The sequence below is a fragment of the Piliocolobus tephrosceles genome, unplaced genomic scaffold (genome assembly GCF_002776525.5).
Source record: "Piliocolobus tephrosceles isolate RC106 unplaced genomic scaffold, ASM277652v3 unscaffolded_20, whole genome shotgun sequence".
Lineage (NCBI taxonomy): Eukaryota > Metazoa > Chordata > Mammalia > Primates > Cercopithecidae > Piliocolobus > Piliocolobus tephrosceles.
In genome coordinates, this window is record NW_022302087.1 from 2,948,530 (window position 1) to 3,089,746 (window position 141,217).

The window sequence follows — 141,217 nt, forward strand, 5'->3', positions numbered from 1 at the left end:
GTCAAGCTTAAATCCCTTTTCCTGTCTTGTCACTTCCCTACAAACGTATCATTCTTTGTCTTCTTAAAAAAAAAAAAAAAAGGCATGTAAACTGTTGGTCCTATCAACTTCATTTTTCCTTTGCTCCCATGTGCATGTAAAAATGTTAAATAAAATTTGTGTGCTTTCTTCCTGTTTACCTGTCTTATGTTCATTTAATTCACAGGCACAGCTACTTCCAAAGAGGGCAGAAAAAGTTTTTCCTTTTCTATAGTTTCAAGGAAGATTTATTCAGTTAGCGATTTTCTAAGTTTTTAACAACCCAAATGGGTGGTACTAAGCCATGTATAACACAGCGCAGCTTTGTTCTTTAAGCGTAAAGTTTGCCTGAAGGACTTGCTCTTCTATTTGAAGATGCGGCTGGAAAGCCTTCCTCCAGTCTACAATCTGCGTCCTTTTCACCTCCAGCCTTGTTAAGCACCTTTCAGGGAAATCCACTGAGCTTAAATTGGCTTTGACTGGGATGCTTTTTTTTTTTTTTCTTTAAGACAGAGTCTCGTTCTATCACCCAGGCTGGAGAGCAGTGGCACCATCTCTGCTCACTACAACCTCTGCCTCCTCAGTTCAAGCAATTCTCCTGCCTCAGTCTCCTGAGTAACTGGGATTATAGGGGCCCACTACCACGCCCGGCTAATTTTTGTATTTTTAGCAGAGACGAGAGTTTCACCATGTCGGCCAGGATGGTTTCGAACTCCTGACCTCAAATGATCCACCTGCCTTGGCCTCCCAAAGTTCTGGGATTACAGGCATGAGCCACTGTGCCTGGCCTGGAATGCTATTTAGTTTTCAGAGTTTCACAGAAAGATCCAAGAGTTTTAAAAAGCTGAGGCCAGGGAATTGCTTGAACCCAGGAGGTGGAAGTTGCAGTGAGCCAAGATTGCGCCATTGCATTCCAGCCTGGTGACAGGGCAAGATTCAGTCTCAAAAAAAAAAAAAAAAAAAAAATTTCCTTCAATTACCTCACAGATAGTTTGTAAGAAATAAAAGTCAAAGTCAGAAGACCAGCTATTAATAGTGGTCAATAAAATAAAACCAGGGATGAAATTGATATTTTACACGAAGAATGAACATGGTTCATTCTCTTCAAGCTCTAACTCCTTAGTCAACAAATAAGCTAGTCCTGCAAAAACAAAACAACAAAAACCTAATATAAATGTATTTCCCAAAGCTTCCAAGTGGCTGAAACAGCTAGAAGAGGATTTGAGTGCATTTTCACACACATGAAGAAAACTATCAAGGAAAAGACCTTTTGATGTGTTACAAACTATTACCAGTAAACAAGGAATCAGCAAAAATCCCTGAAATGAACAATGAAATAGTTTGTAACACATCAAAGTGTTCTTTCAAAAAAACCGGTAATAGTTTGTAACACATCAAAGTGTTCTTTCAAAAATTTTTTATTGGGGAAACATGCAGTGTTGAACAGTTAGCGTTTTTTGTTCTCTTTGTGCCACAATTACTGGAAATACTTTATATTTTCGGGTTTTTTTCTTCTTCACAGTTAAGGGGGGAAATTATTCTTTTATACTGCTTTCAAGCCAGGCTGAGTCAGTATTGTACCTGGAAGGAAATGGCTAAGGCTCTGGGAGTCGTTTTATTTCCCCCAAGTTAAAATACATACGTTGTTGGAGGATTTATCAGCTAAAAAGCAACGTTTGACTATTTCATACAGCGTTACGTAACTTCCTGAAAATGTCAGAACATCTTAAGTAGGCAGTATGCCTGGCAAGAACATCTCCCTCCCTGAGTGTAATAAATTTACTTCCCAAGTCTGAGAGCTTTTTCAGAGTCATGTAAAATGCCACAGTTTGCTTGTTAGTTAACTTAGGACCCCAAAACATATATGTAAGCTTTCATTCCTCAGTCTTACAAGGCCATACATCTATCTTACACTACTGTGACTATTATACAAACATATAACACCCCCAGGCTGCACACGTGGTGGTGGTTGGAGTATGGACATATGGGGAGAATCACTGTTCCAAAAAGGCAAAGACCAGGAAAGATCAATTTGGTAGTGGGGTAACATGAAACCCAATTTTCTCACTCAACAGCTGGCTCATGACTTGTGCTAGGCAAGCAATGTTATTTATTTAAAAAGCAATTCTCAGTGGGCTCCCCTTCAGGTTATTCTCTACATAAGTCTGTAATTTTAAGTACTTCCTTTCTTTAATGAATACTTTAATGAATGTAATTTTAAGTACTTCCTTTAATGAATAGGGCAAATGGTATTTGCCCTACTGACTTTTCACTTTGATAACCTTATTAGTATCAGAAACAAGTTAGCTGTAGACGGATTAAAATGAAAAGTGTGTCTCATTTTTCTAACAAAAACAGGATACTGTAGATACATTTCAAATTTCAGTTATCCAAAAATGTGGCCCTTCTATACTTTGTAGTGGCAGATACAAGAGATCAGTGAGCCCTTGAAAGTCACGTTATAAACACGAACATATGTTCAATCTCTTGTATTAAGTTTTCTTGCAAAAAACTACCAGGCATCCACCACTTACCTCATTTTTTGCAACTGTTAAGAAAATTGCCCGATACACAATCCTTTTGAAAACTGTAAAGCTGGGCCATTTCTGTGGTCAATTATGTACCTTTTCTTGAATTTTCTAGGTCAATAACTGCAGAATACAGTAGTAATACCCTATCTTTAGCCACACTTAGAGCTTTAGGGCAGGGAAATTCCTTTTAAGATTATCTCTATTCTGCTGGATTTAACGAAGTACCCAAAATCTTTATACTACATGTAATGGGTTCGAAACAGATTAAGCAGCAGGATGGAAGCTTAGTATTCTTGTTTTTGAAGTAAAATAAAGCCTCCCAAATGCCTCCCAAATGCCTCGTTGTCTTCTTCCTCATCCTTCTAACCACTTTCCTAGCACTGGAGTAATAGCCAGGCAATGTAATACAGTACTTCAAGCTTTACAGTATACTGTTATGTGCAGCATTGCCTAGTGAGAGAAAGAAAAAATTAAAAACAGAAAGAACGAGAGAAACCTCTTATTGGAAAGTTCCTGCAGTAAAAGTGAAACCTATGGTATTGACTATCTTTACAACTATGAACAACTTTTCAATTCTGAGAAAATAAAGGTATCAGTGGGCCAGTGCACCCTTCAATACTGCACGTCTTCACCTCCCTTTAATCTTTTTAACAGCTACTAGCTGACCCAGATGCCCGCTTAGTTGCCTTTAGCAACCACCAGGTCCAACACACCTCAAGCCAGCTCAGAGTCAGTAGCCGCCTCTCCTCCGTCTTCCAGAGGCCGAGGGAGGAGAGACAGCGGGGAGTGGGGCGCGAACGCCACGCCTCCATGAGGGGCGGTGCTGCTTCCCGACCACCATTTCCGCAGAGGCAGGGCAAGAGGCGGGCCACGGGCGACGTCATTCAGAAAAGCCGCCCTGATTGGCGGGAAGGAGGAGGAGTCTAGTTTCCCTGGTGACGGGTTGTCCGGTGGTCGCCTGGTAACCGGTCGTGGCTGTACTGGCGGCTGCAGGGCTGGCGGCTTAGGCCGCAGAGGTCTGTGGGCCTGAGCCCACGCTGCACTCTCTCCGTCCTGCGATGACTGCTGACCTGGCCGTCGTCACGACGTCGGGTTTGGAAGATGGGGTGCCTAGGTCCCGTGGCGAAGGGACCGGGGAAGTGGTCGTGGAGCGGGGGCCCGGCGCGGCCTACCACATGTTCGTGGTGATGGAGGACTTGGTGGAGAAGCTGAAGCTGCTCCGCTACGAGGAGGAGTTCCCCCGGAAGAGCAACCTGAAGGCCCCGTCCAGGTGGGTGCCGGTGTCCCCAAGCGGCTGGGTGCCTGCTAGCCTCCAGGGAGATGCCCTCCGTGGTCCTGCTGGGAACCAATTCCGTGAGAGCGGGTTAGCAATTCCTTGCCTGCGTCTTCCTAGCCAGGGAAGGGCACTTCACTCCAAACTCCGGGGAGGTCCGTGGAGCTCACGCAGCCCTGACTTGGTATTTTTGTAGAGAGAATAAATAAGTTTTGGAACGGCGGAAAGGATTGGAAGACAGCTTCCCTGTTTTTTGTTGTTGTTGTTGTTGTTTTTTAACACACACACATTACCACAAAACACAAAGTATATTTTCTGATTATAAAGATAAAACAAATACTCATTGTAGAAAACTCAGAAAAACACAAGAAAATGTCTAGAAAAATTATAAAACCGCCCAAAATCTCGTCTCCAGAGAGGAATGCCATTATCACTTAAGGCTTTTTTTCTAGTTTGGGTTTTTTTTGTGGTTGTTGTTTAAGACCCTGTTTATACAACTGGGGACCGTGGGTGCTTACAACCCTGTTAAGGAGCACTTTAAATGCGGCTAGTACATTTGTTAACTACTTGCTGTGGTTTAAAAGACTTCTGCCTTTGCAATAACCATACTCTCAGAAACTGAAAAGTGGAAAAGACGAATGACAACTATTGAATTGTCCCCTATCATAGAACCTAAAGTTCTATCTACCCTTGTTCCGGTGGGGGAGAAGTCCAACATATCCTGAAAGCAATGCCATTACTTGCTGAGGGTAGTGGTCGGCTAGGACCTTCTCCTCAAATCACTGTAGCTTAGCCAGATAAATCAGTTTTATAGCTTTTCTTTCACTTTAATACTTACATTTATTTTATTCCATAAAAGGCAATCAATACTAAGAATCTATAGTACTTAATGTCTACAGCCAGGCTCAAATAATTTCCCTTGATAGTTTAAATCTCATTCCACTGCTCTCTTCCAATAAATTGAATTGAAAGATATGTAGGCTTTATGTAAACTGTTCATATTAAATTAGTCCATAGTCGGAGAAAAGATAAAGGAAAAAAGTAGTGTTGCTTGATCCATGTTAGAAAAGGTAGTCCTGGGATTATTAAAGTGAATCGATCAGGATAGTATAGACAACCAACATTTCCTGTATTAATAAAAATGCATTTTTTTCCAAGTGTATTTTTCAAATGAAAAGAAAATGACCTTAAGATTCTGTTGATGTCATCTCTGTGTCTTCAGGGGTTCAGAGGATACTTGGAATCATGGATTTGTGTGGGAATATCCTACTCTAATGATTCTCAAAGTGTGATCACCAGACCAACAGCATCAGCATCACCTGGGCACTTACTAGAACTGAAATGCCTCAGACCCTTTCCCAGGTCTATCTACCTTTTCAGTAATTATAAGGATGGGGCCTAGTGGTCTGTTTCAGTAAGTCTTCCAGATGATTCTGATGGACACTAATATTTGAGAACCACTGTCCTAGGTTTACAGTATCTATTGGTGTTCATTCCTCTGCCCTAGAGAAGTTATCTGCCAACAAGGAAAAGATGACTTTTTGGTGGGTAGCTGCTTTGAAAGGATAGTAAGCATATACCTGGAAGGACTTCAGGGCCTTTTTTCTTCCCAGCTTTCTGTTATCTGGCAGAACATTTACACTTATCCTGCAGGATAAAGTTTGGGAAACATGAAGGAGTACACAACTGATTTTTATGACAATGATTATAATAGTTGTAAATACATTGCAAACATAATAATGATAGCTACACATGAACAAGAAAAATAAGATCTTTGATTAAACTGACTTGAATGTTGTTGCTAGTGAGTTTTATTCCTATAATGTTTAGGTATCAATCATACTGATCCTCGTAGAACTGTGTTTAGTAGACCAGGGGATTAAGCAAGAGCCCACAGATGTTTTTTAGATTGGTGATGTGACATTCACAGTTTCTTAATCCAGACTACACCTTATAAACATGTAGAAAGCTTTTGAAATATACCCCATACTGGGCCTACACTCACTGAAGTTCTGATTTAATTCATTCATGAGGGAAGAAGCAATGTTTGGCCAAGTACCAGTATTTTTATTAGCTCCTCAGGTGATTGAATATGCAGCCAAGATAAAAACAAATGTTTACCATAGGTGATAGGTTAGAAAGAGTAAAAATGCATAATGAGTAATCTTTTGAGATCTCTTTTAAACTCTGAGGTTCTTCCAGATTACCATTTTCATTAATAAGGTACTAACGTATTATTACTGACACTTAAATCATTTTGGCAAAAACACTACATGCTCTGTACTCTAACATGCACTACATTTCGCAGGTGTAAGGTCTTTGATCTAATATTTTGGGTACAGTAGTAATTGCGCTAATCCTGATGATTTAAAAAATTTAATGTGAGTGCTGTGGATTACTGGAAACCTGAAAGGGTGAATTATCGAGGCCTTTTGATTTGATGGCCATTGGGGGGGAAGAAAGATTGCTGGACAGTTGTGAATTCGGCCCTATTAGTTATTATAGACTTACTTGCATTATTTCACATACACCCCCATTCCTCCTTGTTTTGAAACAGACACTATTTTGCACTGCCTACCAACCCTGGTGAACAGTTCTACATGTTTTGTACTCTTGCTGCTTGGTTGATTAATAAAGCAGGACGTCCCTTTGAGCAGCCTCAAGAATATGATGACCCTAATGCCACGATATCTAACATACTATCCGAGCTTCGGTCGTTTGTAAGTGTAAACAACCCTTCTTTCTCCATGTTCTCAAGTTATGAATTTTAACACTGATAATTTAATAACAAATGCTAGCCATTTAGATGACTCCTCTGTAAATATAATTATGAATTTATTTTCAGGTAAAACCTCCTTAAAATAGTTTGTATTATAACATTAATGTCACTTCTGAAAATGTTCAGTATATACTCTTTGTTAGCCCAAAGTTATATATACATTATATATATATATATTAAATCTTGATATATCTGAGAGGTAAATTTTGCAATGGTTAATTCTTGATGTAAAAAATGATAGTTAAAAATTATACCCTACAAAGTCAAAACACTTTATATTCTGAAAGGGAACTTGTACTTAAGACCATGATAGCAGTTGTGCTTTTTCATTTCTGACTTTTCCTGGGCAGGCAGTAAGATATTTTTGGCACAAATGTTATTAATTTTTGACAAGTGAATCATTCTGTCCTTAACATAGTTATTTAAATAGTTTTACTGGTTTCTTTTCACTCTAATAAGATCAATAATTTGTTCTGCTGCTATGATGTTACTGCCTTTTAATTTGATACATTTAACAATAAAAATCTTTATTTTCAGTATTTTTATGTATCAATAGATTACAAAGACTTGAAATGGAATTCTATGAAGCAATGTAATTATAGTTATTGTAAATCATTTGAAAGAAAAGTGATACATCCATTCAGCAGTTCTTTGCTTAAATTTTGACATTTGGAGTATAACTGACAAATAATACCCTGTTTTTTCTTTTGTTTTTCAGGGGAGAACTGCAGATTTTCCTCCTTCAAAATTAAAGTCAGGTTATGGAGAACATGTATGCTATGTTCTTGATTGCTTAGCTGAAGAAGCATTGAAATATATTGGTTTCACCTGGAAAAGGTAAAAAATTACCCAACCTGATAGTAGTAATTTTATGTGCATAGCATTTTCCTCTGAGGGTGCAGAGCTATTTAATTGAACATAAAAGAATTATTTCCTTTTGACTATTTTAAATTGAAAATGCCACAGATAATTAAGAAAAGCCAGTATAGACAAAATTTGAATGTCTGATGTCTTCAAAACTAATTCTGATGTGTTACATATTATTGTGCCCCTTCCCTGTTCAAATATGTAATTATTGAAGGTTTAACTGTGACTGTATATCTTTGTAAATTCTGGACATTTTTTTTAAAGTCTCTTGTATATGTGTTTACACACATAAGCATAATATATACACAGAGGGAACTGATAGCTATAGATTTAAGGAAAAAATGGAAATTAATATAGTACTTTCAGTGGGATTTTCTCCTTTGCTAGTAGTTACTGGGCAAGAATAATACTGAAGAAACTACCTGGCACTCTTCTAGACGTTGTTCATTGCTTTTGTGTTCAACCTGACAGTGCTTTGTTTATTTCTATTATATTTATCCTATGGTACAAAATTGTTCTTTACTATTCTGATATTCTTGCTAGAAATCATGAAATCTTCACAAGTACTCTGTTAGCATAATGCTTGGTCTATCTTAGATGTTTTAATAGATATTGAGCATATAGATGAAATAGAACATTTGGAAACTCAATTTATAGAGATTATAATTAGAAAACATAAATTTTATGCTCTGCAGTTTGGGATTTTTAATAGGTTAGAATGTAGAAGGCACTATTCCGGTAAAATATGAGTAAGCAGTGTTTTTTTTTTTTTTTTATTAGAACTAACTTCTGTAGAAAGATGTGTATATATATATATACACATATATATATAAAATTCCCTGTTAACATTTTAATGTATATTCAATTATATTCCTTTAGGTATAATCTCCCTATTAAGTTTAATAACTTCCTTGAATTAGGTTATCATTGGGATGAGCCATATGAAATTACTCGTATTCATCTATTTTTAAACTAAAAAAATGGCAATTTCATATGCTTCAATCCAAACATTATTATTTAGTACAATATAAAGAATGACTACATGGTGCATAATACTTTATTAAATTTCAAGAGAAAATAAGTTATGAGATGTGCTGCTGTATTTAGCATTTTAAAAAACTACTAAATTCATAGCCTAATATATTCTAAATTCACCAGAAGTTGTGGTGTAATATCTCAAACACTATTCTATTTTGCACTTCCTTTGTTTCTCAGCACATCTTATTCCTGGCCTATGTATTGTAATTTGGATAATTTATTTTTTAGTTTTGTTTTTAATTGACACATAACTGTGCAAATTTTGGAGTACAATGTGATGTTTTGATACATGTGTACAATATACAATGATCAAATTAGTGAAATTAACATATTCATCATTTCAAACGTTTATCATTTTATTGTGGTGAGAACATTCCAAATCTCTTTGAGCTATTTTCAAATATATATTATTAATTAATATATAATATTGTTAACTGTAGTCACCCTACTGTGCATTGGAGCACTAGAACTTATTCCTTCTAACTGTAACTTTGTACTCACCCACTTTGACCAACTTCTCCCCATCCTCCATTCCCCCTACCCTTCCCATCCTATGGTAACCACTATTATACTCTCTACTTCTATATTTATCTTTCTGTACCTGGCTTGTTTCACTTGACATAATGTCCTCCATGCTTATACAGATTGCTACAAATGACAGAATTTCATTCTCTTTTATGATTGAATAGTATTCCACTCTGAAAATATACCACATCTTCTTTTTCTATTCAACCTTTTATGGATACTTAGGTTGGATTCCATATCTTGAGTATTGTGAATAGTGCTGCAATAAACATGGGAGTGCAGATATCTCTAACATACCGATTACATTTCTTTTAGATATATAATCAGTAGTGGAATTGTTGGATAATTGAGTAGTGCTATTTTAGTTTTCTTGAGGCACCTCCATAGTGTTTGCCATAGTGTCTGTACTAATAATTTACATACCCACCAACAGTGTTAAAGGGTACCCCCTTCTCCATATCCTCATCAGCCTTGGTTATTTTGAGGGGTGAGGGATTGGGTAATCCCCATTCTAACTGGGTGAGATGATACCTCATTGTGGTTTTGATTTGCATTTCCCTGATGATTAGTGATGTCGAGCATTTTTGCATATATCTGTTGGCTATTTCTATAGTACTTTTTGAGAAATGTCTATTAAGATCTTTTGCCCATTTTAAAAATTGGACTAGTTTTTGTTGTTGTTTTGCTATTGAGTTGCTTGAGTTTCTTATACATACTGGATGTTAACTTCTTGTCAGATGGGTGGTTTGCAAATATTTTCTCCCATTCTGTGGGCTGTCTCTTCACTCTTTTGATTGTTTCCTTAAGTTTGATGTAATCGTGTTTGTCTATTTTGCTTTTATTGCCTGTGGTTTTGAGGTCTTATTCAAAAAATTCTTGCCCAGACCAAAGTCTTGAAGTGTTTTCTCCCACATTTCCTATAGTTTCAGTTTCAGATTGTATATTTAAGTCTTTAATCCATTTTGAGTTGGTTTTTATAAGTGGTTAGAGGTAGGAGTCTAGTTTCATTCTTTTGCATGTAGATATCCAGTTTTCCCATTACTGTTTATTTTTCTTTTTTTGTTTTTTAGCATCATTTATTGAAGAGACTGTGACTTGGATAACTTATAAGGACTATGTTTAAATGAGGAATAAAAGGAGGGAGCTGAAAAGTAGTCAACATTAGAGAATATATCAGCTATGTAACATGTAAATGAGATAGACATTACATATAGATGAATTTTTTATATCTCTAAATGTCAAAATGAATCCTGGAAGAACATGGCCTTTGAGATACTTTCTAATTAATGAAAAATTAGGAAATTTATTATTTAAGATGATTAATTTAGTTCACAGTATTTTGCATAATAGTAAATGTTGATTTCTGTATTCTGTTAACATGATTGAGGCGTGGGTTTTCATTTTTTACAACAGGGTTTCACTCTGTCGCCCAGGCTGGAATGAACCTCTGCCTGCTGGGCTCAAGCGATCCTCCCACCTCAGCCTCCCGCATAGCTGGGACTACAGGTGCACACCACCACTCCCAGCCAATTTTTAATTTTTTTTGTCAAGACGGGGTTTCGCCATGTTGCCCAGGCTGGTCTCAAACTGCTGGTCTCAGGCAGTCCACCCGCCTTGGCCTCCCAAAGTGCTGAGATTATAGATGTGAGCCATCACACCCAGCCAGGTAGAAGTTTTTAATACAGGTTTTCTCTCTAGCTTTGTTACTGGATAAAAAAAGGAAAAAAAAAATAAGTTTTCATAAATAAGCCCAAATACATTTGAGTACTTTTAATATAGGAAATGTGTCATTAATCTTGATGAATACATGATTTTTCAAAGTTTAATGTTAGGACCACTAATTACATTTTGGAAATAAGAAGGGAGCTGGAATCCTCCCTTTTTTTTTTTTTTTTTTTTTTTTTTTTTTTGCTCTGTCGCCCGGGCTGGAGTGCAGTGGCCGGATCTCAGTTCACTGCAAGCTCCGCCTCCCGGGTTTACGCCATTCTCCTGCCTCAACCTCCCGAGTAGCTGGGACTACAGGTGCCCGCCACCTCGCCTGGCTAGATTTTTGTATTTTTTAGTAGAGAAAGGGTTTCACCATGTTAGCCAGGATGGTCTTGATCTCCTGACCTCGTGATCCGCCCGTCTTGGCCTCCCAAAGTGCTGGGATTATAGGCTTGAGCCACCGCGCCCGGCCTGGAATCCTTCTTATTACCTATGTTAAAATAAACTTCACGTTGATCAAAGGTGTAAATGTGAAAAGTAAAACTATAGAAGTATTAAAAGACCAGAGGAGTATAGGGGTTGTAGTATGACAGAAAGCCTCAAATATATGATGTTAAAGCTAGGGTCTATGCAAGAAAAGGTTACCAACTCTATCTAATAAGAACTGTAACAATCTTGAATAGCCAAGATTATAAGTAATACACTAGGGGAATAATTTTTGAAAGGTTAGCCAAAACATTAATTTTCTTAATATACAAAAAGCCAAAAAATAAAGGGTATAAATAGACATTTCACCACAAAAGAAGTGCAAATAACCAATTAAAATATGAAAAGATGTTCACTTTCATGCCAAAGAAATGCAGTTAAAACAAGAATGAGATTTTTTTCACGTGGTTGATGTGCTAAAATTAAAGTTTGTATTATTTATCATATTGGTGAATATATGGAAATGGAGTCACTCTCCTTCAGTATTGTTTGGAGTCTAAATTAGGGTAACATTTTGGAAGCCAATTTTGGCAGTGTATAGCAAAACAATAACATGTACAAAGTTGTTTACCCAGCTATTTCACTTGAACAAATTTATTCTGAGCCGTATGTGTAATGATAAATGTACAAAGATGATCTTTGCAATATTGTCTAGCAAAATAATTAGAAGCCTCCACGTTCAGTCATAGGCTGCCAGTTACATTAATTATGGTACTGATTGTTCAATGAAATACAGTGCAGCTATGTAAAACATAATGAGAAATACATATGTATTTAAATATGGTGTATTGGTGAGAAGCATTAAATTGGGTAACACCATGCATAGTATCATCTCATTTTTTTATAAATTTGAAGATAACCACTTTTGCTTTTTACATAGAAAGTTTTAGGAAAAATACATGAAACATGTAACAGTGATTATGGAAGTGGAGTGAAAAAGGACAAAACCTGGCATAGAAGAGATAATATTTGCATTATGATTCTTTGTCTTACTAAATATTAAACTTACCATCTCATGTTTAACCTTATTATTTTAGGCCAATATACCCAGTAGAAGAATTAGAAGAAACTGTTGCAGAAGATGATGCAGAATTAACATTAAATAAAGTGGATGAAGAATTTGTGGTATGTGTGTAGCTGAACTTTCTGTTCATTTTCACCTTTCGGCCACTTTCCATTCTCTTAATTTCCCCCAGACTTCCATTATCTGGAATATATTTTATTTCATTGTTTCTAAAGAAGAAAAGCTTTTAAATACAGTGCTGAGTATCATCATTTAGACTTTTGATTAAGTTAATGTTTGTATTCTCTAATGATTGAGGTCTGAATTTTAGCAGAGGTTCTTAAACTCTTCAGGGAAATATATACCACTAGTTATATGAGTAAATACTTTAATAACAACCCTTCATGATGTTAAATAGACTGTGACTAATAAATAATTTAAAACAGAACAAAAGAATTTAGGATTAATAAATTCTGCTTTATACGCATACCATTTATTTCTAAGGAATTCCTTTATTCATCTACAATTAGGATGAATAGGAATTTTTTTAATGCTTTTAAATAATCAACATTATTTAAGTTGTTTGGCAGAATCTGCGCCTTTTTATATGTTTTATATGCCATCCATAGTGTGCAGCTAAAGATGACAGAGACAAAAGAACTTTTTCTCAAGATAGTTCTCAGAACTTGAATTAGATTGACCCTGGTATTTAGGGAGTATACATGTGATTTGAAGCAGAAATGGTGGGGAAAAAAACAACTTTATAGTATACAGCTGACCCTTGAGCAATGTGGCGGTTATGGGCATCAGCCCCTACACAGTTGAAAATCCACATATAACTTGGGACTCCCAAAAACTTTACCAATAGCCTACTGTTGACTTGAAGCCTTACCAATAACATAAACAGTTAACACATATTTTGTATATGTATTATATATTGTATTCTTACACTAAAAGTAAGCTAGAGAAAAGAAAATGTTACTAAGTAAGCCATAAGGGAGAGAAAACATATATACTATTAAGTGGAGGTGGATAATCATAAAGGTATCTTCCCTGTCTTCATATTGAGTAGCCTAAGGAAGAAGAGCAAGAGGAAGGGTTGGTCTTGCTGTCTCAGGGGTGGCAGAGATGAAAGAAAATTTGTGTTTAAGTGGACCCATGCAGTTCAAACCCTTGTTGTTCAAGGGTCAACTATATTTTGCTGTCATAAATCAACTAAAATTTTTGGGTAATTTTTAAAATCAATAGATAATTAGTTTAACATAAGTAATTGAAATTTGGCATTGAAGTTAGTATAGTATTTAAGTTAGTATATGCTATGGAGGTTTTAATCACTGCAAAATTTTAATAGCAAATACTGAAAAATAACCATTAAATAGATTAGATGCTATCTGAATAAAATATTATAAAGCCATTTGTATTAGTCCATTTTGTGTTGCTATGAAGGAATACTTGAGACGCTGGGTAAGTTATAAAGAAAAGAAGTTTATTTTGGCTCACAGTTTTGCAGACCATACCAGAAGTGTAGCACCAGCATCTGCTTCTGGTGAGGGCCTCAGGAAGCTTACAACCATGGTAAGACAAAGTGGGAGCAGGCATCTCACATGGCCAGAGAAGGAGCAGAGGAAGGGAGAAGGACCAGAGACAAAGGAGGGGACATATATATCCAAACTATATCACCATTAAAAATTGTTGGGTGGGCATGCTGGCTCACACCTGTAATCCTAGCACTTCGAGAAGCAGTGGGAGGATTGCTTCAGGCCAGGAGTTTGAGACCAACCTGGGCAATGTAATGAGTCCTCATCTCTACCAAAAAGAAAAAAGAAAAAAATGCCAGGCATGGTGATGCATGCTTGTAGTCCTAACTACTCAGGAGGCTGAGGTGGGAAGATCGCTTGAGCCCAGGAGTTTTAAAGTGCAGTAAGCCATGATCATGCCACTCCACTACAGCCTGAGTGACAGAGCAAGACCCTGTCTCTACAAAAAAAATGTTTACAAAGTTTACAAAGAAAAATACAAAGTTATTGACATGGGAATGTAACTTATACTATATGCTATAAAATTAACTGAGAGGATTCCAAACTTTATGTTGTTATAACATTACGTAAAATATGGTAAAAATAAATATATTAGCATTCATTATATATGGGTAGGAGAATTATGAATGATTGTTTTCTATGCTTTGTATTTTTAAGGTTTTAACATGTATTTTTAATAGCAATGTAAATAAACCTTATTTAAACAATATATGTAAAAAAAGATGACTGTTATTTACAGAAGGAAAAAGACCATTGTAAAACTTGTCAATATGAAAGATACTTTTTAATGTGATGAATTTTGAAAGTCAAGACAAAGATATGTTCATTCATTCTGCATATACTTACTGAGCACTTGTTATGTAGCAGGCAGTGGGCAAGGCCCTGGTTGTGTAGCATGTGCCAAAGCTTTGAAGGCAGGAAGAAGCTTAGCATCATCAAGGAACTAAGAGAAAACTACTATGGCCAGAGCTCCTACGTGAGGGAGAGGGTGGCGTAAGATTAACTGGGAAGATAGACCGAGTTCAGATTGTTTTGGGCATGAAAAGTAGTTTAGACTTTATTCTTTGTGTAACAGATCTTTCCATTCAAGCTCAGAAATTAAGTACTCATATATTCCCAGTTGTTCACCTTATTTATTCCCTCATCTTCTTAATAACTATTTAATAGTTATAAATAATTTATGAACTGATACCTGGTTCTAGTACATTAATATTTAACTTTAAAGGCATATAGCTAAAAACTGCTAGTCTGGGGAATAAAGAAAAACCCACTAGTCAGAAGAAAAATATCTGCAAGGGCAGAAACTATGTGTAATTTTTCTTATTGTTGTGTGTCCAGCGTATTGTGCAGGGCCTGGTGCATAGTACATACTCATTAAATATTTGACCATAAAATCAAACTGTCAACACATCGTTGTGTAACATTTAGAAACTATAGCTCATTTTAAAGCTGGGAACCCTTTAAAGTTCAAGGCACCATTATTGGGGGTGTGAATTTAGAGAAATATACTGGAAAGCAGCCTCTTCACACATTTCTTCCCAGCCATGAGGTGAAGACCTTCTACTATCGTAAGAGTAAACTGAAGGCCTTCCTCAAAGGGGTTGGCCCTGAGGCTCTTCATTCCCTTGCATCATGTCTCTTTAATTTCTTTTCTTCTTTATTGTCATCATATTATTCTAAGGAGCCCTCTGTTACTTCTACTCTTCTCTTTAAGGAGGACTGGGTCACCACCAGGAAGCCTTTTGATGGTGGGATATTACATGATTCTGTTGTCTGAGTTTGTGGCATTGCTCAAGGATGGTGAAGGTTGGCCAGGTGCGGTGGCTCACACCTGTAATTCCAGTACTTTGGGAGGCTGGGGTGGGCAGATCACTTGAGGGTAGGAGTTTGAGATTAGCCTGGCTAACGTGACAAAACCCCATCTCTACAAAAATACCAAAATTAGCCAGGCGTGGTGGTGTGTGCTTGTAGTCCCAGCTACTTGGGAGGCTGAGGCAAGAGAATTGTTTGAACCGGGAGTTGGAGATTGCAGTTAACCAAGACTGCACCACTGTACTCCAGCCTAGGCAACAGAGTAAGACTCTTGTCTCAAAAAAAAAAAAAAAGATTATTTCTCACAGTCAAAGTTCTGCTATAATCATCTAGAAACTAGAAATCTTTAATTTTGGATTGCCCATATCAAGCTAGGACACATTAATAATTATTTGTATAAATATGTTGGGGTCATAACACAAAATATTCCCACGTATTGTACATGATCATATCCATAGTAATTGGCAGTCAGAATTAAGAAGGCATATTAGGCTAATAGTAGGAAATTTTTGACTGCCTTCTGACTTACTGAAATTAGAATCCTCATGTATTCTAATAGCTTAACAAAACAATTTTCTAAGCCTGTTTACATTTGAATTCCTCTTAAATGCTCTCTTAATAATACTTAGTAACTTAATCCTTTTTCTATGAATTAGTTTGGATTTTTCAGAGGAATAGAACCAATAGGATGTACACACACACACACACACACACACACACACACGTATAGAAAAAGACTAAGGAATTGGCTCACATGGTTATGGAGGCTGAGAAGTCCCAAGATCCACAGTTATCAAGCTGGAGACCCAGAAGAGCTGATGGTAGTTCCAGTTTGAGTCTGAAGGCCTGAGGACCAGGAGAGCTGAGCTGATAGTTTGTTTCAGTCTGAGTCAGAAGGCAAGAGAAGACTAATGTCTTCAGTGACAATGAGGCAAAGATGATAAATTCTCTTTCTCAGCTTTTTTGTTCTATTCAGCCCTTCAGTGGATTGAATAAAGCCCATGCGCATTGGTGATGACAATCTGCTTTACTCAGTCTACTGATTCAATTATTTATTGCATCCAGAAACACCCTCACAGACACACTCTGAATAATGTTTAACCAACACCAAGGCACCTTGTGGCTCAGTCAAATTGACACATAAAATTAACTATCAAAAGTCGACCCCATGTCACCTTACCACCCATATACATCTTCTTAAACCATAATCTTCAAATAAAGACCATACATAGCATGGTTATAATTTCATCTAATAGAATATAACTGCTCTGCATACAACAGATATTGCTCTAATTCCTTCTCCAGAAGAGGAGATAAAGTCCATAAGTGATATCTACTCTTCTCCCTGATATCACTTAAATATTACAAAAGTAACAATACTTAAATACTATGATATAAAGTCAGTACATCTATGTTACATGATAAGGGAATAAGAGTAAAGAAAACAAAAACACATACAGATATATTCATAACAATTAGGAAATATTCATGACAATCACAATTCTTATTTCTGTAACTGGTCACATGCTTGTAGTTGTTTTCATAACTAACATTTTTCACTACCTATTCTGTATTCCCCTTGCCTTCAGTAAGCACCTCAGCTGGTTATAGTTCTTTACCTGGTGGGGTGACTCAGATCTTTATTGCTGAAGTGTCTGAGCCATTAAGTAGACCTGCCTGGATTTGGTTCTTGTAGTTTTCTGTTGATTTTTAGTCACAGGGCATGATAATACCATGCCTTAAAAGATCTCCTGTATTTTAGAATACTCTTCCTTCCATTTTGGAGTAGTCCAGTGTCCTGTTAATAGGATCAGTCATGCCAGCCAATACAGTAATTGCCTTCTTTGCCATGTTGATTCAGAGGTATGAGGAGCCCAAAGTGGCCAGGTGGCAGTCTTAATTTCTGTTCAATCAAATCATTGTTGTATCTTCTGGTTGAAGAATTCTTCCTTTTGGAACTAAGACCGCTAAGCCAGCAAAGCATAAGATGATGGGAACAGGAAGCAAGAATTTTGCCAGTGGGCTACTAGGGGTAATAGCAAGTGATTCCACTCCATTTCCACCCCTTGATTCCTGGACCTGTAAATCCTGGCTGTGGGAGAAACAGCACCATATATTGGTTGTTGATTCATTCTAGTACCTAGTATTAAAACTTTTTACCTATTAGTGTTCAGTCCAGTATAGTTCAACAAGTATCTATTGATTGCCTATGTAAACAGTACTGATCAGGTTATTGTAAAACCATTATAAACTTGTCTCTTCTCCCATGGGCATTGAGTCATTGACATTTCACTCATTTACTCTGGTTGTTAAGTAGACTCTTATTAGTGCAAACACAGACTAGACTAAGCCATTTGTCAAAAGTGTATACCTCTGTTTCAGTTTTTAGATATAAAGTGATCACTTTTGTCTGCATTTCTGTTCTACTGCCCCACTCTAAAAAAAGTAAACGTGACTGGAGTGTATAGAATCTACATTTATGTTGTTTCTTATTTTATTAAAATGTTTCTGGTTCTCCAAAGTTTAGCATAGTTCTCATACCTTACCTTAGTTGTTCCAGCCCCTATAGTTTCTGAGGAGATATGGGATAGAGCCTTAGAATTTGCATTCTAAGGAATACCTAAGTGATGCTGTTACTGCTGCTCTCAGAACCACACTTGGAGAACCAGTATCTTATATATTTATAAATGGTTGAAGATAAGGATTATCTTTGAAATCTACTACAGCTTTGTACAGTTCTACATATGGAAGTGTTCACCAACTGACATTCTCTTTTTTCTTTATAAAATCATGACTTGAGGACCCAGTTCCATTGTCTTTATTATCGTGTCCTTGAGGTTGAAATATCCTTGTTAAATTTTTGTTACTTACTATGTCACTTGTCACCACAAAGACATATTAAAAAAAGGGGAGCTCATGTTTTGTCCTACATGCTCATAGAACCTGCTCAGACTCCATATTTACTGCATACTGGGGAGGGAGTTAGTTCTCAAAGGGTCACTTTCTACCCCTGCCCTCTACATCCAATTGGTCTACAGATTAGGATTAGCTTGGCACCCACCTAAACTATCCTTGGTAATAGATTTAAGTACCATGGACCAACCAGTACTGGTAACCATTATTTTATCAAGCTTGAACATACCAGAGATGAGATGTCAAAAATATGTATCAATGTGATTGGTCAGAGCAAATGAGAATATTCTCTGTCTGTCAACCTCTCATTTTTGTCCATTTCAGTCTTATTGCTCAAAAATATCCATTAACTCCTTCTATTTATATCAAATTTGCCAGCCACTTGGTTTGTTTCTTGCTCTGTTTTTATATTTATCTGTAGTTCTATAGCAATGGCTCTCTTCCTTTCCCTCCCCCCGTTTTTTTCCTTTCTTTATTGACTGCAAAAACGGTGCTATTTAAGTAGTAATACCATCAAAACCTCAAAAAACAGATGAACTGTTAATAATATTGTGCCCTACTTTATGCACACATTCATTAGGCTTTTAAATACCCTTTCCTACACTAGTCTTTATATCAAGCTTGATGTAGCCTAGTATAGCATGTAGGTGAAAACTGGAAATATATTTTTTAATTATAGTTTTTAATAATTTTTTAAAAATTTGTTTATTTTCTAAGGAAGAAGAGACAGATAATGAAGAAAACTTTATTGATCTCAATGTTTTAAAGGCCCAGACATATCACTTGGTAAGTTTCATCAGCTACATGCAGGACCAACAAGCAATCAATGTACATGTTCTGCTGGAAATTTCAATGAGGCCATTGTTTTGTATGCCGTTTGAAAAGTAGCTCTCAAAATTGCTTTCCTATATATAAAATGTTATAATTATAGCAAATGTAGAAACCCAGAGTGAGTGAGGCAGCCTCCTGTCTGTATCATGGAAAATTGACACAGTGCTACTCATGCAGACTGAAAATAATTTGCCTGGTGGCATTTTTTATTATGAAAAGACGTCAAGTATTCTATTTCAAGTTATTTTCCATTTTAATAGGCCAAGATTTAATGATCTTGGTTATAGGAAAATATTTAAATTGTAGCTCTTTAAATAAAATGGATTAAGACTGGTAGGTATATAGATAAGTAATTAGACATTGCTTTAAGTCTGTTTTAATTATGAAATAACTCTAGTCTATAAAAGTACATATCCAATGAGATATTTCAGATATATATGGTATTTTTACATTCTCCATATATAATATATATTAATATATATTATATATTATAAATAATTTTTATATATTCATGTTATGAATATATTAACATATATAGTCATAATATATAAATTAATATATAAATATATATTCATAATATATATTATGTATTATATATTATATTAATATATAACATAAATATATAATATATAAATATATGTTAAATTAATTAAATAATATATAAATATATAATTTATATGTTATAGTGTATTTTATTTATTATGTAATGTTATATAATTTATATATTATATGTCATATATTAATCAAGGATATATCCCTATTGTACCCTCAAAAAGTACATATGGAAAGTAATACTCTATTAGTCCTTTATTTAATTTTTCTTATCTGAATCCTCAAAACAAGTTTGGATCTAGTTTTGGTTTCATATCATGAAGATTTCCTTGACTACCCCTCCCCAGGATGATCTTTGTATTTATCATACTAATGAGGATCAGTAATACTAAGGCAGTATTGATACAGTATTGATGCATCAGTACTGCCTTGGTATTATTAATCCTCATTGATGCCTTAGTATTATTAATCCTCATTAGTTATTATTAATGATGCATATATGTGTGTGTGTTTTCTGCCCAACTTGAGATGTAATATAACATTGTGGGCAACTTGCCTGAGTGTGTGACTTAACTCTAATAGTTACTAGGATTCCAGACTTGGGCAAGTTTCCAAACTTCTTGTGCCTCATCTTAAACTGTAAATGAGATAAGAATATTACCTTTACCTTTGTCGTAGGTTTCTGAAAATTAAAAGAGTTACTACATGTAAAACACTGTAATAATATTTGTCACATAGAAAATACTCAGTACTGGCAAAAACCAAAACCACATCTTTCCTCCATATTTCCCCTTCTGAAATCTGATTTGTAAACTCCTTGGTAACATAGATAGCTATCCTTTTTAATATTCCCCATGGTGTAACACAGAAGGTACTGAATAAAGACCTCTTAAATGAAGGTATTTTTTATTGATCAATTGAAAATTATATCAGAATAATATGTTAAAATGTAAATCTAAACTCCAGTGATATCAATACCTTACATTTGCAGATCATTTTGTAGTTTTCAAGTACTTTAAAACTCATTTCTTTACTGACCTTGTGAAGTATTTGGGTGGATGTTATCTCCATTTTACAAATATAAACACTGAAATTTATAACCTTGGGACAGTTTAATCTTTTAAGAAGCTAATAAATTACAGTACCTGAATTTAAACTGCTTCTCCAAACTCAAGTCTATTGCTTTTTCCGCTTTACCTCATAACAAGAGTTGAACAAGGTGTAGATATGTTATGATTCTTGCCTTTAGCAAGTTGTAATTAGTAATGTTGGTATTTACCTAATGTATGTGTTGATGATGACAAAGTGCTTGTCGAGTGTGTAAAGAAAAAAGTAGAGATGCACACAGTTATTCTTGGAAAGAAACTGTTGTTTGTGTTATTCATTCTTATATTGATGGTGTAAACAGAGAACTGTGAAGGCCACCTGGGATTCCTTCTGGACAAAGTAGTTTGAGTACTGAGAAGGAGCAAAGTAATTTAATGTGCTTCTGCCACTACACCAACTCCTTATTGGTCCTGATTTCAATTTTTCTTTTTTTTTTTTTTTTTTTTTTGAGACGGAGTCTCGCTCTGTCGCCCAGGCTGGAGTGCAGTGGCCAGATCTCGGCTCACTGCAAGCTCCGCCTCCCGGGTTCACGCCATTCTCCTGCCTCAGCCTCCCGAGTAGCTGGGACTACAGGCGCCCGCCATCTCGCCCGGCTAGTTTTTTGTATTTTTTTTTTAGTAGAGACGGGGTTTCACCGTGTAGACCAGGATGGTCTCGATCTCCTGACCTCGTGATCCACCCGTCTCGGCCTCCTAAAGTGCTGGGATTACAGGCTTGAGCCACCGCGCCCGGCCGCCCTGATTTCAATTTTTCATCTCAAACTACATGAGGAAGGGTTTTTCCAAATGGTGTTTTTGTAGATTATCTAAGTATTAGATTCTTTGGGCAAAAATTATATAATATAAATCCTTTAGAGCTAAGACTATGTATAGTGATATTTCCACAAGAGGAAGAAGCGTGAACACCAGGTGTTTGTGGATGGTCAACCATAGAGTACTAATGAGGCAGAAAACCCTTTCATATTTTAAAAAACCTGGCAAGCTCATGATATTGCCCACTAAAGCCATCTGCCTGAGACAGCTGTGTCTGACTACAGCTTATGATGGTTCGGGCTGCTCTTTCCCCAAGACAAAATTGCTATATAGGTTAGTATCATAGATTTAAGATTTTATGTCTCATGCAGCAGGTGGACTCATAATGCAGAGGAAATATTATTTTAGGAAAGTTGAGCATGATGAGTTCTTCACTGGAACAAAAACGATACCTACTGTCACGGAAAGTGACTTTCTAAATGAATATGTGACTGTGCAAGCCCAGCCGTGTGTGGATTGCAGCATTCCCTCCCTGTCTATAGCTTTAAGACAATAAGATGCTTCTCCAATCATTCTCTATCCTCTCACCCACCCTACTTTATTTTTCCTCACAGACCCTGGTATTGCATTACATTTATTAATTACTGATTTATTTTTTCTGTCGCAACCACTAGAATGCAAACTCCTCGAGAGCAGGAGCTTTTTCACTGCTTTTTTCACCTGTGCCTTGTGTGTAGAAGTTGCTCAATAAGCAATAATACTGTAGGAATACATGCCTGAATGTGTGCTATTTTTGCATTTATGGTTTTATAGGCAATTTTCATAGAGAAAAGAACTTATTGACAATAATTATATCCTCTTCTGTGTACCATGTGGGATAATGCAGGGAAAAATCTACCTATATTCTTTTCTTTCATTAAATAAAGTGAAGTCTAGACCCTGAAAAGCATGCTCTTTAAGTATGATCATTCCAAGAGTTGGACCTACACAAGCATATTCCTGAGATTTGCAGTAAAATGAAGTGAGAATGCAAATGAAAAAGACATGTCATAAGCAGGTTGTGTTCTCTGGATGCAAACGTAGACAGTTTGGAGTGCAAGATATTTATTAGAAATAGACACATGTGAAAGGAGGGGAGAGGAAAGTAGGACTGGGCAGAGGGAGAAGTCATGCTGCCATACAGGCCTGACAAAGATTGGCCAACCTGGTAGAGCCAAGTGTTGCCTGCTTAGCTCACCTGCTGAAGGCCAGTTGCCCTGGGAAGGACATACTCCCAGGTGAAATGGCTCTCTGCGGGAGCTGACAGCAGGAGGCTGTCTGCTAGCCACATTCTCTGAAGCTCAGCAGCAAGATCTTCCTTGAAAGAGGTCCTGGTGACCCATCTACCTAACTACCACAGCATAGTTGAAGCCTGTAACTGCTAACTTGAAGAATTTGTAAAGAGATACCATCTGCCCATTGACTAAACTTTAAACATCTGCCTAAGTCGATCATGACACAGCAGTAGTTTCATGAACACTGAAAAAGATATGTTCCTCCTACTGATGATGAATGCTTATAACAATGACATTGGTTTGTTTTGGAAGCAGTTGCTTTTGAGAACATTTATTTAAGGCTTAAAAAATATATTTAAAGTCATTCTGTGTGATTTTCCTTTCTAATTCCCTTACCCCAATTATGATTTTGCCGACAACTGTAATTAGTGAGGCATTGCTTCATCTTCCACAATTTCATTTGTAATTTAATTACTTGAATTTTGAGATAACTTTTCTTAGAAGGAAAGCATTACGAACGGATATTAGGCTTCAAGGCTAGTCCACAGAATTCCATGTTCTTTATGTCCCTCTGATTCCTGAGTGTTCTTGAAATCTGAAATTTAGCCGAAGTTACCCTAAGAGTGGCCATGAGAAAGGACACTGGTGCTGAATTAAAGTTCTGACAGTTGGACTGGGCCTGTGATGTTTAGGAGTATAGTAGACTATTCAGAGCTGTAGGGAGTGGGAGCAGGAAAGGAAGACTCTAGTGATGAGGTGGTACCAAGGTGTGCTAGTCATTTCCATTTCTAATTTGCATATGTCAATTGGGCACTGCTTGCGTGTTCACAGTGGCTATGCTGTAATTATGAGTAGTCTTTGTATCTCCATTCACCCTTGTGAAACTCAACAGAATCATGGCAACAGCCTTCTGGCAGCATAATGCAGATGTGTCATTCTCCTCCCCCAGTGAAAAAAAGAGGAGAGGGAGCCACGCACTCTCTGAATTCTATTTTTAAATGCCCATCACTTCATTTCAAAACATTTTTTCAAACATGCCATAGATACTATTCTTTCTTGAGATGCTAAATTTGAGGTTTCGGAAACCAAATCCTGAGTTACACAGTGTAAAACCAAGTATCTCAAAAGGTTTAAACACAATTGGTTTTTAATTACTTAGCAAGAAATTCGTGATACTAAGTAAGAATGAGAGACTTTTTAGCTTGAAACGCAAAAGGTGAAAGGAAGTAAAAATATGAGCTTAGAGTAAAAATGTCATTTCAGGTTTAGAGTTTCATCTAGGCAAAACTGCAGTATTGTAATCAAAGAGAGGAAGAAGATGGATCTTTTTTGGTTAATATCTTAAATACTTTAATTTTTTAAATTTTACATATGTTTTATGTTTTTATTTTAGACAAAATATCCTTACTGAGTAATCTAGGAGAAAAAACTGTTCTATGTACAGCTTGCCCTATCAGTTGCCATTAATTTTTGATTCCTGCTTAAGGAGAATGTTTTTTCTTCTGCTTTCCTAAAACAGTTGAGTGTTAGACCTCCTATCTGTGTTATGAGAGAAGTCTATGGTTGATATTTCACAGGAGAAATTAAAATGCCACATGTTTGAGTGTGATGGGACACATTATGACTGAGTAAATGCTTTTATTTCTCTGGTAACTAACCCTTACCACCCCCATCAGTTTTACATCTGGGGGTGAATAGGAAATGTGGGCTAGAGAAAAAAGTTCTGCTTCTCACTGCTCAGTGGAGGCTCATATGGCAGTTCTTGCTGGGTGTAAAAGACACCCAATTCGAGTTTTGCTTGATCTTCAGTGTAGCTTTTCAACCCACTTTTGAAGTAAGAGAAATCCTTATTTTCTTCTTGCTTTCATTGTAGGCCTACAAAAAGTAGGAAGCAAGGACTTTTCAAGGTCCCTTCCAGATCTGAGTCCATACCTTCAAGGTAGATTCTATGGCAGAAATAGCAGCCTTAGTTGAATTCCTGACTGTGTGTCACTCGCCACATGACCATAGCAAGTTAATTAACTTCTGTGACTCTGCTTTCTTATCTGGCAATGGGACACAAATAATTCTAACCAGTCTTGTTTTGAGATTGTTAAAATCTAACCTGTGGGCAGTACCTGACATTGTGCGGGCATAGAGTATGCGCTTCATGCATTTCTTATTTTTTATAATTTTTTACCTTTCCTAGAAACTGGAATTAGTTCTCAACATTCTTATGTGCCATAGAAGACTAGAAAAAGCCCCAATCCCTCAGTACAAATGAGTCCCTAGATTGCCATCAGTATTTTTGAGTAAGATACTTACATAGGATATAAGTTATCAAGAAGCTTGCATTTCTATGTAAATTGGGAAGCCCTGGTGATGTCATGGCTTTATTTTCATAATCTGTCACATGGATTATTATTGAAGGCCCACTAGACTAAATTTGCTGTCACACAAGATCTCCCCTACAGAAATGACTCAGGGAGATCTGATGAAAAGTAATAAAATAATGATTTTTTAGGATATTATTTGAGAGCTGTCATTCTATAAATAGGTAGGTTATAGTTCCTTCCATCAACACTAGTAGCAGATATTTATTATATAATTCAATATAGTAAATGGGTACCAGACTATATACGTTTTTTTCAGTCTTCTACAACCTTGTATTTTTTAAACCCACCCATCTCTCAAATCCTCATCGCCACTTACCACTTACCCCTGGCAATGTTAGTGCTTTGAATATATGTCTGATTCATCTTTACCCAGGCCATCTATGTAGTCATTAAGACCCGTGGATGCTGGCTTTGAAACATCTCCTATATCCATCCCTTCAGCTGTCTTGCAAGGCCATGTTCTTTTCATCGCCTGTCTGGACTGTATAACGGTAATGCTCTAAATAGTCTTTGGTCTTCCTCTTTCAATCCCCCCCCCCCCCCTTGTCAAACTATTTTTCACCCTGCTTCTCTGTCTGACTTACTGAAACATGACTATTACAGGTCATTTTGAATTCAATAACGTTTGATGGCTTTCATTGCCTACAGGTCCATTTATATGGAGTATAGAGGAATAAAATTTTGATCTGACTTTCAAGGCCCTTAGCAATTTGATTATTGTCTACACAGCTAACCTCATTTTCTTCTACAAACCCTTTATTCCGGTTAAATGGGTGCCCTCATAGGCTTTCAAATACCTTGTGAGCATATCTGCTCCCATTCAATGCTTCTGTTTCCTATTATCTCTTTTCTAAAATACCTTCCCACTGTCTCTCTACCTGACTCAAATGTTCAAGGTTCAGCTCAAATGCTATCTCTTCTATCTCCTCAGTGACACTTCCCTTATCACTTTGCCCCATTTAGTCCCACAGCCAACCCCAAAATCTACAAAACCCCATACATCTTTATAAAACATAGCTAACATGTTTTATTCGTGAGGATTGTTGTTGTAGTCACTATACCTAGACTACAGCAGTATGTGGAACATAGTGGGCACTAAATAAATAGTTGTTGGATAAGTATTAATAAATACAGTAATTGTACCTTGCCTATAACTTCTTGGCTTCCTTTCTGGCTGGAGGACAAAATTCATATTCCTTACCCTAGATTTCAAGGTCTTTCACAATGTACTTAAGTCTTTTTTCCTCCCCAGTATTCACTTTCTTTTTGAGACGGAGTCTCGCTCTGTCCCCCCAGGCTGGAGTACAGTGGCGTGATCTCAGCTCACTGCCAGCTCCGCCTCCCAGTTTCATGCCATTCTCCTGCCTCAGCCTCCCGAGTAGCTGGGACTTACAGGCGCCCGCCACCACGCCTGGCTAATTTTTTGTATTTTTTTAGTAGAGACGGGGTTTCACCGTGTTAGCCAGGATGGTCTCGATCTCCTGACCTTGTGATCCGCCCACCTCGGCCTCCCAAAGTACCAGGAGTACAGGCATGAGCCACCGCACCCAGCCAGTATTCACCTGTTTAAGCCCCTAGACTCTTTTCTCATTTTGATCTTCACAAGTTATATTCATTCCTATTTCAGTTTTTTGGCTTATGCCGTTTTCCTCACTGAAAACACTTGGCTTGTCTCTTTTCTGCCTGTCTATATCCCATACATTCTTGCAAGGCTAAACTTAAAACTCACTATTGCATTAAAACATACTTGTCTTTCTCATTCAGACTCCTACAGCATACCACCTGTACCAGCTGGTTTTTGGAAGTTAATCAAATTTTATTTTTACCTGCTTATTGAAAAAACTTTATTCTTTTTTAAAGTAAAATATGTTCCTTGTGTTTTTAAAAAAATGAAAGAACAAAGGAGTATAAAGAAAAATGTGAAAAGTTTCCCAAATCTCAGCATCCAGATAGAAACATTGTACCCTTTTATTCATAATTAGCCCAAAGTTATGTAAGATGAGAACATTTGGAAGTGGTATCTGAATGAAGGGTATATGGAAATTTTTCGTGTAATATTGATGCAATTTTTTATAAGTCTGAAAATATACACAGAATTTAACAAAGTTGTATAGAATCGATAAAATAATACAAATATGTGGTCATGTTAGTATATGAAGCAATGCAAATCAGTGAGGAAAACTGAACTATTCAATTAAATGGTGAAGAGATAATAGGCTAATCCATTTATAGAAAAAGCTGGATTCCTCCCTCATATATTACACCCAAATTAACTCCACACGGATCACAATAACAAATAATAAGGCACAAAAATAAAACAAAAACATGAGGCCAAGTGCAGTGACTCATGCCTCTAGTCCCAGCACTTTGAGGGCCATGGTAGGTGGATCACTTGAGGCCAGAATTTCAAGACTACCTTGGCCAACATGGTGAAACCCCATCTCTACTAAAAATACAAAAATCAGCCAAGCATGGTGGTACATTCCTGTAGTCCTAGCTACTTGGGAGGTTGAGGCAGGAGAATCGCTTAAACCCTGGAGGCGGAGGCTGCAGTGAGCCGAGATCATGCCACTGCACTCCAACCTGGGTGACAGAGCGAGACCCTGTCTCAAAACAAAACAAAACACACACACTCACACACCAAACATGAGGAGAGACAAGTGTTACAGTTTGAAGTAGGCATAATTAAGCATGACAAGAAAATCAAAAACATAAAATACAAATCTGAATGTATAAATATTAAAACTTTATATTACGGGAGAGCAGAGTGGGGAACACCATAAAGTTAAAATACAAGTGACAAACTGGAGAAAAATAATTATAGCCTAGGTGACAAAGGGTTGATAGATATATGGTAAGGTGTTTTAGAGCTTGTGCTCTAGAGAAACACTGCCTGACCTACCAATCACTGGATGTGACATTGAAAAAGTCACCTACCTATTCTGTGCCTCAGTTTCCTCACTTTAAAAGATGGTAATAAGACTCCGTGTTTCATGGTGTTATTGTTGGGCATTTAACCCATAGGTAAAAGCATCTGATACCATGTTTGGCATGTAATAATAATGATAATAACTGCTAAAATATACCAGGGGTTAATATGTATTATACACTGTGCAAGCCTTTTAAATACATTGTCTCATTTAATGCTCACAGCACCCCTTCCAATGAGGAAGGTGCTGTTATTCTCATTTTACAGATGGGTACTCTGAGATTTAGAGAGGTCATGTAACTTAACCAACAGCTAGTAAGTCATGGAGGTGGGATTTGAGCAGATGTGATTCCAGACCCATCCCTCTTAACATTTACACCATGCTGTGGTGACTCTTAAGACAACTTAGTTCCCTTTTCCTTGAGTCTTGGGGGTATTTAATCTTGAGAGTTAATATGACTTTTAACACCCTCTCAGTAGGTATATGATTTGAGTTCTTCAAATGAATCAGGACACTAGTATATCCATGAGGTTGCCATCTCATGTTTATTTTTACAGAACATAACCTTTCTTTGATGCTTGACCAGAGATTACTGGAACAGGATTCTGAGTAGGCTTTTAACACTGTTTGATTCCTGAACTGACTTCGATTGTGTGCCCCACTGTTTGAGCCCAAGGTTACTTTATGGGATAGTGTAGACTGTTATTTTCAATTCTTCCTTTGGCAGTCAGGATCAGTTCCCATCTCATCAGTTTCTCCTTTTACCTAGGACCAGTTATTACTCCCATTAACTGGCTTCAGGCTCTTCCTAGTAGTCTGCAAATTTTGCAGGCAGCAATTAAATCCTTTTAGCTTTCCACACCAAGCACAGTGCCTGAATTCTTACCTTGAATGTTGTAGGAGTTTCACAAATGGATTATTAGTTTAATTAATTAATTATAAATGAGACTTCTAGATAACTTGTGCCTTATGAGCTTCTAATTGTTTCTTCTGCAGCAGTAACTGGAAAATGAAACTTCCCAAAAGCAATGCTTTATCTTAGTTAACGTGTTAGAGAGGGACTTTGTCATGATGATATAAAATTTTGATTAAAAGAAACAGCAGTTTATTTCTCTCTTTCAGGTGACCCACATAAAGTACCATTTGTTAAATGGAAAAACAATTGGGAAGAAAAGTTTTCTCAAAGTATTATAACCAAGGCACAGTAGTATAGTTTTAAAATGATTTATACTTTCTATATAGGGCTTGCTCAGTTAATGTATCCAGTTATTAGGCATTAAGAAATGTTGAGTGAGGAATGAGGTTATGAAATAGATATGCAAACATGGATGTAGAAAGAAACTGTATAGTTTGAATAAGTTAATGCTGCTCTGCCAAATCTAATGTTCTCTTTTTGCCCTTTATTCATTTAGTAACTGGGCCATTTCCCCTTGTATATTAATTATGGCCTACGAGTGAGTGAAAATTTTTGAGCTCCTATGTTTAAATCATTTTAGGACATTGGGAGTGGGAGTTAGCAAATTGTTGCTTAAGGGAACCAAATAATAAGCTAGTAAGGGTAAATGCAACTTACTGAAGGGTCCAACATAAAAACAAATAGCTTATGCACTAGCATATCTTAATGCAGCGTTTGATCTTTATGTACCCTACTGCCTCAGATTCTAGGTCTAGTTCAAACGGCCACTGCAAACCCATCTGTCTTTATGAAAAATGCCCTTCCTTCAGTAAAACATTTTGAGTATGTTATTCGCAACTTGAACAATCCCGCATCCAGGCCTGAAGAAAGTGGGAGTATGGATGGGTGTGACCCCTTGTCTTGTTTGGTGATTCTGAACTTCAATCTTGTAAGGAGAGAAAGAAAGAGGGGATAGAAATGAGGGTTGGAAATGAGGGTGGAAATGAGGGTTGGAGAGCACTGGCTTTGGGATTTAATCAACAGCATCTAGCTTCAATTCACCCCAATAGTACTCCATAAATCAAACTTATTTTTATTTATTTTTTAACTTTTTTATTTTTAGTTATTATGAATACATAGTGCATATTTATGGGTTGTATGTGATATTTTGATACAAGGCATACAATACATAATGATCAGATCAGGGTAGTTGGGATATCAATCACCTCAAGCATTTATCATTACTTTGCATTAAGAACATTCCCATTCCACATTTTTAGGTATTTTGAAATATATAATACATTATCGTTAATTATAGTTGCCCTATTGTGCTACTAAACACTAGGTCTTATTTTTTCTGTATAACTAATGCAGTTTTAAATAACTATATGTTCATATCCACTAATGATTCCATTTTTATCCCTCCTCCCCGCTACCATTCTCAATCTCTGGTAACCATCATTCTACTCTCTACCTCCATGAAATCTACTTTTTTTTTAGCTCCCACATATGAGTGAGAACAGGTGATATTTGTCTTAGTGTTCCTGGCATATTTCATTTAACATAATGACCTCCAATTCCATCCATGTTGCTACAAATGACAGGATTTCATTCTTTTTATGGCTAAATAATATCCCATTGTGTATATATACCGTATTTTCTTTATCCATTCATCCCTTGATCAACACTTAGGTTGATTCCCTATCTCGGGTATTGTGAATAGTGCTGCAGTAAACATGGGAATGCAGATTTCTCTTCAACATACTGATTTCCTTTCTTTTGGGTATATGCTCCACAGCAGCATTGCTAGATTATATGATAGATTTTTAGATTTTTGAGGAGCCTCCAAAGTGTTCTCCATAGTGGCTGTATTAATTTACTTTCCCACCAACAGTATACAAGTGTTCCCCTTTCTCCATATCTTTGCCAGCATTTGTTATTGCCTGTCTTTGTGATAAAAACCATTTTAATGAAGTAAGATGGTATCTTGTGGTTTTGGTTCTCATTTCTCTGGTGATTAGTAATGATTAGTGATCATTTTTTCATATAATTGTTGGCCATTTGTATGACTTGTTTTGAGAAATGTCTCTTTTGATCTTTTGCCTATTTTTAAATTAGATCATTTGGGTTTTTTTCCTACTGAGTTGTTTGGGCTCCTTATATATTCTTATTGTTAATCCCCTTTCAGATGGGTAGTTTGCAAATATTTTCTCCCATTCTGTGGGTTGTCTCTTCATTGTGTTGATGGCTTCCTTTTCTGTGCAGAAGCTTTTTAGCTTGACATGATTCCATTTGTCCATTTTTGCTTTGTTTACCTGTGCTTTTGAGGTCTTACTTAAGAAATCTTTGCCCAGACGAATGTTCCGGAGCATTTCCCCAATGTTTTCTTTTAGTAGTTTTATAGTTTCATGTCATAGATTTAAGTGTTTAATCCATATTGATTTGATTTTTGTGTATGGTAAGAGATAGGCATCTAGTTTCATTCTTCTACATATGAATATCCAGTTTTTCCAGCACCATGTATTGAAGAGACTATCCTTTCCACAATGTATACTCTTGGTGTTTTTACCAGAAATGAGTTGGCTGTAAATGCATGGATTTAAATCTGGGTTCTCTGTTCTTTTCCATTGGTCTTTGTGTCTGTTTTTATGCCAGAACCATGCTGTTTTAGTTATGGTAGCTTTGTAGTATAATTTGAAGTCAGGTAATACAATGATTCCAGCTTTGTTCTTTTTGCTCAGGATTGCTTTGACTATTCTGGGTCTTTTGTAGTCCCTTATAAATTTTAGAATTTTTTTTTTTTTTTATTTCTGTGAAGAATGTCATTAGTATTTTTACAGGGATTGCATCTGTAGATTGCTTTGGGTAGTATGGACAGTTTAATAATATTTATTTTTCCAGTCCGTGAACTTGGAATATCTTTCCCTTTTCTGTGTCCTCTTCAATTCTTTCATCAGTGTTTTTGTAGTTTCATTTTAAAGATTTTTTCACTCCTTTTATTAAGTTTATTCCTAGGTATTTTATTTTAGCTGTCGTGAATGGGATTACTTTCTTGGTTTCTACTTCAAATTGTTTACTGTTGGCATATAGAAATGATACCGATTTTTATATATTGATTTTGTTCCCTGTAATGTTACTGAATTTATCATTTGATGCAGTATCTACATTCTATTAAGAATCACTCAGAACTGCTGCTGAGAGGGCATGCTGTCTTGTTGCAGCCTGATTTTGCAGGGTTGGGATGTGGGGGTCCATAACCTTGGCAGGAGTAACCCTGTGTGTATACCCACACACATGCCCTGAGGTCAGGGCTCACATACCACTAGCAAGGCATATGTCCTCCCTACCCCAGCCCCCATTAGTTTATCCTGTGTGGTATAGAAAATGAGAAATTGGGTCTCATGGAGTCTAAGACAGGTACTCAGATGTGCCGGTGAATGTGCATATGCCTAGTTCTTCCAAACATATGCATCTTATTGATGCCAGTGTGAATTTACATGGCAGAGAACCTTCCCTATTGCTTTAGGTTTTGACACAGAGACCCATTATCTCTTTTCCTGCCATCATACACAGTCTCATGTAACTTCACACGTATCTACTTTGTGAATGAAGCACCTCCTTCCCTAGCTATGATACTCTTGTGCTACCCTAGATCCAATTTATATAGAAGTATACAGCATTAAGTACTCTAAATAATACAATGTTTCCATATTTAGATGTTTGAAGTAGAATCTTGAGCTTTTTTTTTTTTTTTTTTTTTTCACATGTAATGTTTTGGGTTTTTATACTTCTGGTTTTCTAAATGGAATACATTCAGACTACGTATTAGAAAGTGTAAAAACGTGTATTAGTTATCCATTCTCAAATGGTGAAGTTAGAAATATGTAGTCCCTTGAATCTGAACAAAAAGCAGTATAGGCTTTAAGGCTCTGAGTCTAAACAGGACTTGCTGTTATGAGCTAGGAGGTAGGAGAGGCTTTCTTATGTTAGCACTGTTCCAGAGTCTTAGTTGGGAGTGAGTTCAAAGCCTCTAAAGACCTCAGGCTCCCACAGAAATACAAACCCTAATGTAAGATTAATCTTCTGGTTAGTGTTACATCTGATTGGAAAGACTAATCCAATGAGCTTTCATTTAAGAAATGTGATTTTAGTGATATAAATATATATTGGGAATGTAATTTCATCATGAGGTTGTTCACCTAGTTTTTATTTTTAAATTTTGTATTATGGAATGTTTCAAACGTATACAAAATTAGAATAAGGTAATGAACATGCCACATTATCCAGTTTCAACAGTTGTTAGCATTTTGTCAATCATGTTTTATTTAAAGCTGCCTCCCTTTTTTTCTTTGCCTCATAGTATTTCAAAGTAAAATTCAGACATCTTGTCAATTCATCAGTAAATATTTTAGCATTTATTTCTAACTTATAAGGCCTTTTTAAACAAAACCATGTCATGTCATACCTATAAAATTAGTAATTTCTTAATATCATCCAGTATTCTCCCATATTAAAACTTCACTGATTGTTTCAAAAATATCTTTTGGTAGATTATTAAAATTAGAATTCATATAAGGTTCATACATTTTATGTCTGTTTGTATCTCTTTAGTCTCTTTTTCTCTATATAAACATTGATATTTTAATTTTTTCTTTAGATTTACTTATAATTTATTAAGAGAGTTAAAGGGAAGAATTGATACCAAAATTACTGCCTTAGATTTTATCTGTAAATCATTAATCTACATTATTTATATTTTCAGATCCATACATACTTAATGCTGAAATGTGAAGGGGTGGGAAAAAAGAAAAGAGTGGGCCTTTTTTTGTTGTAATTCAAAAACAATTATGATGGATTTTTATTATTCCAATGTAGAAACCAAATGCAGAAATTTGGCCCCCTCCCTAGTTGAGTTCAAGTATGTCTATATTAAATTACCCTTTAAGCTATATTATAATTTGACCTAATAAATTATCACTTCAATTATGAATACAAATTTTGTAAATAGCAATTCTTTCCTTCTGGAATTTTTTTATATTTTGTCTTTCAGATTTGGGGTTTGTATTTCAGTATAATAAATTTAAGTGTTTCTTTCTTTCTTTTTTTTTTTTTTCGAGACAGAGTCTTGCTCTGTCACCCAGGTTGGAGTAGTGCAGTGGCGTAATTTTGGCTCACTGCAAGCTCCACCTCCCGGGTTTACGCCATTCTCCTGCTTCAGCCTCCCGAGTAGCTGGGACTACAGGCACCCGCCACCATGCCTGATTTAAGTGTTTTCTTACCAAACATGAGTGAGTTTTCTTACCAAACATCTTTTCTACTATTACCAATTAACATACCTAAATGGCTTGTTGATCCATTTGATGGTATTCCTATTGAGTTGTATCTGATGTCTCAGGAACATTTTTCCTTGTAAAAATAGTTGAATCATATATTTACTTCTTTTTTAATATGTATTTTGCTATTCTACCAGGTTGGCGCATTATTTTCTTTCAACATTGTAGGAAGACAGAAAAGAATTTCTTCTTCCACTATAATTTTAACACTACCAATTCTTGATTTAAATTGTGCAGTACTGCTAAAATGCCTCAAATTTTTACCATTTCTTTTTATAAACTCTCAATCTTGTGATATCTTTCCTTTCTTAGGATATGAACGAGACTGCCAAACAAGAAGATATTTTGGAATCCACAACAGATGCTGCGGAATGGAGCCTAGAAGTGGAACGTGTACTACCGCAACTGAAAGTCACGATTAGGACTGACAATAAGGTATCAAAGAGGGAACACATTACCTTAAAAAAAAAATGTTATAAGGAAACTTCAGGGTTAGGGGTACTCCCAATTATAAAAATTATTAAAGAAGGGCAGTAGGATTCAGTTTTCAGCATTTTCGTCTTAATAAGGATTTAACAAATTGTTGTTGAATAACTGAATAATATAATCTGGTCCAAAAAGTGAAGCAAAGATCTTTAAAAGAGTGATTTGGAAGACATCATATTTGCCTGGTGTTGTGGGGTATTTTCTCAGAAGATTTTCTGGGAAATCATATTATGTTTAGATGAATAGGAATTCCATGACCATACCAATGGATTAGAGTTATAAGATAGGTCAGAGCTCTGCTGCATGGCAAAACAGCAAGCAGCCTGGAAGTGCTCTTAGATAATCTATTCGATACACGTGATTAAAAATAAAATGCTGGCCAGGTGCCATGGTTCACGCTTGTAATACCAACACTTTAAGAGGCCGAGGTGGGCAAATCATGAGGTCAGGAGTTCAAGACCAGCCTGGCCAACACAGTGAAACCCCATCTCTACTAAAAGTTCAAAAATTAACTGGGCATGGTAACACACGCTTGTAATCCCAGCTACTTAGGAGGCTGAGGCAGGAGAATTGCTTGAACCCCGGAGGCAGAGGTTGCAGTGAGCCAAGATTGCACCACTGCACTCCAGCCTGGATGACACAGCGAAACTCCATCTCTAAATAAATAAATAAAATGTTAAAATAATCAAGAAGTCATATTTAATAAGATTTGGGGATTAGACCAGATTAATTCACCCATTGTATCAAGTTTCTACTTCCTTTCTAGTTACAATTTGATAAATACTGTTGTATTAGTTCGTTTTCGTACTGCTATAAAGAACTGCCCAAGACTGGGTAATTTATAAAGGAGAGGTATAACTGACTCATAGTTCAGCATGGCTGTGGAGGCCTTAGGAAACTTACAATCATGGCAGACGGCCAAGGGGAAGCAAGGCATCTTCTTTACAAGGCCGTAGGAAGGAGAAGAAGTGAGCAGGGGAAATGCCAGACAGTTACAAAACCATCAGATCTCGTGAGAACTCACTCACTTTCACAAGAACCCCATGGGGAAACCATACCCATAATCCAGTCACTTCCCACCAGGTTCCTCCCTTAACACTTGGGGATTACAATTCAAGATGAGATTTGGGTGGGGACACAAAGCTAAACTGTGTAATTCTGCCCCTGGCCTCTCCCAAATCTCATGTCCTTAACATTTCAAAACACAGTCATGCCTTCCCAACAGTCCCCCAAAGTCTTAACTCATTCCAGCATTAACCCCAAAAGTCCAAGTCCAAAGACAAGGTTAATCTGAGACAAGGCAAGTCCCTTCTGCCTAGTAGCCTGTAAAATCAGGGTTTGAACTGCACAGGTCCATTATAGGCAGACTTCCCAATAAATGTTACACCCAGTATGCCTGCTATTCTGCGTCCTCTTCCACCTCCTCTTCCCCTTCTGCCTCTGCCACCTCTGAGACAGCAAGACCAACCACTCCTCTTACTCCACATGAAGACAATGAGGATAAAGATCTTTTTAGTGATCCACTTCCACTTAATGAATAGTAAATGTATGTTTTCTTTCTTATGATTTTCTTAATAACATTTTCTTTTCTCTAGTTTACTTTGTTGTAAGAATGCAGTATATAATACATATAACATAAGGAATACGTGTTGTTTATATTATCAGTATCATTTCTAGTCAAAAGTAAGCTGTTAGTAGTTAAATTTTTAAGGAGTCAAAACTTATACATGGATTTTCCACTGCACAAAGTGATTGGTGCCCCTAACGACCAACCTCTGCATTGTTCAAGGGTCAACTGTAATGACTTCAGAATAAGTTAATAGGTAACTAGGCAATATTCTTCCAGTAGTAGTGTAAATATTTCTACAAAAGGGGCTAAAGAGACATCTAGATGAAAAGACTGAAGGAGAATTTTCATCCTTGGAGAAGGTTGGACATAAGCCCCCAGCATTATGGAACAAGGTTCTAGAGAAGCTTATCACTCTGAAAGCGTGATCCAGTGTCTGCTTCCCCTCACCCCCACAAAAATCTTACAAACATCGCTGTTTTCAGAATGCCTTAGAAGCTAATTTATTCTTAGAATGTCTGGATTTGAGCTTGTACAACTGTGTCTTAGAGCAGGTAGGAAGTAAGCTAGACTCCTAGAACAGTCCCAGGATAGGGTGAGAACAACAGAGGTCTTACTACACTGTGAACAGCTGTAAACAAACTCTATTCAAGGTAAGTGGACAAATCCTGTAGTCCATTTACCTACTCGTTATAGAGGACAACTATTAAATGATTGCATTGCAGGTGAATGCTTTGGATAGCTCTCATATCTAAAAATATATTAGTAAGAATTTCTTCTTCACTGATTAAGCAAAATCTTCTGGAAGTCATTTGCAAAAATGTGATTTCTGATTTTTTGGTTTTGTCAGAACAAATTCTTTTCATAAAATTAAAATTCACTATGATTGTGATTCTGGTTAGAATGATGTGTTAAAAATAATTGTATAGTTAGCAACTCTCAGTACAGCTTAATGCCACAAGGAAGCAAGTTTAATTTGTTTACTTTCAAGCTAAGTAAACTCTGGAAGTCAGACATCTCATTTGAAGTCTAATAGGAATTTTTTAGTTTGCAGTCATTGATTTTTGCATTAATAGGAGTAATTTAAGAATATAAATGTAGCTGCTAACACCTACTCTTTTACAAAACTATGTACAGGTCAAATTCTATAACAGACCAGTATTGCCATCATCAGAATCCTAAGTTTTTAAATAATCAATGTCCTTCTGATTTGGGAAAGAATTAAGGAGTTGAAAGTTGAACCCTTATTCTCGTGCCATTCTGTAGGCCTCAATCTTATGAGGATATATTCTGTCAAATTAATTTTAATTATAAAATTAAGTTTTATGGCCAGCATTCCAAAGTATCAGATAAAGGTTTTTTTCATTATTTTTTAGAATATGTAGATATCATTTTGTATTTAGATCTTTGTGGTAAAAACTACTGACCAAAGTCATATTTGATTGCTTTTTTAGAATTCTTCTTTAGATGGTTTGATCTTTGTGTCTAGTATTTTACAAACTCCTCTTTCTTTTAAGTCTTTCAGATATAGCAATTGGGAAATACAACTTTAGGGTCAGGTGAATTCTTTATTTAGCTTATTTAAAAATAAATGTATATACTGGCTTGGGAAAATAAGGAGCTAATGAAAAGTTTTTTATGTCTCAGAAATAAAAATAAACCATCTGGTTACATATGAGCTCTCTTCTCACAGACTCATTCTCCTCTGGAAGAGGTGTACTCCAGCATCATGGTCGACCTTTTCCTTCTCCACTCCTCACTCTACCAAAATCAAAACCTTTCTTTTCCCTTTGGCCAAAATAATAACCTTTCACTCAACACAGGCTATCCAGGGCATCTAGAGATTTCACTTGTGTGTTTTAAAGAAAAGAGAAGAAAAGAAATGTATTATTTTGGGGTCAGTGGGTTTTACTGGTCAGTGTTGGATTAATTTTGAAGTGGTTTAGAGGTGAGAGAGACAAAAGTAAAGGACCTCTGTTATTTAAATTTGGTAGTAAATAAGTCCCATATTTATTTGGCTCTGGATCAAATATGTGTTTTGCTTTTTTCTCTCACGCTTTTTTTTTTTTGAATCGGGCAGCCTTCTGAGCCATGGTAGGCTCAGACACTCCTTTTTTTTTTTTTTAACTTACATGAAAACAAGTTTATTAGAGAAGTAAAGAAACAAAATAATGGCTACTCCATAGGCAGAGCAGCCTTCTCTCACACATTTATTCTTTTTATGCTTCCTAGCAGGGAATTACAGAAAAGTAAATCTCCTCCTCTATTCTTTTTATATATTTTAATGTATGTGCTTTGATGAGATTATCATATAGCAATATTTTATTTTGTATATTCACCATAATATTGCAACAAGGTTTTTATTGCAAAACTAGCCTATCCCTATTGTCTGGCACCACTTGCTACTATTGCCAGTTCTCAAAGAATGCAAACTAATTTTAATATTAGCTTAAACAGAATACAATTAGGGAAGTAAATGTTGCCAAGAATACAAGTAGTATGCTTCACAGCTGAAGATAAAGAATTTTTGTTTTATGCTGATTTGAATGGACCATATTAATGGTTCATTTTTTTGGCATTGATTATAATGTTCCTGGTAATTACAGTTGACCCTTGAACAACATGAAGGTTAGGGATGCCAACCCCTGTGCATTTTAACTCTTGACTCTTCAGAACTTACCTACTAATAGCTTATTGTTGGCTGGACATCTTACTAATAACAGAAACAATTAACAGGTATTTTGTATGTTGTATGTATTATACTCTGTATTCTTACAATAAAATAAGCTAGAGAAAAGAAAATGTTAAAAAAAATCATAAGGAGGAGAAAATATATTTACTATTCATTAAGCGGAAGTGAATCATCATAAAGGTCTTCATCTCCATTGTCTTCACATTGAGAAGGCTGAGGAAGGAGTACGGGCTAGAGGAGGAGTTGATCTTGCTGTCTCAGGGATGGCAGAGGCAGAAGAGGTGGAGGAAGAGGAAGGGGAGGCAGGAGAGGCAGGCACACTGGTATGACTTTACAGAAATGCATTCAAATTTCTGGCTTTTTTTGCTTTTTCATTTCTTTAAAAACGTTTCTGTATAGTACCAATTCTTCCACAATTTGCTTTAATTTTGTGTAATTAGAAGGGTTCACGTTATAAAAGAAGTCCAAAGTAGTCTTGAATAATCAGAGCCCTTCTGCCAGACTGTCCAGTATCATATTTGTTTTCTGGTACTACTTCTTTGTCTTCCTCCTCATTGTTTGTCACGGTTTGGAAGCACTTATCTCCATCAAGTCATCTCCTATTAATTTCCTCTGGTATGTTTATTAACTCTTGAATTTCTCCAAATCCATATTTTGAAACTTGTTATCCCCACCAACAATTTTTTTTTGGCATAGCCACAATCTCTTTCATGATTTCCTTGATTGTCTCTGTCATAAATCCTGTGAAGCCATGCACAACATCTGGCACAGTTTTCTTCAGCAGGAATTTGTTTAAGACTTGATGACTTTCACAGCTTTTTCTGTGACAACAATGGTATCTTCATTGATACAATCCTTCCAGACTTTTATGATGTTCCCTCTTTTGGGGATCCACAGTGTTGACAATTCTTTCCATAGAGTACTATGTGTAATAAGAGTTAAAGGTCCTTTTGACCCCTGATCTACTTTCTGAATTGGAGACTTTGTGTTTGGGGGCAACTAGACCACTTCAGTGCCTTCAGTGTTGAACTCATGGGGCTCTGGGTGACCAGGGGCATGGTTCAATATCAAAAAACTTTAAAGGGCAGTCTCTTACTGACAAGGTACTTCTAGACTTCAGGGATAAAGCATCAATGGAACCACTCCAGAAAACGGGTTCTCAATGTCTAGGCCTTTTTCTTGCACAACTAAAAGACTGGCAGCTGGTGATTATCTCTTCCTTTCAAGGCTCAGGGGTTAGCAGTTTATAAATAAGGGCAGCCCTAATCATAAACCCAACTATATTTGCATAAAACCAACTACATTTGCATAAAACAGTAGAATTAGCTTATCCATTCCTGCTTTAAATCCTAGTGCTGGCAGGAGAATCCCTTGAATCTGGGAGGGGGAGGTTGTGGTGCGCTGAGATTGCGCCATTGCACTCCAGTCTGGGCAACAAGAGCGAAACTGTCTCAAAAAAAAAAAAAAAAAAAAAAAAAAAAAATCCTAGTGCTCACATCTCTTTCTTACTAATAAATGTCTTTGTGGCACTTATTTTTTTTCATAACAGGGCACTTTAGTCTGCATTAAAAACCTGTTTAGGCAGATATCTTTTCTCCACAGTGATATTCTTAATGGCACGTAGGAACTCATCTTCTGCCATTTAGTCATCAGAAGCTGAGTCTCCTGTTACCTTGACACTTCTTAAAGCCAAACCTCTTTCAAAAATTATCAAACCATCCTTTGCTGGCATCAAATTTTCCAGCTTTAGATCCTTCACCCTCCCTTTGCTTTAAATTGTCATATAATAATAACTTCATTTTTTCTTGAATCATAATAGAGGCTGTAAGTATATCTTTCTTACACCCACATAAAAGCTGCATTTTCAGTAAAAGAGAAAAAGTATTTTGCAAAAAGTGAAAGGTTTTTGTGCCTGCTGTCATAGCTGCAGTGACGGCTTCATAAATTTTCTTTTTTTACAATGGTTCTTATGCCGGATTCATTTATCTTGAAATGACAGGCATCCTCAGCTACAGACCTCAATCTACAGTACATATCAAGGAATTCATCTCTTTATTGTAATGTCAGGACTTTTCTCTGCTTCTTGGGAGCACTTCCAGCATTGCAGGTGACATTTGTATGGGTCCCATGGTGTTATTCAGGGTTTTCGCTAAACAGGAAAAATACTTGAAGATATTGCACCAAACATGAAAAGTACATGAAAACCTCAAGAAATAACTTTTTACTGTGATACATGATTTATTATAGAGACTAACTGCTCACTTGGACATGATTAACCTCACACATTTTAAGCAATATTTGCAACACTTGAGCTCATCACAATAACAAGAGGGGGCTACAAAATTATTATAGTAGTACAGATTATACTACAGTTAATTTTATACACTTATGATTTAATACTGCATATCTACCTTTGTTTACATTTCTGTCAACTGCAAATGGTGCCACCATGTACAGTCTGTGTTTGTGTGCATAAATTTTGGTAAACTTTAATTTTTTATAATTTTTTTGTATATTTATGGTAGTAAATAACGTAGACTAGTATCTATGTATATTTTATGTGTTTATAACATATCTAGCTTTTTCTTAATTTTTTCGATATTGTAGCCTATGTGGTTCATCTGCAAGTTTTTCAAATTGTTGCAAATCTCTAGAAATTTTTTGTATGTATTTATTGAAAAAAGTCTGCATGTAAGTGGACCCATGGAGTTCAAACCAGTGTTGTTCAAGGGACAACTGCACTTCTAGGGTGGTTATGTATCCAGAGAACAATTCAGATCTGCCCCAAGTTGAAATAATGTGTGTAAAGATGCAGCCAGAAGTTCTGCTAAGAGAGTAAAAATCAGGCAAATCCTAGCTCATGCTATTTTAGTAATGCCTCAGTTATGACCTAATGAGTACAGCTCAGGAGTCAATTTCTTAGAAACTGACTGTCTGAGGATACCTAAACTAGAGTAGTGCTTTAGGACAATTATTGAAGGATAATATTTTCCTACATAATTAAAAATTTTTTAATTCCTTATAGTAACATATAAACTTTTTAAATTTTTAAATGAATCAATTGAAAGTTGCTGAGTTGAATATAACAAAAGTTGAAGCTGAGCTGCCAAAGAATTCTCCATGTTCCATATTTCTGGAGAAATAGAAAAGGTGAATGCATATTCATATAAATTTTTACTTTCTGTAATTTTGATTAATTTTAAATTGCTAAAGAAATATTTAATGCTGTTTCTTGAGGAAGAATATTCTATCTTTTTGAGTTTTCTTTTTACTACAAAAAGCAAACCTTTGACTTTGTTAAAATAAATGGAGACCATCCAAGTGAGACCAAGCAAAGGCTATTTATTCAGAGCTTACTGTATAGCAAGGGAGTCAGCCACCGTCATCTCCGTTTGGCAAAGACTCAAAAGCAGGTAGGGAAATTTAAATGATTTTTAGTGGAAAAAAGGGAAGATTTACTGTATGTTCAGATATGGCTGGTAATCTTCAGGTGGGCTAAACTAGAAGCAGGATATAATATGTGACTGGCTGGTTAAGGGAGGGGAGGATATTTGGCTTTGTCTGGTTGGTCCTACACTGGAAGTGGGTGGCACGCAAAAGTGGAAAAGCCAGCAGTCATTGATTAAACCCTGTTCGGGACTGATTGATACAGGGGCTGTGGTTTTGCTTCCTGGTCTGGCTGCTGCAGATGGTGGGTCACAGTTATATATTTGTATATGAGCTGGCTGTTGTCTGTTGTTTATTTGTACAATTAGTGTCTCAACTTCATGTATTGACCCAAAGGAAAGTGGCTTCTAAAATCATCAATCCTATTAGTCTTTATCAAGAGCATGATTTTTTTTCAAGGCAAGTTTTTTTTTAATCACAATGGAAACCAAATAATCATTAATAATATTTATTCCTGTTCTCTAGAAATAAGGAAGAGCAGAAAGTGTGAAATCAGTTTTCAACTAAACCCTACTTAGGCCCTTTTCTTCAATTATGCAGTACTTACTACTAAACGATTGTGCATTATAGTGATTTAATATTAGGTATTTAATGCAATGAAAAAATGTTCTAACATGCTTTAATGCCCTGTGGATATTGTAATTAGAATTTTGATTAATGACTTAAGTAGATTTTTTTCCAAATTATAATTAAATGTTTCCTACTTTGTTGTTTTAAAAGATGTTGGGTAGGTATCCCCTTCATTCCCCCAAAATGTCTCTAGTATTAATTATTATGTAAATCTTCAGATTCATTACAAGGAATTTAGATAAAGAGATTATTTTTAAAAGGCCTTGGAAGTATTACAGCATGTGTTTCTAATGATCTCAAACCTTTGATTTACTGCACTGCTTTTTAATACTTACCTATTCGTTTAGTGTCTGACTTAGAGTGCAGTTGTAAAAAGAACCTTAAACTTTAAATTTCAACTCCAAGCCATTGGATTTTGTTTTAACATAAATAAACTGTATAAGCGTTGCCTTGAGTGATTCACAGCAGGAACAATTCTGGAAGAGTCATTGTGCCAAGGATGGAATCATTGCAATAGTATTGAGCCCCTGGGCCTCTCTAGTCACAGTGAGAGCCAAAACCTGAGAGAAAGAACAGAGGCCTCCTTTAATCAGCAGGTAGAATTCCATTTAAATGAACCCGGAGGGACCACAGAATTGCTATATTAGATCTAAGTCTCTTAGAATTGGAAGCCAAATCCTGCAGAAAGTTACAATGGTAGGCTTTCTCATATTATAGACAAATCTGTATCCTCTAGAAACAATAGAGGATTTTTCCCTCTCATTCCAAAGCAGTGGAAAGGGTAACTTGATTTGACCTTCTGCCATGGATGCAATATAAGTGGGTATTAATAAAATTTAGCTTCTCTAAATATTTTTGATCTTCAGGGATTTATAAATTGTTATAATTTAGGAATAAAGAGTCTTTGTTAAGACTTATACTCTGGTTGTTAGTTAGGATATGTTGGTAGGTTTCTTGCATCCATAAGCAAAAATAAATATATAATCTATATATATAATATATAATAATATATATATTATATATAATCTGTGGCCTAGAATATGGGAATACTTTTTGTGTATATAATTGTTATTAAAATGGGACTCTGCCTGTTATTTGAATAATGGAGAAACTACAGTTATAATTCTTACAGATTTTCTGGTAGACCTTCTGTTGAGAAATATTCACGTAATTTAAAGAAAAACAAGGTGCCAAATAAAAAAAAAATTAGCTTTTACAATTACCAGTAACAAATGTAAATACAGGTGGCAATAAGTCGGTCTCCATGTGGCTCGATGCAGGAATAATAGCTCCAATTACTGTCACAAATGTTTGTAATTGTATCTATTGCTGCCAGACAATAAATGCTTTTTAATATAGTAAGGCCATAAATGTACATGCTGCTGTTATTTAAACAAAATACAATTTTCAGTTGAATGTATTCTTAAAACACCTGCTATAATCAGAAAGAGGTGAATGCTATCAAAATAAACAGCCTAAATTAACTAGACACACATACATTTTTAGAGCAGCTTGTATGATTACTCAACTGCCATGACGTCTCAGAGAATGAGGGGAACTATTCACTGATGGACTTTCACAGACAAGCTTTCTTTAAGAGACTACACAAAACAGAATGTTGTTCTGGGCTGTTGTATTTGTAAACAAGTGTTATTTTGTGGACTTAAAGTTGTATTGCAAGGTCAGCTGTTTGTTTCATGTGGATCCTGGACAGAGATCAAAGTTGTGGGAATATTGTGCTTAAAATTATACATGTAAAAATACAGTAAAGGGTTGGAGAAAAACCCAGCTATTCTTAAGCAACTAAAAAAGATTTGTAGTTGCTTCTGCCTTAGTCTTGTTGAACATTCAGGATATTCTGTGTTTAAAGATAGTTGATGATTCCTTCCTTCCTGTTTACCCTGAGTGTGATAAATGTTTCAACTGGATCAGAGAAAGTTTCCATTTATCATAAGTTGAAATAAGAGAATGACTGTTTTTGCTTTAGAGATTACCATCAGTTGTAACTAAAGAGCATCAACAGTGGTAGCAGTTTTAAGGAAATAACCAATAGACTCCATGTTATATAAATACTGCAGAGGGAAGTTGCTGATGCCTCACTGCTGATACACCTCAACTAGACATTTGTGATTGAAAGCAGTGAATTAATACACATTGATTATAATTAAAATTTCTAGACTACCTAAATATTTTATTATTGCAAAGAATGATTTGTTTTTTAAAATTACATAATATGAACTATGAATTGAAGCATAAAGCCTTTGTCATATGGACCTTCCTATAAAATGTACTTTTTGTTGGCTTGACTCATTTTTCTAATCAATTATATTAAAGTGGTTCTATCACTGAGTTTTATTAAAAGTTTCTTAATATTCTACGGCCGGGCGCGGTGGCTCAAGCCTGTAATCCCGGCACTTTGGGAGGCCAAGACGGGCGGATCACGAGGTCAGGAGATCGAGACCATCCTGGCTAACACGGTGAAACCCTGTCTTTACTAAAAAAAATACAAAAATCTAGCCGGGCGAGGTGGCCAGCGCCTGTAGTCCCAGCTACTCGGGAGGCTGAGGCAGGAGAATGGCGTAAACCCGGGAGGCGGAGCTTGCAGTGAGCTGAGATCCGGCCACTGCACTCCAGCCTGGGCGACAGAGCGAGACTCCGTCTCAAAAAAAAAAAAAATGTCTTAATATTCTAACAAATTTTACCTCTATGGTTTTTATCCCATTAATTTGATTTTGTTTCCTTCTACCAAGTAACAATTTATGTTTCTTGGTTTTTCAAATATGCAGGAGAAACCTCTATTGTTTTTAGGGTTTTTTGAGCTAGGAGGAAGTGGGGAGTTTTATCAGTATGAGATCCAAGTTTTGGTTCGTACATTCCTGAAGTTGGGAGTACTATTGGGGTCACCTGTTCTGGTGTTCCACTGTAGTTACTCAGCATCTTATAAAATAATTAAATTCTCATTTGACCTCTGGATGTTCCCACATTCTCACAGAAGCCTGATTCACTCCCTGTCTGACTTGCCAAATCTCTTCTCTTTGCTTGTAACTCCTTCTAAAGCCTGGAAATTCTTACTCAGAAGATCAATGTGGCCATATGAAAGGGGGTATTAATGGAGTAAGCATGAATAATAGGTCTGAGTCAACATATGAAAACTCTTTAGTTTCAGTAAAGATAGTCTTTGAGCATGTTAGAAATATAATTATTTCACTAAAAGGTATTATATTTAGAGATTATAGATCTCCAGTTTCAATTATGTGATAGGTAGGTGTGAGAATACCAGTGATTATCATCGCCTTCCTTACCGATGATGTATAATGTTTTATTTTTCTCTACGAGAGGAATTTCTAGAAAGCAGGAACATCCCTGAGGAAACACATATTTCCAGTGATCATGATTATTCCCACATTGCCTGCAACAAATACAGTGTAGCAGGATGAGCCGCAGACAAAACTCCTCAGACACCAAGTTACAGAAGGAAGGGGTTTATTCAGCCGGGGGCATCGGCAAGACTTCAGTCTCAAGAGCCGAGCTCCCTAAGTAAGCAATTCCTGTCCCTTTTAAGGGCTCACAACTCTAAGGGGGTGTGTGTGAGAGGGTTGTGATTGATTGAGCAAGCAGGGAGTACGTGACTGGGGGCTGCATGCACTGGTAATTGGATCGGAACAAAACAAGATAGGGATTTTCACAGTGTATTCCTATACAATGTCTGTAATCTATAGATAACAGAACCAGTTAGGTCAGGGGTGGATCTTTAACTACCAGGCCCAGGGTGTGGCACCGGGCTGTCTGCTTGTGGATTTCATTTCTGCCTTTTAGTTTTTACTTCTTCTTTCCTTGGAGGCTGAAATTGGGCATAAGACAGTATGAGGGGTGGTCTCCTCCCTTATTCCCCTCTTTGAGACTGTCACTCATTTTATTAGTGGGAGTTCTCACTTTCATTTTCACTATCCATGTCTTCTTGCAAGACAGATCGATAGTGATTTATATAGTACATTTGTGCTGAGGCATGTTGGTGAACTAAGGTAGCGATGAAGCTATCATTCGAAGAAGTACAGGTAGTAAACGAGCGGTAAGTAGGTTCCTATTACTATTATAACTCTTATTATAAGGGTTTTAAATCCTCCTAGCGCTGGGAGTCATTTTCTAAACATGGCCCCAGGATCAAATCTATGCCATACTTGCACGGGCACATGTGCCAGTTTTGTCATATCTCTAATCATGTTTTCAACTACTTGTCCTTGATTATCTATGTGTAGGCAGCAACTAGTAAGGTTAAATTTCCTACAGACCTCTCCTTCAGCTGCTAATAAGTAGTCGAGAGCCAATCTATTTTGATAGATAGCATTTCTCATCTGAGTTTCTTGCCAGGCCAGAATAGTCAAGGCTCTGCCGGTTTTATAGTGATTATTTTTAAGACAGCTTGTAACCGTGTGATTCGGTTGATCATGTAAATGGGGGTCCGGTATCCCCATGAGCCGTCTTGTGCCCAAGTAGCAGGCCTATAATATTGTATGATTCTCTCAGAGGGCCATTTATCATTTTTTCAATTTCTTATAGCTATTCTTCTCTTTTTGTGAGAAGCATAGACAGGGAAGCCCAGGAGTTCGCCTGTTTTTATGGGCAGTAGGAAGAAAGGTGGTTTAATAGTGCCAATAACACAACTACCTGCCCACTGGTCAGGTAATTTGGTGTAAGCTCTATGCCCACATATCCAATACAGTCTAGTGGGGACTGTCCAGTCCCGGTGGGACTCCGGGTGGGTTCACACAGTTTGCAACTTTGGGAATTTGCTAAATGGATTTCTCTCTGTGTGATTCGAACTCCACCAAGTGACTGTTTTTGTGGTACCATTTTACAGTTTCTGTCTCAGACAACTAAGTCATCCTACGGGCTGAGTGAATTCTTTTCCTTTTCTAGCTATGCAATATTATCCAGTAATTGAGGCTTTTAGGACCCAGAAATTATCAGGGTGATTCTTTTGAGCTGGGAATTCATCAGGAACTGGGTCTGTAGGTACTAATTCTCCGGCTTCCGATGGCCGTTGATCTCTTATTACAGTTCCTCCACATACATAACATGAAGTGACATTGAGAGACTGGGCTACATGCTCGGCTAATTGCAAAAACAAATTCTTGTTTTTCCTAGAATTTCTGGTACTGGCACATTTAGTTTATCATAGAAGATTTGATACTGGCTCAGGACAGCGTTTATAAACTTTTTTTCAAACCATGATATTTACTTAAAGATCCAGTCTAGCTCCATCAATTTTTAGGGTTACATGTTCCCCTTTTGTTTCTAGCTCTAAGGGGTTACATTGTCCCTTAGTACAGGAAGGGCAATTTTTTCCTTTCTGAAGGTGGACTGGATCCTCTTCATCATTTTGTTTTCTTTTATTCAAGTGGCCTAAATGACACAAGACCAGTATTTATATTTATTTTCACACAGTCCTAATTTATGACAGATGTACTTATTTTCTGCCATTTAGCCTCTTTTCTAACTAAGAGAACCACACCTTATTCCTAACTTATTACTATTAATGACAGCACAGGCATCAAATTTTAAGGTGACTTGTTTGGGTAACCTTTTTGTTTTGTTTTGTTTTGGCTAACACTTTACTCATATCATTTATGAGCTCCCACCAGTCCTTAGTCCTTAATCTTATTTTAAGAACTGTGGTCATGGAGGCTCAGATGGGTCATAACACACATCAGGTTGGTCATTTCCTGGGCTACATACCTTGTATAGAATAATATTATACAAACAAGATTTTTTTTTTTTAGAGTTCCAGTGCGCTTATAATAACCATAAAATAATAGGACCGTAGCAACCTTTTGTCCTACCTCAGTGACTTAATGTATACACTGGTAACAGCCCTCAGTCTGAGGAAGGTCAGTTGAAGTTCTTACTGTACAAGTCCAAATTTTAAGGAAAATGAGTCCCGCGATGAGTTTCCTCATGCTTCCACTGTGCGTGGACCTGTCAGCTTCCAGGTGTGACTGGAGCAGGGCTTACCGTCTTCTTCAGAGTCACTTTGCAGGGGTTGGTGAAGCTGCTCCCATCCACGTACCGCTTACAGTCTACTGATGTTTAAGGATGGTCTCGGAGGTTGGGCCTGCTAGAATAAACTGAGTCCAACACCCTCTACACAGTTATGTTCCACTGTGCTCTCTGATACCGGGAACAAGGTAGTGGGGTTTAGGGTGTTTCAAACTTCAGTGGTTATGTGGGGATTTTCACATAGCAAGCTTTGGTACTTGGTTAATCTAGCATTTTTTAACCAATGATGTTCTTTGGTATTTATTAAAGTTACCACAGCATGGGGGGGCTTTATATTCAGGTTTGCCTAAGGGTTAGTTTATCTGCTTCTTGTGCTAACAGGGCCTTTGCTGCTAGGGTCCTTAGACCTGGGGACCAGCCTTTGGAAACTCTGTCTAGTTGTTTTGAGAGATGGGCCACTGACCTTGGCCAGGCCCCACAGTCTGGGTTAAAACTCCAACTGCCATTTTTTTTCTCTTTCTGACACATAGAGTGTAAAGAGTTTTGTCAGGTCAGGTAGCCTCAGGGCTGGGGCTGACATGAGTTTTTCTTTTAACTCATGAAAAGCTTGTTGCTATTGGTTGTAATAGATGTAGTTTAATCCACATTTTTATTAACTGTCACCTACTAAAATATTGACTCAAATCCTTCAACTATTTGATTTCAATCTTTAAATTGATCTGGTATTCCTCATGGGACTCTAATTGTGTCTAAATAGACATGAGAGTCGAAAGACCCATAAGGGGCTTCTCTCACTTTATGATGTCTTATTATTGTTATTTTTCCTTCTGGTTGATGAAAATGCCAGGGTGAAAGGGATAGCCAACTGGACTAAAGTACAAGTGCCACTCCAGTTATTCAGCAGAGTGCCCAGTAAAGGTCCACTACAATACCACCACACATTCGCTCGGGGATGAACAAGGGCTGACTGATTGATAAGTTCTTGAAAATTCTTAAGCTCACTGCATCCTTTCAAGGCTCCAAGGAATGCTAAGTTTCCTCCCTGCTGTGAGAGACACGAAGTGAACTTAGTGTTGGGAGACAGAAGCTGGATGGCCCTCGGGGGCTGACCCGCAGGGACTTTGGGATATAGCAGAGAGAGCCTGGCATGACTTATTACTCCAGGCTGTAGAATCCTGGAAAAGAACTATCTTGTAGCCTATACCTGGTCGACTGGAGGACCACCTTAGTGGAAGGGGGACAGTCTGGGCCTCTGGCCTGTCATGTGTGCAAGCATAACAATTGCTTTTGTTTAATGTGCAGATGGAATATTTGATCCATTTTAACCATGCATTTGCATCTTGGTATCCTGTCTTAATTGCTAAAGTTTGTCTTAAGTCTTTAACTTCTATGATCCTCTAGTAAAATGAATGTATGGTTTTAGGGAAATTACAAAAACCAATTGGGGCAGTCCATCCTTGCTCTTGAGTGGTCCACAGAACGTTGGACCAACTATGGCATGAAAGCTGTACATCGGGGGGCGACACTCCTGGTTGGCACTGGGGTCTTTATCGAAATCTCCCCAGATTAAATGGTCCTAGTTTACTAATGTCTAATCTGAGGAGAGTCAGGAGGGACAGAAGTACTTTTCTGAAGTAGAAAGCTGTCTTTGACTTGGCAAGTCCTCACAGGGTGTAATAAAGCAAGCATCAAATGCAATAGTTTGAGGCGAAATTGACTTGGTTATATTAATAACTAGATGGTCTGCAATAGAATGAGGAAAGAAGAAAGAGTAATAGAATAGATTAAAAGAGTTAAATTTTTCTTAGCTTTACTTTGGTAGGGTTTTTGTCAGGCCTCTGAGCCCAAGCCAAGCCAATGCATCCCCTGTGCTCCCCTGTGACTTGCAGGTATACGCCCAGATGGCCTGAAGTAACTGAAGAATCACAAAAGAAGTGAAAATGGCCGGTCCCCGTCTTAAGTGATGACATTATCTTGTGAAAGTCCTTCTCCTGGCTCATCCTGACTCAAAAAGCTACCCCACTGAGCACCTTGTGACTCCCACTCCTGCCTGCCAGAGAACAACCCCCCTTTGACCGCAATTTTCTTTTACCTACCCAAATCCTATAAAATGGCTCCACCCCTATCTCCCTTCACTGACTGTCTTCGGACTCAGCCCGCCTGCACCCAGATGAAATAAACAGCCTTACTGCTCACACAAAGCCTGTTTGGTGGTCTCTTCACATGGATGCGCATGACAGTTTTCCCCTGGGACTATGGCCCATGACTCGAGGGGTTGGCGCTTTCTTGACTTGGGTGTGACGAGTCCATCTTCTTTTTTTTTTTTTTTCTTGCTGTACGAACAGCAGTCTTGGTGGTTAGCAGCACAAGGTAGGGTCCTTCCCAGGCTGGCTCGAGGTTTTCTTCTTTCTGCCTTTTGATGAGAAAGTGATCTTCAGGCTAGTGTTGGTTTACTGGAAATTCTAGGGGTGGTACATGTGCTAAAAGACTTCGTTTTTTGTTTCTTTTTTTGTTCTTTTTTTTTTTTTTTTTGCAAGAAAGGAAAGTGGAAGATAAACCAAGTATATAATTTTTAAGAAATTAACCTTTTGTTTTAAATGTGGGGACCTTGGCAGTGGACTTTATAGTCCTTAGTGCCTTTTTACTGAGAAATTTCCTTTAGCAGCTATTTTTATTAGTTTTTAAACCAAAGAAAGCCAAATACCATTTTACATTTAACAATGCTTCTCGTATGATTTTTATACCAGATAAGCTAAGTTTTATCTTTATATTGTGTGTTATTAATGTTAAACCTAATTTTAATAAAACCTTGTGGACATATTTATTTAATTTTTAATGTTTGACCGTAAGTTAAGATTTTATAGACTCTTTTTAATCTTTTACTATTTTTGCTAAAGAGCAGGTTGGTGCTTTAAGAAAAACCTGTTATGCTTTTACTTTAATGTCCAGTTCACAGAAAAACTGGATGATACTTCTTTAACTTTAGCTAATATGTTTACACACAGAATGTTCTTTACAATTAACATTTTAAACCTTGCTTAAACCTTCAAAACAGTAAATTTTAACTTTTTAATCTAGGTAAAAATGTACATTCTTATGCCTCCTTATAATCCTTTTACCAAAGGTGTATTTTGCTTTTCTTATACACCTTGCACATAAACTGTTTTTTTTTTTCTATAGTTTTACATTCAGGAGGCCTAGTTACTTTTAAATTATACAACATTTTTTGCATAATTTTTTTTTAAACACTTTTTTAATAACCTTTTTTTCTTTCACGATTTTTGCAGGCAATTTTTTTTGACATGCCTTAACTTTCTGGCTTATTACAAACATTTCTTTCTTTAAACAACCAGTTAATTTATTTCAGGACAAGAATTTACCATATAACACTCTTTTTATATAAATTCCCCCCCCCCCCCCCCCTTTTTTTTTTTTGAAAATTTTCAACATAGTTCCTAGTGGGATGGGCTTACTTTGTGCCTCACCCATGTTTCCTCTGGACAGAACACCACGCTCACACCACACGCACACCACAAAACAATGAGTAGAAAGGGCACACACACACTTTTGTAGTTTACACCAAACCGAAATCAAAACCAACATCAGAGGATCCGAAATCCAAGCCAGGTCAAAACCAAAACCAAAGTATCAAGCAATCCAAGTCAAGTCAAAAACAAAAACCAAAGTGCCGGTACAGGCACACCGTGGGAGATCAGGCCACGCTTCCACTCAAATGGAGTGGGCAAGTTCCCAAGACCAGTCCTGTCAAGCAATTCAAACCAAATCAAAACCAAAACCAAAGTGCCGATAAAGGCACACTGTGGGTGATCAGGCCATGCTTCCACTCAAACAGAGTGGGCAAGTTTCAAAGACTAGTCTTACCAAGTTTTAGATGTCCAGACTCCAAGTGCCCGTTCCTTCCTGGTGTTCAGCCACTGCGTTGATCCTCCACGGGGGCCTGCCACACACTGCTCTGGCGAGGCACCCCACCAGGGCAAATGCCTACCCAGGAGCGCTCTCAGGATCCGCGTCGCTCAGGCTGGTTGGAGTCCCCCACAGAGATGTTCCACAGGGCAGGCTCAAGCCGCCTAAGGAGATGCCTCCTCCATCCACCATTCACCTCGCTTCCTGGTCAGGGAACCAAGAAATGTAGCAGGACGAGCGGCAGACAAAACTCAGACACCGAGTTACAGAAGGAAGGGGTTTATATGGCCGGGGGCATCGGCAATACTTCAGTCTCAAGAGCTGAGCTCCCTGAGTAAGCAATTCCTGTCCCTTTTAAGGGCTCACAACTCTAAGGGGGTGCGTGTGAGAGGGTCGTGATTGAGCAAGCAGGGGGTACGTGACTGGGGGCTGCAGGCACTGGTAATTGGATCGGAACAAAACAAGATAGGGATTTTCAGTGTATTCCTATACAATGGCTATAATCTATAGGTAACAGAACCAGTTAGGTCAGGGGTCGGTCTTTAACTTCCAGGCCCAGGATGCGGCCCCGGGCTGTCTACCTGTGGATTTCATTTCTGCCTTTTAGTTTTTACTTCTTCCCTTGGAGGCAGAAATTGGGCATAAGACAATATGAGGGGTGGTCTCCTCCCTTATTAGCACAATATGTACCACACATGGCTACTTAACTGTTTTTAAGTCATATGTGTAGTTCTTTAATACGTAAAAATAAAAATTACGCTTTTACACCACAAGAGTGTACCATAGAAGACTTTAAGCTGCTGACAATGGAAGAAAATGTCAGATTTAAAAATTCAGGAAAACCACATTCTATAATTATCCTGTAACCTAATGGGCATTTTTCATTAGAAAAGTTATTCAGTCTCATTTTTTAAAAGTTATTTAATTGAATAGACAGTCTCACTCTCTTTTTTTCTCTTTCTCTCACACATACACTCACATACACAAATAAATACACACATGAGTGCAGTAATGAAATGGATAACTCTGAGAATGAGAACAAGAAGAGATTGCAAATCTGCTTGTGCCAAGTGGCAAAAAGAGAATACAGATAATGTTCTTTTATTAGGGAAGGGAGGATTTTCTGTGGATGAAAGAAATATGCTGCTCATATCCTTGCAGAAAGCATGATAATTTATAGATTTTTGTCTGAGAAGTATTTCCTAGAGTAAACTTAGATATGTGCACCTCCTTCTATCACAGTATTTTCCTTGCCCCTTTTACTTAATCAGATTTTCTGCCATTCAGATTTGCAAAGAATTGTTGACCCTAGATGAGTTTTTAGACATGTCATAGGAAATCTCAAGACTTGTCACTTTTGGAATATAACTCCCACTTGGCCCTACCTTTTTACCACTGCAACTAAAATTAAAAGATTTAATAACTGAGTCTCTCCCTGTGGTTGAAATAGGGATTTGTTATCCAGATCCCCCAGGGCCTTGCTGCCCAGCCACAGAAAGTATGGTCAGCAGACAGCCTCTAGCTCTCCACTCTTTCAGTGGCAGATTTGCATAACTCAAGGTCTCGTCCTTCCTGCATCTGAGTATATGTGAGTTATTTCCAGTTTGGGACTATTATACATAATGCTGCTATGAAAATTGTTCTATATGTGTTTTAGCACATAGAAGAATTTTCATAGCATTATGTACATTTCTACTGGAATTTCTGCTAGGAGTGGAATTGCTAGGTCATGGTGTAGGTATGTGATCAGCTGTAGTAGACTCTGCCAAATAAATTTTGAAAGTGGTTAAAAAAATTATATTCCTGCCAGCACTGTATGAACTTTCAGTTGCTTCACATCTTTGTCAACATTCAGTAGTGTTTTAGTCTTTTTTAGTTTAATCATTGTGGTAGGTATGTTATGATATCTCATTGTCATTTTAATTTGCATTTCCTGGTTGACTTACGAGGTTGAGCCACTTTTTCATATGCTTATTTAGCTTTTGGATATCTTCTTTTGTGTTTAGCCGTCGGGCCATCTCCTTTTCCTTTTGATTTATAGAAGTTCTTTATATGTTCAGGATATGAATCCCTTGTCAGATACGTGTACTGCAAATATCTACTCTAGCTCTCCTTTTCCTTTGTGTATTATGATAAACAGTGACTTAATGTTAATATACTCAAAATGATTTTTTTGGAGGGAGTAAGTATGGCTAATACTTATGTTTTAAGAAATCTTTGCTAACCCCGATATTATGAAGATATTCTCGTACTGTTTTCTTTTTTAAGCTTTATTGTTTTGCCCTTCAGAAGATTTGTAGTCCATCTAAGTTTGATTCTTGTGTATGGTTGTGAGGTGGAACTGAAGACTTACTTGGTTTTCATATGTATATGCAACTGACCCAGACAGTTTACTGAAGAGGTTATTCTTTCACCAGTACACTGCTTTGTCATAAATCAAGTGAGCGTGTATGTGTGGGTCTGTATCTGGACTCTGTATCTTATCACTTTAGTCCATTTGTTGTTATTTGATACTATTAAAAATGGTATCTTTTAAATATATTTTATGTTTATTTGTTGCTGGTATATAGAAATACAATTTTTTATGTATATCTGTATCTAGCTGTGTGTGTGTGTTTGTGTGTGTGTGTGTGACTTGCTAAATTAACTTTAAACAGTAGGCCTGTAAATTATTTTGCCTTTTCTGATTTATAATTATGTCATTCGCAAATAACATCAGTCGCCTTTCTTTGTGAGCCTTTTGTCTTTTTACTTTATCTTGCCTGCTATACTGGTTAAGAACTGTAGTCTTATTTTGTCTGTAAGCGGTGTTATCAGGGAGAATGCTTTCAGTATTTCAGTTTCACCATGAAGCATGATATTATCTTTATGTCTTTTAGAAATATCCTGTAGTAAATTAGGGAAGTTCCCTTTTGTTCCTTGTTTGCCAAGAGGTTTTGTCATGAAAGGACATTAAATTTTGTTTCAAATAATTTTTTTCTTCATCGATTGAAATGATTTATACAATTTGTCTCCTCTCCACCCCCGCCCCCCGCTTTGTGTTGAATTATATTGATTGATTTTTTTTGGTGTTAAACTAACCTTGCATTTTGGAATAAATGCAACTTGATTATGATATATTATCCTCATTACATATCACTGGGCTTGATTTGCTAATATTTTAAGACTTTTGTGTCTGTAATTACAAAAGGTATTGATCTGTAATTTTTGTTTGTTTTTAGGGATCTTTGTCAGGTTTGGGTATAATGTTATGCAGGTCTCATAAAACATATTGGCAATTGCTCTCCGTGTTTTTCTGTTGTATAGTAGAGTTTGTATAAGGTTGTTAATTATTTCTTAAATGTTTGGGAAGATAATGAAGCCATCTGGGGGCTGGATATTTTTTCTGATAACACTGATAATTACATATGTTTATCCTAAGAATGTTTTCAATTCATTTTTATTGCACTATTAATATATGAATAACCTTCTTGTAAGAACTCAGATATTACAAGCAAACTGAAGTCTCCCCTAACCATTATCCACTTAAAATTTTTAGGTATACTTTACTGCATTTTATCAAGGAAAATGATGTTATGATATAGTGGTCATTGCAACTTTGGGCTCTACCAATGGATTGACCAGTGTGAGTTTACAGTCTACTTAAAAATAGCTAAGTCTCAATTTCCTCATCTTAGTAGACTTTTTAAGAGAATTATATGTGTTGATGTACCAGTAGTACTTAGCATAGTGCCTGACACATACTAAGCATTCCATGAATGTTAACATTATAATTATCATTATTAGATTTAAAAAGATCCCTGGAGGGACGTGACTGTTGAGGTATTACTCCATACCCAAGGAAGGAGAGATTAAAAATTTCTAAGTAACTAAAGTAGATACCACCAAAGAAACTGTACTGAAGCTTTATGCATTTTGTTTGCAGGAGAGTCCTATAAATCCTTCTTTGAGACTTACTTATCCTTGTTTTAGTGATGATTCTAGCAAGGTTATTTTATCTGGATTGTCTGTCTGCAGAAGATTAGAAGCAGCAAGCGTCCCTAGTGTTCATGCTTTAGCAAAACAACCAGGATAATAAACATTCATTTAATGTGCAGACTTTGAATTGAGAGTTATAAGAACTTCTTGTGCTTCTTATTGAAATTGGGTAACAAAGAAAGGAAATGAAGGAGGCTGCTTGATATAATAGAAAACCTGTAAGAGAGAGAAAGGATACTTGGTTTCTTATTCATTTTGTGATTGGTGGTGTTAAAACATCACACAACCTCAATTTGTTACCCGATCTGTGAAATGGAGGTATAGGATTTCTTTCCCATACATTAGAGTGATCTTGAAAATCTCTAGAGAAAGTGAATTCTGTGTTGAAACAATGGCCTGAGAAAAATGCAGTTAGATGTCTTAAATGGAGCCTTTAATCCCCCTTGTAAATAGTTTTATATTCACTAAAAGTGCAAAACAGAACATTGAATTAAGGTTTCACCGGTAATTATAATGGAATCGTAATTACCTTTATAATTGTGGGCAGTGAGAATAGGGAAGGGTAGAGTCAATGTCAGAATATAAGTAACGTTTTTGTGATGGGAAATGATTCAACACACATCAGAGCCTTGGAGCTCTGCTCTTGCTTTTTTGCAGGGAGAAGCAAAAAGCGCGAATAGACCTCCATGAACTGCTATGGTCAGTTGTGGTCTGGTGTGGATTTTTTCTGACATTGGAAAAAAGCATCCCAGCACACGGGAAGGTGACTTCCTTGGCTTTTTTCTATCAATAATTCTTTAGCACTATGCCTCTCCACTCATAAAGTCATACTTTTTTTGAAAAAAAAGAGGATTTGGTATTTTACAAGTTGTAAATTAATGAAACCTATACACAGATGTAAGTTCCATTTACCATCTCTAGCTGTAGCTCATGATTTAGTTTCTCTTTCTCCTACAGTGTCAGAGAGAAGCTTTAAGCATTGAGTTGGAAATCTAGACAAAGAAAATGTCTCTGCATATGCAAAGGAAATTTTCAGGTGTCATTGTGTTGAAGTAAAACCCAGAGATCCTTATAGTCTTGCGAGTCACCTTAACAGCTGCAACTAGATCTCATACTTTTTGATTTTATGGAGTACTATGAATCACCATCTCCAGATACTTCAGTACAGTTTTTCAGTTTCTGAAGAAGGGAAATAGATAATGTTATAATTTAGTGCTAAAGAATTTGGAGTGGGAAGGGGATCTATGGTTACGTTGATACCTTTGCTATTTACCTGATAAGTGATAGCATTATACATGTGATTTCATATGAGAGGATTTTGAAAAATAGAAATTCTAAAGAAATGATGTACTGTAGTATTAGTGTTCTCAATTCCATTGAGAGAGAAAATATGCAAAATTGAGTGAAATATTCATCTTCAATAGAGAGGAGAAATGATGCCAAATGAACACGTTAGAGCACTTTGGAATAGGTGACCAGTAGACCCCAGCAAGAACTTGATAAATAGCAAAAAGAATTCTTGGTTTACCTTATAAATTCTTTGGTAGTTTATTTTATCCCCCCAAAAAGCATGATGTAGTATGTGGAAAACACACTGTTTTGAGATCGCACTCTATTTTTCGGACATAAAACTTTGCCAAAGTCAATTAGCCTATCTGATTCTTAGTTTTCCTCACTATAAGATACATATATGTAGTTAATTTTTCTGCATAACAACCCCCAAATCACAGTGGCTTACATTAACACATTTATTTTCACGTACAATACATATCTACTGATACCTGCTTCGGCTGCAGCTCTGCGCCAGCTGGGTTCTATGTTTCTCACTCTCAGACCCAGGCTGAAAGGATAGTCCCTATGTGGGGCATGCTTATTATTATCATGTCTGAAACAGCAAGAGAGCAGGGAAATGGATGCTTCTGACAGCTTCTGCACAATCCTGGCATAGACCATGTCCACCATCATTCCACTGACTAAAGAGAACCACATAGTCAAGATCAGCATCAATGAAGCAAGAAAGTGTACTCGTCCCACAACCAGCCAGCAAATCTCATAACCCTCTTAAAGGGAAGGTAGAAGTATAAGAAGAGATGACAATATCTACTTAATGTCTCCAAACCTTTGTGAGTCTCAAATAAAGGAAGTCATATAAAAGTGCATTGTAATCTAATGGATTCTCTGCTAATGTAAGAATTACTCTTATCGTTGAACAGTTCCTTTTAATGTTTTTTATTTCAGGGATCCAGATAGATTTCAAGTCCTTATATATCATTAAAACCTATTTCTTCTTCTTCATTTTGACACAAACCTTTGTAAAGCTTTTGACTATCTTAGTTGTATTAATAGTTTTTCAAAAGATATATATTTTGCCTTTTTATATTCATGTTTTTAAAATGCCACGGTTATAATCATTTATATTTATTTCCACTATAACTATATTAAACCCCTTTCAAGAACTTCTTGGGCATCTAGAAGGTTTTTGTCTTTTTTTTCCTGACTATAAAAGTAATAAAATTTCCTTGTAGGAAATTTAGGAAATTCTGGAATAGTAAAGAAGAAATGTAAAAGTACCCATATTCAAATCCCTGTCTTAACATACACACACACACACACACACACATTCAAATATACGCAATTACTAATTTTTACTAAATTGGACACCTAATGAAAATACCCTTTTTGAGACTGTATTTTCCACTTTAATGTATGTTGTTAGTATGCATATTTGCTGTTCATTAAATATTTTTTGAGAACATGAATTTAACATTTTGATGTTTAGTATTACTGTATATAATATATGTGTGTGTATGTGTGTGTATACACACACACATACACACACACAGTTCCCGACTTACCATGGTTCAACTTAACAATTTTTCAACTTTACAGTGGTGCAAAAGTGATATTCATTCAGTAGAAACTGTACTTTGAGCAGCACCCAGAACTCCATTCTGGTTTTCAATTTCTGTACAATATTTAATAAATTACATGAGATATTCACTATATTATTATAAAGTAGGGTTTGTGTTAGATGGTTTTGCCCAACTGAGGCTAATGTAAGCCTTTCAAGCACATTGAAGGTAAGCTAGACTAAGCTATGATGTTCGGAAAGTTAGGTGTATTACATGCAGTTTTGACTGGATATTTTTAGTTTATGATGGGTGTATCAGGTTGTACCCCATCTTGAGAAGCAAATTTTAATTATGAAGCCCAATAATAAACCCACCCCCAACTTGAGAACTAGACCATTACCACTTGAAGTTAGCTGTGTGCTCCTCTGCTGCTGCCTCTTCCCACCCGCAATAATCACTATCCTCAAGTTTGTGCACAGTGTCTTTTTTTGTGTGTGTGTTCGCATATGTTTGTATCTCCAAACAGAGTATCACTGAGTTTTGCTTGGTTTCCAGATTTATAAAAACAGTATCATATTGCATTATTTTTAGTAGTGGAATGAATATTACAAAATTAGTTTAAACTGTCCTCTGCTGTTAGATATTTCGTTTTCTGCTATTTTACTTTTATCAAGAACTTGTACATTAATCTTTGTGTATTCCCAATTATTTCTGTGAGAACAATTTCTAAAAGTTAGGGTAAGAATACTTTTTTACTTTTTTTAACTTTATATCAGGAATGTGTCCATGTAGAAGATTTTAATAAAACAAATATTCAGATTTGCCTCGCAGGTAATTACAAATCATTGCTGGCCCATCAACACTTTAATGGGCTTTATAAATACATGAATGTCCCAGTAGCTTATCAAACTTAAGTGCAAACACAAATTGCTAGTATTTTTGACTTCCCTAAAATCTATGCTGTTCTTGTCACACTGTAGTATTAATATCCCCGCAGTTCCTCAGGCTGGAAACCTTAAAGACACATTCTCTCTACTACTCCACCTTCACTTCAGTCACCCCATGTGCGTACTTCCCTTTAGTCAGTCTTCAAGTTTTGCTGTTTCTGCCTGTACAATGTCTCTTGAATGCATCCCTTCCTTTCTATTCTCACAAGCACTGCTGTAATTCAGACCTGGCTAATCTATGTCATGTGAACTATTAGCCTCCTAACTGGATCCCTACCTGCCTTCAGTCTCTTGCTTTTCTAATCAGTCCTTTACGCTGTTACTTTCTCAAAACACACCTATCTTTAAAACTGAAACCAAAAATATCTGATAGGTCCCCATTATCTACATAATAAAATCTGTACTCTTTAGTTGTTGTAAGAAAAGCCCTTGATCTAATTGAACCTCCCTCTCCAGCTTTATTTTCTTGTGATCCATCCTCCCGAGCCCACCCCAAGAACTTTGTGTTTTTCATGCTAGCCAGCCTTAGGCTGCTTGGTCGCCATGTATTTTCCTTGTTCATGTTACTCCCTCAGCCAAGAACTTGCTTCCTCCCCACATCTTTATAGCCTGTTGAAATGCTACTCATGCTTCAAGGTTCCACAGAAATACCAACCCCTCCATGGAGTTTTACATCAGTGTACACTGTCATAGTTATACCTAGATGAGTCAGGCATGGTTGCTTCTCTCAAAATGTTTTAAATGTCAATACATGCAAAAATATATTTATAAATAATGCTGGGTAGAAATGGCAGAACACAAACTATTTTAACATATCCATTATAATAAAGCTATGTATAAAAATATGTATTTGTATATGTATGTATGTATGCATTTTTCTAAATATATATGGAGAGAAACAGGCAAAGAGAAACAGAGACTGTTAGGAAGAGGGAAACAATGTAAATACTTGAGCTTGGTGTTTTTTAAGGCCTCTGAAATTCTTTTTGGAACCAGGCAGAATGAGTTCTTTTTCAAAAAAATTAATGATAATATAATGATGCATGTTAGGTTCACTTGCTTTCATAAAGATGCTAACTTGGGCTTCAGTAGGTTTCCATTTTGAGGCTTAGCCATTTTTGGTCCAGGTGCAGGAGGCCAGCCAGTTGTCCCTTCTCTCTATTCCAGTGTTGATTAGCTGACTTGGAGGGGCCTTGTTCTGTTGCCAACTCTGTGTAGTCATAGTCACGGGTGGTGAATAGTCACCTCAACTATAAAATGAAAACGTTACACTAGATGATTGTTAAGTAGATGAATGGATCTTTAAGGTTCTTTTCAGCTCTCCAATTCTGAGATACTTCTTGCTCATGAAACAGAAAAATGTTAAAGGATAAAGGAAAGTGCTGATTTGTTTTCTACTCTAGCACCTTCACTATCAGGTAGCAGTTGCCCCCTTTTTTTACGTCAAACTGGCAGTATGTGTTGTGTGGAAATGACTACATTTGGCTTCTATGCAGGTGCAACAATAGCTATGTGGCCTTGGGTGTTCCCCTTGCTGTCACCAGGCCTCTGTTTGCTTATCTGTGAAATGACAAGATTGAGACTGGATGCTTTTTGAGGTTCTTTGCAGCTTTAATATATTGTAATTTTATAATTGGTACATTTGAAGTACCCAAGTAGTTTTTTACCCTGCAGTCACTAGGCCATTTCAAAGTCAAGTCATAAGTAGAATGGGACTATTCACAAAATATCCTTTTACTCACAAAATAGTGTACATAGCAAAGTGGAGCATCAGGGTATGCAAACATACATGTGCGATGAAGAAATAGCCTAGTTGCATCACTTACTCTAACTTACTATATTTTTCTTTTACAATGGGTATTTCTCAATTTCTCTTTTAAAATTATTGCTTTGTATTAAATAGGGAATCCTTTTCACTATATTTTTCTTTTACAATGGGTATTTCTCAATTTCTCTTTTAAAATTATTACTTTGTATTAAATAGGGAATCCTTTTCCCATTGTTTGTTTTTGTCAGGTTTGTTGAAGATCAGATGGTCGTAGATGTGTGATGTTATTTCTGAGGTCTCTATTCTGTTACATTGGTCTATATATCTGTTTTGGTACCAGTACCATGCTGTTTTGGTTACTGTAGCCTTGTGTAGTGTGAAGTCAAATAGCGTGATGCCTCCAGCTTTGTTGTTTTTGCTTAGGATTTTTTTGGCTGTATGGATTTTTTTTTTTGTTTTGGCTTCATATGAAATTTAAAGTAGTTTTTTCTAATCTGGGAAGAAAGTCAATGGTAGTTTGATGGGGATAGCTTTGAATCTATAAATTACTTTGGGCAGTGTGTCTGTTTTCATGATATTGATTCGTCCTATCCATGAGCATGGAATGTTTTTCCATTTGTTTGTGTCCTTTCTTATTTCCTTGAGCAGTGGTTTTTGCTCAAGGATTTGAAGAAGTCCTCCACATTCCTTGTAAGTTGTATTCCTAGATATTTTATTTTATTTATAGCAATTGTGAATAGAAGTTCACTCATGATTTGGCTCTCTACTTGTCTATTATTGGCATATAGGAATGCTTGTGAGTTTTGCACATTGATTTTGTATCCTGAGGCTTTGCTGAAATTGCTTATTAGCTTAAGGAGTTTTGAGACTGAGACATAAGGGTTTTCTAAATATACAATCATGTTATCTGCAAACAGAGACAATTTAACTTCTTCAGTTCCTATTTGAATACCCTTTATTTCTTTCTGTTGCCTGATTGCCTGGGCTAGAACTTCCAATACTATGTTGAATAGGAGTGGGGAGAGAGGGCATCCTTGTCTTTTGCCGGTTTTCAGAGGGAATGCTTCCAGCTTTTGCCCATTCAGTATGATATTGGCAATGGGTTTGTCATAAATAGCGCTTATTACTTTGAGATATGTTCCATCAATACCGAGTTTATTGAGAGTTTTTAGCATGAAAGAGTGTTGAATTTTATCAACGGCCTTTTCTGCATCTATTGAGATAATCATGTGGTTTTTGTCATTGGTTCTGTTTCTATGATGGATTACATTTATTGATTTGTGTATGTTGAACCAGCCTTGCATCCTGGGACTGAAACCGACTTGATCATGGTGGATAAGCTTTTTGATGTGCTGCTGGATTCGTTTTGCCAGTATTTTATTGAGGATTTTCACATTGATATTGATCAAGGATAAAACTGGCTACCCATATACAGAAAACAGAAACTGTACCCCTTCCTTACACCTTATACAAAAATTAGCTCAAGATGGTCTAAAGACTTAAATGTAAAACCTAAAACCACAGAAACCCAAGAAGAAAACCTAGGCAATACCTTTCAGGACATAGGCATGGGCAAAGACTTCATGACTAAAACACCAAAAGCAATGTTAACAAAAGCCAAAATTGACAAATAGCCTCTAATTAAACTAAAGAGCTTCTGCATAGCAAAAGAAACTGTCATCCAAGTGAACAGGCAGCCTAGAGAATGGGAGAAAATTTTTGCAATCTATCCATCTGACAAAAGTCTAGTATCCAGAATCTACAAGGAGCTTAGACAAATTTCAGGAAAAAAAAACATCGAAAAGTGGGCAAAGGATATGAACCGACACTTCTCAAAAGAAGACATGTATGTGGCCAAAAAACATGAAAAAAAGCTCGTCACCACTGTTCATTAGAGCAATGCAAATCAAAACCACAATGAGATACCATCTCATGCCAGTTAGAGTAGTGATCAAAAAAGTCTGGAAACAACAGATGCTAGAGAGGATGTGGCGAATAGGAACACTTTTACACTGTTGGTGGGAGTGTGGGAGTGTAAATTAATTCAACCATTGTGGAAGACAGTGTGGCAGTTCCTCAAGGATCTAGAACCAGAAATACCATTTGACCCAGCAGTCCCATTACTGGGTATATACCCAAAGGATTATAAGTCATTTTACTATAAAGACACATGCACATATATGTTTATTGCAACACTATTTACAATAGCAAAGACTTGGAACTAACCCAAATCTGCATCAATGATAGACTGGATAAAGAAAATAGACACTGTGGAATACCATGCAGCCATAAAAAAGAATGAGTTCCTGTCCTTTGCAGGGACGTGGATGAAGCTGGGAACCATCATTCTCAGCAAACTAACACAGGAACAGAAAGCCAAACACCGCATGTTCTCACTCATAAGTGAGAGTTGAACAGTGAGAACACATGGACACAGGGAGGGGAACATCACACACGAGGCCTGTTGGGGGATGGGGGATGGGGAGGGAGAGCAGTAGGACAAATACCTAATGCATGCAGGGCTTAAAACCTAGGTGACAGGTTGATGGGTGCAGAAACCACCATGGCACATGCATAGCTATGTAACAAACGTGCACATTCAGCACATGTGTCCCAGAACTTAAAGTAAAATAAAATAAAATAAAAAACTATTACTTTGTAGTAAACTGAAATATTTTTAATATATTTTGTAGGAAATTAAAATGTTGATGTAGATTTCAGATTTGCACACTAATTCAGATCAGTCTAATAGTAATAGATGATATTTTAAAATACATGAACTCCAATAATTATTATAAACTTCCTTTATTAAGAAAGAGACTCAAAAGGCTTCATGAAGATGAGGGCCCCATTTTCATTTCCAAGGGACAAACTAATCTTTGATATATGATATTTGAGTTCAGAATTGCTTTTGGCAAACGGAATTGCAACTGCTTAAACAAATAGTTCTTTTCTAGTAATTAGAATTTTTTTTTTTCATTTTGATGGGTAGTCATAAATATTAACCACCAGCAGTGCAGGAATAATTTGTATTTAAATTGTCAGACATCACTCTGTGAACATGTAAAATAATTTACATTTATTTAGAACCTTTTATCCTAAAGTGCTCTACACATATTTCTTTATAATCTGATTGGAAGCTATAAATAGGACTCTCCCACCTGAAATAGGGCAGGAACCAAAGTAATTAAAGGTTACAACTTCACAAGAAGTAGGGGAAAGAAGGAAATGTAGTATTTTTTACATTATTTCTGTGTGCTCTATGCCTGTAGGATTGGAGAATCCATGTTGACCAAATGCACCAGCACAAAAGTGGAATTGAATCTGCTCTAAAGGAGACCAAGGTATATGAATTACTTTAGGTGAATAAATGTACATTTACTCATCTGTGGAACACCTGTTATAAGATAACATGAAAGAAGAAAAAGACACAATTTTTGTCTTTAAGGAGCTTACTAATTGCATGTACCGTATTACATTTCAACTGACCTTACATTTAAGCCAACTGAAGAAAGCTAACTTACATGTTAGTAAAAGCTATATATGTATATATATAAGATATATATGTATAATATATAGATAATACATATATTAGAAACATTTCATCATTCTTTCCTCTCTGAATCTTAAGGGAGGAGAGAACACCAGGCCAGAAATGTCTAGAACTTACAGCCTCCGCAGGCTCGTTGCCCTGCCAGAAATAGGGACTTTGGAGAATGTCACAAAGAAGCAAAGCTAGACTGAGAAGTTATGTGTCCCAGGCTAGAGCTATAGGCTTAGGGATCTATTTCCAACTGGAATATTTCAGTCACCTTTGAATTGTGCTATAGGAAACTCATGTTATTCCCTTACCTACTTTGATTGTGAACGTTATATAATGCTAATTATAGTCACATAAATTTTATAGCATGTATAATGACAAATGAATTGACTAACACTTCCAGGTGCATTTTTATTCTAAAATTCTTCTAAGTGTGATTAAAATATTTCTCATCACAGACATTTTATGCTATTGAAAATTTCAAGGTGTCTTCTTTTGCACATGTAGTTGATTTGTAGAATGGATTGAGATTTAACCCATTTTTAACTATTTTTGAAAAAATATATTTGTGAGTTCTTCTGTCTGCAAATTCCATGGAATTTCTAGGGATTTTTGGACAAACTCCATAATGAAATTACTAGGACTTTGGAAAAGATCGGCAGCCGAGAAAAGTACATCAACAATCAGCTTGAGAATTTGGTTCAAGAATATCGTGCAGCTCAAGCCCAGCTGAGTGAGGTAATTTAAGAATTATTTCCAGGGATTTATTCAAGTTAACCCTAAACCCTAAACTTGACACAATACTGTTCATTTGAGAATCATGAAATGCTTTTCCTAAACAGCAAAACATCAATTTTCTGCCCACTTTAGGAAGCCAAGAGAGCCAAGTGAACTTATTTCCATTTTACATGTAATAGAAATTGTTTTCTCCTAGAAGCCTTTAAATGCACGTCTTCATTTGATTTACGTGAATGAAGGCATATGCTGTTGGGGGAACATAGCTTAAAACAGGAACAGAGTATCAGGACACCTGGTTTTGTTTCTAAGTCTGTTGTTAATTTACCATTGGCATAGGAGGAAGAATAGTATGCATTTACATGTGTCAAAGGAAAAAGACAGTCCTTGCCATTAGGCTTACAGCCACATAATAAGGAATGTGAAAGCAAGACAGATTCAGAGACAAGCCGTTTAATTAATAAAATGAGACAAATTTTTCATTCTTTCAAACTTTTAGAATTTTAACCAAAAAATAAAATCACTAGACTTTGAAAGCACCAGTTCTTTGTCCCAGCAGTAGGGATCTAAAAGCTTTCCTTTGGGATTTATGCCCCCTGTTTTCTGATGTTAAAGAAGACTAGTAAGGACACTTGTAAACATCAGTCGAAGGCATATTTTTTGTCTTTAGCAGACAAAGTTGAGAAAGAGAAAAAAGTAGAAATAAACTTGAGATATCTCTATACTTTCAGAAGTTCTCAAAGACCAAATAGAAATCTATACTTTTCGATTATATTATTTATTTAATATATTCCCTCATATACACAATTACTTACGAATATTTTAACTATCAAAATAATGTAAAACACTCTGATTGAAGCCACCATGTATTTGTCTAATATTAATATTATATAGTTGATTGTTAGTTTCTAACATACTCCAATTGATTGTACTGTCTTACTGAATGTTAATCCTTATTAATTGCTGAGCTTCGTGCTCTACTTTGATTGATTTTTTGCTTTAGAACTGATTTTCTCTGCATAGCATGCAAATTAGATTGACCAAGAGCCGCTCTCCTAAACTGTTTAGGAATGACCAAGGACAGTTTTTATTGTGAACCATGCCCATCGAGGTACACAGTCAGTTTATGAAGGTTAAGGGAGTTCATCATTTTGTAGTGCTTTAGTTAAATACATGGTGCCTATTAGGGACATAAAACGGCTACAGTTAAATGTCACTTTCACAAATGTATTCACAAACAAGGGGCGGGGGTTGTCATAAAATGACATGCAGAAATTGCAGACACAAAGAGGTCAGTCGTATTTAATCTTCTGCTGCTTTGTATTTGCCATTAAACAAAATGTTTTTCCTTTCAGGCAAAGGAGCGATACCAGCAGGGAAACGGAGGAGTAACGGAAAGAACCAGACTCCTCTCTGAGGTACACACCAATGCTTTTGCCCTGCTTCTCACCTGTCAGCTGGGCCCCAGCCATTGAGAGCCTACAGATGGTTTAACAATGCTAATTTCAGTTGCTTTCTGTGCCTTTAAATCATTTTCTTTAGGAAATCCCTAATTTTCCTATCACTGAATCAATAATTGATACATTTCTTGTTTCCACAAGATGCCTGAAGTTTCTGTATTAAATTCAACAAAAAACCTGCTCATAATATTAGCACACTTACAATTTTCCTCAACATTTTTACATAATAATTATTATTAACATGGAGATGAATAGGTAAAGCACTGACTTAAGGAATCTATAACAAATTTTAACGTTAGTCTGTAAGATATAAGGTTTATTTTAGTGACTGTTATTGATAACTTGTGTGTGATCCTGAGTGTATTTCTCTGTCCACAATTGGGAGTGGCTTATAACCTCCTCCTTTAGGATATTTGCATAAAAATAAATAGTTGCATTTATTTTTATGATCTTGCAAGAGAGGCAGGACCTGATATATATTCCCATTTTTCAATGAAGAGCCAAAGGAGGAAAAAACCTTGGAAAAAGGCCAGTAGTTTATTTGGGACTAAAATCCAAGATGATCTTTGGTTACAATCCAGTATAATTGGAACAAACTTTACTGTTTTGACAGGAAAGAATTAAGCCTTTTTTATAGAAATTATTTGAGGAATCAAGTTATTTTAAAACACTAAAAATATTACATTAGAAATATTTAGACTCTAATCCTGTGGTGCTTCTAAGCAAATAAAACGGTATGTAGAAGTGAAGTGTTCACTGATGTTAGGTAAATTAACACTTGAAGGGAGTCCAGGGAACCATTTACTTCTTTTGGAGTAGATAGTTGTCCCCAGTTGTAACGTTTCAAGTGCCTGAAAAAATTAATTTGCTTTACTTGGATGAGCACTTTATTCCCAGGGAAGGTTTTACTCACCAGTATGATAAAAATAAAGCCTACTAAGTCACAATAATTATAGCTTAGTTGTAGATCCTGTAAAATGTTTCAATTTCTTAAAGATGGTATTTTCTACTTATATTAATGCTGGTTTGGAATTTTGCTAATAATAGAGGCTATAGTAGTATAATCGCCAAATAGAGTTCAGATAGGAACAAGTGTGACAGCAAAGTATGCATCCTGGAGTTTGGAGTTCATGATTTGGATAAAGCAATAAGAATATTCTTATACATAGCCATATGATATAAACATTTATTTACTTTTTTTTTTTTGAGGCAGAGTCTCGCTCCGTCGCCCGGGCTGGAGTGCAGTGGTGCGATCTCTGCTCACTGCAAGCTCCGCCTCCCGGGTTCACGCCATTTTCTTGCCTCAGCCGCCCCAGTAGCTGGGACTACAGGCGCCCGCCACGGCGCCCGGCTACTTTTTTGTATTTTTAGTAGAGACGGGGTTTCACCGTGTTAGCCAGGATGGTCTTGATTTCCTGACCTTGTGATCCGCCCGTCTCGGCCTCCCAAAGTGCTGGGATTACAGGCGTGAGCCACCGCGCCCGGCCAATATAAACATTTTTTAGTGTCTATAGAGGAAAAAGTGACATAATGTCTTATAGAACTATAATATTAAGAACGATATCCAGAAAACCTTTAGAAATCTAAAATCTCTTTAGGATGTTTATACTATTTTAATTAATAACCAATTGTTAGAGAATTTCAAAGTATATGCGATGAGATAATTGCGAGGTTTGAGTGTCTAGTGACTAAAACAACTTTGATTGTGTTTAGTATATTGCAACATGAGAAAACGGACGTGGCGGCCATTTGGTGAAGTTTATCATTAGGAGCATTCTGAAAAACTGAAAAGCTTTGTGTATCTGCATACGTTATCTTATTTGAATTATGTCCAAAATATTCCTTATGTCTGTATTTTTCTATATGTGTGGCTAATATCTAAATTACAGTTTCTTAATACATAATTCAAAAATTTTGAAAGTTTATTAAAATGTAATGCTTATGAAAACTTGTTTTCATGAAAGGTTATGGAAGAATTAGAAAAGGTAAAACAAGAAATGGAAGAAAAGGGCAGCAGCATGACCGATGGTGGTAAGTACATGCTCATTTTAGGGAAAAAACTGAGCAAGAGAAAAATAGCTCTTCAAGAAACCTACTTAACAAAATAGTATTAATATATAAAACAAATCATTTGTTGCTTGTTTGAAGAGAGATTCATTGTGCAAAAATGTGTGATAATCAGCATACTGTTTGTCTTACAAATCAGCTGAGAAGGGTAGGCTTTTTTACTATAATTTAGAGGTTTTAAAAATTCAAACTGTTGGTTCAAAGAGTGGGAAGTATTTAAATATGTACTTTGTTATGCCAATTTAAAAAATAATATTGTGTTCTGTTTTCATCAAATGAGCTTCACTTTTTCTATTTTATGTACAAAAGGGCACTAAGTATATGCCCAAATGACACTAAGGCAGTGATGTGATAACCCTTAATTTATTTTCCCTCCTCCCCAGTAGAACTGACTGGGCAGGGGTCAAATAGAGAAGAATTAATCATCCTCTGGTAATCATCCTCCATTGTGAGCGGGTTACTTTGATATGGGCCAGTAGTGATTGCTGAAGGCTTTTCTATGCCCTAGAAAAATTTTCTAGAGTTCTATTGATATATACCGAATGATCTTGCAAAAGGGAATGTTTAGGATTTTTTTTTTTTTTTTTTTTTGCAATATGTTTTAAGTGGGCCCATTATCTACATCTCAAAGATAATTCTCTCTTCCCCTTTTCCCCCTTTGTATTTCCTTTTCCTACAGACAAATATACTAGCTCATAAAATCATCTTGAACACATCCTTAAACACCTGTTTAGCAGCTCTTCCCCTAGAAAAGGAAGAAAGTTTAGTCTCAGTACATCAAATACTACATCATTTTTCATCCTAAAAAATCTCAGGTGCTTAAAATGCCACAGCAAAACTGTGTGAATGTCAGTAAGTTTTTGGCTATGTTTTTAACCCTATTTTTGGCTTAAGACAAAGTGAGGAAAATGTCATACAATTCTGTAATACACTGATACTCCAAATGAACATTTTCATTTCATGTTATTTTCATTCTGCAGCTCCTTTGGTGAAGATTAAACAGAGCTTAACAAAACTGAAGCAAGAAACTGTAGAGATGGACATTAGAATTGGCATTGTGGAACACACACTACTCCAATCAAAGCTGAAGGAGAAGTCCAACATGACTAGGAACATGCATGCCACAGTTATTCCAGAACCAGCAACAGGCTTTTATTAAAACGTACTGGTTTTCATGTTTCTGATTGGTTGGGTTTTTTATATCAGACTATATTTCATGTTGCATAGATTTCAAAACATAATTTTATGTTCAATAGGTTTTTTTTTACATGTACATACTCACATATTATATCATGGTGATTATGATGGTTAAAGCCTTTACACTGAATGTAATGTTTAATAAAGTAATTACAAATTCTCACTTTCTAAGGAGCTTTTACTAATCATTACCTATGTTAAAGCTCCCACCTGGTGGCTTATTTTTCTTAGCATTCCTTGTATAAGCCAAGGTATATGACCTATGTTTTCTGTAGATGCTGTGCTGCTGCTGTCACAACATGGACTGCTGACACAGTCCTTTGCATCGCTCCACCTCTGCAGTGGTCATAAGTGCTTTGTGCCCAGAGGCCACTAAAGATGGGTAGACAGGATTCTTTCCAAGAACCCAAACTACCTTTGCCTCAGCTTTATGGCTACCTAAAATTGCCACTTTTTTTAGGTTAAAAAAAACTTCAGTATCCTCATTAACATTTGAAGTTTATTTCTTATGAATATTTCATGGCTAAAATGATTTTATAGGGAATCTGTCTTCTAGGATCTAAGGCCACTAAATAAAAGGATAAATGAATGATGATAAGTCAGTTTTGTTTGACTCTGGTCTTAGAATGAAGAGAAGGTGCATATGCATGTCTCAATTTCTGCTTTTTTCTGTGGTATCAGCTATACTAGGGAACCATTTTGTAGAAGAAGGAATGACGACAGGTCGCATGAAGATCAGCCTCTAGTACTGATGATCTTTACTTATGCATCTTCCTGAGCAACTTTCTAGACTAGGATTTCTAAATTGGTGAAAAAAGCAGCATGAGTGCCAGACAGCACTGGGGAAAACTGGCCAGGGGAACGCAAAGCAGGAGACAGCCTGCGTTATTTTTTTAAAATAATTTTCAAAAGCAGTGGTAGTAAAATTTGATAAGAATGCTTTATGTTTAGGACAACAAAAATAATTTTAAAAAGTTATTTTTTACCCTAATACTTTTCTCCACTGAATATTATTATTTTTCTCTTAGCTTTCACTTTCTAGATGTATCCTGCAACATGCTCACATACACGGATCTTTCCCTTTCCTTACTAGACCTCTCTCTTTAGTTTAAGAAAAGTTTAGATAGGGGAAAGTTAGTGTATATAAACTACGCAAGAGGGTGACCATCAATACAATGACAAATAAGCCAGTTTATTTAATTTGTTAAGGAAAAAAAAAAAAAAGAAGGAGGCAGAAAACCCACCATGGGAAAATAAGCATTTTTAAAAATCTGAAGTTGCTCTTTTCCTGTATGGTCTTTGGGAGGAGTCTAGTACAAAAACTGAAACATAACCTTTGGTCCTGGGAATTTATTTGCATGACTGTTGTCATGGCTGAGCAGTTTTTTTGATGAATTCAATCATTGCAGAGAACACTTTTAGATAATCAGAACTTTCCTTACAATGCATTTCTGTCGGAAGCAAAGTACACCTTTTATTATGCAAACATGTAAAAATCTAAAAATTCTTCCAATGAGTAGTATAAGCCTCCTATTTTTACCTTCTTCTCTGAAATGTTTCAGTTAACTCAGGTTGGCCTCTATGCTCCTCCTCTCTTCCTATAGAACACTGTGCATACCTTGAATAAAGAGCTTATTATACTATATTGTTATTTTCTTCTGTCCTACCTAATGAATTGAGCTACTTTAGGATAGTACAAAATCTTTTATTTCCATATTCCTTGCCAGGTGCCCAGCACATAGAAAGTGTCAGTAAGTGTATTAAGTTAGTAAATGGATGAGTAGATGACTGGCACTATGTGGATCCAGGATACCTTCTAGCTCCTATTCTATAGCATGAAGAGTTTAATGACATTAAGCCTGCATGCTTGGTATAGTTTCAAGAGAGTGATTAAAAACAATGAGTTCTTTTCCTATGGTATTGGATTAGAATTAGAAGCATCAGTATGAATTCATGGGTTTTTTAAAGTATGTATAGATTAATAGAAATATTTAAAATGTAGAAATACAGGCACACACACACACACACATACACACACATATTTCCTAGTTCTGTCCTCTGAGAGAGCCTAGTAGCAGTGACAGCCCAGCTACAACTGTGGACACTCAGATCTTGATATCTAAATTCTCTTCTTTAAAAAAAAAAAGGAAGTCTTAGATTTCTGATTCCTGGGCTGCAACAGGAAAAGCACAAGGTGAGTCTAAAATACTTGCTCTGCCAGAAAGGACGTACTCAAATAATGATGGGAAATATCTAAAGGACACAGCAGATTGAGGGTTTACCATCGGCCAATCTAGGACAATTTGAGTATCAAAGTCAATCATCATAGTAATGAAGAGTAACACATGGAATAAGAAACCATGAGTCCACACAGATATAAATGAATGAATGAATAAATGGAGAGGTGAGGAAGGTCTTCCTGCTCATGTAAAAGGAATGCTGGATTTAGAAAATAACCACATGGCATCTACCATGGTAGTAATTGTTGAGGGCAAGACTCATCAATGGATGCTAAAATTAGTAGGTGAAAGTTTGATAGAAACAGGATATTTACATAGTCTTGAATTATATAAGACACTTTACAAGGAAACAGTTGTTCATAGTATAGAAACCTGGTAGATACCACTTTAGGTGATAATAGTTAACATCACTAGTAATGGGACAAATAGAGACCAAAGGCCTGCTGAGAAGAGCACACACTTACATGGTTCCTGCTGAAAATGCATAACTTGAATCTACTCATGAAACATCAGATGAATCCAAACTGAGGGATTTGTACAAAATAGCCTATATTCCTCAAAAAATGTCATGAAAAATACTAAGGAACAGTTCCGGAGCAAAGGAGACTAAAGAGATAAGACAGCTAGATGCACGAGGAGATTCCAGATTGGACCCTGGGCCAGGAAAGGAAAAAATATATACATATAAATATTTTTAATGTGTCTGTGTATGTGTGTATATATAATATATAGCATATATATGTGCACACACACACATATATATATATAATAAAGCAGTCATCTCCAACTTTTTTGGCACCAGGGACCCCTTTCGTGCAAGACTGTTTTTCCACTGACGGGGGGCAAGGGGACGGGGATGATTCCGGGATGAAACTGTTCCACCTTAGATCGTCAGGCATTAGTCAGATTCTCATAAGGAGCACACAAGCTGGATTCCTCGTGTGTGCAGTTCCCAATACGGTTCCCAGTCCTATGAGAATCTAATCATCTAATGCTGCTGATCTGACAGGAGGAAGAGCTCAGGCGGCATTGCTGGCTGGCCCGCTGCTCACCTCCTGCTGTGAGGTCCAGTTCCTAACAGGCCAGGGACTGGGACTGGGACTGGTGCATGGCCTCAGGAGTTGGGGACCCCTGGTATAAAGGAAATTATTGGTGCAACAGGAAAATTTTGAAGACAGCCTGTGGATTGGATAATAGTATTAATGTTAATTTCTTGATATTTATGCTGTACATAAGAGAATATACTTTTAACAATACACACATCTATTTGATTCTAAAGAGGCACCCTGTCACCAGCTTACTCTCAAATAGCTCAGGAAAAAAAAAGGTATATGTGTTTGTGTATTCATACATACACAGAGAGAAGGATAGTGAAAAAATGTGGGAAATTGCTAACATTTTGGGAATGTGGGAGCAGGAAATACTGAACTCAACTGTACTTTTAAAAACTTTTCTATAAATCTGAAATTATTTCAAAATAATAGTTGAAAAAATGATAGTTCTTAAAGATTATGTGCTCTGTATGGAAGTCAGTCTGTCCCTGAATCAAATAGCTAATCAACTTATTGAAATAGGACTTCACTCTCAATAAAATTCTGTGGTACATTGAACACAACTTTAATAATTTTATAGTCATTGGTTTGCTGGCCAAGTAGAACAATTTTTTGACAATTCTAAGGAAGTATTTTTCTACTGCCCTCTAATTTATCTAGGTCAGCACTTCCCATGAGTTTTACGCAAAAACAAAAGTTTGTGTAATCAAGGAAATTTGAGAATTGTTTCATTTTCTTCACAATTTCCTATCTACGCTGTGAATCTGCAATCAGCAAATGTCCCATTATTTTTTACAAATATATACAATCACCTCTCAGTGTCCTTGGAAGATTGGTTCCAGGACCCCCGGAGGATACTGAAATGCATATATGCTCAAGTCCCTCATATACAATTTCTCAGCTCCCCCTCAATTTTTATTTCCTCGGCTTGGGTAGAAATGAGGGGGGTGGGGTCAGAAATTTTAAAAAGCTTCTCATGTGCCTTTGATGCAGCTTACTTAAGAACCACTTTAGGGAGCCACCAATCTAGAATTTTTCCCTGGCTCTGTGTAAACAAAGCATCTTAGCTCAGAAGGGGTCTTTAAAGAGGATCTAAACTAGGGATTCTCACTGTGGCTGTGGATTGCCTTAACATTAGCCCTGCCTTGGCAGATTTTTAATAAATACCCTAGATGACTTAATACACACTGGACTTTAGGACATATTGATATTAAAAACTATCACTTAAATCAGAAAACCAAAGAGCAGGGAAACCAATTGCATGGTTTCCTAAATGGTTTTCAGTGCAGTTTGGAGCAGCCCTGTGAGAACTTCATGACCACAGCTCCAGTCACCCACGTTGTCCCATCCATATTTCAAGTCAAGATTATACAGTCAAGTTTTCATTCATGTCCAGTGACTTTTATCCTCCCTATGTGAAGATTTGTGTATAGAATACACTGGGAATCTAGACACCTTGATTCCAATCCCAAATTTGCTAGTAAACAGAAGAAAAAAAAAAAGACACTTTTTTTGTACTCACAGCACTTCTGACGCCAAATGTGTGAGGTTTTTTTTCACACCAACAACTAATTCTCCAGCTCTTTGAACACCAACTGAGTGTCCAACAATTCATTTCTGATACTAAACATCCAGTGTTAGCACAGACCCGACTGATTAAGAGCTCAATCCCGCAAGACACTTAGGATGCCAATCACAAGTCAAGGGCTCCTACACTTCTGAACAACTGGCTGTAAGCTGGGGATTCCCATGACCACCTCCTCAGGTTTGAGCATTTGCTATAACAGCTGATAGAACTCAGGAAAACACTTCACCTATGTTTGACAGTTTATATGATACAAATGAACAGCCAGATGAGAGGGACATGGGGGAAGGTATTAGAAGGAATATGGAGTTTCCATGCCACTGTCCCAGCACCTCCATGTGTTCACCATCCTGAAAGCTCTCTGAAGTCCTTTATTTTTTATGGAGGATCCATGACATAGGGATGATTGATGAAATTATTGGCCTTTGATGATTGAACTCAATCTCCAGGCCCTCTCCTCTCCCCAGAGGTCAGAGGGTGGTGTAGAAGTTCCTACTGTCTAATCACGTGGTTCTTCAACTCACTATCCTCCAAGAGCTACCTCATCAGCCTAAATTCAAGTATGCTTGAAAGAGGCTTATTATGAATGACAACTGATGCTCCTTTAATCCCTGTCACTCAGGAAATTACAAGGGTTTTAGGAGTTTTGTACCAGAAACCTGGAACAAAGACCAAATATCTATTTCTTATATCACAAGCTAACTTTCTGCATGACTTTTAGGATGTCACTATTCTTCAGTTTAATCTTTTTTTCCTACAAAGGTAGGGGTAGGACTAGAATATTCTGAATGCTTTTAGTCCTAAACTTTCGGGATTTTAAATCGTTAGCAGACTATCTTATTTACAATAGCTTTCAGTGGTGTGCTGGAGGCCACTCTTAACCATCTCCAAAAAGCAAACTGTCACATATTCAGAAACTTCGAAAGCTGGATGTTAAACTGTTGGTATCTTAAAACCAGCCCCTTATGTGAATACTGTGTTTATACCATGGAAGTAGGAAAACACTAGAAATCAGGGTTTTAAAAAGCAAAACAAAACATAGAGCCAGTTTACCAGCGTGCCACTGATAACAAGTGTCATAATGTTCCATAGACCAGAACCAAATGCAGTAAATACATAAGAGAATACCCCACCATATTTTAAGGTAGATGATTATAGTACTAATTGAATTAAAGCAGATTTGTAAATCATTCTCAAAAATCATTAAGTCTACATAAAGCTATTCAGTGTGTCAAATGTGCATCCCCTGCACAATTTTATTGATATTACTTTACTGGCTTCGTATCACCAGTTCCTTTTACTGCTCCTCAAATCAGTATGCTAAAGCAGCCCAAGCATCATCCTGTAAGATAGATTGAAATATCATGTTTGTACAACTGAAATAATGTAGAATGCACAACTAGTCCCATTATATGACCATAAAAAAACTAATTCAGCTCACTGCATCATTGATCCATTTAATTGTATAGCAGCTTCCTATTGATAAGAGGAAATGTCCCCGACCCGACCATGCTGAAAATGAAACTGGCCAGTTTTCCACAACCATAAATTTCAATAAGGATTCTACATAATACCCAGGGACTAGATATCATAGCCAGAGTTTACTAGTTTTTTCTTTGTTTTACTGACCTATTTACCTTACATATGACCCAATTTCTCTTATGCTTCCTAAACTTCATTAGTCATGAAGTGTTAGCCTGTACTTATGTTTGGACTATTTATTTATTTATTTTGAGACGGAGTGTTGCGCTTGTCACCCAGGCTGGAGTGCAATGGCATGATCTTGGCTCACTGCAACCTCCGCCTCCTGGGTTCAAGTAATTCTCGTGCCTCGGCCTCCCAAGTAGCTGGGATTACAGGCCCACGCCACCACACCTGGCTAATTGTTTTGTATTTTTAGTAGAGATGGGTTTTCACCACCTTGCCAGCTGGTCTCGAACTCCTGACCTCAGGTAATCAACCTGCCTCAGTCTCCCAAAGTTCTGGGATTATAGGTTTGTGCCACTGCCCCCAGCTGTGACTAGATATTTTATTTCAGACAGATTAAGATACATTTGAGACCGTCTTTTCATTTGGAACTTGGAAAACATTCAGTGGCCTACAAGCATTACAGAGAGGGCTGTGGACCCAGAAGCATCACTTTTTTTTTTTTTTTTTTTTTTTTTTTTGAGACGGAGTCTCGCTCTGTCGCCCAGGCTGGAGTGCAGTGGCCGGATCTCAGCTCACTGCAAGCTCCGCCTCCTGGGTTCACGCCATTCTCCTGCCTCAGCCGCCCGAGTAGCTGGGACTACAGGCGCCCACCACCTCGCCCTGCTAGTTTTTTGTATTTTTTAGTAGAGACGGGGTTTCACCGTGTTAGCCAGGATGGTCTCAATCTCCTGACCTCGGCCTCCCAAAGTGCTGGGATTACAGGCTTGAGCCAACCGCGCCCAGCCCAGAAGCATCACTTTTAATCACATTTCTGGCCTCTTGGTTTAGGCAGATGTAACATAGTACATCTATGCCATGCAAATCCAACAAACATTTGATGGCTACCCACTATATTTTGAACACAGTAATGGGTACTGAGGGAAACAAAAATGAACAAGGCACAATCCCTCCCTCCGCACACTCATAGTCTAATGGGAAATGTTTGTGTACATAATTAAAATGTTATAGTGGTGAGTTTAATAATAGAGATAGAAACACGCTATTATTGAAATGGGAGTGAAGAAGGAATTCTAACAAGGAGGAAAGTAAGAATTAATAGAGTTGGTTCTTGAAGGATGAGTAAGATCCTGGTAGCAAAGTAAAACGGGAAGGGCCATTCTGGGCAGAGAAAAAGACACAAAGTCCTGAGGTCTGAAAGGGCATCAAGGGCTCAGGTAGTGGAGGGGAAGAATTAGAAGAACACTGGGAGAAAGAAGGATAAAGTGGAGGGTTTTGAATGCTAGGCTAAGGAGTCAAGCAGGGAAAGTGGGCAATGCAAATAGGCATAAAACAATAAAATATGATAACAAAACTATGCACAGTGGAGCACAGTTGAGAAAATATGTTGAGCCAAGTCTCTTAGAATTTTTCAAAATGGAAAAGAGGAGAAGCAGCAGGAAGAGGAACTAACATGAGCAAAGGCACCGAGATAGTATCGATGACCATTATTATCACTCTGTGTGTCAGGCCCTGTGCTGAGCATCCTAAGTTGAGGGAGGTATTATTTCCATTCTACTGATATAAAACTGAGATCCAGAGAAGATAGGTAACATGCCCAAGGCTGTATAATAGTGGACTTTATAGGAATCCATTATGCCATAAAACCTTCAATCTGAGAAATGTAATGATACATGATACATGAGGACAATAGTAAGTCAAGCTGGCTATGTAAAATTTTTTAAATTGTAAATACCCTTTATTGAGCAGCTACTATTTTGCAAGGAACTTTATATGTGTATTAAATCAATAGCTTGAAGAAAAAAAATTGACCAAAGTCACCTAGTCAGTAGCAAAGCTAGAAATTTCTCCCACAAAAAAAGGGCAGAGGGATCTGGTAAAGGGTGGGAGAGAGGACTCCAGTCATGACTTTTCAGAGTGGTATCAGTGGAAAAAGAGCAAAGAAGTTTTGGAAGCTATGGGTGACTACTACACTATTCTATGCCTACTGTCACTGACCCTTCTTACATAATGCAAACAGAAAAGGTTTCTGATTCGGGGTCAAGAGGGAGACCCTACTAGATTTGAATTTTGTTGAATTTGAAGCATATTGGAGATGTCCATGTGGATATGCTCAATGAGTCAGTTGCAAATAGCATCAGAGAACATTTGGTAGGGAAATATCTTATAATAAGCAACGGTGGGGCAACCGGACCAGACACTGTAATGAAATATGAAGCAATAGGCCAAGCTTCCATTCCTTCAGAGAAGGCCAGTAGGGCAAATACCAAGTCTGTCCAAGGATGCCATGATTTCGTCCAGTTAGGAATGAGAAAGTGGCAGTCCTAGAGTTTCAATCTGGGGCAAGCAAGTCAGGGATCAGGGCAGAAGAGTTGGTATTGGTATCATACCGAATACTAAACTTTGAGTAATGCCAGGTCCTAGAGAATGAGAGAAAGATATGGTCTTTCTAGCGCCTGAGGCTGGTAGGGAAATAGCAAGTAGGTAAGGATACTGAGTGAGATTCCCCTACTTTTGGAAGGGATCCAAGAAGTCTGAGACATCGGGAAACTCTATGTGGCTCTCAGAAACCATTCAGCAGCCCACAAGCTTTCCAAAAGGAGTGCTGATCCAGAGACGCCCCCTTCAGTCATATTCATGACATTTTAGTTCCAGCAGACGCTATTTAGTCTTAAACTTCCTGGGATTCTGGAGAGGCCAGAGGGACTTGCCTGACACACACTGGTTGGCCATGAACAGTTAAGCCTTCTCATTTATGTGTTCAGGTAGCCTTCCAGAAGGGGGCCAGGCTGGCATGGTTCTGGCACTTGGGGTAGAATCAGAGCTAGAAATGGAAATCATCTACCTGGAAGCTATGCTTCAATCCCAGAGTGGGTAAGATCGGTCAGCAATAGAGGCTGAGAAAAGGACCAAGACTTGGAAATGCTTCCCCTTAAGTACTGATCAGAGGAAGCAAACTAAGGAAGATTCATCAGAGAAGTTAAAGGCAATGGAGAAGAATGTAGCTTCCAACATTTCCTCTCTCTTCTTCCCCCATTTCCCGTGGATCTCATTTATTTTTAGTTTTGATTTGTAATTGGAACAAACTTTCAAAAAGAAAACTGCCCTCTCTGGAAAAAGAAGGTAATGATGCCTCCCTCGTGGGGAAGTTGTGAGAAATCAACGGAATAATGTAGGTAACTGCACCTATTTGGTGTTCAACTGTGTATTAATTCTCACCACCCCAGCATCACTGCCCACTCTCCCCTTCCCGGGGGTTACATGCCTTCATTTATTAGTCCTTTGATCTTGTCATCAAAACAGAAGCAAGTCTGATTAAACTGGGTGCAACTGATTTCTACATACAGGCTTAACAGTGAGAAGAAAAAAAAAAGAATCAAGCCTTTGGTTTTCAAATCAGCTTTCACAGTGTATTGAAAAGGTGCTCTTTGGCTATACCCTTTTATGGGTGAGAAAATTGAAATAATCAGCTGAGCAGAAGTGCCTTCTCCAAATTCATAGTTGTAGTCTGTGCCCTGGCCAACACTTTCCTGCCCATTGCTTACCATTTGGGACATTCCAGGAAGTGGAAAGAAGCAAGATAATGAATCATTTAATGCTGCTTATCCTTCCAATTCTGGAGCAAGCCAGTTCCCCAGAATCATGTGGAAGATGTCTGTTGCTTAGCTAATATACCCCAACAGTGTATTTTACAAGTGCAAAGGTGGGAATCACTGGCCTGTTACCCTCCCCCTTATTAGAAGTAGCTGGTGTTTATGATTACTGGAGTCACCATTAGTTCCGCTTCATGGACCCACCTTTCCTGTAATTCAGCTCATACAGTTTATCTTAGAAACTCACATGGCATCCAAAGCGTAATTCCGTTATCCACATGTTAACTCCCTATGGCCAAGAGGACCTGTGATATTGGACACACCAAATGGGAAACCTAAAACAGTTCTAAAGCAGCGTTTCTCAGCTGCCAGTCCCTAGGAAGGTGACACATTTTTTCCTCTTGGCCCAGAAGCCTCTCTGCTTCCACCCTGGAGGTTGGGCTGAGCCCCAGGAGAGCAGGGGAAGTGGGAACTCAGGATCATGTTGCTGCAGTGCTAAGCTAAAATCGCATCTTTCACTCCTGGCCTGGTACCACCCTCTCCCCTCCACCACCAGAGGACCCAAGGGTCCCCAAGGAGACCGCTCCAGTTTGCCTCGTGTCATGATCTGTGGTTGTAAAGGTATGGGTATGTGTATACACACACCAACATTCATAAAAGAGACTTTCACATAAAAATTCAGATTGCAGATATCCTAAGAAACAAAAGATGCCACAATGCAAAGGCTGCATTCCCACCTGTGACAATCAGATCAAGCAGACCACTGTTCTCCATTGAACCTCAGTCCTCACCACTCCCTGCTGTCTTCCTGAAATGAGACCATCACTAGCAGTTCTGAATACTAAATATAATGACCCTGGATTATAAGAATCCTTATCTCACCTGCTTTACTCTTCTGCATTATCAACTTTGCCCAGGTGGCATTTAAGTGGAATCTAGAGAATTCTCACTGCCCGCTGGACTCTAATCATCACCATAGCTACCAGCATCACCAGCTTCCATGTCGCCATCCACTTTCAGTGGGAAAAATAAAAGATCAACAGGTGGTTTTCCTCTCATCGAGTCCCTAGAGCTCTCATAATAAAACTCTGTACTAGGCTCCCAAGACCATCCAAAGGCCATGGGACTACCCCCAAGGATGCAATGCATGCTGGCAGGGCTCTGGGTTTGACACTGGGCCCCTTTGACATGTCCTAACTCTTCCAGGGCACAGAAAGCCAGTCCCCGCAGAGGCCAGTTCAGTGTGCACCGGCTGAAAAGATTGTTGTTGTTGTTATTACCGAACTATTATCCCTATATTTTATACCCATATGTGCATATTTTACATATATCTTTTATACATGTTTTATGCATATACATTAGGCCTACATGATTTTGCTATGTCACAGTAGAAAATTTAGATTTGTTACTGGCCTGTGGTTCAGTTGATAGGAAGCCTTTACCTAGAGTATACTGGCCTGTTTCCCAACATCTCAGTTCTCTTTTCAACTTGAAAAGTAACCTGTTTAGATATTCATAGTAATATTAATTTTTAATAGACCTTATTCTACTGAGCAACCTTGCACATCCATTCTCATTGAAATTTCCCACTCATCCACAAAGATACGTGGGGCAGAAGTTATGATTACCCTGATGTACTGAAAAGGAAACTGAGGCTCAGCTAAAGTGCTCAAGGCCATTCAGATGGTTGAGGTGGAGCCAGAGAAAAGCAGACGTCCTTGCTGGCAGCCCAAGGCTCTCTCTGAGACCAACGACTCCATCAGAATTAGGTGAGCATTTAAAACATATCTGCTAAATGGATAAACTACCCACTGTCTTTGGCAGTTAGTACATAAGAAGATAAAGCAGAGTATTACAAATACATTTGCACTGTAGTGAAAGTTCCTAGGTATTGTATTGGAGTTAAAGGCTTAAAACAGTTGTCAAGGTAGTCTTTAATGAAAAATGGTCATGGTTTGAATGTGCTCCTTTATCTCACTAATTCTATAACCCAATTTTTATCAAGGACCTCAGGCCTGAAGGCTCAAACTGCATTTTGAAGCTTATCTCATTAATATTCACCACCACAACCTCAAAGGGTGTGGGGCATGTATCATTATCTTCACGTTTCAGATGGAAATAGGCAGTGAGAAGAAGCAGAGCCCTGTGTGTCTGGGTTCAGGAATCAGAGACTGTTTGCTTTTAGCACCATCGCCCATGTCTGATTCGGCTTTGCCCTCCCCCATAAGGAACAACGCTGAGATAAACCACGTGGGGTGCTGTCATTTCAGCCTGATGTCCCCAGTATCAGAGTCTGACCAAAAGTAATAAGATCAAAGCCCTAAGGCTATGATGAAAATGAAAGGCCATGATAAAGGGAGATTGGCAAAGAAGCCATTATGCATAGGCCTGGGTACTCAAATGTTCTTAGAAAAATATCTAAAACACAGGTATGTATTAGTCTACTATGGCAATTAAAACCTAAACCTCACAGTTAAAACAGCCAGTTTAGAGATCCGAGCCATGGCCACACAAGAACTGGGATTTTAGATTTGATTCTGCTCTGATCATTCAGCATCACCGTGAGCATACATGTGTCAATTTCACTGCTTCCATCACTTGTCACTATTTCTCATTCTGCAAAATCTCTCTGCATGTTTTAAAAAGCAGGCCAGAAACACCTGGCATTAGCAATCCCCATAACCACTGAAAGAACATAGGCAGTGTCATGCCTATGTTGTGGTCCACTTGATCAACTGGTCCATTTGATCAAGAATTCTGTCACCATTATCTGAGACATTTGTGGGATAGCATGACTTCCTAAAAACTACTGTTGCACTTCTGAAAACTTTATCCTACAGATACAAAAATCATACAAGAAAATTCATTGCAGTGATGTTTGTAATAGCAAAAAAAAAAAAAAAAAAAAAAAACACCTGGGAATGGACTAAGCAGCCCTGAATAAGGGATTGGTTGAATATGTTGTGGTATATATATACAACGGACTATAACTCAGCTTTAAAAAAAAAAAAAAAGAATAAATAAAATTATGTATCAATAAAGAACAATCTCAAGGATATAATGGTAAGTAAATAAAGCAAGATGCACACACTCAAGTGTGTGTAGGATGCTGTACTAGTCTATTCTAACATTGCTACAAAGAAATACCTGAGGCTGGGCGCGATGGCTCGTGCCTGTAATCCCAGCACTTTGGGAGGCCGAGGCGGGCAGATCACAAGGTCAGGAGATCGAGACCATCCTGGTGAACACGGTGAAACCCCGTCTCTCCTGAAAATACAAAAAAAATTAGCTGGGTGTGGTGGCAGGCGCCTGTAGTCCCAACTTCTAGGGAGGCTGAGGCAGGAGAATGGCGTTAACCTGGGAGGCAGCAGAGCTTGCAGTGAGCAGAGATCGCGCCACTGCACTCCAGCCTGGGCAACAGAGCGAGACTCCATCTCAAAAAAAACAAAAAAAAAAAATACCTGAGACTGGGTAATTTATAAAGAAAAGAGGCTCATGGTTCTGCAGGCTGTACCGGAATCATGGCGGCATCTGCTTCTGAGGAGGCCTAAGAAAACTTCCAATTATGGCAGAAGGCAAAAGGAGAGCAGGTGCATCACACAACAAAAGCAGGAGCAAGGGGGCAGAGGGACAGAGGGGTGATACACAGTTTTAAATGACTAGATCTCACTCTCAGGAGGACAGTACCAAGGAGGATGCTGCTAAACCATTCATTAGAGATCCACCCCCATGATCCAATCACCTCCCACCTTCTCTACCTCCAACATTGGGGGTTACATTTGAATATGAGATTCAGGCAGGGACACACATCCAAACTATATCAGATGATACTAATTGTTTAAAATTGTGGGGTTAAATATTTTTAACCATTTGACATATATTTACTAATACCTTCTGTGTCTCAGGAACCATTCTAACTACCGGGGATATCACAGTGGAGAAAATAGATCTAACGTCCTGCCTTCAAAAAGGTTATTCTATTTGCTTTTATATACATGCTTAAAAATGTTTGAAACAATACACAAGAAACCCATATGAGTAATTTCTATTTGGGGAGGCAGGGGCTGTGCAGCTATAGGACAAATGTGAGACAGCAAGTTGTCACTGCCTAGACTTTTATGTTTCTCAAATATTTAAACTAAATAAAATACAAATGAAAAAATTAACAGGTAAATTTTTTAATTTTTTAAGTATACTTTAAGTTCTGGGATACATGTGCAGAATGTGCAGTTCGTTACATAGGTATACCTGTGCCATGGTGGTTTGTTGCACCCATCAACCTGTCATCTACATTAGGTATTTCTCCTAATGCTGTCCCTCCCCTAGCTCCCCCACCCACCACAGGCCCCGGTGTGTGATGTTCCCCTCCCTGTGTCCATGTGTTCTCATTAACAGGTAAAGATTAAGCACCTTTCTTTGTTAATCTGGTACTGATCTGCACTCATTAATTTATCCAAACCTGTCTTGAACCTGTTTATCAGTTTACCTTAAGTGTTAGGGCTTGTTAGCATAGCCTTTTCCATTTATTTGCTTGTGGAATTTAAATAAAATGGTATTCCTTTTGATTCTCTTGTAGAAATTTCTTTCTTAATTTCAAAACACCCCTTTCATCTAATATTCTGAGGTTAAATGAACAAATTTGTGTTTGTTGTCCTTGAACCATCTATTAACCAACCTATTGTGATGATTAATACTGAGTGTCAATTTGATTGGATTGAGGGACACAAAGTATTAATCCTAGGTGTGTCTGTGAGGATGTTGACCAAAAGAGGTTAACATTTGAGTCACTGGGCTGGGGAAGGCAGATACACCCTTAATTGGGTGGGCACCGTCTAATCAGCCACCAGCAAATTTATTAAGCAGGCAGGAAAACGTGAAGAGGTTAGATTGGCCTAGACTCCCAGCCCACATCTTTCTCCTGTGCTGGATGCTTCCTGCCCTCGAACATCTTCAGTTTTGGGACTCAGACTGGCTCTCCTTGCTCCTCAGCTTGCAGACAGCCTATTGCAGGACCTTGTGGTCATGTAAGGTGTAAGTTAATACTTAATAAACTCCCCTTTTCATACAGATATATAAGGGGCTATGCCAGGGATATGAAATATATATAATATATGTTATATATATAATAGGATATATATATAAATATATCCTATTACTTCTGTCCCTTTAAGAGAACTCTGACTAATACACCTATAAACCTTAATGAAATCTCCCTGTTACCTTTGTCTTCTCTCACAGAAGAGTTCTGATTCCTGCTAACAAATTCTTAATTTCCATCCTGTTAGTTACATAAACCTTATAATGTAAATGAAACCATCTTCGTTTGTAATTGGGGTGACTAGGAGTCCATTTCTTCCTTCTACAAACCCACCAGCCTCACTACCCCAGGACTACCTTTTACTTACATTTTTATCCATGAACTCCTTTCTCTCAGAAAACATCCGAAAATGATACTTTTGAAGCACAGAAAATTGTTTCAAAATCCTAACAATAAACTCACCTCTTCCTGTCCCCCATCCTTCCTCTAGCCCCAGTTTTCAGCCTAGCTCTGGTTCCCTTTATATCCTCGTCTGAGGATGATGCTGTGTCCATGTGTCCATTGTTTGAGCTTCCTATTCCAGCCCAGCTCCTAGTAGCACCAATGTGCCTCTTCTCTCACCCATGCCTCTCATTGCCAAACTAAAAGACATTTTCCCACTCAGATCATCCTTAGCTCTGCTGCAGTGTTTGACACGGTGTGAAACTGCTTATCCCTGTCATAGATCACAGGCTCTTATCATTAAAAGAGTTCTTGCCTGCTTATTAACCTCCCACATCCTTGGCCTCCTACAGACCCGCCTCTAGAGGATCCTGTGGTCCCCACTTACTCTAGTTTGGAGATATTCATGCATTGGCTTAGAAGATATTATCAGGCTCTCCCTGTGACCCCTGGGATCGATTTCTAGAGTGGCCAACTGTTCAGTTTGCTCAGGACTGAGGGAATTTCCAGGATGCAGAACTTTCCGTTTTAAACACGGACAGTCTAAGGGAAACCAGAATAAATTGGTCACCCAAGCTTACCGTTGTCACACAGACTGCCTCTGGGTGTGCCTTCACTCCCAAAGACTGACACCTGTGTCTCCTTGTTGGAAGACTTCCCTTAGGCTGCCAAATGCCCCTGTGTCTACTCCCCCCGTGAGTGGGCCATGGGGACTGTTCCCCACAGATACACTTCTCTAAAGTGATTGCAAGTTTTTGTATCCTAGACACAGCCCTTAACCAATGACTGACAGTTAAAGGAGCTTAGGTACTCTAGTGCCTTTGACCCTGATTGGATAGTGCTGAGTTATGACTTACACTGTCTCCAAAACTCCCTGCAGGATTAAATCAAACTTACCCTCCTTAGAACTTTGCTTGATAACACACTTACTTGGTTTGCTTCACTTTATTGTCTCGATACTCCACGATGCTTCTGGTTTTCCCTGAGGACAGGTTCTAACAAATCACTTCCTTATCTCAGAGCCTGCTTCTGGAGAGCTCAAATGCCTTGGTGATCTATTGCTGTGTGATAAACAACTGTGAAATATAGTGATCAAAACAACTTTTTAATTATTTCTCACAATATTTGTCATCACAATTGGTGAGTTGGCTGGACTCAGCAGGGTGGTTCTTCTATTTCACGTGATGATAGCTGTGACTGCAATCATCTGGGGGCTCTCCGGGCTGGAATGTCTAAGATGTCTCATGCCAGCACACTCATGTGTCTGAGGCCCCCTTGAAAGGTCTGCATACTGAAATTCCCTCAGTCTTTGAGAGTTCAGTTTGTCTCTATGAGGTCTCACATATGGTTGTAGTCAGACAGCAGCTGGCACTAAAGTCACCTGAAAGGTTAACCAGAATGCTGGGATAGCTAGTCTTCATCCCTTCTTCTCTTGGATTAGTTTCCTAGGGTTGCCATAGCAAAATGCCACAGACTGAGTGACTTAAAACAACAGACATTTGTTCTCTCACAGTTCTGGGGGCTAGGAGTCTAAAGCCAAGGTATCAGAAGGGTCATGCTACTTCTGAAGGTTCTAGGGAAGAATCCCCACTTGCCTCTTTTTAGGTGGTTGTTGACAATCCTTGATGCCCCTGGCTTGCAGCTATATTACTCCAATCTCTGTTGTGTCATCACATGGCCTTCTCTCTGTGTGTCTGCGTCTTCAGATAGCCTGCTCATAAGGACACCAGCCACTAGATTTAGGTTTTATCTAAACCGGTATGATTTCATTTTAACTTGATTATATCAGTAAAGACCCTGTTTTCAAATAAGGTCACATTCACAGGTTCTGGGTGAGCATGAATTTTGGAGGGATACTATTCAGCTCAGTGCACCTCTCCATGTGGTCATTACATGGACTCTCCATCAGAGAGAGAACTTACAAGCAGTTCAAGTTTCTCAGAACCACGAAAGTGGAAGCTGCACAGGCCTTCTTAACACTTATCAAGCACTAAAAGTGTGCACAGCACTATTTTAAATGCAGTCGTGAACCAGATAGGCAAGGTGTCTGTTGTTATACAACTTCCATCGTAGTAGAGAGAATATCATTGACAATTTCCCTTACCTAGTGCTCTTTGAGTTAATGTGTTGTGGTACTGTGGAAAGAATAATGAAGCACATCTGACACCTGGACTCCAGTCCTGCTTTGGGTTCCAGACAGAATAAAAGATAATGTTGCCTATCTCCTGGCTCAGTCACGTAATATCCCTGGGCCTTCATTTCCTCGTCATATAATGGAGAGCTTGAACCAGATTATCTGAGGTCCTTCCAACTCTGATGTGTCTCCATCGTTTATGCAACTGTTTTCCTTTGTTCAAACAACTTTCTTCTTTTCATCTCCTTCAGAAAGTCTTTGGGAGGAGCTAAAGCTTTGTGGATAAGTAGAGCAGAGGACGAAAACTTATGGAGGGAAAGGAAGAAAATGAATTTCCTGAACTGTTGAAAATTGCCTTTCCCATTCCTTCCATATTCTTATACTGTTAAATTGTGATGCTTCCCTTAATTATTAATATACATCTGCTCAAATTGTGGTCTCCATCTCAACTGACCCACTTGGCAGGAGAGACAGGCTGCAAATTATAATGTAGGCTAACATCATATGATTCTTTTACCATTGCTAGCTCTAGCATACACCTGTTACAGAAAACACCAGGTGTTAGTCTACAGGTGTTCCTGAGACTCATAAAGAAAAGCAGGTAATTGCTCCTGTATGCTTCTTAGCACAAAAATACAATGATACCCATTACTGTACTATAATGATACTGTAATGGAAGGGACCTGTGGATCAGCCCATATGATGGCATCTGTGTATGTTGTTCCAAGCAAGTCATTAGAAATGAGAATATAGTAGGGCTTTTTTGTTTTAAGAATAAGGGTTAATGTTGTTTTGAATAAAAGATATCTCTCTCTTTTTTTTTTTTTTTTTTCTTTTTTTGAGACAAGGTCTCACTCTGTCATCCAGGCTGTGCTGTGGGGAGTAGCTGGGACTACAGGTGCACACCACCATACTTGGCTAATTTTTTTGTATTTCTCATACAGACAGGGTTTCACCATGTTGTCCAGGCTGGTCTCAAACTCCTGGGCTCAAGCGATCCACCTGCCTCAGCCTCCCAGAATGCTGGGATTACCAGTGTGAGCCACCATGGCCAGCCAAAGGTATCTCTATGCCAGTAGTTTTTCAAACTGCAATACACGGACCAAATGCCTCAGAATTACTTGGGCTGCATATTAAGATGCAGGTTTCTGGGCTAGTCTCAGAGGATGAGAGTTGGTAGACTTGCCACTTAATCATTTCTCCCAAAACACACTGAAAATTGTGATTTGTACCAGCATCTCATTCTTCCATGCAATCCCAAATTCCCTGTCCCTTCTTCTAGACAGTTTGGATTTCAGGTCAGATCTTCACAAATTCTCCTACTGCCAGGACCCAGGAATCAGCCCAGCCATCGGTATTACCACTACCATCCCTTTACCCCCACCAATCCCCAATTCCCGACATCTGCTGAACCTATAGGAACATAAAATTAAAAAAACAAAAAACAAAAAACAAAAAAAACAGAAAGAAGAGTTTGAGGAGTTGCCCCAAGCAAGCAGTTCTGACATCAAGGCAGGAAGCTGGGAACACCAGAAGGAGGATATGCAGGGAAGTGTCCTGAGTGTGATGGAAAGCAGGCAGCCAGCCAATGTCCTGGAGCAGCCCGCTCTCCCTCCACAGATCAGAGTGGGGACAAGTCTCAGGACCCAGGGATAGAAAAGACCAGATCACGTCCTTCTGTCACATGCCACTGAGAAAATTAAAAGGATTATACAATGAGATATTCAGAGCATGTTAAGAAGTTCACAATAGAATGGAGAAACACTTTAACTGACTTAAAATTTAATACATGATCTATCATTCACCATAGATTTAGTGTTTACCCTTTAATCTCTTATATTTAAAATTAACTGTCAGGCTTAGTGACTCGCTCCTGTAATCCCAGCACTTTGGGGGGTTGAGGCAGGTAGATCGCTTGAGGCCAGGAGTTTGAGTCCAGCCTGAGCAACATAGTGAGACCCTGTAGCTACAAAAAATAAATTTTTAAAAAATTGGCCAGGCATGGCAGGGCATGCCTGTAGTTCCAGCTATTCGGCAGGTGGGGGTGGAAGGGTTGCTTGAGCCCAGGAGTTTGAGGTTGCAGTGAGCTATGATCATGCCACTGCGCTTGAGTGCGGGTGACAGAGTGACACCCTGTCTCAAAAAAATTAAATTAAATTAACTTTGTTGTATTTTTAAAGTAATTCACTCAATGAATATTTATCCAACGCCTACAGGGTATATAATGCTTAGCTGACATTAACCTGGTCCCTGCCCATATGGGGTTTATATTCCATTGAAGAAGATAACCATTGTATAATCACATAAATAAAAGCATAATTATAAACTGTACTAAGTTTTATGACAGTGAGGTATCATGATGTTGTAAGGCTATATGACGGGAAAACCTAACCCAGTCTGCAAGGGGGCCAGGAAAGATGTCCATAAAGAATTGATAGATGATCTAAAAACTGAAGAATGAGTGAAAGTTAACCCGACTCAGGGTTAGAGAGCCTTTCAAACAGTGGGGGCAATAGCATGTGCAAAGGTTCTGCAGTGGTTTGAAGAGGTCCAAATGACAGAAGGCAACTGTGCCTGAGCGCAGAGCAAGGGAGAACAGATTTGGATGGTTTTGGAGCTCCAGGCAGAGGCCAAACTTTGCAAGGTCTGATGCTAAGCAGATTCTCTGAGAACAATGAGAATCATTGAAGAGTTGAAGCAGGAGTTGATATAGTCAGATTTGCATCTTGAAAAGATCACTTAGACTAAGTGTAAAGAGCAAATGAAGAGGAACAAGGCTGTATAGGAGGAGACCAGCCAGGGATTGTGATGGTTAATTTTATGTGTCACTTTGTCAGTTAAAAGCTGTCCAGATAGCTGGGAAAACATTATTTCTTGGTGTATCTTTGAGGGCATTTCCAAAAGAAAAGATCATTTAAGTGGGTAGACTGAGTAAATAAGATCACCTCACCAATATAGGTGGGCATCATCTAATTTTTTGAGATTCCCTTTAGAAAAAACAAATTCACTGTCTCTGCTTGAGTTGTAACATCCATCTTTTCCTGCCCTCATAAATTGGTGCTCCCAGTTATTGGGCCTTCAGATTCAGACTGGGACTTAAACCATTGACCTGGTTCTCAGGTCTTTGAGCCACTGGTTGACTTGGGCCTCCAGCTTGCAGATTTCAGACTGTGGGACTTAGCCTCCACAATCACATGAGCCAATCCCTCATAAATCTCTTGTTATACATCTATATAGAGAGAGGCTCCTCAGCTTATGATGAGGTCATGTTCTCATAAACCTTTGTAAATTGAAAATATTATAAGTTGAAAATGCATTTGATACACATAGTCTCTCAAACATCATAGCCTAGCCCAGGCTACCTTAAACATGCTCAGAACATTTACATTCGCCTACAGTTGAGGCTGTAGACTACATCAAACAGAAAGCTTGTTTTATAATAAGGTGTTGAATATCTCATGTCATTTATTGAATACTGTACTGCATTATGTCAAAACTGAGACAGGTTCACGCCATTGTAAGGCCAAAAAATCTTAAGTTGAATCACCCAAAGTCAAGGACTGTCTGTATAGCCTATTGTTTCTGTTTCTCTGAAGAACCCTAACTAGCACAGCATTATCCACTAGATTGGATGAAAGATAATGTGGCTTGGACAAAGGTGGTTGCTGTGAAGACAGAGAGAAGAGGACTGTTTTGAAACGTATTTCAGAGGTGTTAATCACTGGACTTAATAATGGATTGGGTACAGAATTGAAGGAGAGTGATGAGCCAGTGATGACACCGAGGTATCTGGCTCATACCACTAATGTAAGATGATTTCCTTCACTGAGGAAGGAAACACATAAGAAGATCGGGTTTGAAGGGGTTGAGGTGCCTGATTTCCCTTTTCAAAGTGGTTAGTTTGAAGTGTTTTTGAGACATTCAAATGGAGATGTTGAGTAGGCAACTGAAGTTTGAGAGTCATCAATGCTTTGATGGCAACTGCACTCAAAAGTGTGGATGAGATAACTTAAAGATTTCCATAGAAACCAATGCCAATATAAGGTAGTGGTTCGGAGCAGGAGTCCTGGAATTAAGCCACCTCAGTTTGCAGCCCAGCTCTGCTACTTCCTAGCTGTGCAACCATGAAGAAATTACTCAAATACTCCAAATTTCCCATATATTTAAAACAGAGAATATACTATTCTCTACCTTATAACGCTGTTGGGAGTATTAAAATGGCTTGTTGCATTTAAAACTTTTAGCATAGTTCTCAGTATTTAGTAACCACTCAATTAACTACTCAATAAATATGGATTTTTCTTCTTTCAGAGAGCATACAGAGTTAGTAAGTAGGCTTCCCTAGCACTATGCCTTGAAGAAATCCAATGCTTAATAGGTAAAAAAGGATGAGGAACAACCACGTTATGGTCTGAATCCCTGCTGTCCCAAATCCACCCACAAGAGAAACTAGGACAGCAGCTGCATCTAGAGCCTGCTAGGGTGCTTATCTCTCCTAACAATCTGTATGTGTAGCCAGGAGGGAAGGAGCCAAGCGTTCTTGAAGGGATCCCAAAGTCAAAGGCCTGGTTCAAGGAATAAAGGGGGATATAAAGTAGGAGACTATAAAGCCAAGTCAGGAACAAGTTGGAAACAGGTCAGTAGCAGGTCAGAAACCGGAGACACAGGGGCTGGGAAATCACATTTGACCCTGGAGCAATGTGGAGATTGGGGGCACCAACCCCTCATGCAGTTGAAAATCCAAGTATAACTTTTGATCCTCAAGAACTTAACTACGAATACCCCACTGATGGCCCAAAGCCTTGCCAATAACATTAACAGTCAGTTAGCACATATTCTGCATATAATATGTATTATATATTGAATTCTTACAATGAAGTAAGCTCGAAAAAGAGAATGGGGAAAATTACCACAAAGAGAATATATGGTTATTATTCATTAAGTGGAAGAGGATCAATCATCAAGGTCTTCTTTCTCATCATCTTCATGTTGAGGAGGCAGAAGAGGAAGAGGAGGGGGTTGGTTTTGCGGGAATAGCAGAGGCAAAAGAAAATCCACATATAAGTGGACCAGGGCAGTTGAAACCCGTGTTGTTCAGTCAACGGCACTGCTAACACATGAGATGCCCAGGACATCCTAATGAAGGTAGGTGGACAGGATTGGAAAAACCAGAAGATTCCATAATATTCTTAAATACATAGATGTCTACTGCTCAGAACCACCAACCCTAGATTTAGAGTTTTTCTGCATATAAAGAATGAAATAGACCAGGTGAAGTCACTCATGCCTGAAATCCCAGCACTTTAGGAGTCCAAGGCGGGCAGATCACTTGAGGTCGGGAGTTCAATACCAGCCTGTCTCGTATATGGCAAAACCCTGTCTCGACTAAAAGTACAAAAATTAGCTGGGCTTGGTGGCACACACCTGTAATCCCAGCTACTCAGGAGGCTGTAGCACAAGTATTGCTTGAACCCGGAATACAGAGGTTGCAGTGAGCTGAGACTGCGCCACTGTACTCCAGCCTGGGTGACAGAGCAAGACTCTGTCTCAAAAAAAAAAAAAAAAAAAGGATGAAATATGAGAGTTTTATAGTGCCTCTATCTAGTTCAATGGTTTAAAAGTGTTCTGTGGCTGGGCATGGTGCCTCACACCTGTAATCCTAGCACTTTGGGAGGCCGACGTGGGCAGATTGCCTGAGGTCAGGAGTTCGAGCCCAGTCTGGCCAACATGGTGAAGTTGTGCCACTGCACTCCAGCCTGGGTGACAGAGAGAGACTCTGTCTCAAAAAAAAAAAAAAAAAAAAAAAGCAAAATAACAACAACAACAACAACAAAGTGTTCTTTATATCAGTCATGCCACAGTATGAAATTTAGATATTTATACATTATGACAACATGTTACTTTGAAAAGCATATCTTCTTTGGTAGTTTCAGTTACTGTTATTGTTTTGGAATATAATATATCAGACGAGAAGTATTTACTTTAACCAAAACCCAGCTGACAATTTCAAAATGTTCTAAAAATGTTTATTGATATGTTGATAATGATACCAGTAATAATGATTGATATCATCAATGTTATCACTAACATTGTTCAGTAACAATAGGATATGGTCAAATGTGATATCTGTGTTATGAAAAGCTATATAGGCATACTTTTAGAGAGACTGTGAGTTCCAGACCAAAGTAATAAAGCAAATATTGCAATAAAGTAAGCCACTTTTTTTTAGTTTCTCATGGCATATAAAAATTATACTTACACTATATTTTAGTCAAGTGTGCAATAGCATTATGTCTAAAAAAATGTACATACCTTCATTAAAAATATTTTATTGCTAAAAAATGCTGTCACAGAGGCAGGAAGTGAGCATATGCTCTTGGAAAAATGATGCCAATAGACTCGTTCTATGCAAAGTTGCCACAAATCTTCAATTTGCAAAAAACACATTCTCTGAGAAGTGCAATAAAATGAAACACAATAAAACAAGTGTGTGGTGTGTGTGTGTGTGTGGTGTGTTCAGAGAGACAGGAGTGTGCAATGGCAAGAAAACTCAATTTAAAGCAAATTTGGATTGAGACCAAATATATAGTAATAGAATTTGCATTATTAAATAAAGTATTGACATTGGCTCATGCTCCTAGAAGTCTATTCTCATTATTATGATAGCTACTCTTTCTTCCATTAGATTGATGAACTGCTGAAGGAGGAAAAGGTAAATTCATCTCAGTAAGTGAAAATCATTTCATCGAGCATGAATTTTTGGGGTCCAGCCCCACACTAAAATAGTCACAGGTTGAATACCAAATGGTCTCTAGACTAGGCCATTCTCAGTCAAAGGCAAACATACAATGCTTGTTCAAAGGAAGAAATATTGTTACCAGAAATTTAACAAAGATCTTGGAAAATATTTAAATAAGCTAAAGGGACTTCTAATTTTTTTTCCCTCGAGTACACATGTTGTTCTGAAAGGTCTTCGGGTTGACATTGTCTGTTTACTTATTGATTGCATCCTTTTCACTGTGCCAACAGCATTCTAGCCTCAGGGATCATTTTCCAATGTAGCCTTTTAAATGTTTTTAATTAGGACATTGTAATGTATTAAAGGCAGGCAGAAACTGAAAAGTAGCTATCTCTCTACACACACCTTAGGCAAACACACACTTCAAAGACATTCCGTTCTGGTGCCCCAGTTTCAGTCTCCCTCTTGTTGCCCTACCCCCCTTCAGGAGCCCTTGGTTTCTGTTGGAGTTTGGGGGCAGGGTGCAAATCAATAATCCAGCCCTCAACTTCCAGTTCCATGCAGTTAAGAACTTGGCAAAATGAGCAAGCAGAGGATCAAAGGGTGGTATCAACTTTAGAAGTGGTAAAGCTATGGATTGGATAACACTGCACGTTCCAAGCACAACATCAGCTTTAGGTAATGGGACAGAGAGCACAGGGTTCTTTATTAAACTTCAGGAAATGCAACCGGAGCTACTTCCCTTCTGCTCTATGTCTGCACTGGGGACTCACTGGACCAGGACTTACTAGCCATCTTGAAGTGGAGAGATAAGAACGAGAGACCTGGCAGGACCCACCCGTAACGAGCTGATCACATGGGGACACAAGAGAGGCACGTACAGCTCCTAGGAGCACTTGTGAGGCAGGAGGGTCTGGAGGCAGGGAATCTAAGGCTGATTCATGCTGACTTCCTAGAACTAAATCAAAAGGAAAACCCCAACTTCCCACACCCAAGTGCTCAAGTAACAAAAGGACCAGAGGCTACTCCCTTTGCAACACCTCTCCCCTGCCGCCCTTTTTCTGCATCACAGGTGAAAAAATGAAAGTACCTCTGATCGGTCCCCTCTCACAGGTTGGTTGTGGAAAAAGTCTTTATCTGCATGGGAGTATTAATTGGTCACTCTCCACAACCAATCAGATGTTTGCATTCTGATTGGTCCCTTCCAATCTATCAGACTGATCACAGGCCACTACTTCATACACATAGGGTGTACACCAAGTAACCAATGGAAACTTCTAAAGGGTATTTAAACCCCAGAAATTTCTGTAACTGGGCCCTTGACCTGCTTGCTTGCCCACTGCCACCCTGTGGAGTGTGTTTTCATTTTCAATAAATCTCTGCTTTTCTTGCGTCATTCTTTTCTTGCTTTGTTTGTGAGTTTTGTCCAATTCTTTGTTCAAAGCGCCAAGAACCTGGACACCCCTTCACTGGTAACACTTGGGTCTGAGAGAGCTAGAGAAAAAGAGAAATGACTCATCAACGCTTAACTGTGTGAGATAAAGAAATTTGGGAGAGTGGGTATCAAATTTTCTCCAGTCTCACCAATCAGAAAAACCATCTTTCTCCCAAGAAAAGAGATGAGTGAGCAGGGAAAGGAGGGACTGTGGTACTTTTCTCAAGAAGGCCGTAATTCTAGATACACATGGAGAAACAATTATATTTCATTTATCCACTAAAAATAATACATAAGTTTTATTTTTCCCCCTTTCATATCAAGCACTGATTCGAGATGACCCAGAAATCCAAAGATGGAAACAACTTTACTGAGGTAAAGTTTATTTATGTTTATCAGTTTGATGATTATTAACCCCTTTTTCAATCAGAAGCAAAGGATTTTTAGATGGGCTGATTCATTCTCTCTGAGGAGTTGATACAGTTTGTTGTAAATGTGTTTTGCTTCACAGACAATAGTGCTGTGATGGAATGGTTGGTCCATGAGTCTGTGAATACATGAATACATCACACACCTGTTAAATTGTGTGCTGCACATAATGAAGGGGTTGTGATGTTGTTGTTTTTTTAAGCAAAAATTTTGCTTCTCTCCATTTACTGCTCCTAAACAGTTTCTAAATGTAATGTCTTGTATTTTCCCCATTTAGTGAAGTTCAAAGTACTTTGTGGTGCTCACACATGTGAATTCTAAATCTGTTTATTGCCCCCATCAATTCTCAGAGTTGCAAATATAAGCACTGTGATTTGGCATAGGAGCAAATTAAAATATACCAACATTCTAATCCTGCCTCAGGTTATATTGTAAGTCAGGGTTGGAGAAGTATTAGTGATAGAATCTGAAAGGATACCATGAAGCGTGCCACTCACCTGGGCAGGCACCCTGTGGGAGTGTAGAAGGAGTGTAGGATTCTGGAGGAACCCACAAAAATCCTGGAGCCTTAGGCTCCAATTCAAGAACACCTACCGTGAATGACATCTCCATGCCAGGAGCGTGACCACTGTGTCCACTGGCCAGGCCAACAGAGGAAGGAAACCATGAAGCTGCTGGGTTTTAAAAACTTATGCGTGGATAGCTTCCAAGCTCTCAGTTGTATCTTGTAGTTTTAAAAAATGTCCTCTTTCTGAGCGGGGAGCCGCAATCCATTATGAATGAAGACACTGCTTTGTTATCTAAGTACACAATAATGACAATATTGATTTTTATGTACTTTGTACCAATTATCTCCCAAGATATTCAGAGAAAAGGGTACAGACTCTGATGCTTCAAATTCATGCTCCATGTTCTAGTTGTTCGTCATTGGTCAAATGACTGAGCCTACCTGAATTTGTTTACTAATCCAAAACAGGGGAGGCATAAAATTTTTACAGAGTAGAGGTGTTGAGGGAATTAAATGAGTGCAGTGTGTGTGTATGTGTAAAACGTGTAGAAGTTATAGGCTTTTACTGGGTTTGGCCACTTTGTGTACTACCTAGTTTCTTGGACTACGTGGTTCATACATATTTGTCTATGGCAGCATATAAAGAGACTCTTTAACTTGAAGTATGATAGAAAGAGAGAGAGAAAATGAGAAGGAAAAAGGGGAAACGAAAGAAAAGCAGAATTGAAAATGACCGAGTGTGGTATCACTGAGAACTACATCCAGTTGGTTACACAGTCGTCTTAGCCACAGTGCATTGCTAAACTCTGTGTTGTACGACAATGCAGATCTCATACAAACCTACAACTCTCCCTCACTAACAACTGAAGAAGACTCCCATCAGAGAGGTTAACAGAGTGATCTACAGTCCGGGGTAAATTTTCCTTTTCTCGTATTAATTCAGCTGAGCCTTCACTGCATGCTCTGAGAGGATGCGTTTTTCTCAGCCCACCCTTGTTTTCAGTGTTTCCTCGTTCACTTGCTCCAAGTTCACTTTACTTTGAGGAGAGCCCTTATCACTGTGTTGCTAGTACATTGAGCCAAAACTCTAGTCACTGTTTACTTGGAATGCCATTGAAATACTTTCTTATTGTTGTTTTCCCAAAGCCTTCTTTCTCTTTCTTATCTGAACATTCTATGTCATCACTGTGGAGCTGAGGAGATTTTGTCGTTTTTGTTTTCATTCTCTGCTCCTTTTGATGGAAGGAATAATTTCCACATTGGTTTCCATTTGAGCAGTGGATTTTCTCACTGGGTAAAACAAGAAAGCCGTGACACTTTCAGTGTAATTTCTATATATTAAACGTACCTATGGCAGTAGCAGATCAAGGCTACCCTCCAATGCTATTTACATCCAATGCTGAGTGTGATTCTAAAGCACTTAAAGCGATACTGAAAACTATTACTTTTAAGTGTTATTTTCAGAGGTTTGTCAGTTATAAAATAACCAAGTAGGAAGCATCAGTGAAAGCCATCTGGCCTTCAAATACTGCTTTTCTCTCCCTCACTCTAGTATCTATCTAGAGTTCCTGACACCCTTAGCATTGTTCATTCTTCAGTCGACAGTATTTATTAATGCCCTGCAAGTGTTCCATCAGGGAGCCGGGTGGTGGGAATTAATGTAACAGTACATGTATATGAATATACATGGGGCTGAACCCACAGAGTTTATTCAACAAGTGTTGTCAATGACGAGTGCCAAGTACCATGACCGGAGAAGCACGCTTTTCTTAGGAGCCTTCCCAGGAACTTCTAATCCATGAGGGTAGAGGGAGGCAGAAGCTTCCTGGAGGAAGTAATATTTCTAACAATCCTATCCTGTCATTCTTTTGAACCAAGGCATTTATATATCCTTGCTGAAATGCAAACCACTTACCACTTACCCAGGAGAATAACACTTTTAGATCATAAGAACTCTGGGTATGTTGGCACACATTAGCTTGTCCACAAGCTGAGGCCCTGAGGAAATGAATACTAGAATTGTTAAATGTTAGATGGCAGTAAAAGGAAGATTAAGCCCAGGGCTCTGCTTAAAGATCACGAGGCCACTTCTATGGGGAACTTTCTGTCTGCAGAACTTTGGGGTTCTGGGAATTAAGACAGGGCTTAGGCTCAAGACACTAAAAGAGGATTCAGGTTATGTGAATGATTTCACCTGCATTATAGTTTTGCCTAAGCCTATTCTCCTCTTGAGCTAGTCCTTACAACTCCCACTCATCAGGGAAAATGCCTCCACTTGGCTTCTCGATAGTGAAAGGGAAGTGTGAAATGTAAGAGGAAAAGTATCTTTATAAAATCTGATATGCCCAAGATAGTTATGCAGCAAGACAAGTTTAGCTGGAAAAAAATTCATCTTTCTGTTTTCCTACAGGTTATCTCTATGATCTCTCCTTATATGTAAATTATTTAGAAGAGTGTGATTCTAAAACTCAAGGTAAAAATTCGACGCTCGCTTTTTGTTTACATGAATACGTGCCAGCACCTACACTTCCTCATTCTTATAGCATTACAAAAATGCCAATACATGAGTCTCCTGTTTATTATCTGGAAAAGCTTTCAACTGAAAATCCCCACTGTGTAATTTATACAGGCACTTTGAGATGTAATAAAAATCCCTAACCCTAATCTCAACCTCTGTCCTTTTAAAATCCAATTTAGAACACTTGTCAAGTGACTGACTAGAAAGGTGCCTTCCATTAAGCAAATGCCAGGAGGTGTTTTCTTGTGAAAATGAAGAGAGTTAGCAACTGATCAGCAACTAGAAATTTTGTCTATACTATCCTTCCTGCTGTGTCCCTGCCTCCAGCTCTTAGGAGTTTGTGTGCCTGTGTGTGTGTGTGTGTGTGTGTGTGTGTGTGTGTGTGTGCGCGCGCGTGCATGTGCGTGTGCATGGTGATGTTTGGAGTGAGGAGAAAGTTCAGCTCTGAGTTTCCACTTTTCCTGAGGACAAAGATCTGTTCTTTGTGTGTCTCTACATGGCACTGAGGAAATGGGGCATGAGTCACAGAAAGGATAACATTTTATAGGCTACAGTGCACTAGAGCACTTTAACTTTTATCCCAACAAACCTGCAGAAAAAAGTAGGTTAGTTACAGATGTTCTTCTGCTTACCAACTTTCAACCTGTGGATAGTCACAGGTAATATCCCAAGCTCTCCTGTGACAACATACTACATGGTACCAGCAGATGACACGGAATGTATATGTTGCCTTTTGAACTAAAAAACTGTGCTGTTCACCATCAGTGCATTTTGCTGTGTTTGTGAGAGTCTTTTTTTTTGAGAAGTTTTCCCAAGCATTATTAACCACATCAGGTTCAATGAATCCAAGAAAATGGAGAGTGTTCAAAGTCCTTGTTGATATATACAATTACCATGGAAACAGAAGAGATTTTTAAAAACTAGAAGTGATGAGAGACACAGGAACTCTTCACACCAATATAAGATGAATTATTCAATGATACAAATGATTATAAAGGGCAAAGAGCAAATCGTGCAACATACAAAAGTGCTGCGCCTGTGCCCGTGGACAATATCAGCAGGAGAATGAAGACGAAGACAAAGGATGACTTTTCTTGAGTCGACACCTGGACACTAGATGGGCAGAGGAGCCTCCTGTTCATTCCGGGGAGGGCTAGCATGGGAGAAGTTTAAGAGCTGCCAGAAGAGACTCTGCTCTTGAAACTGTTGCATGAAGGCAAAGGGAACACCTCTTCCAGTCTGGTTCAATCCACATGAGGGGTGAGGCGACAAGAATGCAGGCTGTGGCTCCTAAGGGCCTCCTCAGGACACTTAGGAGATCCCCAAGGAGAACAGTTATCTGCCCCCACAGACTTCCAGCAGAGACAAATGACAAATGACAATAATTTGGGGGAAAATGTCCTTCACTCATTCAAAAGCTATATATTTTAGTGTCTTCTGTGTACCAAGCATTATTTTATCGCCTAGACAAACATGGCATTGAACATGTATACACAAGCACACCAGCTTTTATTAAAAGCTTTGAGAAACTGATTCATCCTCCTGTTCCTGGAAGTGTATTTGTGACGGCAAGCTTAGTCACTTTGGAATTTCCAACAAATAGATTCAATTACAAACATACTGTAAGTAGAATAGTTTCTGTGTTAGTAGTTGCCAGTCTAATAATGAGGAAACTGGGCTACGCAGGGCTTAAGAGACTTGTTCTGAGCAGTCATAGGTGGAATGGAAATTCAAATCCAGCTGTTGATTTCAAACTAGTGCTCTCATCTGTGCATCACAATTCTTTACAATGTGATCCAACACACTGTCTTATAGATGAACCAGAAACTGACTCTAAAATCTCCTTTCTCCAATTCTTGGAAGCCAATGACATGCAATGCCTTCAATTTTATTTTTTGCATATGATGAAGAGCTACTTTCTAGTAACTTACTAAGTATTTACTAAGGATTACTACATTATGGTATAATGATCTAAAATTAACACATTATTACAGTTTGCCAAGGACTTAATTCTGTACTCTTCTAAGAAGATTGCAGAGCACCAAAGAACTGTTAATTCTGGCATGTGACTCACTTAGAGACATGGAGATAGTTTGGAACTTCTGTAATTTTTAGTAAATATGCTATGCATTTTGAGTGTTATCCTTAGCGGGCTGGAGATTTTCACTTCTGCCATTCTTACCTTTCTTTATAACTCATTGTTAATTTAATGTTTAAATTCCCATTTACATTGTGGTGGGTTGTCAGGTTAATCCTACAGTGAATGGTCATGTACCAACAGCATTGCAGCTTAAAGCTATCCAATGACTAGATTTTAAGACACAAGTCTATTGAAACTCAAAGTAGGAATTATTTTGCTAAAGCACAAACATGTAGAATCCATACTCACCCAGCAAATATACAGACATGCTCATTACATTTATCAAATTATTTTTTATTAGAAAGTGGACGTGAGTAGTAGAGGAGTGAACGCAGGATATTTCTGCTCATGCCCGAAAACATCGAGTATTATTTTAACCTCTAGAAAACTAGTACTGCTATTTTTAGGTCTAAGTACCATTCACTATTGGCAAACTATCCAAAAGCTGTGTCTAACCCCTTCTCCCTTGCTACCTCCCAGCACAGAGGCTGGAAAATAAAATATGTGGTTTGCCCATCGTTCTTGAAGCTAGGGACAGTCATGTTATTCTGTCTGGCACATGAAATGTACATGGAATTCTTCTGGGGGAGACTACTTACAGAGTTTTAAATTTCCTCATGAATAGGGGCACCCTACCTCCAAATAATATTGAAGACAATGCCTGAAACAACAGCCATTCTGTAACTACGAGGAAAGTAGCAACAGAATCACAAAGATCTGTTGCTAAAAGCCTGAACGTATGCTGATTGATAGTTGCCTACCTACGGATTTCGTTTTATGGGAGAAAGAATAAATTCCTATATGTTAAGGTCAATGAGCACTGAGTTTATTGTTAGGATCCAAAAGCAAATTCACTAATAGTTATATATGCATAGGTAGGGATTTAGATGCTGACTTTTGTATATAATCCTTATTTGTAATATTGCCTCTGGGAAAAAGGTATTCTGGATTCAAACAGATTTATTAATTAAAAAATTAAAACCTAACGTTCTAATTGATAAACAACTTCAAGTGTTTATTTTCATTACATCTCCCTCAATCTCACACTCTCATTAGCACCCTCACAAGCATTTGGGCACACACACCTGCTCCAAAACCTGTGTTCCCCCCCCCTCCTTACCTAGTGATGGGATGATAAATTGGTTTCATCTTAGGTGCCAATGGTGATAGATTGGGAATGGCTGACTGGATCACAATGTTGAAAATCATTTTGAGGCAGACAACACAACTCATAAGGAAGAGTGCTGTGATCAATCGGCCAAGTCCGCCACGGATGTGAAAAATGGAGTGGCAGCACCTGTGTTTTTGTAACAGTTGACCTGATCCAGTGTATCAGATTTTAATTGCTCAACCTAGCATAATCCCTTCTCTTCTCTTAACCCTGTAGGTAGGAATTTAGTATTTTCAAACTGGGACATTTGGTCTCTATGTTGGCTATAGTTCACTAACTAGAAAGTCAGGGTATAGTAAAGAAAACAACAGCCAGCTAAAGTATTTAAGTGGGAATTGTATTAAAATGTCATGTCTTTAAAACTGTAAACATATATAGTCATGAGGTGCACCACTTGCTTCTCCCTTCAAGGAAGAACTTGCTGTCCAGTTGCAAGATGTGCAGTTAGTGCAGTTAGCTGACAGCATCCAGCTACACTGCCTGTAGAATGCACCTTATTTTCAAGCCAAGGTCATGTACATCCTAGGCAGACCCAGACACTGCCTGAGCATGGAGGTTCACGGCCGGGCCAGGCCGTTTCTTTCCAGTGTGAGGCTATTTTGCAGGCAGTCTTTGCTATGGGACTTCCATTGTATTGGCTAAGACTTCATTAGATCTACATCATGGACTGAGGCACTCCCAGCTCCATCCTGCTTCCTTCTGCCTCTCCTTTCATAAGTGGCACATCAGCATCCCTGTCTGATATGGCTGAGCTTTGTGTCCCTACCCAAATCCCATCTTGAGTTGTAATCCCCAGGTGTTAAGGTAGGAGCCTAGTGGGAAGTGATTGGATAATGGGGAAGGTTTCCCTCAAACTGTTCTCATGGTAGTAAGGAAGTTCTCATGAGATCTGATAATTTTAAAAGTGTGGCACTTTAAAAGTGTGAGGACTCACTGGCTCTTCTCTCTCCTGCCATTATGTGAAGAAGGTCCTTGGTTTCTCTTTGTCTGCTGCCATGATTCTAAGTATTGATCTCCCCCAGCAATGTGGAAAGGTGAATCAATGACACCTCTTTCCTTTATAAATTGCCCAGGCTCAGGTGTTTTTTTAGAGCAGTGTGAAAATGGACTAATACATTGCCCCAACCTGATCAGTTGCCCTTTATCTTTCCCAGGTGTGACCCCCTTCTCCTCATACACTCCTAATTTCATCGGGGTGTCTGCTTCCTGGAGAATCCAAACTGATACCCATACCTACTATGGATATGCCTACTTAAATATACAAAGCATTCGTCATGAGTGGGCATATACAACATGCCCAAAGAGGCAAAGTGCTATGTTGGCTTTTGCATCAGAGAATATTGTTTAAAATCCCAGGCACAAATCATAGAGTGGCTTTGAACTAGTGTCTTAATCTTAAGGTGCAGATGATCATGGTGATACCTGATGGGACTGTGTGAGGATTAAATGAGATAACCATGAAGTTGATTTCTATACTATTATGCACTGTATTACTTTTAGTTATCACTATTATTTTATAATTTCAAGCAATTTTACATATCAATTACCAGCTGATTCATTAACATTCCTTTATAAATATTTATTAAGCCTTCACTATGTAACTGGTACTGATCTAGGAACCGAGGAAGGCACAGTTCCTGCTCTAGTGAATCTCAGATTTTCTAAATTAATCAAGTAAATATGAGTTTCATTTAAAATAAACTAAGCAACAGGTCGCTAATATGGGTGGTCATATCTTTGCTTGGTTCAATTCTAACAGCAGTTTGGATTCGTCCCAGGATTTGTCTTTGTTGATCTTTCCTGCTGAACTGCCTTTTCTTTCTTTCGGTTTCACCATCCTTGATGCTGTGAAACCTGCGGGGAGCTAACGGGTTGGTGCGATAGCTTCTTACTACACCTATGGCTCAGCAAGTCCTGCTACTTGCTTTATACACTTGCGATTTTCTCTTTGCCTCTCTCTCCTATCTGACCCCCCTTTTCCTGAACACTTGTTACAGCTCCCCTTTCTGTCCCCTATTTCTCTTTTCTTCACTTTTGCTTGACTTCTTTTGCTGCCCCATTCTGTGGGAGACCCTCTCTCTGTTTCTTCAGGTGGCCTTGTGAGTGTGAAAGAACAAACTTCCGGGCACGCATACACTAGTGGTACACTAGCGGTACACAGGAAGACACCCCTCCCAGGAAACAATACCTCTGCCTCTGACGCTTCCAGGAGCCTTGTAGCCGCAGGAATCAACATGTCTCTGCAACACTTCAAATTAACTCAGGCCTCAACAAGGCAGAGAGGGCTGTAGCCATACAGGCATGGTCAGGACCAGCTTACCACCATTCCCTGAGAGACTGGCTGGAATGTGGCTATGCTGAGTGAAAAGTCAAATGTCTGCCTAATAGCAGAGCCTTCCAATCCAAAACGCAAATGGCCCACTACATTCCTCACTCATAATTAAAAAAAAAAAGTTTTTAAATCTTTTACCCTAATGTCCAGTAGGCTATTGAACTGTGGCTATCAAATTTTTGCCCCATGCTCTACAGTTAGAAATAAATGGCCAGGCAGGGTGACTCACGCCTGTAATCCCAGCACTTTGGGAGGCTGAGGTGGGTAGATCACGAGGTCAGGAGATTGAAGCCATCCTGGCCAACGTGGTGAAACCCCATCTCTACTAAAAATACAAAAATTAGCAAATTTTTTTTTTTAGTAATCGCTTAGTAATTTTTAGTAAATTTTTAATTTTAGTAATTGTACTAAAAATACAAAAATACAAAAATTGGGCATGGTGGTGCACGCCTGTAGTTCCAGCTGCTCAGGAGGCTGAGGCAGGAGAATCGCTTGAACCTGGGAGACAGAGGTTGCAGTGAGCTGAGATCATGCCACTGCATTCTAGCCTGGGTGACAGAACAAGACGCCATCACAAAATAAATAAATAAATAAATATGTGTGTGCATAAATATGTACACACACATATACATATGTATATTTTACATACACAAGTATTTGTATATCTAAAACAAAAGTTTCACAAAACAATACCCTCATTACATACATAGCTCAAATTTTTTAATTTCTTTATAATCTATTTATCTTAACAACTTTTTTAAATGCTGGTTTTGACCTAGAGATTTTTAATCTGTGTGTGTGTGTGTGTGTATGTGTATATGTGTTTGTGTGTGTGTGTGTATGTGTATCTGTGTGTGTATGCGCTTGTGTGTGTGTATGTGTGTGTGCGTGCCATTTCTACCCCATGTGATGAAGTCTATGGATCCTTTCTTGGAGTGTTTTTAAAGGCATAAAGCAAAACTCATAGGCTTACAAAGGAAATCAATGATATTGAAATACAGTTCTATCCTTGGGCCTCTTGTGGGGAGAGGGCAGTGTCCACAGACCCCAGGTTAAGAACCTCTGCATGGGTAAATTGATTTCCCAGCTGACTGCTGAGCCACAACCTGCAGTTTGGAAAATATGGCTGTACAAAGCCTCAGAACATTTTGTTGTAGTTAAGTATTTCAGATGCTTATTATCCTGTCATGGTTTTAACCCTCTCTTTTCCCTCCCTTTCCCCATGCTCCCCCATCTAGTCACCCACACCCCCCCACATGCACATGCATGCATACTCACATGCACACACATATATGTATCCACACGTCCACATACACATAGGCACACACCACACACATGCACAGGCACACACATGCAGGTCTTAGGTCACATATCTGGAATGAGATGACCCACTAGACCACTGGGTCCAGTCTCTCCCATGACCCCAGTCCCACTCCCTGACTGCCTCTGAGTCGCAGCTCCTCTGGCTTCTGCCTCAGAACTACTCCAGTGGCTCATTATCTCTGTAGGGCAGTGCTCACTATCATGACTTTCTTGTTTTCTTTCACAGCATTGTGAGCCAATAGGTGTATTCTGCCCCAGAATAGTGGTGGAGACTGGTGGTGGCACAGCCCAGAGCCCTTGACCTTTATTTTCTCGGGCTTCAGTGAACCTTCCGGGGCAGGTGTTTCCGTTTGATAGGCGGCAGTTCCTCCCTGGGTCACTCCAGCCTGCAGCTGAAGCCCTCACTCAGCTCACGGTGGCTGTACTGAACACCCTGCCTCCAACATGGAGCAGCCTAGCCAGAGGGTGCAGGGAAGAAAGGTGGTTGCTGCCACAACTGAATGACTCAGCTACCTTCTCCAATGGTTTGGTATTGACATTTCCTCCTGCCATAGCAAAAATGGCCAGGTGAACTGTTTTCTCCTTTGCATGTAGGAAGATGATGGTTGTCTGAACTGATTCCAGGTAACGGACAATGATAAGCAGCTCCCTTCTCTTGTAGTATGTTATGGATTGAAGTGTGTCTCCCCCCAAAAAGATATTACTGGAGTCCCAACCCCGAGCATTTCAGAATGTGACCTTATTTGGAGATAGTGTGTTTACCAAGGTAATCAAATTTAAATGAGGTCATTAGAGTCTCTAATCCAATAAGACTAGTGTCTTATAACAAGGTGAAATTTGGACACAGAAACAGACACGTATAGAGGGAAGACAATGCAAAGAGACACATGGAGAAGATGGCTGTTTTCCATTGTCATGCTGCTATAAGGACATACTCAAGACTGTGTAATTTATAAAGGCAAGAGGTGTAATTGACTCACAGTTCAGCATGGCTGGGGAGGCCTCAGGAAACTTACAGAAGGGGAAGCAAACATGTCCTTCTTCAAGTGGTGGCAGGAAGAGAACTGAGTGAGTAAAACGGGAAACTCTCCTTATCAGATCTCCTGAGAACTCACTCACTTTCACGAGAACAGCATGAAGGTAACTGCCCCCATGATTAAATTACCTCCCCCCAGGTCCCTTCCATGACACGTGGGGACTATGGGAACTACAATTCAAGATGGGATTTGGGTGGGGACACAGCCAAACCATATCAACAGCCATCTGTAAGCCAAGGAGAGAGGCCGGGAACAGATACTTCCCTCACAGCTCCCAGAAGGAGCCAACCCTGCCGACACCTTGATTTCAGACTTCTGGCCTCCAGATTGTGAGACAAGAACAGCAACTCGGCCTGTGTTCTCTGCCCTTGAGGTTGAAACAGGGAGCAGAAGGTTTTTTACCCCCTCTGTGTTGCAGCACGGAGTTCTGAATGACAGATGAAGGGCTGATCACCCCCCACGCCCATGCTAAGCCTTATGGCTTCACGGGGTTCAGGCTTCCTGTGTTCAGTCTTCTGTGTTGCCAGAAAAATTTGCACACTCCCATGAACAAAGAAAGCAGCAGAGGAGAAAGCAGAGCTTGCCTTCACTTCCTCTTTGGAGGGAGAGCGAGTCTGAATACTCTAGAGTTGATTCTATTAGAAAAACTCTCTGACCCCAAATATGAATATTTTCACCACACCCAATACTCATAATTTTAAAAATAGATTTTTTGAGTTTCATCCTGACTAGTAACCTAAAGACCACTGACTTTCTATTTTTTTTAATCATACTATACTGTTAGAAATGCAAACATATAGACTAGAGAGGGCCACAGAGGTGTTCAATCCCATCGCTTCATGTAGGTAAGAAGATGTTGAAGCCCTGAGAGGGGTCGAACTTGTCCAAGATCATACAGCAGGCAGAGTACGTCAGGGCCTCAAATCCATATCTTCTGCCCGCTCCTCCCAAGGTCTCCATCACTAACACCCTGTCACGGTCCATTCTGCTAAGGAAGTCTCTACTATAAAATCCCATACCTTGAAAATTAATTTTTTTTCCACTCACACCTTACCACCCTCCCCTCCTACAAACACTGGGAAGTTGAGAGGTCACACAGCCTTCATGAAATTAACCAGAAGAACTGAAAGGAAGCTGATGACAAAAGTACTTCAAAATCTGTTTTTCATGAAGACAGCTCCCCCCTCCCAGATCAAACTGAATTTTTCTTTTTATTTTTCCAGTATTCTTCTAATTGTGCCTTTTTAAATGTGTTTGAAATAGTTCTTTCTTTCTGTAGGTTAATCACCTTTTAATGCTCTCCTTTTTTAAAAAACTGTCTTTTTAAACTTTTAAATAAAATTTTCATTTGTTAACTCTCAGTCTTCCTTTATCATAATTCACTTTTCCTATCATGTTCAATGACTTATACAATTAATTAGTTTTTCAGCTTGCAAATGGTTTGCTATTGTATATGTCATGTTTTCTTTTGGATGAGAAAACACTTATTTCACACAATAGTGCCATTGCTTTTATTATTCTTCCTGTCACTGACAGGGGGGAAAACCAAGAACCAAACAATAAGACTTTTATTTACAGCTACTGGAAAGCTGTCCTGAAGGTCACTACAAGCCTCTGTCATTGTGTGCTTCCATCTTGGACATGCCATCCGAGATGCCTGGAATGGCAGGGGTCTTCCAGAGCACGGAGTCTTATCTCATTTCACAGTTGAAGAAACTGAGGCACTAGGTCCTCCCAGGGCCACGCAGCTACCTAGTGCCAGACCCAGAACTAAACTTCAGGTTCCTGACTCCCAACCCACTGTCTTTTCCACTGCCCAGAAAATCCCAGGAATTCTTTCCAAGCTCCCTGAATTCATCCCAAGCTAGTGTTGCAATCCATTTGCTTTTATCTCAGCAGTGTTGGAAGAAAGGGACTGTCATGAATCCTGGCTCAATAATAGGAGTTTACATAATAATTTGCATAATCTGGTTGATTAGTTTCACGTTGCTCCAGCTCCAACCTTCAAGTCATCTTCACAAGTTCTTTTGTGTATCAGAATCCAGAAGCTGTCAGGAGGAGTCTGCACGTGGCCTTGTGAGGGTAAGAGGATGGGATCTGGCGTCAGACCTGGGCAAGTTACCATCCTCCCTCTGCCTCCATTTTCCCTGATATAAAATAAGGATATGGAGAGCATCTGTGTCATTTTGCCTTTTTTCAGGATTACATGAAAAAAAAGTGGGCTTAATATTCATAACAACTCAATAAATATTTATTATTCTTGCTACCAATGAAGACATACTACTCGATAGTGGTTTAATAAAAGTTTATTAGGAAATATAAAACTGTAATTATTCCAACTGCAACAGTTGTGGTGTGGTGCAGTAGAAATTATTCTGGGCTATGAATTGGGATATCTGAGCCCCAGTTTCAACTTCGCCATGAATGAGCTATGTGGCCAGCAAGTAGCTGTCTCACTTCTCTGGGTCAATTTCCTAATGAACAAATCTAATCCTAATCTCTAAATGGGAGAGAGGAACTCCCTGAAAAGTACAATTTAATTGACTTACAATCTGTCAAAGCTACCCAATCTCACACCAGAAGAAGGTGAACCCCTGCCAAGAATTATTGTCCTCTGTTCAGTGAGGAAGGTGATTCCTTGGTCCGCCTCCATGAGGAAGATAATTGTTGGGCCATCACTCTGAAGCATCCTGGCCCCAAAGCAGGAATAATTCCACCCTTGCCTTCATGGGAGCCACCTGCCTGAGCTGAAGCCGGAGAAAGGAGCAGATGAACAATGAATGTCACAGCAATTAGTTTTGGCAATTAGGCAGGCAATTAGTTCTGCAGCATGTAGAATGGGAGGAGAAAGTAAATCAGCACTGAGAGGTGACAGGGAAATATGATTAGGACATCAGATGCCAGTAACACCCAGGTGGAAAGTCATGCATTAGGGTCCCAGCCTGCCCTTCCCCACCACCACCATGACAAAGGAGGGAGCTTTTCAGAAACTCTGGAAAACAGCCGCTTTAATGGAAGAGGTGTTCCACCCTCTGTTGTAGCCTCTTTCTCAAGGACATCTCCTGCCTCCAGTGTTCACTCCAGGCTATGATCTTGCTGATTTCTCACCGAAACTTCTGCCCAGTGTCAAATAAATGAAGCAGTAGTTTCCTGGAGATTGTCTTCTCTTAGCTGTGAATACATTTGTTTTCTTTTGTTTTTATAACTTTGGTAGCTCTTATCTAAAGACAAATTAACTTCACATTTTTCTTGGGAGTAGGTAGGAGGCAGATACTAAATCAGTGTATGATATTGTGGGCCATGGGGTGGTGCTTTGAAATCAAGGACCTGGGCTTAATTCCAGTTCCACTACTTACCTAGTAGGCTCCGCCCTTTAGTTTTCTCAGCTCCAAAAATGGGCACAGTAACAGGATTTCCAGGTAAAATACATGACATTTCCATATCTCCTGTCCAAGGACAAATTAATTTCACACTTTTGGGAGTGTACGTTTTTTTAAAAATCATTTGTTTTGATCTGAAATTCAGGTATAACTGGACATCCTCTATTTTTATTTGCTACATCTGGGACCCCTAGAATAAAATAATAATACTTACAACAGAAAGTTAATGAGAAGATTAAATCAAGCACCATATTAAAAACCCCTAACGGCGTGCCTAATTGGGAAGTTGAAGAACAACTAAAATTTCTTTCTTCTCGCTTTCCTCTGCCATACTCATCTGAAAGGTTAGACACTTTTCATAGAGCCTGGAAGTACAGAGCAATGCCAGTAGCAGTGGACTGGTTTTGACTCAAGACAAGAAAAGACCTTTCTAATAGGTTGACTGAGGCAAGGGGTCCAAGCCCAGGCCCAGATGCCTCCTGAAGAGAAGACCCAAGCATCAGAAGAGTGACTGGACATGACCTTTAAGATCTCTTTCTACCTGAGTTTCTGAACTAGTATTTGGAGCTGCTTTTCTTATGATTAAGCACTGGGAACAGCTTCGGAGGACCCAGAAGTACAATGAGGAAGTGTGATGACACAGGGAGCACCCGGCGCAGCAGCAGTTTGTCCAGCGCATTCACAGTGATTCTTAGGAAAAGTCAGGGATGGAATCCAATGCTAGATTTCACACTTCGAGGTGCTCAGCTGGTATTCTGATGATCCACCTCACCAAAGGCACCTTCAGGTTTTGTGAGGCATGAGGCTTATACAATTATGGGAGCCCTCTTTAAGAAGAAGAATGCAAAATTGCAAATAGAAAATTAGGCATGAAAGCGAATATTTACTTAGAATGAGAAATTATATCATGACAAATTACAGGAGTGCTGGAGAATTAGTTCCTTTTCTTCTGAGATCGCTTTAAGCAATTTACCCGAAATGCTGACATAGAAATGTTTCCTGATTGTAACCCGGCTTCCTCTCTCCACCTGGAACTCTATCACTCTTAGCAACCCAGGCTCTCACAGGGGCCCTGCATGGGAAAGGACCTGTAACTCAGGTCCTTTGTTTATTAAACTTTATTCGTTTTATGATAGATCTTCTCTTGTAACCAAGTACTTTTTTGAAATATAATTTTATTCTTTTATTTTTAATCAATACATAATAATTGTACATATATATGGGGTACACGTGATATTTCCATACCTGTATATGATGTTTAATGATCAAATAAGTATATTTAGCATATCCATCATCTCAAACATTTATCATTTCTTTGTGTTGAGAACATTCAAATTCCTCTCTTCTAGCTGCTTTGAAATACACAGTAAATTTTTATTAACTATAGTCACCCTACTGTGCAATGGAACACTAGAACTTATCTAACTGTAACTATTCTTATTTTTTACTTTCATTTTTTTGAGATGGGGTTTCAAAAATGTTTAAGCCTGTCATCCAGGCTGGAGTGCAGTGTGTGATCACGGCTAACCGCAGCCTGGACCCTCCCAGGCTCGGGTGATCCTCCCAGCTCAGCCACCTGAGTAGCTGGGACCACAGGCACGTGCCACCATACTTGGCTAATTTTTTTAAATTTTTGTAGAGATGGGATTTTGCTATGTTGCCCAGGCTGGTCTCAGACTCCTGGGCTCAGGCCATCTGCCCACCTCAGCCACCTGAAGTTCTAGGATTATAGGTGTGAGCCACCATGCCCAGACTATAACTGCTATGTCACTCCTATCTAACTTCCTCCTGCCTTACTGTAACTTTGTACCCTTTCACCAACTTCTCCCCACTCCCCACCCTACTCTTCCCAGCTTCTGGTAACCACTAGTCTACTCTACTTCCAGCAACTTCCAGCTGCTGTGGGTGGACTCGTATCACTCAAGTCCCTCTGACAAGCCCATGGCTACACCTCCTTACTTTTTACTTTTTGGATTCCACATATGAGTGAGATAATGTGGTATTTGTCTTTCTGTGCCTGGTTTATTTCACTTAACAGAATGGCCCCCAGGCTCATTCATGTTACTGCAAATGACAGGTTTCATTCTTTTTTATGGCTGAATAATATTCCATTGTGCATATATACCACATGTTCTTTATCCATTCATCTGTTGATAGACACTTAAGTAGATTGCATATCTCGGCTATTGTTAATCACTCAGCTGAATGATTTTAATATCATATTTATTACACAGGCAATGTTGTAAGAGTGTTAATGGAAAACAAAAGAATGAAAAGGTGGAGAGGGAACTCTCACAATCCCATAATTTCAACCAACCATGTGTTTCTTTTTTCCATATTTCTTTTTCAGCTCATGCTTCTATATGCACAATTTAAGTACTTGAAAGCATGGCAAAGATATAATTTCATATTCTTTTCCACTTAACATGCCATCATTTCCCTATGGCTCTCCACTGTCTTAATCAGTGTGATATTTCAAGGCTGCATGATAATCCACTATCCTGCCGTTGTGATAAATTCATATTACACGAACAAGAATTATGAAGATGGGATCTGAATTTTAGCCTGACTACAGATGTTCTACACACACGCACACACACAAATGTAAAGGAAAGAAAGACCATAGCAACACTGTAATTCACAGAGGTGTAAATAATCTGTCAATTTAAATAGAAGAATCAGTCAAACCCATCATGAGGTGTGGACAGATAAACTATCAGCAGGTTGCATTTCCACTTTTCAACTAATTTCTTCAGTTAAGAAATTGAAAATCCAGTGAGGATGACCCTTCTCATGGGGTTATGAAGAGGAATACATGGAGATGGTTGTGTGATTGGATACTACAGTTGATGGACATTTTTTCCCCTGTAAGGAGTATTTATTTCTTAATGGAAAGTATTTCTACTGGAGCCATACCATGCAAATTCTGTGGCAATAATTCAATTATGCCGATTAGAATGCAAATTATTCTGTAAAACACTATGAAGACCCTCCCTCTGAGAAACTTCTGAACAACACATTTCAATAGTGCTCAGTAGCTTTCCCTTCCTGGGTGGAGATTACAAGTCGAGTACAATATGATTCATAACTTCATGGAACAGTTGCTGTGGGTGGACTCGTGTCACTCACGTCCCCCTGACAAGCCCATGGCTACGCCCCCTTACCTTTTACTTTCTCAACTTCTCAGTGGGATGCAGCAACCAAACAACCCTTTCGGGTTTTGACTTTTTAAAACTCCAGTGTAAAAGACAGGCAGTAAAGATGTGGCAACAGCATCCAAAACTCCTATTCTAAATTCTCTGCGTGTCATATCAGGCAGCAAGCTCAGAGTTTGAAATATCTTTTCCGTGGTTTGCAACTGTTTCCACAGTCTATCCAATTTATAAGCAAAGGTGATTACAGCTTATCACAACTCACTTACAGCATTATACCAAGATGGGCATAGCTATTAAAACTACAGCTAAGTCATTTTTAGGATGAAGGTGCACACTAACGGGCGTGACTCACCTTATTTTGGGATTCCTAATATGACAAAGGTTGTTGCAAAGGTTTCCTCTTGGGTTTTTAAATCTGCAACTCTCATGTTCTCCTATTAAGGGCAGGATCCTGAGAGCATTGGAGTAGAGACTGGGTGCTGGGCCAGTTCTGAAAGCACAGTCTCCGTTTCAGCCAGAGGTATCTCGGATCCTGTGTTGTGACGACGTCAAGGTTTAGACACTCCCTAATCCTCAACCTGTAACATCCCCTCAGACTTTATGGCTTCGATTCCTTGCAATGAAAAACAGAAATAGGTGAGCAACTACAAAGAACTGATTCCACATGGTCTCCTCATGAATCGATCTTCCTTCTGCATCAGGGACTCACCTGGCGTCACAGGGATGGTGGTGATCACAGGGCTTCTTCCCGGCAAAGTTAAAAATGTATACAATTATTTTTTTCTTTTAATTTTATAAAAGACAACGTGTATGTGAACCAAAACCAGGGAATGACATTCTGACCAGCCAATTTTCTCACTGAAGCTTTTGTAAAATGAAATTTTCTTTGCTTCCTATTTTTATGCTGTCTTCTAGTGTGGCTGGCACGGGTAACAATCATACTTGGCACTTCTGTCGTGCTTTTCATCCAAGGATTTCAAAGTGCTCCACACAGGATTTCATCCTCACGGCGGGGCTGGGAGGAAGGTCAGTTCTGTTATGCCTAGTGAGCAGATAGGATGCGGAGAGGGGACATGACTCATACGTGGGCCCTGCAAAGCTTCAGTGACAGAAGCAGGTTAGAGCCCAAGCTTCCTAATTCCTAACTCTGTCTGCTGTTCACTTGTCTCAGCTGATACGGCCTTTTCTTCTAAGGGCTGAACATTAGGCCCAGCATGGCATATTATGAACAGCTTGTTAAGTGTCTGACCCCAAGGAGAAACGAGAAGCCCACATAAAAAGAGGTTTGATTTGTTTCTGAGAACTCCTTTTCAGTCTTTAAGAACTTGTACCAGTAAGCCTTAAAAGTGAGGGCAATTCTACTGGGTGAAAAATGGCTACCAGATTTCGATACTTGAAAATATCAAAGTATTGGCAAGAAAGTCAAGCAACAGGAATCTTATATTCTACAGTTGGGAATGTAATTAGTACAGCTATTCAGGAAAACAATTTAGCAATGGCTTGTAAAATTGAACATGCACTTCGACTTCAACCCAGCAATTCCACTCCCACATAATATATGTAATAAGAATACAATATAATATAATATTTCTCTAGGAGAAATTCTTGTACATATGCACCATGAATACATACATACATATAGATGAGAAATGAAATGAAATATTATCCAGTGCTGAAAATGAATGAACTACATCTTCTCATAAAATATGGATAAACATACACAGTACTTACTGAAAAAAAGCAAGACTGAGATGAAGAGATAAAAGAAGAATCTAGTTTTGTAAAGCTCAAAAATATTAAAACTAAACATATGCTTAGAGGCACAAACATATATATAAAATAAAACTAGTTTTTTAAAAGCAATCAAATAACAAAGGCAAAAGTAGGATGACAATTCCATATTGGGAAAATTGGGGATCTGAGATTGGGGAGGAACACAGGGTGTATGTTCTAGTGCGTGAACTAGGTGTGTTCCACTCCTTAAGTTGGGTGGTGGACTCATGTAATTTTGTTTTACCTTTTCTCTTTATGATTACATATGCGTTACACATATTCTTTTCAAATATTACCAAATAATTTTAAATCAGCACAGATGGGCTAAAAGTGAAAAAAATCAGAGACTTTTAAAGGAAAGCATAAACCTCTACCAAGTGCGTATGTATATGAGTGCAGGGCTTAAAATACTGCTTAAAGAGCATAAACATTTAAACAGTTTTAGGGTATTTTAAGACATCTGTCAAACAGTGAGTCAAAAATGTATTTGAAACAATTATGACCTAAAAAGACTTATTGTAGTTAGTCTGTAAAGAGTTCACACAAATTGAGAAGACATGACAACTCAATAAATTATCTGGAAAAATATATGCACAAACAATTTCCCAGGAAAATTCAAATGAGAAAGATATGAAAGAGGTTTGGACTTCATTAGTAAACAAAGAAATGAAGATTGTCTAGTATAACTTTAAAAAAAAAATCTATAAGATGAGTGAAGATTGAAAAAACTCTCAGTGTTGGCAGGAGTTCAGTGGGGTGGGCATTAACACTGCTGATTTACCGCCTTTTCCAGAAGCATTTTAGAAACAGGATTCAGTAGCTTTAACTAAGCCCATAACTTTTCATCCAGTAAAGTCCTAGAAACCACTTCAAAAGAAACCATTAGAAACCCAAAGATCTTCACAGCAAAATTATCATTGACAGCAAAAATTAGTTTAAATGCTGAACAATAAGAGAATGATTAAATAAAATGTAGTACATCCTCAGTGGAAATTATGCAATCAATAGCAATGGTGTTTTCAAAAAATACTTATTGATATGGGAAAATGCTTATACTAAGTGAAAATCAGCATACAGAATTGTTCTTACTGCACAATTTTAGATGTATAAAATATGTGTGTACACAAACACGCAAAGAAAAACACAGAAGATGTTGAAAGGTTTAAACATTGACTTCTGCATAATGAGCTAGTGAATGGTTTTAAGTTTTCTCTTTGTTTATCTCCATAGTTTCTATAGGTAATTTCCTAGGCCAAAAAAAAAAAAAAAAAAAAAATCAGTATTTTTTTGAAATAATACAAAGTAGTTACAGTAGAGGGGCAGATATTTCTGCAACATAGCAATGCTAGGCCGTAAAGTGTCCATTGTAGGGTGAACGACTGTCGCAGTTTACCTGTGACTCTCCCAGTTTCAGAGAGGAAAGTCCCATGTCCTGGGAAGCCTGTCAGCCCCAGGGAAAGCTGGGACAACCGACGACCCTTCCAACGCCTGAGAAGCTCCTCGGAGTGGAAAGATTTCCCCACCCTAAATTGCAACCGGAGTCTTGATCATTCCTCAGTCTCCCTATAGAAATGGCTATTGTGACCTTGCCGTTATTTTTTTAGAAGATTTTTAAAAGTCACATCTTAAAGAGCTTGTGGAAAACAGAGCAGATTGCATAAATGCTAAGTAGGCTAGTTTAGCTGCGTTATACAAGCTCTGAATGTGCAGTCAAATAGGTCAGGAAACAAGAACTAGCTCTTGTCTTAGGGAAGAGGAGAGTATTTATCTCTCATTTCGGTATTTGTGCTGTACATAGTCTTTCCTTTTGCAGAATGGGAGTGGCAGGTGTATCACGTTGCCAGAGGAAAACTGAGTGCTGGGAAATGCAGCTTAAAGGGTGAAGCTAGTTCTCCAGGTTGGAGCTAAAGCCCTGCGGATGAATAGATTGAGGTTGGAACTGCCTTCACACAATCAGGGCACATCTCCTCCTACGCTAAATCTCCAGGAAGTTTTTCTACATTTCTGCTTAGGAAAGCATCTGGAAAATATAATAGGACTATGATACTGGGTATGCTAACAGCAATCTCTATGTCACAGAGAAGAGCAGTGAGTGGCAGATAAGGGGGCGGCAGGGAGTCACCATGTCTATGTTTGAAACAAGCCTTTGCTACCTCCCAGGAGCATGAATTCCTCTGGGCAGCCACTTAGCCAGTCTGTTCCTTAGTTTCCTCATGCATAAAATGAAGATGCTAACAGCACTCACCTCAGCGTTGTGAGGATTACATACGTGTTAACAGGGTAATAAGAGCTTGGAGCAGTGCTTGCAGATGGGCACGCAGGCGGTTTATTAGGGGGTGCACTTAAAATCAGCCCCACGGGCAGCGAAGGGAAGGAAACAGGATTGAGCAGAGCAGAGCAAAAGGTCGAACTGCGATGAAATCTTGATAGAACCTCAGTGGGGACCACCACATCTTCCCTGACTTGGGGCTAGAGATGGGTCCTTGATATCCTTGCAATCAATCACCCAGCCACCTCCTGAAAGTGGCTGGGCCTTGACGTGGCAACCCTGAGAGTCACCTCAGGTTTTCTCCCACAGCCCCCCGGACTGAGATCTGAAACCCATGGCTGCAATGCACCGCTCAGGCCGCGCCTTGCCCTGGATGCTCCCAGACAATAACAGAGCCAGCGGGGATACTGAGGCAGGCCCCTTGCTGGGAGCAGGGGACTGATCTGATAGCTGATTTTTATCTGGGGAAATCCCCGATGACCTTGCTGAATGTTCCCGAACCTTCACAGCGGTCGAGTATTCTTCCGCCCAGCCTTCCTTCCCTCTCTTCTGTACTTTGGATCAGCCTTCTCTGGCTTCCCCAAAATTGATGATGAACACGGTGATGTGCCACCCCAGTTCCCCTTTAGGAACAAATTTTAAAATTTGCTGTTTTTAGTCCTCTTTAATTTTATTTTTTGAATATATAAAACTTTACATGGCTCAAAAGCCAAAACTCAACTAAACAAACAGAGAAAACCAAGAAGTATAATCAGAGAATTCAGGCATCCATTCCTAAAGGCAGAAAGCAGTGCAGAAAAATTGTTCTAGACTAAAGGAGACTAAATAACATGGCAGCCAATTGGTTCAGGAGGCGGAAGGGAAAATCTAGTTAGCTATATATCTTGCTAGATATAAAAAAACAAATATAGCAAAATGCTAACAATTGTTGCTCTAGATTAAGAACATTGTAATATTCTTTGAGTCTTTCTGCAGATTTTGAAAGTTTTTGTAAATATGAATTCTCAGAAAAAGTAAGACTTTTTTTTTGCTGAAGTGTCCAGTATTTGAGTTCTTATTTATCTGCATACATATTAAGACATAAAAGACAAATAACATGGCCTAAAGCATAGCAAATAAGTAAAACACTACACCTACGCCCTAATTTCTTAAAAGTAAAGCAAGAATTCATAACAGGAGATTTCTAGGTTTAAATATAAGGCACCTTTTAATTTTCAATAAAATTCTAGACAGAAGAGTTAAATACATGATTTGTGAGCACTTAGAAAGGAAAGCAATGATCACTAAGAGAAAACATATGTTCATTAAGAAAAGGTCATGCAAAATACATTTCTTTTTTTCCCTCGGTGGGAAACATCAAAGACACAATATAATTCAATTACAACAAAACATTTGAAAAAGCTGATCATATTGGCTTTGTGACTAAAACGAAGAAATATAGCTGAATTATTATTTGAGCACTGCTTCCACCCTTCATTCTTTCTTTTGTTCATTCAGTCATTCAGTATTAATCATGTGTCCAACACTGTACTAAAAAAAAGCACCCTATTAAAATGAAATGAACATGTTAATGTCAATTTAGACCAAAAGGAAAATTTTGAAGATATGTCTAAAAGTGTAGCCTAGGACAAAAAGCATCAGAATCAAATGTGGTGCTAGTTAAAAATGCACATTCCTGGAATCACATCCCAGACTTGTTAAATCAAAATTTCTGGAAATGGGACTTGGGGATCTGCAAGTTTAGCAAATGTCCTGGGTAATTATTTTACACACTAAAATTTTAGAACCACTATTAAAAGTGATTCTTTGTCTTCTATTCTGAAATCCTAAACATTTTAATCAGTGAATTGGGTGAATTTCAATAAAAACTTTGCCTATCAAGTTTGTAGATGGCTGAAAGTTGGAGGTAAAGCTGATAGACAATATTAAAGAATCAAATTTGAAAAAGACCTTGGAAAGGAGAAGGATGGAATGAAATTAACAATATACAATTTAATAGGGTTAAATGTTAAGTTCTGCATCTAAGTTCAAAGAATCAACTACTTAAATATAAGGTAGAAAAGCTCTGAATTGACAGCAGTTCACTTGAAAAAGATTTAAAGTTCAATGAGAGTCAAAAATGTGATATTATTTCCAAAAAAAACTGATACAAATTTTAGGATGCATTAATAAAAACCAAAACTAGAGATGGGAGGGGCAAGGTTGTACCCACCATGTTCTTCAATGGCAGAGCATATCTATTTTTAAATGTATATATATATTTTAAAAAGACATTATCAAACTAGAGTGTGTCCAAGGGAAAGTGACTAGGTAGTAAAGTGCCTTAAACCCATATCATATGAAGAATTGATGAAACAACAGACTGTGTTTCACATAGAAAAGTGAAAAGTCAGATGTGTTAATAGCCAACCTTGTAGGGTTGAAAGGCTATTGTGTTGGGGGAAGAAATAGACATTTTCTACATGGTTCTACAGGAAAGAACTGAGGACATTAGGGCAAAGTTAAGGGAAAGTTATTTTTGGTTTAATGTATGAAAGAATTAACTAAGAATTAGCAAGTTCAATATATGAAATAGGCTGTCGCCCTTATGAGATAGTAAGTTCCAGCAGTAGGTTAAATCCCTGGCAGAGATTGTGAAAAGGATTCCAATCAATCAACCAATCAACGGAGGTGCTAGGGCTTCAATGTTTTTGTCCGCCCAGTGCAACAGTATTAAGAAGTGTGGCCTCTAAGATGTAGTTAAGTCATGAGGGCTTCATCTTAAAAAGTGGTATTAGCATTAGGCCCTTTAGCCCTCAAGTTTGGAGGAAGCACCCTTTTGCCCTTCCATCCCTTCCACCATATGAGGACACTGCATTAACCCACTCCAGAGGATAAAGCAATAGACACCATCTTGGAAACAGAGACCAGGTTCTTACCAGACACCAAACCTGCTGGCATCTGTATCCTGTACTCCCAGCCTCCAGAACTGAGAGAAATAAAATTATGTTCTTTATAAATTACCTAGCCACTGATATTTTGTTACAGTAGCACTAAAGGACTAAGGGGGTGATGAACCAGTAGTAATGGTGGAATAGGAACTAAGAAGAATGTTTAACTGAAACCACTGTAGCTGAAATACAAAACTTAAAAAAAAGGAAAGGAAAATAAATAAAAAAGGATATCTGCATTATATAGGACATCTATCCAAACAGAGATTCCATTCTTTAAATTTCTGTGCAACTACTTATAAATTGGGGTTCATTGCAAAGCCTTCAAAGCCTTATCTGGTTATACCATTTGTTTACCGTACCAAAGGAATCAGTTTCTGACACCTGTTAGCAGGGCTATTTTGAAGAGGGCAAGAGTCAGAATGCCCATGACACACTTCCATGGTCTTCTCCAGAGGAAATCTGATCACGGTGAATCCTTAAGTTGGCATATCTCAATTCTTAGCCTGTGTCACCTTGCTACAGAACAACAGCCAACCTTGCCAAAAGTGGGAAGTGAACTCAAAGGCAAACAACATGTAGACTGGCCAGTGCGCTACAGGCAGCATGGCATAAAATCTTTGTCAAAATGGGGATGATGGTGATTAATTGAAGGAATGATATACCTTCTTTGGGTGAATTTTTTATTTTTTAAATTTTTTTTAATTTTATTTTTTGCATTTAATGCACAAATTGGTTTGAGCATTTGGAAGATGGAGTGGAAGCAGAAGATACCCAGAGAAAAAGTCAACTGTAGATATTGTGAAAAGCCATTGGGTATACTGAAATTAGAAGTGGGCAAAAGCTATAAGAAAGCTGCAACCAAAAGATAAACAAAGGGCAGGAAGCATAGTTGGTTGATGGGAATAAGGACTGTTAAAGCAGATTATATGTATACCTTTGCCAGAGTTACCTAACGGCACTCTACTGCTGAGGTGATGTCAAGATAATTCAGTTGCTGGGGGTCGTCTCGCATGTTTGGGGGAATTCTGTTCTTTGAGTAGCAGTCCAGTCTCCAGTATCAACTCTTGTGCAGCTCTTGTTATTGTCCTTATTTCTAAGTGAATCTTATACAACACTTTTCTGACTTTTCTACTAAACAAAAGAAAAGAAAAGAAAAGAAAAGAAGGAGGTGCTAGTACTACTAGCAGTCTGGGGCACAGCCCAAGAGGCTAATCACGAGCTTAGCATTTCTTTGCTGTCTCATGTTGTTTTCATCTTCAAAATTCCATTTACATTTTCCTCCTTGAGAGATTGGTATTATTTTTTATTAAAAATGTTGCATTCATTTAAAATGGATAATTTAGGGAGACATGACGTATTTTTTGTTTTAGTTATTTCCCATACTTTTGGCTAATGCCATGTAATCCCTTGAGACGTGGCTACCTCGGTTTGAGACATATGACCTTACAATAAACTTATATTACTTTACGTTATCTGGGTGACTGTTCCCGTAAGATCCTAACTAATGCAGTGGTTTTAGGGAGATATAAGTGTGTGTGTGTGTGTGTGTGTGTCCCATTCCAGAATGTTATCTGAATTACAAAAGTCAGAAAACAGCATTTTACATGTTTTTTAAAGTACTTGATAATTTATGATAAAATTAAACACATGCTACAGAACAATGCAGCATGCGAATGATGAAGTTTAATGTTCAAACCCCAATCTGCTAATTTGTAGACATTTTATATCTTCTTGTATATGAACATAAATGATATTTTGTTTTTCTTAAGCCAGTGTCACTTTACTTTATTGTAGGCCTGAAGGAAGTCCATCTTCTTTCACATAAAACCCACTCAAGAAATAATAGGAAAAGAGAGAGAGAAAGCAACAGACATGAGCAACACAAAGAGAACCAAGGATAAGACTTAGAATTCAAACTTGGTCAAGGTGTAGACTTCCGTGTGGAGTAATTGTTTCCATTAGATTCTATTTAAAAATTAATAATGTTAAGAATTAAGCGTTCTTATATGCTGAAGTGTCATTGGTAGTTATTAAATGTTATTTATTAAAATCCTAATAAGAATTAGACTTTCAATTAAATATTGACTCCCACTGAATTAATTTAAATAATTAAGCCTAATGTTACTGGTGAGGGATGACAGGAGGGAGGAGGAAGAGAGTCCATTGTGAAACCCATTTTTTTATAGAAACTTGTGTATGTAAATAATGTGCTAAAAGATTATGATTTTCCAAGCCACTTTTTTTTTGTCCATTGCTAACATTTACTTTCTTTAGAAACTGGCTTATACTTTCCAGGCTTATTACAATCCATGAAATTTACAGAGAACCCGCTAATGACTATGCACACCAGTTCACTTCAAAACTCTGTACTGGAACAGACACAACGATGGAAGAGGACTAAGACACGGTCCCTGCCCTTCAGGAGCCCACAGCCTTGAGAGAGAAAGGGACTTGTAAACACACAGTTACAGTGCAGCATGAAACGTGCAAGACAGGAAATATGTACTGGGCATCAAATCAGGAGGCTTAGAAGAGTCTTCACAGATGTGGTGATCACTGGGTAGGATTTTGACAGATTACTAAGTAGGACTTTGACAGTTAAATATCAGAGAGGAGGATTCCAAGCAGAAATACTCTGAGGTGCAGAGATGTGAACCAGCATGCTGTGTTTGAGAGACAGTTTTACTTTGGTAGGACTGGGAGAGGTTAGAGGAAATGAATTGTAGCCTCAGTGAGAAAAGAAATGGGATCAGGCTCGATTCACCTTTTCTTCTCTCTGTGTGACCTGAGGCAAATTATCTGGTCTCTATAAGCTTCCATTTACTTATTTATAAAATTTCTTCCTAGAGCTATGTTGTTTATGATTATGGACAAAGACCTGGCCCCTAGCACTCACTGAAGCCTAGCGGCACGGTGTTGGTGGAGTCTGACATGGTTAAGTACGTGAAATGGGGACACCAGGCCTGTCATCTCATAGGACCTCCTCAAACTCACCACCCTGCAAACATCTGTGAACCAGTGGTATAGTAAAGACAGCAGTGGAGGTGGGGTGTGTGTTGTGTGAGTGAGACAGACAAAAAGACAGAGATAGAAAGACCAACCCTAGGAAGCAGGAATTAATTCCAACTGTGTCTCCTACTTTCTGACACCACGCTGATTATGTACTTTACATATTTTTCTTTCTTTCTTTCTTTCATTTTCTTTTTTTTTTGAGACGGAGTCTTGCTCTGTTGCCCAGGTTGGAGTGCAGTGGTGCAATCTCGGCTAGCTGCAGCCTCTGCCTTCCAGGTTCAAGCAATTCTCCTGCCTCAGCCATCGAAGTAGCTGGGATTATAGGCATGCGCCATCACACCCAGCTAATTTTTGTATTTTTAGTAGACACAGGGTTTCACCATGTTGACCACACTAGTCTGGAATTCCTGACCTCAGGTGATCCTCCCGCCTTGGCTTCCCCAAGTGAATATTTAACGTACGTAAAAGTTAGTACCGCCCCTTTTCTTCTCACCCTAATGCCTGTGCTGGTCAGCCATGGAGCTTGTGGTAATAGTACATGTTCCCCCTCCACTCTCTCAGAAATCCACAGAAACCTGGCAAATGAACACACCTACATGAGTGATGCCTGTTATGATGAAACTCAATACACTTTTAATAAAAGTCTTAACATCAAAGTTCAAACAGGTATCTTTCTGGTTTTTGATAAGACAGCATCTCAAATTCACATGTCTGAAAGCTAGTCCCCCCGAACTTTGTCTCCCAAGCTTGCATCTCCTTCTGTGCTCCCTGTGCTGGCCAATGGCATCATCATACACCCAGAGAGCAAGTCACGATCTTACAAGTCATCCTCGACCTCCCTCCTCTTCACAGTTCACACTCAATCACCAAGGCTCAGGAAATCTTACTCTAAAAAAACGAGCTTGTCTTCTTCCTTCCTTTCTTACTGCGGCTTCCTCACTTCAGGTCCTTGTTACTTCTTGGCAACATAATTGGAAAAGCATCTTCACTGGACTCTCTGTGTCCAGCAGGGCCATTCCACATGGTGGCAGGGAGATCTCAATTATAGAACTCTGCTTATAATCATTTCAGGTCCTCCATTGTCTACGAAATGAAGCCCAAACACACGAATCAGGTCCTGCGTGCACTGACCCTGCTTGCCTTGACTGTCTCATCAACCATCATGTAATGCTTTGCATTTTGTGCTCTGATTATACCAAGTCACTGATTGTTTCCCAGAAAAAGTCTTCCAAACCTTCAAACCTTAGCACCTTCAATCCCCTCTGTTTAGAACTTTGCTACTGAAAATGTGACCCATGGGCCAGCAGCATTGGCGTTATCTGGGGGCTTGTTGGAAATGCAGACTCTCAGGCCTCACCCCAGAACCACTGAAGCAGTAGCCACATTTGAACAAGATCCCCTGGTGATTCATGTGCACGTTAAAGTTTTAAAGTGCTGCCTAAAATGTTCTTCCTTCCTACTTTGCCCATCTCACTGGTTCTCATCCTTACAGACCATTGCTCCCCTTGGCATATATTAAATGACATTAACCTGCCTTTTACAATCTTGGAATAAATGTTATGGATAACATATATGATCTATACTCATAATTTAAAGAATTCAATATAATGCTTTCACTATAATATTGAAAAAGACAAGAAATATGAAATAAAATATCTATATCTCTATTATTTTTAATTATACTTTAAGTTCTGGGATACATGTGCAGAACATGCAGGTTTGTTACATAGGTATATATGTGCCACGGTGGTTTACTGCAGCTATCAACCCATCATCTAGGTTTTAAGCCCCACATGCATTAGGTATTTGTCCTAATGCTATCCCTCCCTATTTCTCTATTTAAATGTGTTGGTATGACTATACTCAAAGACATAACAAAGTAATGAGATGTTTCCTTAGGATCACTGGGGATTGACAGATACAAGACTGATTCAGGTGTATTACATTGGACATACAAATACCATGAGCGATGAGATAGTCGGTGATGTGGTTTTCCAAGATGGTGAACTGCTTTTGGCAAAGTTCCAAAGATAGCAAAACAAAATATTCCTTTGATTCATAAGGGATTCATATTTCTGCAAAATGCAGCTTTCATTAAAATTGTGTAAAGTATGCTTTGTGTACATGTGACATGAGTTAGGTTTTAGATTCAGATAATTATAACCACATTTTCACCTACATGGATATCTTGCGAGACATTCAAACATCATGCTGGATACAGGATGAATCTTTGTTGTGTAAGATTAAACCATAGCACAGCAGGACATCTAGCATATCTGGCCTTCATCCACCATATGCCAGAGCTGTCCTGCCATCAGTGACCACCAGTAATGACCCCTAAAATTTCCAAACTCCCCGAGAGGCCAGTGCCTTTCCTACTGAGAATATTGGTCTGCCTGTACTATAGTTTGGATACTCGACCCTCTAAACCTCATGTTGAAATCTGATCCCCAATGTTGGAGGTGGGGCCTACTGGTAATTATTTTGGTCATGGGGGCTCATTCCTGATGAATAGATGAATGGCCTTCCTAGGGGAGGAGGGGTAAGTGAGCTCTTGGTATTAGTTTCTGAGAGATCTGGTTGTTACAAAGAGCCTGGTATCCACCTCCCCTCTCTCTTGCTTCCTCCCTTTTGCCACGTGATCTCTGCACACATCAGCTCCCTTTTGCCTTCCACCATGAGTGCAAGTGGCTTGAAGCCTTCACCAGAAGCGGATGCTGGCACCATGCTTCTTATACAGCCTGCAGAACCATGAACCAAAGAAAATTCCTTTCTTTATAATTTACCCAGCCTTGGGTATTCCTTTATAGCAACACAAATGAACTAAGACAACCTGACACACTCTAAAGCTTCCTTCAAGCCTCAGTGGAAGGAAGGAAGTCAATTGAGAGTGACACAGTTTCTCTCTCCATCTCTGGTGATTTCCTGGTTCTTTCCTTCCATGGTGCTCTCCCAGCTCCCTTAAATGTAGTTCTAACCCAGTCCTTTTTAGTGTACTCAGCTGTTAGCAGAGCAAGAGTTTTCCTCTCTGGTTTGAAAAGAGAGAAATTTGTTGTCTCGCAGTTGTGGAGGCCAGAAGTCCGAAATCAAGGTACTGGCAGGGCCACGTTCCCTCTGAAGGCTCTAGGGAAGAAGCTGATGTTCTATACCTCTCTCTTAGTGTTTGGTGATCTCAGGTATTCCTTGGCTTGTAGATGCATCACTCTATTCCTCTATCTTCAAATGACATTTTTTCCTCATCTCTGTCTGTCCTCTTCTTATAAGGACACCCGTCATACCGGACACCCATCATACTGGCCAACCCCACTTCAATATGACCTTATCTTCTTAACTTTACTAACTACATCAGGAATGCTTTCTAATTACCTTTGTAACCCCCAGGACATCACAATCTGAAACTGAGTAAATGTTTAACAAAAATTGTGGAATAAATGACTTTTAAAAAAATTAAAAAGAAAAACTGTGAGAGTATGTAGATATGATATTGGCATCCATTAAAGTGGAATGTTTTCTAATTTATCTATTTTACCCTGAAGATAGTATGATAAAAATGGACATTTGGTAATCTTTCATTTTTCCCTCATTATAACGGCAACAATTTCTGCAATCTCTGCTCCTTTATTCAACATACTCGAGTGTCAATTGTGTGCCAGGCACTGAGCGACAGATTCTTTTGGCAAATTCACAATGCATCATGAGACACAGCTACATACATAACTTGGTATCGTTAAATGTGACTTTATGTCTCCCTGGTGGCACCAAGGGAAGGAGTGATTAATTTTGACCAGGGGATTTGGGGAGAACTTTTCAAAAGACAGTTCTACACAGTTCCAAAGATCCACACCTTCCATATTTTGAAAAGATTCATATTTTGAAACTCTCATATAAAGGCAATATGAAGAAATGTGTGATTTATTCATTAATGGTACTTTTCAAAGTCTCTCAAAAAGAACTGAAGGCAAGCATTTCCCCAAAGGTTCCTTGTTATGGGTATAATGTATAAGCCCTCTGTTGGGTGACTTGGGGTCCTTTCCTTGGAGCCCAAATCCTGCTGGCTCTACCTTCAAAATACAGCCAGTATCTGACCCCTTCTTGCTTCCACTACTATTACAATTCTGATCCAAAACACCTTCATCTGCAGACCTGACATCAGCTATTAAAACTGTCCTTTCCAAGTGGATGTCACCATCATGGTACTCTTCTCAAACTGGTAATTTGAAATTAATATTGTTGCCCTATTCCCACTAATGCATTGAGTTTGTTACTTGTACCCCGAGGAAATTTACCACTAAAACATATACTTCTTTTAGTTCAAATAGTAGAAGAGGCTGTGAATATATTTTTATTTTTAGGGGTGGGTTAGGAGATAGTGATAAAAAATTAAAATTAAAATACTTTCAACGTGTTTAATCTTTAATAATTACAACATATCTCTCTGCCTCGTTGTTCTCTACCCCAGAGTATTCCATAGATTCTGCCATGTCTGAGCCATGTCACAAACATTTTTCAAATGAATTAATGTATGCATGCATAAATGAAATGGGCTATATTTCCATTTGTTCTGAGCTTCAGGATTTTTGTTCTATTTACTAGGCTTTAAGGAAGTAAAAAATATTAAAGAGAGCAACCGGGAAGGTTTTTGTTTTTTCCAGTCGTAGAGTGAATGCTGTCTTTGAGGCACCGAGGACTCAAGGTCAGGGAACGCTGTGACCTTCCGAACCTAGCACAAAGGTGGCCTTTTTTTCCCCTCCTTCTCTTCACTGGTTTCATGAGCTGGTGCCAGCTGAGTCTAGATGGTGTGCCTTTACACTTGAATGAAACACTCCCTGCCCTCAGTTCTGGGAGCTCCACTCTGCTGCCTCCATCTGCTGCTTCTGATAAATGCTCATATTTTAAATATATTGCTATCAGCTCACTCCCAAAGTGGTTTGCCGGCTCTCCATATAGCAAACAATCCCACTGGCACACAGCCACTTTTTGGGTGGAAAGAATTTGGGCAGACAGAAGACATATCTCCCAGTGATGAGAGATGAGAGAGAAGACAGAGGAAACTGCGTGGGAAGCTAGTGACAAAGACCACGGCTGTGTCCTGCGGGCGTATAGAGGCCATCGGAATCCACATAGGGCTCCAGGGCATCTCCACAGAGGGTGAGCACAACTGAAGTCTGGCCATTTGGATCATGGAGTAAATGTGAAGTTTAAGAAGTTGCATTGCTCTTTTCTGGAAACACGTTAAAAATTAGCCTGCTCCACTGACAACACTCCATTACTAGTAACCCCCTAGAAACTAAGATACACAGGAACTTGCCTCCAGTCCTCCAAGCCTCCTCCGGCACATATACTGTTTATGACACTCTTCCAAGTCCCCCTGCTAGTTTCAGCTGGAAGTTGCCTCCCTTTCAGCATTTCTTCCTTCCAGCAACTTATCTCTAGCCAACATAATCACCAATTGCATTTGGGAAGGATGGAGTAACGCAGTGTGGAAGGTCTCCCTGAAGAACACGATCACAGCAGAAGCCACTGGGGTAGACGTCATTCTCTCACAGTTGTACAGTCATGGAATATTAGAGCTAGAAGGGGAGTTACAGAACATTGAATCTAATTCTTTTATCCTAAAGGAATCTCAAATGTTCATGTCCCAAATGGATTCCTTATACCTCTCCCCCTACCTACCTCCCCTTTCGGTTTTCCCCATTTCAACAGTGTGACTCTAGTTGCTCAGACCAAAAACCTTGGAGTTTCTCTGACAGCAAATCCTGCTGACTCTACCTTCAAAATATAGCCAGTATCTCACCCCTTCTTGCTTCTACTACTATTACAATTCTGATCCAAAACACCTTCATCTCTCCTCCAGATTATTGCAATAGCCTAAGCGTCAACATGGACAAAATCTGTCCTATGAACTGCTTTGGTAAATAAAGTTGTATTGGAACACAGCCCTACTCATTAGTTTACCTTATCTGTGGCTCTTTCATGCTATAATGGCAGAGTCAGGGAGTTGCAAGAGATCTCACGGCCTGAAAAAATATTTACCATCTGTTCCCTTTTACGGAAAAAGTTTCCTAACCTCTGTGATAGCCTATTTAAGTTGTAAGTTGAATAATATTATTGTCCTGCTCAAAACTCCCTCATTCAGCGTTAAAGTCTTCTAAGGCCCTGTATGAACTGAACTTCCCCATCCCCACCTCCCTTCCCGTCCCTGTGCCATGATCTCTCTGATCTCAGCTGCTGCTGTTTTCCTTTCTCACTTTGGGCGGGCCAAACTGACCACTCCCTGAGCCCCCGAACTTCCTCTATAAGCTAGGCATGCTCCTGTTGCAGGGCCTTGCATGGACCTTCCCCTCTGTCTGAAACGATCTCTACATTGACATCTGCCTGGCTTGCTCACCCTTTACTCACTTTATACTCAAATGCTATCTTCTAGTGAGCTTTCTCTGACTACCTTATTTAAAACAGCATCCCCTCACTGCTTTACTTTTCTCCATAGCATCTAACACCATTTAACACCACATTTTCCTTATTTATTGTGTCTGTTGTCTCTCCCCATCTCACCACTAAAATGCAAGCTCCACGAGGGCAAAGGGTTTTGCCTGTTTTGTTTTCCTGATACCCCCACGGTGTATAGGCGTGCTCCAGGTGTTTAATAAATGAATAAATTCTTTGAAGCAATAATGCTACAGCAGAGGTGAAATGTATCAGTGTCTCAGCAAGAGTTTCCACAAACAGTTGTGCTTAGGACAGTCACTAGGAGCCATAGGCAGAAATGACCTGTGGACTTATGAAGGCATTTTATCTTCCACTTTCCCACTTCCCTTTTGTCATTTCATGTCTTACCACATCACTAGTGTCCTCATACTATTCCTTAAGTCTGTGGCTTTAGTTTTTACAACGTTTCAGAACTTACTCTTTTCTCTTTGAACTGTCATTATTAAAACACATCTCTTTGACTTGCATTACCAAAAGAGGACCCTGGCACATTCTCTTAAGTTGATAGATTCATTAAAGCCCAAATATTAATGAATAATAATGTCTCTACCTTGGGGAAAATAATTTGCATTTAAACAACTTTCAATGCCTAAGTCCAACTTCCAAAGATTGTGGGAATTTCCAACAGGCACTTGGCCTGGACCTGCTGGGGTAGTCGTCGAGAGGTCCCTGAAGCAAAATCCACTCACAGCCCGTGGACAACTGTCCACTCTGGCTCTGTAGGGTGGGTTCAGCCATGTATGACCCCCTCAGAGTGCGCATGCACACAGATATGCAGGTGCCAATTAGGGACACTGAGACCATCTTAACTTCCATGGAAAAAAGCTGCCACTTGTGATATGCGTGCTCACTTACATATACTGTTTCCCTTAGCACTTTGATACCTTTTTGTCTAGCTTACAGTCCCATTAACACAAAGCATTTCTTGGAAGAAAAATGAAGCCAGATAGGCATAAGGCTCAGACCCTGATATGGTTTGGCTATGTCCCACCCAGATCTCATCTTTTAATCCCCCTAATCCCCACATGTCTAGGGAGAGACCTGGTGGGAGGTGATTGGATCACGGGAGTGGTTTCTCCATGATGTTCTCATGATAATGAGTTAGTTCTCACAAGATTTGATGGTTTTATAAGAGGCTCTTCCCTCTTCACTACTCACTTTTGTCCCTCTTGCCTGCCGCCATGTCAGATGTGACTCTTCCCTTTCTGCCATGATTGTAAGTTTCTTGAGGCCTCCCCAGTCATGTAGAACTGTGAGTTAATTAAAGCTCTTTTCTTTATAAGATACCCAGTCTCGGGTATGTCTTTACAGCAGTGTGAAAATGGACTAATAGACCTCAAAAAGGCAGGCAGGATACAGATTATTAGAGCACAAATCACAGGATTCTATTGGCCTCCTGGGGCCATACTTATCACACTCCAAAACACAGTGAGAGCTCTGAAGGTGGAGAGGAGGACAAGACTAAGAAGTAGAACTTTTTCACATAAAAAGGACAAAAAAAAAAATCCTGATTCACAGACTGCGCTGTGCAAGAAACCAGTGGGTTTTCTCAGGCAATTCAGTACTATCAGACAAAATTAAGAGAATTATCCAAACGACTGAAGAAGCGGAGTTCATCGGTTAGGTCTGACTGATTTGTCTGCCAGGAGCCCAGTGCAGCACTGATGCAAGCCCTGTGTAGAGAACGCTGCTTTCGAGGACAGGGCAGGTTAGGATGAGCTCTTTACCTTAGTGCGCCAGAAACAGCTCCAGGTGGTCTAGCCCAGATGGCTGTCAAAAATGAACATATCATTTTCTTTTGAATTATAGAGTATGACTCATTTCTCCTCTACTCCACATACTGCCTCATGGGACCCACTGAATTTGCCACCTGGTGAAATGGGTTATTGATCTGTCATTCCTCCAGGGGATCCCCCAGTTTCGTTTCCTTCATTCTCCAGACAAAGAGACACAATTGCGTAACCATATGGACACTTCCTGTATTTTATCAAAATGGCATCTTGTAAATGGAAACTCAAAAGAGATTAGCAAAGATTTCAGATACAAAGTACTTTGGTAGACACACAAAAAGGGCATTTTGTAAACTACAGTGAAACCAGTTTCTTAAAGTATTTCTAAACTCACCAAATATAGAACTAAAGAGATTCTCAAGCCACTTTGAAGTACACATTGGTTTCTATCAGAACAAAGGTAGAACATGTGCTGCTTTAACAGATGTTAGAGACCCTGCTGTCCACATGAGAGGCTTCACTTGTAGCTGACTTGCTTCTGTCTCCTGGGTGCTACACAACCCCGACTAGCACTTGTGACCTGAAGCTAATACAAAACACCCAGGAGGCCAGGATACAACTTGGGTTCACAGGGATTCTCCACTCTACTACAGGTGGATCCCTCCTGACCAAGCAAAGGGGACAGAGGAACCGGTGATACTTTTACCAAGATAAATCATGGAACAGGCAGGCCGCTTGTCTTCTGAGGTCAGACACCAAGCCAGTGGCTCACCAACTTTAGCATGCCCCAGAATCACCTGGAAAACTTGATAAAACACAGATTGCTCGGCCATACTCCAGTGTGTCTCCTTTAGTAGGTTTAAGGTTGGGCCCAAGAATTTGCATTTCCAAGTTTCCCGGTGCTGCAGATGCTGTAAACCCAAGTAGCACCCTTTGAGAACCACCCCTCTGAGCTCAGAGTTGGTATAACATTTTTCTTTCTTACTACCGTTGTGGTTCCCAGGGCTTGTGGTTGGGGAAGAGATGAGGGAAGTTGCAGCTTCTGCAGCAGCAGTTAGTATGTGGGAGCAGTCAAACCCAGGGGCTGTTCAAGACGGATTAGTGAGGTGGGCGGGGCCTGGAATCAGGCAGCCTTTCTCATGATTCCAGACATGTCTGTCTGTCTTGTCTGTTTGAACCCAGTTTATCCATTTCGCTTTTAAGGCCCCCAAAGATAGTTTGAGTCCATTGGCCCACACCCATAGCAATGAGATCAGTATCAGAGAAAAGAAGATTGGCAGATGGAACTCAGAGAGCTCATGTAGTAGCATCAATAAGCAAACTTCATTTGAAATTGTCATTTGAAATTGTCAGTCTGCAATGCAGACAGCTATTCTGCAGCTCATTTCAGAGAACACCCATGTACTCTAGCCTTCATTTTCTTTTCCTACAAAACTTGTCCCTCTAAGGGTACAAAAGGCAGTCTTTGGAGATCTATTTATTTCTATACCTTGGCCCCAAAGAGGAATTACAGTGCAGTGAAATGTTGCCAATGGGGTTGGGATTAAAAGAAACAATGAGTCGATAGAATGGTTTCAGTCAATTCAAGGGTGTTTGTGTGAAAGGAAGGAAGTAGGGAGTTACCGTAGCTGCCTGCAGTATCTCTGAAGGGATGGGCTGTGGTCATTAACTACCGTACATACGTGGCATACTTCAGGAGAGATGACACATTTATTTCTATTTATGTTATGTTTCCTTTGTAGGTCACCTAGGGCTCTGCTCTGCCTCGTCCTCACTCTAGGACCCAGGCTGAGGGGCAGCTGCTGTCTGAGCATTGCTGATTGCCATGGTAGAGGGAAAGAAAAAAGAAAAAACTGCAAGCTAGGTCTAGAAACTTTGTTACAGATGTACATGTTTATCGTAAGTTGAATTTTATTCATTCATTCATTCATTCATTCATTCTATTGTTTTTGTTTTTGAGACGGAGTCTTTTGCTCCATTGCCAGGCTGGAGTGCAGTGGTGCCATCTCGACTCACTGCAACCTCTGCCTCCTGGGTTCAAGCGATTCTTGTGCCTCAGCTTCCTGAGTAGCTGGGACTACAGGCATGCACCACTACACCCAGCTAATTTTTGTAGCTTGAGTAGAGACAGGGCTTCATCATGTTGGCCAGGATGGTCTCGATCTCTTGACCTCATGATCCGCCTGCCTCGGCCTCCCAAAGTGCTGGGATTACAGATGTGAGCCATAGTGCCCGGCCTCGTGAGTTGAATATTATCCACCCCACCTCCCTCCACAAATTCATGTTCACCCCAAACTTTAGAATGTGACCTTTCTTTAGAAATAGGGTCTTTGCAGGTATATTTAGTTAAGGATCTCAAGATGATCCCTAAATCTAATGATGGTGCCTAAATCTAATGATGGATGTCCTTATACGAACAGGAAAGCACACAGAAACAGAGAAGATCCTGCGAAGACAGCAGCAGAGCCTGGAGTGATGCAGCTCAAGTTAAGGAACGCCAAAGGCTGCCAGGCTAGGAAGGCAGGATTCTTCTCAGGAGCCTTCGGAGAGGGCGTGGCCCTCAGAATAGTGAGAGAATAAACTTCTCTTGTTTTAAGCCTTCTGTTTATGGTAATTTGCTATGGTCATCCTAGGAAACTAACACACTGGCCTGAGTGAGTCCCACTGCCATACCCGATTTCAACGGCACAGGGAAGGTCAGTCTCACAGTGCTGGATAGTCTCTCTCAGATCCACCCTCTACCTTTCTATACTCTGCTCTGAGCCTGGAAAGTTAAAATTCAAGAACTGCATAAACAGACTCCCCTTTCCTCTGGCTCCTGGTTAAGATTTGCCAATAGTGGGAGTTCACACGGAGTGAGGAGAGTGAAGTCATCTAGTTTGCCACCTACTTCCCTGCCAGGCTGGTTGTAGCGGTGTTCCACTATGGAAGGCCACAGCTCCAGCCAGGCAGCTCCTCCTTCAGTTTCTCCTTTCTCTCGGGGTTCTAGTAACTTGTTTCTTCCCCATACTCCTCTAGGCGTGGGGTGCAACAGCTGTTGTTAGCCAACGTGCTCTGTCATTCCTTGTTGGTTTCCCATTGCCCCACTCACAGCCTTGTAAACAGTCCTTTTATTAATCTCTTCTTAATAATTTCATTTGAGCATGCCATCTGTTTTCTGCTGAGACCAAGCAGACACACATACCATGCACCCAGGAGGAGAGTTAGAAATCTTTGGTGGACACAGTGACGACCTTGCTAAATTGAGAAGCAGCTCTAGTGAAATAATGGTGGGAAATGCAATGAGAGTGGCAGGTCAAACGATGGCTTTGCTTCCACCCCTCCCTCTCTGTCAGAGGAAGAAGTGTGAGCTCTGAAGCAAGATTCAAACCCTGGCTCCCCCGTTTATCAGCTGTAATAGGAACCTCTCTGAACCTCAGCTACTATACGTGTATCATAGGTATAACAATGCTTCCTTTACAAGGCTGTTACGTGGATTATGGGAGAAAAATATGAAAAGAACCTAGCTGTGATAGGCAGAATAATGTCCCCCAAAGATTTCCAAGCCCTAATCTCTGAGAACTTGTGAATACGTTACTTTACATGGCAAAATAGACAGTGTTGATATGAGTGAGGTTACAGACCTTAAAATAGGAAGATTATCGTGGATTACCAAGGGGGCCCCATCTAATCACTTGAGCACTTAAAAGCAGAAGTGGAAGGCAGAAGAGTTTGTCATAGAGATGCAGCACAGAAGCAGAGACAGAAGAGATCCAGGGTGAGAAGAACTTAATATGCCATTCCTAGCTCTGGGTGTGCAGAGGCTACCTACAATGACTCAAAAGAGGCCTCTAAATACCAAGGGAGATGCCCAGATGGCAACCAGCAAGGAAACAGACCTCAATCCTACAGACACGGATTTCTGCCGACTACCTGGATTAACCTGGAAATGGACTCTCCCCTAGAGCCTCCGGAAGGGAAAGCGGCTCAGCGAATGCCTTGATGTCAGTCTTGTGAGACTTGAAACAGAGAAACCAGCTGAGCCTACTGGACTTCTGACCTACAGAACTGTGAGATAATAAATGGGTGTTGCTTTAAGCCCCTAAATTTGTAGTAATTTGTTATGCTAGCAATCGAAAGTAAATCCACTAGCACAGCGCAGTCTTGGTGCGTGGTATATGCCCACTGCACGTATGTTACGGGCTCTCAAAGAGGAGAGGTAGGCAAGATACAAAGGGGTCTTCTCAGGACTCAAAACAGTACATGCTCTCAAAGAAATAAGCCTGCTGCAATTTTACAATGTAACACAGAAGCTGGCTTTCTCTAGTGCTTTCAAGCTGTCATGAATATGGGTGCCCTACATGAGTGGCCTCCAGCAGCAACTGCAGAGGGAGGAGTAGAGAATGTTGTGCATCTTGTGGCAAAAGAAAATGAATCCTTGTTATTCATTTGACATGCAGAGGAAAACACATACCGGATCACATTATCATCTTTGTAGCAGGATATTCCTTACCTAAAACCCTCAGTCCTATTATCTCCTACCTTGAGGCAGTTCCTGCTTCTAATATTTGCCCCTAACTGAAACACAGGCTAGCAAGAAAATGATTTCCAGCTGCTGGAGCCTTCCTTCCGTTCTCCTAAGCCAAATCTCTCTCTCCAACCCCACAATCCCATACCAATATCTTCCAGCTCCCTAACCATCCAAATCTAACCCTTGACCAGACAGCACAGACCTTCGTTGCTCTGCTGCTTTATTTGATGACTGGGGCTCCTATGCTTTCATAGCTGGGTCAAGTTGAAATAGCATCCTAGGAGACTGGGCTCTGAGCCAGGTATCAGAGACATGGGTCCCTCAGCATTGAATCACCAATGAAATGTGAAGAAAAAGCAAATGAAGGGCTACCCACTAGGCACAGACATACGCATCTAGCTTCAATGAAAACTGTTGACACTTTTCCAAGTCAAGGTGCTCCTTCAGTGCTCCTGAGGAGCAATTGGTGATTCTTTTGATAATATTTTCACTGCCTTTCTAGGAGACCAATCTCACTACATAAGATGGTTATTATAATAAGGGCTAATATTTATTGTGTGCCTACTGTGCCTTGGGCACTGCTCTACATAACTGTAAAGGTGTTAACTCATTAAATTCTCAAGCCATGTTCAAAAGTTAATTTATATTATTTTCATCATCCTCACTTCACAAATGAGAAAACAAGGGTTCAGAAAGGTTAAATAATGTGTTCAAGGTTAACAGGTTAACAGCCACTTACTAGTGGCTTGAGCTATAACTCAGACCTAGGCTAAAGTGACTCTGTATACTACATACCACACTGTGAGTTTTCTTGATTGATTCGACGCACGTAGGTCTCCACCAGGCACTATGTTTGACTTTGGAGATTGTGATGGTTAATTTTAGGTATTAACTTGACTGGATTAAGAGATAAGTGTTAAACCATTATTTCTGGGTGTGTCTATGAGGTTATTTCCAGAGGATATTGGCATGTGAGTTAGTGGACTGAGTGGGGGAGATCCTCCTTCCACGTGGGTGGGCACCATTTAATCGGCTGGGGGTGTGGATAGAGTGAAAAGCAGAGGAAAGGCTCTCTTGCTCTTTCTACTGGAGCTGAGACACTCTTCTTACCCTGTCCTTGGTCATCAGAACTCTAGGTTCTCCAGCCTTTGAACTCTGAGACTTGCACCAGTGGCCTCCTGGCTTCTTAGGTCTTCAGCCTCAAGTGAGAGGTGCACCAAGGGCTTCCCTGGTTCTGAGGCCCTCCAGTTTGGACAACCATGCTACTGGCATTCCTGGGTCTCCAGGCTTACAGGTGGTGTATCGAGGATTGTCTCAGCCTCTTTAATCACATGAGCCAATCCACCTATCTCTCTATCCTATTAGTTCTGTCCCTCTAGAGAACCCTAATACAGACATGCAAATATACTCAGGACACATTTCATTTTCTCCAAGCTAACATGATAGAAGAGGAAACTATTACGTAGAAACAAATATCTACTGACACATTTTGTTAGTGTATGAACAAAGCATCATGGGAGAGATAACTAGAACTATGAAATGATGGAGACTCATGGCAAAGAGGAAAAGCAGGGTTGAGAAAGGCTTCTTGGGGGAAGTGATATTTGATCTTGGCCTTGAAGAATGAGTTGGAATTCTTTGAGTTGAGGAGCAGAGAAGAAAACATGAGGGAGAATTATGAGAAGCAGAGCAAACAGCGTAATTGAAGCACAAAAGCCTGAAAGTTGCATAGTCCAGGCATGGAATAATCCAGTGCTGCTAGTGTTGCCTGGCCACGCAACAGATGTTAGTTTGCATTCCATTGGCCAGAAGTATTAACAAGTGAAGAATCTTAATTACAAAAAAAAAAAAGCACATATTTCAGAGACACTAAGAAGAAAGAGATAATACTCAGAAACTACAACCAGCTGATGACTGATAAGTCAAAAATAGGAACTTAATGATGCTAAAAACCTCTAATATGTCAGGTCAGCTCCAAGGTTAGTTCAAGTTTCATTCACATATATATATACACAACACCCTTTTATGCTGGGAGCTTTGTCAGACACTGATGGAAGATATGGTTCCTGACCCTGAGAGCTTTATTTACTCATTCAGTCATTCATTTCTTCATTCTATTTATTCTTTTAACAACCATTTGTTGAGTACATACTATGTGCCAGGCAAAGGGGCTAGCAGTAAAGAAGACTCATATGGTCCCTCCCCTCATTGAGCTTACAGTATAGGAAGGAATTATTACTGAACAGGAAGACAACTATATAAACAGATAATTTCAATAAAAGATGGTAACTGATATGCACCAAAGTAAGACTAAAACACAGAGAAGAGCAGTTAACTTATACTGGCATTATCTTGGACCTTGATTTACTGTGGGATCCTTTGCTGTTATGTTCCCTTATGTTGAAAGATGCATCTGCCCCAACACAAAACACAGAGTACAAGTAGGTAGGCACATACAGTTCTAAGCCAACCCCTGGGGGTACCAGGAAACAGCACTGTCTCATGTCGTTGCATGACATACCACCATGGGGCAAAACATTTGCTGAATGAAAAGTTACAATAAGGATACAATTGTATCTACGTAAACGTTTAAAGATACTATCATATCCATACCTACTATGTGGCAGGATCTTGATGTTGTGTGGGGAGGAAGATAAAAGTAGATGTATCCTTGAGACAGAAATGAGGGAAAGGGAAATTTTTATGCATTGAGAGAGGAAGTTTGTGAATTTTTTCGCTGGCCGTGAAGTCAGGGAGACTTCAGTCCAACCACAGCCCCTCCCTGAGCTTGTGACCAAGCCTCACTTTCCTTATGATGACAAGAGTGATTTTTGTAAGTT

At 38.7% G+C, this 141,217-nt stretch overlaps 1 protein-coding gene and 1 long non-coding RNA gene across 2 annotated transcripts; one reads left to right on the forward strand and one right to left on the reverse strand.

Annotated features, from left to right (window-relative positions):
* Positions 1 to 3,477: 3,477 nt before the first annotated feature.
* Positions 3,478 to 71,938, forward strand: IFT57 (intraflagellar transport 57). Its single transcript, XM_023212591.3, has 11 exons — positions 3,478 to 3,819; positions 6,380 to 6,542; positions 7,320 to 7,438; positions 12,262 to 12,349; positions 19,208 to 19,276; positions 34,852 to 34,974; positions 66,040 to 66,111; positions 66,915 to 67,046; positions 68,399 to 68,461; positions 70,468 to 70,534; positions 71,551 to 71,938. Exons 1-11 carry the CDS (start codon positions 3,608 to 3,610, stop codon positions 71,727 to 71,729), a joined length of 1,287 nt encoding a protein of 428 aa, XP_023068359.1. The 5' UTR covers positions 3,478 to 3,607; the 3' UTR covers positions 71,730 to 71,938.
* Positions 71,939 to 111,517: 39,579 nt separating this feature from the next.
* LOC113225264 lies at positions 111,518 to 116,278 on the reverse strand. The gene is made up of 3 exons (XR_003309927.1): positions 116,017 to 116,278; positions 112,486 to 112,575; positions 111,518 to 112,300 (listed from the first exon to the last, which is right to left on the reverse strand). It is a non-coding gene; the product is annotated as an uncharacterized LOC113225264 (long non-coding RNA).
* Positions 116,279 to 141,217: the final 24,939 nt, after the last annotated feature.

Excerpts from the sequence above, each read along its gene's own strand:
- IFT57 (XM_023212591.3), top strand. The coding sequence starts at position 3,608 with ATGACTGCTGACCTGGCCGTCGTCACGACGTCGGGTTTGGAAGATGGG. Across the intron at positions 67,047-68,398 it reads CTCAAGCCCAGCTGAGTGAG|GCAAAGGAGCGATACCAGCA; the intron begins GTAATTTAAGAA and ends TTTTCCTTTCAG. Across the intron at positions 70,535-71,550 it reads CAGCAGCATGACCGATGGTG|CTCCTTTGGTGAAGATTAAA; the intron begins GTAAGTACATGC and ends TTCATTCTGCAG.